Source organism: Hydra viridissima, unplaced genomic scaffold (assembly GCF_058129835.1).
Source record: "Hydra viridissima isolate aposymbiotic clone 2 unplaced genomic scaffold, HvirCarnegie_v1 scaffold_20, whole genome shotgun sequence".
Taxonomy (NCBI): domain Eukaryota; kingdom Metazoa; phylum Cnidaria; class Hydrozoa; order Anthoathecata; family Hydridae; genus Hydra; species Hydra viridissima.
This window is the reverse complement of record NW_028324319.1, coordinates 182,546-288,182: the sequence shown is the minus strand read 5'-3', so window position 1 is coordinate 288,182 and position 105,637 is coordinate 182,546. Positions and strand designations below refer to the sequence as shown.

The following is a 105,637-nucleotide window of genomic DNA, read 5'->3' as shown; positions in this document are numbered from 1 at the left end:
GAAAAAATCAGACCAAACTGTCGTCTCCTATTGGCGACGCCGGCGGTGAAAGGGTGAAAAATAACGAAACAAGAAGACCTCAGTGGAAGAACGATGTATATACTTCTATTCTCATTGGAAAAAACGAGAATTTTAACATTTAAAACGCTTTTAATTAAATTAAAAAGTAGTCGACAAAAAACCTTTTTAATAGAACCATTGTATTTTTTTTATTTAAATTTAAGCAATAACAAATACTTAAAATATCAGAAAGCGAAAAAATCAAATTCTAATAAAAAAAAAGGAATTTTTATAAGAAGTTTTTCTCCAGTACAGAAATCTTTTTCAAAATATGTTGTTTTTTTTTTTTAAATAAAGCTTAACATGTGAAGAAAAGCATTTCATGCCCCCAATTTAAATCATTTTATGTAATAGAAAAAAGAAAAGGATCACTTTCGTAAAAACTTTGATGGTTTATTAGAGGTTTATTATTGAGGATAATAGCAAACAATATTTTTAAAAGTTTGTCAAGTTGTTTGTGATTTGGTTACTCAAAGTAAAGTTTTTTTCTCCCAAAAGGAGATTAAAACTGTAAATGACAAAGTTACGTCACAAATTATCTGTCGTTTCACCATAAACATTCATTACTTTTTTCTAAAAAATATTGTTCATAATTGTAATAAAAGCAAAAAACCAGGATTCCCATCAGAATCTTAAAATTCCTTCAACTGGTCAGTTCAAATTTAAACACGAAAGCAACATTTTTGCAATATCGAAGTTTTCGTAACGAATCAGAAAATGAGCTAAAGTGGATGAAAGCTATCTCCGTTGTTAAAGTTTCAAACTTTTAGTAAAATTGCCAATGAAATAACATCAGTGAGAAGGAATGCATGAATTTTAATTTACACATTTACATCATTACAATATCAAAGTCCGTATTGTTTAGTGAAAAAGAAACACAATTCTTAATGACCCGTTCTTTGAATTCATTTCAAAACATTTCTTTCATTGTGTGGCACTGGTCCATATTCAAGCAACGCACTGCAAACCTCAAGGATGTTTTTTTACCACTTAAAATAAGCACAATAACAAAATATTTAGTAGTTTCCTTTTTTTTTGGACACCAGGTCAAAAGCATTCTCTAAATTAAACTAAATGAATAAACCTATAACATATAAAAACCCCGCCCTCACAATATATTGGATTTTGAAAAACATCTCTGTATATGTATTTAATAAATAACTTTTACGCTTTTTTTAGGTCTGTTTGTTATTTTTAGCTGTGTGCGTAAAACAAAAGATAAAAATAATATGAAACAATAAAGTATACTGTACATAAAGATAATTTTATAAATTAGGATTTTGGGTATTAATGTGAGGGCGGGGATTTTTGATAAATGTTTTCAAGTTCTGTCCCACAGGTGGTATATGCACCTATGCACAAAAGATTAATTGAGATTGAGATTTTCATAACAACGTGCTAGTTTTTCTAAAACTAATTGAACGTTGGACGATGAATTTTACTGATGACATAAAAGTTTAATCAAGTTATTTAATTATACATTTTTTACACTTCATAACTAATTAATATACTTAAATCCGCTTAAACGATAAATAAAGTGAGTACTCGTGATTCTTAAATAAAAAATAATTTTAAAGTTACAAAAAAATATTTTAATTGCAAAAATTATCATAAGAATGACTGAAATATTTTAAATTTCAATTCGCTTGCAAATGGGTAGAAAAGCAGTGTCAGAGAGCATCAAATGATAAATTATTGGACAGGTCAAATCAAAGAATCATAACAACGTTGAAATTAGCAAACTTATAGGCGTTTCTGAATTTTGCTTTCGAAAAACCGTGAAAATCTGGGAGCTGACAGGTAAGGTTGTTGACATGCCTCGTTCTGGATGACCACCAAAGCTTAGTGACCGCGACAAAAGTAGCATATTCAGAACCAGTAGAGAAAAATCTAGGCTCAGCAACAAAAAGCTAGCTCAAATATTCAACCAATTTTCTCCTAATCGAAATATAAGTGGAGAACTCGTTAGAAGTACTTTAGTAAAAAAAGGTATTGGGTCTTACATTGCAATAAGAAACCCAATCCTGTCAATCATGGATCAACGCAATAGACGAAAATGGTGCAAAGAACGTTTGCTTTGGGCAGTTGAAGATTGGGTAAAAGTGATTTGGAGCAACGAGTCAAATTTTCAGGTTGTGAACCGCAAAGGAAGAGTATACGTTAAAAGATTTGCAACTGAGAAATATTGCGAGCGCTATTTACAAACAAGACGACAAGGTGGAGGAGGCTAAGTAGGCATATGGGGATGTTTTTCCCACAAAGACCTTGGTATTTGTTAGCTGTATAATAGCCGTATCAACAAATATACTTACAAAAACACACTTGAAACACGTTTGATTCCATCGATAAGGCAATTGTATGGCAAAAGCAACCAATACATTTTCCAGCAAGGCGGGGCTCCAGCACACACAGCACATAGTATAACACACTGGCTCAACACAAAAAAGATCAATTTGTTGCCTCGGTGCCCTAGATCACTAGATATCAACCCAATAGAATTTATTTGGTCATTGATTGACACTCAATTGGTAAATCAACAAATTCAATCAACTGAGCATTTGAAGAAACTTCTGAATGAGTATTGGTTAAAAGTGTCACATGAGATGTGCATGAAATTGGTTTAATCAATACGAGTTCTTCTTTGCTATCGAGCCAAAGGAGGACACTTCAAATATATATTTGTATTATTTTTTAATTTTTTATGTTCTAAACCTTAACTCGATTAAACTTTTAGGCCACTCATTTCATGATTATATAATTAATCATTCAATTTTTTTTTTAACTATTTTTTTAAACTATCTTATCTTATCAATGTTAATTGATTGTCCTTTTAAAAATAAAAAAGCCCTGGAACATAATTAAGCCGATGTGCATGGCGTTATTTGGATGATGGCAAAGCTGACAGTACTATGAACAGCGCTAATCAAATTTATTCAACTGATAATGAGATGGAGTTACAGCCTGTTCGATTCACTTGCTATGTAAGAAGAGCACTTGCTAATCGGAAGTATCACAATTATGGAAGAGCTTTTGTTGAGCGAGTGGAGATATTATAATTTCAATTGCGTCATTAATCAGCTTTGCAAATTGTTGACAAAATTCACACGGTGTATTTTTTTATTATCGTAAGGTTTTGTTAATGTTTCTAAATTGTCGACAAAAGTCGCAAGTTGTATTTTGAAAGGGTATATATAGCAAACTTTTTTTTTTGAGAGGACAAAACTGTTGAGAAGGAGGAAATAAATAACTCTAAATACGTTGAACAACAATGTAAAATGTATGTATTTATTTTTTGATAAAAACAGTTTTAGTTGGTTTAAAGTTCATTGAGTATATAATCAATAAAAGAGCTTTTCAACTTACTCCATAAAAATTTAAAAGATATTTTTAGACAACTAAATAATAATCCAGCTAAAACAAGCTGGCGTGATAATAATTAAACGCGATGGATTCCTTTAACGCTCTATTATTCAAAATCTTTATTATTAAAAGCCAGATTGTTAATACATTTAAAAGATAACTTTTAAAAATAAAAATAATGACTTTCCGGCGCTACTAAACTTTCTCCCCCCCCCCCCCCCCTTCCCTCATTTTATCATTGATTCTGATAGAGAATTTTATGCTGATTAAGAATCGTATAAAACCATTGGTCTCAAAATCAATTGAAAGTGCTCTTATCTGAAGTTGAAAGTACAATAATATATAACAAATCGCTAATATTCGCCATCTTGAAAAGTCATTTTTATTTTTAAAAGTGAAAGTTTAGTCACGTGAAAGTAACCCCATGTGAAGGTTTAATCTTATTATATCTGTCTTGCAAAAAGGAATGCTTTGATGTAAAAGTTGAATGTGAATGTTTCATGTAATTAGTTTATTTACGCAAATAACATTAAGGAATATTCTATTTTTATTACTCGATGAAAGTTCTTTTTTCATATACTTTTTTTCTTTGATAATAAAAAAGATTATGTTTACACATTAAAAAGTTCACAAGAAGTATTGACATGCTTAACAAGAATAACTTGTTTCATAACTCGTTTGTCGGTCTGATTATCCTCGAATGAACTATCGCATTATAATAAATTAAAAATCATTTTTTATGGTAGAAACCAATCTGGCAATGTTAAGCGGTTGAAAACAAAATCCACCCTAAAGATTAATTAAAATGGAGAGTATGTAATTCACCGAACCTGCACGTAGTGAATGCAAACACAAAGTGACGACATTAAAGGAATTTACTTCTAATACTTCCACAACTTGTACCACGTGCGTCTGCTGTCTGTAAACATTTTGTATTATTAAAAATATCTTTACAGCGAAAACTCAATCGAACTCAAAACACATCGAACGACAAAAATTTTGGTTTCATCTTCAAATTTTTACAACTTCAGTTGAATTTTTTTTACCTTCATTGAATATTTAAGATTGTTAAAAAAATTTTTTATGGTTGTGAAAATTATAAAAAATTAAAAGAAAAAAAAACAACTAAATTTAAAAAAAAGTAATACAAAACTTCTTTTTTTGGAGAATTGTCTTAAAAAAGTTGCTCATAATTTTTTTTCTTTCTATAAAGATATAAAAAAAATGAACCAATTAAACAAAAACAATAATTAAAATAACAAAATAGAAAAAATAAAGATTTTTGTGATTGAATTTTTTATAATAGTGTTAAATTTTAAAGTTTCAATTTTTTTTAATAAACATTACGCTGACATCCGATACAAGGTTTTCTCTGAAAATTAAATAAATTTCAAACAACCATCTCAGTCTACTAAACAAGGTGCATGCTCTAAGACCTTGCTACTAGCAACCAGATAATACGATAATTGACATCTTATTTGACGCCAAAATCTCTATGTCAAATATACGATGACTCCACAGGAAGAAACGACAAAGTCATATATTGAAAACTTTGACTTTTTACACTTTCTAGCCTTATTAACCACAAAGCATACTTTGTATTTGAATTCGTATCGAATAAGCGAATTGATGCATATTTAAAAATTGATGGAATGAAATCTCTTTTCTTCATTATACAAAAAATTACCTCTCTGAAAAACAAGTTTTTAAGAATGTAAATAATGTTCGGCACTTACTAATAGACATCAACCAAGTTTAGTTTCCTTGTTTTTTGAATTATCAAGACTTATATTGATAGCACTAAGTCTTAAGACTTAGTGCTAGCAATATAAGTGTTGATAATTCAAAAAACAAGGATCCTTGTTTTTCAAATTAGTTACAGATAATTTTTGGTTGATGTAAATTTAATTAAAATGGCGGCACATGAAAAACAGTTAGAAATGTCAAAGAAATCCAAAAAATGAAAAAGCAAGGAGATATTGCGTGAAAGTAAAAAAAAACAAAGATTAGCATCGCATAAAACAGGACTTTAATGTAACTATAAAAGGTTGAAATGCTTCGTCAATGTTAAGAGAGAAGATATCATTTTTTTACTAAGTTATTTTAACTCTCTAACCAGCAAGGATACTCAAGATTCGTATGTTACTAGTTTAATAACATTAAATAGTTTTACAAAAAGAAGACCACAAAATATCGATTCAAAAGGTTATAATGGCAGTTACAAATATAAACTTTTTATTACAAATCAAGAGGTAATTACGAGTAAGAGTTCGTTTGTTCATGTTTTCTTTTCAGCATTTGCTTCAATCTTTGGGATAAAGAAGGGAAGATTGGAGACAATAAAAAGAAGTCTTTTAACCACAGACAAATTATAATTTTTTATTGAATATATTAATGGTTATGAAATCTTTATTCTGAATGCAAGTTTTCAATAACATTAATCTTAATTAAAAAATTACGTTTTTTCATTATATAGGTCACTCATCTCACAATCAAAAAGAAAAAAACAAAAATGATTATACAATTTATACTCCTGAACTTAAAAATAAGACGTATGACCACATTTCCTTAGTCAGAGTTCGTACCCAGTATTTTCCAAAAAAAACCAATGACTTTTACTACAGAAAAAAGTTGGCACTTTATGCATTTAACATTCACATGCTTTTAAGTAATGTTTTTAAGTCTTTTAAGTTTTTTTATATTGTTATGAAGAAACTATTGCTTGAAAGGAGGCTGATGATTTAATTTCAATGTTCTATGATTTTTTTATGAAACATTTAGACAAAGAATTTCAATCAGTAGATCTATTTTGTGGTTCACGTTATGTAATTAATGGAATGCATTCTTTAATGTCATCTTTTATTTTAATATTTAAGCCTTTACATCCCTTTGAAACATCATATCGGTTGTTATCCTGCTCACTACCGAACAAAAGATAATAAAAGTAAATAAAATTAATGAACTAAACAACATAAAAACTGGGCTGTATTTTGCTTTCGAGCATAAAATCAGAAATTATCAAGAGTTTATAAAGTTGAGTACAATAAAAAAAAGAATGCTAACCTAACAAGCAATGTCTTCATAAAATTGATACAATGTGTTAACATCTTATTGCCGAAAAATTAGTTAAATTAGAAATACTTACAACTAAAATTTTAGTCAAAAACTAAATAATTAAACAAAAAGAAAAATAATTTAAAATAAAAATAAACTTACAAAGTTTTTTCTTGACCAAAAGCAAGACAGTTCAGTGATTACTTTAAATCCTATAAAGCTAAAAAAGTTACCTGAACTGTGCTGCATATTTTCCCAAGAGAAAACATTATAATCTTTTCTTAATTTAAAAATAGGTTGATATCAATTGAACCCTCATCTTAACCCAAATTTAAAAAAGTTCTCATAAGACTTAGTCACAGCTAACACAACTTTAGCTAAAGCAAAAAACTTACCAATAAGATTAGTAGCGTTTTCTATGAGGAAAAAAGGTTTTAATAAAATTTTCATCGCAATTTTAGTAATACATTTGATTTGTCATTAAATATATAAATAAGTAAAGAGATTAAAAATTACTTTCGTAAACCAACTTTTGCTTTTTAATTCAAAGCATCTAAAAACGTTCTTAAAAAAGACAACCAAACAGTAAAGATAGCGCAAAGTTTAGAACAAAGAAAAAGCCTCTCACGGTTGCATAACTAAAAAAAACAAAGTCTAAAACGTACACGTTTTTCAACTTTTTCACTTCTACTTTGCTAAAAATTCCAAAACTACGCCACACAATCAGACCAGACTAAAAGTCGATAAAATCTCTGCAAGCGAAAGACATGAAAACGCGGCGACCGACATAATAATAATAATAAGTAATATGATGGGATAACAGCTTAATTTATATTGCGATTACATTGAACATGATTACGATCACACTTCTTATTGTTTTCACAAAATCATAGACAAACATTGATAGTATGAACACTTTGTTTGACTCGAGATATTTTGTATTTAGGAAGTTCTTTCATTGTATGTACTTACAGATCATATTGCTCCTAATTTCCGCAAATCAAATGCACATTACTAATTGTTGAAGAAATTAAAGCATAGCTCAAGTCCAACAAAATACAACAAGAAACAAAAGCTCGCTTAATTGAGCTAGAGAAGGGTTCAAAATGCAGGCGTCCTTATTGCTAAGACCGTTACCATGGAAAAAATTAAAAGACCTAGGTTACTAAAACTCAAATATCTTTTTCAATAAAAACAAAGTTTGCATTCGGCTTTCAGATTTGAAATTCAGGTTTGAAATGAGCTCAATCCTTTTTTTTTTTAATTTTATCAAAAAAAGAAGGGGGTGGGGGTGGGGGGAGTTCTACCATCCATCTTCATTTACGGTAAGATACCGCACTGAGAAGTTGAATGGTATGATCCTAAATTACTAAGTTTCAAATCAATGTGAAACTCGTTTCATCCGGACGTAAAGAACTTTTCTATTTTCATTTTTTCTATTCTTTTTTATGTAATAAATTTTACCAAAGTACTCAAAATTAAGATTATCTGCAAATGTTTGCGGATTAAAAATTAATTGACCCTACTTTGTCCTGTAGTTGAACATTTAAATTACTATCCTATATAAAAAAGGATAATTTTCAGCATTTCGCGAGAGTAGAATTATTTTGTTCTATCTTTTATTTTAAAAGTTGGGAGAAAATGAGTTATTAATTTTAGTAAATAATGATTGCTTTAAAAATACGCTCTATTTTACAATTTTTTTCTAAATAATATATTTAAACAAAAATTATTTAAAGCATCACTTATTATTTCTTTAAAAATTAAAGCTAAAATTTTAAATAATTTTTACTTTAAGAAAAAAAAATCAAAAACTTTCTCCCAACAATTAAACTTGGAGATAGAACAAAATAATTCTAACCTCGCGATTTATCAATTTCGTAAAAATTGAGTTTTACACAATTATTCGGAGCTTTATAAATAAATTTACCATCAATTATTTTTTTGGTACTTTTACAAAACTATATATATTTATAAAGCTTCAAATAATTATTTTAAGAAACTGATAAATGCTGCTGATCAAGTCTAGAATACCTTTTTGATTTGGTGGCAGAACGCTCTCCTCTTGCTGTTACTGTATTATAGCAGTTACCCCCTACCCTCATTTTTAGCACGATTATACATTTTTTAAACTCCTTTCCTCTCCTTTATAACGTTTGTTGTAAACTATCTGAATTCAATTAAGGTAGAGACCGCCGATCCGTTACTTCTTATCGGATTATCGGATTGTGCACCGAACTATGCTGAACGGTTCAAATTACTTACGGATTGATTTGATCCAAAAATAATGTATCGGAAAAAAATTCGTTAAAATTTTTTCGGATTATTTTTTCGGACTGCAATCCGATTCAATACTTTCGGATCGGATTATTTTTGCGGATTTTTGCGAATTCAAAATAAGGAATACTTTTGAAATAAGATTCATTTTTATTTATTTGTAATATTCAAATACACAATGAAACGAAGTAATTTCCATGTTAAGAAATTAAAATAGTCAAAATCACACTGAAAGTTAATCATTTTCCAAATTCATTTCCTGGCCACACAATGTCTTAAATTTTGCTGAGTTGCTTAGTGTTTTCTTTCACATGTACCAACATCTCAACCTTTGAGATTGAAAGATTGGTTCTTTTAGAGTTGTATATATTCCCTGCTGTTAAGAAAACTCTTTCAGATGTTGATGATGCAGCAGGTATACAGAGGTTTTTCTGGCTAGCCTTGACATTATTGGGTAGATATACTGGTTTTGTTTCCAGAATTCGAGTACATTTTTACTTGGTGGAACTGGTCTTGCATTTAAATACCCCTCAACTTCAGCTGAAATGGCTTTCTTGGTGCTTGTTTCACCTCCAGGATTAATGTAACCTGCACCAAACACTTCCTTCCTCAGTTGTTCAGTGAAATCAAAGTGGTCATCATCTTCATCATCCAACATTAAAGGGGAAGGAGTGCTTTGGCTAGCCAAAATTTCATTTTTTGAGAGTTCTTCCATAGCTTTCTTTACTGCAGTTTTGATTGCTTCAAATTTTTCCCCCTCATCCATGCCCTTGCCCTTGCTGATCGGATTTTTAAAATGAGCAATTGAGAATTCAATATTCATCAGCTCCCCTTCTAGTCTTTTGTTTAGATCTTCATTGAATTAGTGAGCAAGCTCTAATGACACTTCGGTTTTTGGCTTGACACAGGCCTTACATTTTGCTTTGTTTTCCTCCACCTTGTTGAAGAATTCTCAAATATTGAATAGCTTAGGCATCTGAAAAGAAAAAAAAAATGAAATAACATAAAAATGGAATAAATCGGATTATTTGAATTTTTCCTTAAAATTTGTCTTAACAAAAAATGATATTTTTGAGGCATGCATAAAGTTTCCAATAAAAGAACTCATTATTTGCCTTAAATGAACGTTACAATTTTTCAAACTAGTTTTTATCTCTATTTCTATCTTTATTTCTATTTATATTTAAGTAGAAGAAATGTAACAAGATAAATTTTATCGGACCAATCCACTAGTTGAAGCAATCCACAAAGTTAATTAATTCGCGAAGGAATTCGATCTACAAAAAAAAAAAAAAATCCGCAAAAATTTAGTTCGAAAAATTCTTAACTTTTAAATCAAGATAATATAATAATGGCGCACCGTAATAAATGTAAGGGAAGAATAGTAGACTTGTTGATCTGTTGAACGAATTGTTATTGGTTAAGATTTCCAAATTGGACTGATTGAAAATAAAAAAAGAATCCACTATTTATAGGACGCGCACATAATAAAAATGTAATTTTTTTGGACCGCATTATTTAATGGTGACGTGAACGGAACGCGATTCGTATAATTCGCTAAGCGAATTCAAGTTAAATTTATACGTAAAAATTTTTCGGATTATTAATCCGAACAGCAAAGAGAATTCGTAAAAAAAAAATTCGCAAGTAGTTCGTAAATTAATTTTCGGATTATGGTTTGTATTTAACGATCGGATTATGATTTGTATTTAACGAAATATTTAACGATCGGACTGTTTTTATCCGCAAAACAAGTCGGATTGATATTTTGCGGATTTTACGAACCGAATCGTGCCTAACAGATGGACGTTCAACGCATTGTTATAGATCACAGGTGCCGCCAATTAGCCAAAAACTATGCGTGTTACCATCAATTTTCTAAATTCCTAATATAGATATTCCGACTTCTACCCGTCAAATTTGTTTCACTAAACCTCCCTCAGCAAACCCATTATAAATATGTATTTACTGAAGCTTATGGTTACAAAAGACAAAAAACTTAAGAATAGCTCAAAAATCTGAAAAAGGTTGACTTGAGCTATCAACTTTGCTTAATAAAAATTTAACTTTGTTTGTGATTTTTTTCTTCGCGAACGACCTTGTTATAAATTTTCTTATTTTCGATACCTAAATCGCATTTTGTCTAAAGGCATTAAATTTAAAAGCATCTTAAAGTTCATAAAAAACTATTAATCTCAGAAGTTGGAAAGAAATATTAAGTATGTATTTTTAATGAGAATTTTTGAAAAAACATTTTTAAACAGTCAGTCAGTGTTTCAGTCATGTGACTTTCCAGACTATATATTCTTGTGACTATGGTTACAAACACAAAATTTTAAACTTTTATTTCCGGAAAACTAAAATTGAACGAACTATCTGGAATTCCGGATATATCCGAAAAAAATGATCCCTTTACAAACCCTAACAAAAACTGTTAGGAAAATTTTTACAACCACGGGTAGTCATAGAACACGTGCAAAAAGCTGAAAAGTGAGGTTTTGTTGACTGAAAAGCAACCAGCAATAAGCGAAGGTGAGGGAAAAAAGAGCAGTACTAAAAGTGCCATTTACCACCAATTACAACATAATTTCATTTAGGTTTTATGTTTTTTTTCTATTGCTAAATGCACAATATTAGATTAAAAAAAAAAAAAAAAAAATTTCTCACAACCCCCTCATGTTCCAATTTGAAAAACATGGTAGGTGATACGACTTAATATTTTCGGAGCACAAAAACATAAGATTCAGGCAAAATCGTTAAAAAAGGTTTTTATCACTGGGATGCATTACACATATTAGTAAGATTTGAACGAATTATAAGAGAGCAAACTCAAAAAAAAACTCGATCATGATTCTGCATCTAGTTCTTTTGCTTATCTAAAAGAGAACTGCTAGAAAATACACATATATATAAAATATTGTAAAATAAAAAAATAAAAAAATGAGAAAGGCATATAATAATTTAAATTGGCATAAAAATATAAATAATATAGATCTTTTTTTAAACGTAAATTGATCATTGACTCTCAAAAGTTTCTTTAGACTTTGATGGTTTTACGAGATTGGACTCCACAATAACTGCGCGCTCTCCTTCGTTGATTTCTCTTTTATTAACAGCTGAAGGACGACGCTCTGAGGAAAGATACAACGGCGTTTTAGAGAAATCTTCTTCAATAAACGCTCCAAAACCTCGATGAGTAGCGACGCCACGCTGTTCGAGCTAATATGTAAAAGCTCAGTATTTTAAAGTACGCCTCTATTTCAAATTAAAAACTTTTGACATAAAAAAAAAAAAAAAAATGACATACTACTAACGGTCTCGCTAATCCAACAGGTAAATTCATTTTTCTAGCTCTTTCTTTTGCAGCTTCGACTTTTAAAGCAGCTGAACGCCTCTCCTCTTCAGCTTCCTCGAGTTTTGAATGTGCAGTTTTAAGCTCCTCTTCTGCAGTTCTACGTGCTGCATCTAATATTCTCAAACGATCTCGCTCCTGTAAGACAATTACCTTATTGTTAAAAGTTAAAAACAAAAATCAGTTATCAAGAAAAATTAAAGATAGACGTAATTTAATGTAAGTTGTTTGGGTATTAAGCATAGATCTTTTTAACAGAATAGATTTTTTAAAACAAAATAATGAAATTCATAAAAAATCTTTTTATATGATTTGATAATATGTTAGTGAAATGAGGACGAATAAGGCAATTACTTCTTCCAACGCCTTAGCCTGATCCTTTGAAATTTCCTCAAGAGATTCTCTAACTCTTTTTTCTTCTTCTAATATCATTTCTTGCTCTGCTTTAATTTTTTCTAGAATTTGCCTTTTTAACATTTCTTCTTCCAAAATGGTTTGTTGTTTAACTCTCGCCTGAGTAACAAATGTGTAAAATTGAAAAGAAACAATAAAAAAATAAATAATAAGTAATAAACAGAGATTTTAGGAAAAGAAAACAAACTCAAATGACCTCAGATTCAATAATTCGGGCAACTCTTTCAGCTTCAAGCAGTCTCTCATATTCAAGTCTTAACTGTTCAAGCTCTTCACAACGTTTTCTCTCATCTTCCAAAAGAGCAGCTTCAACTGCTGCTTGAGTTTGAGCGGCATCTCTTTCTTCTTTTAACAACTGAAGTTCCTGTTAAAGATCACACTTTTACAAAAAAAAATTCAGATCCTTCACAAAAAACAATGAACATTAAATATCACTATGAAGTAAAGAAAAATTAAGGCCTTTATAAATAATTGCAAATATTTTAAGTAACCCAAATTAACTTTACAGTTGCTTAAATAACTCATAAATACCTTTATCTGACTCTGGATAAGTGTCTCATGTTCAAATCTTAATCTATCCTCTTCGGCTTTTTTTTCTCGTCTTTCTTTTCTCTCTTGGGATCTTTCAAGAAGGCTAATCATTAGAGGTGTTTCACCATTGATGTGGTCTACATAAAATAAATAACCTTCCATAACTTTGTTTATCTTCTCTCAAAAAATGCAGAAACGTTATTTGGCTAAGATGAGGATTAGATGAGGATAAGACGAAGATAAGATGAGGATGATCTCTAAAAATTTGTAAATGAAATATTATTTTATATTAAAAGGCTCAATTATTAAACTTCATTAATAGTTATTAAAACAAAAATTTAACTTTTGATATAATTACAATTTCATTACCAAAACACCTAGGAATATGGGACATAGTTTAACTCGGTCCTTTTACAAAAGAAATAGTATAACAGCCTACAAAAGAAATAGTATATCACCCCACTTTAAGTAATATTAACAAAATTACCAATGCATAGTTGAATAGCAGATATCCATTCATTCATGGACTTAAGATCCGAGGCTTCTACCTCATAGCTGGGAGCTTTGATGCCACAATTCAATGTAAACCGAAATCTGCTACCTTTCATTTCTTGAACAGCTTCCACTTTTGTTGTCTTTATTTAAAAAAAACGAAAATGAGGATGAAAACGAGGATGAGATGATGTTTACATGTTACATCATCACGCTAATTTAATAACAATAAGTCATTTAAATCAATCAGTTCAAAAGCAAATTCTAAAAACAATTTATAATCATTATAAAGCAGTTAAAAAAAGAAAAAGAAGAAAATTTTGCTAAGAAAAACTCATATGTTTCAATAAAAAAATTAATTCTATTGAGTTTTTGTTGTGTCCTGAAAAATATTCAAGAAATGACATACATTGTTTTTAAATTAAGGTGACACTTCAATTCTTTAACACAATTTTTAGCCCTTTGCAAAGCTGAAAAAAGGTACTTCTTCATAGAAATTTGTGAATATTTAAAGTAGTTAAAAATAATTTTAAAATTCAATTTTCAAATTTCTATGAAGAAGTACCTTTTTTCAGCTTTGAAAAGGGCTAAAAATTGTGTTAAAAATTGAAGTGTCACCTTAATTTAAAAACAATATATGTCATTTCTTGAATATTTTTCAGGACACAACAAAAGCTAAATAGAATTAATTTTTTTTTAAACACAGTTGAAACTAATTTAAAAGAGTTTGCTCAATTTATTTTGTTAAAAGATAATTAAAAATTTACATTGTTGAATAAGTGTTGCGGGATTAGATTACTTCCATTTTATACTTTCTAAGACTTACACATATATATTACCATTTTATTCTATTACTATTGTATCACTTTTACATTAAAACTGCCATGACTTTGAAAGATCATTTGCCAAAACAAAACCATTGTGTTTGTTACAAAATGTTTACAATAATTGTCTTCTCTAAATAGGTAGTAATTTATAAAAGATGTACAAATTCAATCATGCACATAACAAATCGTCAATGTTACTACAGCATCAACTGTGCAGGAAAATTGATTTTACAAAAACACCCGCTGTACATTATAAGGTTTATTGAGAAACAGATTGTAAATGCATACCAATACAACTGCATACATATGTAAAAGACCAGCAAATAAACTAACTCTCTGTCCTCGGGTTTAAGGTGTGTTTTCCTGTTTTCTTATGTCTGAAGTGAATTGGAAAAAGCCACTTTTCACAAAAATTTGGTTTTATAGTCTGCACAAGACCTTTTGATATTTATCCATTTTCTATATAATCCTTTATCTCTCTGCAAAAGACATTCCATAAGTCAAACCAAGAATGTTTTTAATTTCCATGAAGTGCTCAATAAACTTCTGGAATTGTGAGATATATCGAGAAGCATTTAGAATGTTCCAGATTTTTCTAGATCTTTCAAGAACTTTTGGTGTTTTCTTGAACTTTCTAGAACTTTGCCCTGCTGCATCTATAGAGATAAAATGCTGCTTAACAGTGATTGTATAGGATTATTGAATAAGATGGCATGTAAGGTTACTTGCACCCAGCAGATGTACTTTGATATGACTGTGGAAAATTTATCAGAGGAGACAAAAAGCACTTTGTGAAAGTATCTCTCAAGATGTGCAAGGTTTATAGAGCATCATTCTGCATACTGGTTGGAGACCATCAAAAATTTCCAAGGAAACTCCTGAAGGTAAGGAGTGTACAAGCTGGTACAGAAGAGAAAAAGAGGGTCAACTGGCAACCAATCAAGTAGCTGCTTACTTCTGTATATTGGATCCTTGAAAACTAAAGGAGTGCACTTTCTATCATGTATCAAAACATTGCTTCATCAATTTCCACATCCCAACATTTTCAATGTAGTGGCTTATAGTTTCTTATGCAATTTAAGAAAGAAAACCGCCAAGTAATTCTGAAAATCTTCTCATTCTCAATGTTTCTTAGCTTATAATCTTTGCAATGCTGATATTTTTCATTTTCTGGCAGTAAATTAAAAGGATAATTTGCCTGTTTTTTTCATAAGAAACTTCTCTTGGTTATGTTTACAAAACCAACGTTTTTAGTGAATACTGATATTTGACATGATAATTAAAAGCTAAGGACAAAAATCATGCTACATGGTATTAGTTAAACTATATAACTAAAAGAAACAAAATTAACAAATTGATTAAAACTGGAAAAATATCCAGAATGCAAATTGGAATAGATATTGAAAACTGTGCAAAGTTCTATAAAAATCTGAAGAAAGTATTTTATATAGTTGCTAAACTTGAGATTTGAGTTGATACAAAAAACTGAGAGAATGACAAAGAGATTTTTCTATTCTTGTTACACACTTTGATGATAAGGTCATAATGAAACTTACAGGAAAGGCAAAACATATCTCTAAGAATAAGATTAAATGTACATTACAATATTTCCACATTGAATACCTTTTTAACATGGAAATTATTTGTAACTTCTTAGGGAAATGATATACAGTAAATCTTATAAAAATATACTCAGCTTACGGCATTAATTGCAACAGATCCTTTTTTTTTTGCTCGCTTCGTTTTTCCATCATAATATATCAAAGCATCTGGTAAGAGAACAAACCAGCGTTCCTTCATTGACTTAATGCGATGACCTTTCTTCACTAAATAGCCACTTTTCACAATTTCCAAGTTATAATGATCAAAGATAGAATTCAAACCATCTTTGTAAATACTGAGTATAAAGATTGAGTACACAGTATACATAAAAATGTTAACCAAAGTATTAAGATATATTTAAAATAACTTTAAAAAATATAAGACATAAAAAATTTACTTTAATATTGCTTTTTTTCCTAATAGTATGCATTTATTTATGTCTGTATGTGTGTGTGTATGTGTGTATGTGTGTATGTGTGTATGTGTGTATGTATGTATGTATGTATGTATGTATGTATGTATGTATGTATGTATGTATGTATGCATGTATGTATGTATGTATGAATGTATGTATGTATGTATGTATGTATGTATGTATGTATGTATGTATGTATGTATGTATGCATGCATGTATGTATGTATGTATGAATGTATGTATGTATGTATGTATGTATGTATGTATGTATGTATGTATGTATGTATGTATGTATGTATGTATGTATGTATGTATGTATGTATGTATGTATGTATGTATGTATGTATGTATGTATGTGTATGTACGTATGTATGTGTATGTATGTATGTAAACATACCCTGTTTCAAGTATTTGAATTTATACAAGTTTACAAAATAATCATACTTTGTGGAATTATTGAAAGTAATATATTTTGATTCCAGACATTCTACTAGCTCCCAAAATGTTAATTCAATTTCAGTTGTGTAATTGTCTAAAGGGGCTTTTGTCCATGGTGTTCCAATTCCTTGCATAAATATTTGCAACAGTATAATAACTTCTTCTATGTCAATGGATCCTGATTCAGATATATCAATTTTATTAAAAGCTTTCCATAGTTGAAAAAGTTCTTCATCTGTAAGGATTTTTACAGCACATTTGTTTCTTTCTTTCTCAATGATGGTCCAAGAAAATCGATCAAAACTATCAAAGCTAACATTTAGATCAAAAACTAAATTCAGAAACAGAAATATATACACAGCTACATATTTGTTGATATGTATATTAGTTATTACTCAGAACTTAAGTTTAAAAAGCTTAGCTACCTTTTACAAGAAGGTTATCTTCGATAAAGTTAATAAACTCCTCGAACATTAATTGAGTCTTCTCAACTTTAAATGAAATTAAATCCTCTGCGTTATACTTCAAGTTTAAAGCATTACAAATACTTGCACAAAATACTTGGAGCTGAGTTTTAGCAAGACAACCAGCGTTTTGCGAGTCTAAGACGCGTAGCGCGTGTTTCAAACAATTACCTATGTTATATGGCAACTTTTTTTTTGGCACTTGCTCCAAATCAGCAATTGAGTCGTTGACTAATCTAATAATGCCATCTTTCGTTTCTTCATCTTCAGATGAGCTTGTATAGTCGTCTTTGTTCATGGCGTACTTGCCTTTCTAGAATATCCAAAAAGAAAAAAAAAAAGTTTAAAAATTTCGTTCTGCTAGTTGTTTAAGTTATTTATGTCCACAACACAATCAAAAGCTTCACCTTTACTGAAGTGTAAAACATTGTAAAAACACTTTAAACAAAATAATCGAATGTTTAAAAAATCAACAACGTAAAAACAAGTATTATCACGATACGCATTAAGCCTCCTTTTTAGGATTAAACATCAAGTTTTAGAAATGTATAGACTCAACTTATAACAACTAAAACCTGGTTGAAATGACGTCGAGCTGTCGTGAAGTGATTAGAGATTAATTAATTTTAGTAAATGCGAATTTAACTGCAGTTAATGAGTGAAACGTCCAAACCAACGCCTTTGTTTATATTGTTAAAAGTTTTTGATTTCTTTAAAAACAGAAATTTTTAACAGAGATTTAACATGATTAAAATACATGACTAGAGGAATTTCTTTATGGTCATACGATTTTTGAACATGTGTTGCTTCTTAACTATCCTGCTTATTCTGTTTTCAAAAATACAAGTTGAAATTCGACACAAGTACTTCTATCTTATTTGAAGCCAGACTGAGCCAAAAGGTGTTACTCATCGAGTGAGGGAGAAATTTCGCAGAACGCTTCATAAAATACTCCAAGAAAGGTGTTTTAAATTAAACGAATGTTATCAATTAACTATTTATAATTCACTGTTTGGAATTGAAATACAAACTGTACTGTATTTCAGCCCCACCCAACAAGCTTTAAGTCTTCTAGACGTCTTTAAGATGACTTTAAGACGTTTAGAAGACTTAAAGATGAGTTAAAGACGTCTTAGGTTGGGTGGGAGGGTTGGATCCAGCTATGGTGTACTAGAGTTACTACCCCAGAGACCATACTTTTGAGCCAAATCTAACTTGTATCTCTTTCGTTATTGTTTTTCTATATAAGTCTTCTAAAACTAAAATTTTACTTAAAAGTTTCTGAAAAAGATTACTAAAAGCCCTAACAACCGCTCATGCGATATAATTTTTTTATTTTACAGAAAGTCACGTTTTAGGAGCGTGATTCAATTTAAATAACCGGCGCACGTCGCGTTGTTTTAATGACAAATGTGATTTTTTTTTCTTAAAAAAACATTTATATTTTTATATTATATGGTGAACTGAGGCATGAGACTTAAGTCAACATAGAATTAATGTAAATATTTCTGTTTCCGCAAGTAAATCGCTAAAAAGAAGGAATATTCAGGAATCAAATATCAGCTTCAATAAATTCGAATTAATTGTATTCGAATTAATTGTATTCTTATTACGGAAAGATGAAAATTTATATTTATTTACGGGAATGTGAAATTTTAGTTTAGTTCTGTTTTATACAAACAACATAATTTATGAGGAAACGAGAAGTTAATTTATGAGAAAAATGGTGAAAAGGAAGCATGACTGTTATTTAACAATACGATGACTAAAATTTCATAATCTCAGAGTACACATAAACATAATTCTATCGAACTCTAGCAAGGCTATTTCTGTTGCAGTAGCTTTTAATACACGTTCACGAGCCTATACCGTAACAAGGCTATACGACCGCAACACAACATATATGTTCATACGATGAATGGTTGGTGGTTTGCACTGTCTCGGGGATTTCTGTTATATAATAAAGCTTTCATTTTATTACGGAAAAATTAGGATGTAATAAAATAAAAAAAAAAATCTTGTTATTGAAATAAGGATACGCAATTACTGACATTTTTTAAAATATGAAATATATCACCCCAGGACTCAAAAAAAAAGTATTATTTGAAGTTAAAAATACTAATTAATCAACAAAATGACCCGTGTTTGATTGAAGGTCAAAAATTTACTTAAAAAAATTATGCATTTTGTCAACTGTCCATTTGCGTAAATGCAAATTTTATCTAAAAGCGAATTTTAAATACGAATTTTGTTAAAGTTGAGTTTATTAAAATTATTTTATGAAATTTCATAAAATTTTATTAAACTTTAATAAAACTTAATTAAAATTATATTATTTTATCAAGTAAATACGAATTTTACGTGAATACGAATTTTACGTGAATACGAATTTAACGTAAATGCGAATTTTACGTAAATGCGAATCTTACATAAAAAAAAAATCTAATGTAAAAGCGAATCTTATGTAAAAGCGATTTTTATGTAATAAATTTTATGTTAAAGAAACTTTTTTCAAAGAAGTTTCTTTGACATAAAATTTATTACATAAAAATCGCTTTTGTGAGTCATACTTTACGTACGGTATTGATTTCACTTTTATCACGTTGTTACAAATTCTAATTGTTGATTAAGATTTATTATTCAGATCTTATATCTTATGTATTATCACATGGTTCCAGAAAGTTCCGATAAATAATATACAAGTTATCAAAATATTTTCCCGAATGACTGACTAAAAATATTAAATATTTTTATTACCAATATAACGTTAAAAAAAAAAAAAGGTTGTTCTGACAAAGAAAATCCTTATTTCTGATTAAAAGCGCAGATTGAAGCAAATCATTTGAGTATAGTAAAATTTAGATTTATTTGGAATTCTATAACTTTTTTGAAGGTTAACTCTTATCGGCTTCCGTAAAAATCAAAGTTTTAGATTAAAAATGAACAGGTTTTTTTAGTATCCAAAATAACACTGAATTTTTTCTTTTCATTTTTGATGTTGCGAATTAAATTAGATTTGATTAAGTTGTACAAGTACCTATCAGTTTTTACTCTTGTACTCAATATATTAACCGCTTTGTTGAGATAGGCTGTCATGCTTAACTTAAACTGAAAAAGGACCTGTCTGGCAGACTGTGTATTTTCATTGAAATATTAAAGATATAGTGAAATAAATTATATATTTTTTTAGTTTAATTGGCTCAACGATCTTTCAACTTTTTTTAACTTTTTCTCAAGTTTTAAAAAATGTTTAAATCAAGGTTTTTTTTTTCTATATTTGGTCATAAAGCATTTCCTGACCACTGTTTGGTGGGTTGTTTTTTAATTCTTTTGATGGAATTTTAACTTTTGGTGAAACATCCAAAACAAGATTCTCACTCGAATACAAAAATAGGCAACGTAACTGAATTTGATAATTTAAATATGGTCTAAAACGTTGCATTTCCTTTTTCAAACCAAATTCGACCTGACCTTCACCATCTCTTTTTTCTTCTTGTACGATTGAAATCTTACAACCTAAATCATTTTAGATTGTAAACACATTGTTTCCAGCGAAGGAAAAATTTTTTATTGATTATTACAGTAATGAAACAAAATTGTTAAGAAAAATACCAATATATTTACAATATTCTTTGGTCTAATTTACCATTATATAAAAATATTTTATATCTAAACCGCTGTTGACAGACGAAACAAATTTGGGCTTTTTTGTGCTTTTCATGAGGCATATTTAACATAATTAGTTACAATTAGTTACTAGCGGTCTTAATTGCTTTGAATTTTCAAATAGATAAGAGAGGGAAAAATTATTTCTACGATAAATTTGCATCGATTCAACGAAATAACCCTAACCCTAACCCTAAAGAGAATTTGAACAGGTTTTTAATTTTAGACAAGAATATATTTCGATGTAATCTAAAAATGGCCTGGGAAAGAACTTTCATCACGTAGCAAAACTTTTTAAAATTGTGAAGCGTTTGAAAAACAGCAAGGTAAATTTGAACCTTTACTGAAACATACTAGGAAACAAGTAACTGCTTCAAATTACTCTTTTATGGTTCTCTGTTACTACTGGTAGGGTTCTCTGTTATTACAACTGCTCAAATAAGTATAGCAAACTCTTTAGTGGCATCAGTATTTTAAAAAATTTTGCACCCTAAAGGTTTTTAATGTTGATATGTTTATATTCTTAACTAGCGTGGTAGTCCAAGTCACATTGTTGACATTTATGAGTCATAATAATTGTAAATGGTATAAAAGAGAATAAACTTGATTACGAAGTAAGACTTTTATATGAGATTAGTCAAATTAGTCATTCTATGATTCTTGTAGATTGTTGAGCTGCAATTAATAGCATTATTCCAACGAGTGGGAGCAAACTATTCCAACGAATGAAGCAAATTACGCAGCGCGCACTAAAATTAGTTTTGAATTATGTTTGAGATTAGTTTTACCGTTACGAGTGTCAAAGGCAAAGCGAACGCTGACATAACGTGTGGTTAATACAGTAAGAAAGGGTGATTACTCATTATTTTATGATTGAAAATATTGAATTTGGAATTGTTTCAATTTAATGCGTGAGTAGTTCTAATTTTATATTTTAAATAATCGCAATATTTTAAAAAGCATCATGCAGTTGACGTCGAAATTTTCATCGAACAATAAATTGCTATCATTTTATTTAGTTCAGAAATCACCTAGACTTAGGAAAATCATTTTTCATCATTCATGAAACACAAAAGTACTAATTACAGAAGATTTTTATTAAAGACCTCCCTTAGACCTTTCAGGGAAGATTCTTTTCTAATGTTAATTACCATTAGGCAGATTTTTTTTAAATGAGATTCTATCTTTTCCAATTTTATTTTTCTCTCGGCCAAACAGAGGGATTATATGGAGTAAGTGGTTGGCAACAACTTTGCAGGTGTCACCCACCGAGACATTCGTGCCAGGTGACATACCATCACCAGCGGCGCTCCTCAATTTGGAAATGTAATTGTCATATGCTAACACCCAACATGCATTCTGATAATTTTCTGATGTATTAATTTGTAACGCCCTTTTTTAGCATAATGATCATGTTATGTCCTTTTGTAGTGTATTAATCACATGGTATGTCCTTCTTATCTTGTTTTTTGTTAACAATATCGATACTTGATCAACTTGATATCAAGTTTTTATGAACATCGATAAATGATTTAATATTTTTTGTGGTAACTAATTAAATAAATATACCGTACATCCCTTTTTGAATGACCTCTAATTGTCCAAATTGAAATGAATGTGAGATATAGCAGATAAAAAAACTTTTCGGCAAAGATCATGGAAGGTAACAATTAAAAACGAAAAACGAATAAATATTCAAAAAAGGATGTGACAGAAAAGCCATAGCAACTTATTTGGATAAATAGTTAAATGCGTGAAGTTTTTTAGACCAAAAATTTTCCGTGAAAGGTCTAGCACAAAGAGCCAATTTTTCTAAAAGTTTCAAGAAAGAAAAAAAATATAGGAAATCGCGAAGGATAAGCCAAAAGTTATGTTTAAATTCAAATATCAAGCAATCAAACTTAATGCACTTTGTCTTTCTTTTTATGTCGTTGAATTTCGTCGTGACTTTTACGTTTATCATCAAGTTTTCGAACCTAAAATTCAAGAGAAAAAAAAAAAACGTCAAAAATTTAAATTATTGAAGCTCAAATAACTTATTTGATGAACTCATTCTTCTAAAGAAAAAAATGTGCACCTGTGACGCCTTTTTCTTTTTAGAATACATGATTTTATCATATAAAGCCTTCTTTTTCCTGGGAAGCATGGATATTGCCAACTTTTTCTCCTCTGCGGTCATTGAGTCAGAATCTGCCTTACGCTTTTCTCCTGTTGAAACTAAAGTAGAAAGAGAGTAAACTGTACTGTTATAAGCTAATCGTACACAAACTAAATTCAATCAAACGCCTATTCGTATATACAAATACTGTTACCTATTTCATCATCAGCTTCGGCATTTTTCTTCAAAAGTTCTTTCTCCATCTCAATTATCTGCCTTCGCTCAGGTGGTATGTAATCGCCCTCTTTTTCTTCTACAAAAGGAGAAAGATGCGGAGGTAACAATGCACCTGGGAGATAGTCGTCTACCGGTAAAAGCTTTCGTGCATTTACACAATCAAACACCCATTGAGGTTGAAGGTAACGCCTAAAAATCAATAAACTTATCATTCACATTAAAAAAAAAATTTCCGAATGAGAAGATAATATTAGTTAAATATTAACAAAAAATATTTAACCATTTGCACCAGTTCACCTGGAAAGTATTTGATTTTTTATAACAGGTCGATCAACTATTTGATGCGTAATTGATTCATCATTTTCTGAAAACGTTGAACCAATTGCCACTGTCTTATCCCAGGACACTTCTGCACCGAAGGATCTGCAAACATTCAAAGAAATACAATGCTGTTTCTCTTGTTTTTCGAAATAAAAAATAAAGATTGGTATAAAGATGCAGGCTGATTTCTTACCTTAAAATGAACACAAGAGCTTCTCTGGGAACTTCTCTGGACAAGAACACTTTCATAGAAGAAAATAAAGACAGAAAATTCTTTTCTTTCTGTGCTTCCTCGGTAGCTTTCTTTTGTTCCTCTGACTCTTTGCTCTAAATCAAGATTCGTTATTTCAAGAAAGAATTAAAAATGACAAAAAAAAAATACATGTGAACGACAAAATCAAAAGGATGCTAACTCCATGAAGTTTTTATTTCAAATTATACAAAACTTCAATCGTAAACTTGAATGTTGTGATTTCTCACACATTATGAGATTTACCCCTTCTTCAGCAGGAAACACATCAAAATCAACAGTTTCGTCCGGAACTAAAATGACAATTTAAAAAAAAAAATCTCTCATAGAACTTGCCTCAATCATTTCACTTTAGCACTTATCTTTACAGTAACAAATGTAAAAATTGCAGAAAATATTTGATTTGGATAGTGGAAAATTATTGATTTCTTTAAGTTTATTACCAAAATACTAAAAAAATACTTTATATCTTAGTCATTAACTCAAAGAAATCAATAAATTAACCATAGCATTACTTTTACTGTAATCCAGTGACTTAATTTTTCATTCTAATTAAATAAAATAGTAATCAGAAGAAAATAAAAGACTTAAATATAACTTGCAAGATTGCACAATATTAAAACTCCAAGAAAACTTTTAACTAAACTTGATAATGTAAGAAAAACTTTCAGCGTACCTTCCAGAGCAGTCTTTAAACTACTTGATAATGCTGCTAATTTCTAAAGAGAAATAAATCAATTGAAATTCTCGGCAAAAAAACCTATTGGTATTTAGGTTTTAAATCTAAAACATGAACAACTTTTTTATTTCACCTCATCATACAGGTCAACATCTTGGCAAAATTCTGTTATTTCATCTTCATTATTGTTCACTTTTAACTATAAATAATAAAAAAACGTCCAGTTTACTAAGTACAAATGATTTAAACTACAATAACATATTGTGATTTCAAACAGATCATCCTTTTTTTTTTTGACAGGTAGTCTAAAATAAAAGATAAACTAACCTGAGGAGGGTATTGAAGGTTTAAGGTGTGGTATAGTTGAAAATTTATGAATCCTAACATTGTTGTGTAAAACTCAATAAATGTGAGCATGATACGGAAATCAACATCATCTGGGAGCTAAAACATAATTCAATTATAATATAAAATTGTTTATGCATAAATAATTTTTAAAAATTTTACATATTGCATTATTACTTAAGTATTTCATACCAGTTAAATGATAAACAATGTGAAGAATTTAATTTTTAAAAAATATTAGCATTAAAAAGAAACCTCTTGTGTAAAGTTGTGTGGGACAACCCATGTCACAGTTTGCTGTTGAATTTCAGCTTGAAAATAAATTCCTTTAATGGATATAAACACCTAAAAAATAAATACTTGTAACTCAAAACTGAAATATCCTAATAACACTGTGATGAAAAATAAACCAAGAAAACTTTATTTAAAATTAATCATTTTTTAAAATTTGAAATGAAAATGAAAATTTGAATGAATAAAGAATATTTACACACAAGAATATTAGTGCAAATAAAGTAACCAAAAAACAAAACTCAAAATGAGGATAATACAGTTGAATATATATTGGCAAGTTGATAAAAGTCTTTTTTTCTTTATTTAAATTAAACTTGATTACATGCTTTTATTAACAAAAAAAAAAAGATATAGTAAGAAAAAATTATTTAAAATATAAAAAATTAAAAAACTATATATTTTTTAGTTTTTGAAAGACTGGGCTGGTCTGCTAACTAGTTTGTCACTAGTTTAAGAGAAAAAAATTAAATTGATTTGCTGAACAGACTGGCACAAATTGCAAATTGATTCCATAGAAGACCAGATAAGAATATGAAGCTCTGTGATGCATTTCATGTTTTTTTTTTATTAACTTTTATGGAAATTTCAAATACCTAGAAGAAAATTACTTTTCTGTGATTACAACTAAAACTTTCCTCCATTCAACAAGATCACAGACTTTTCTAAACATTTTTGTAATGGGTTCAGTCTATAATTTTTGTAAGATAGGAATGTCCTGGGTTTTTTTTTAATAAACTTGATCTATGATACAAGTAAGGCAAACACATGCGGAAGTTAAATACAGATATTTTATGGCTTTTAGTTAACAAATTTGAAAATTTATCACAAGTAAAAAAACACCACAGCTTCAAAATTTAAACATCATGTTAAAAATAAGTAATAGTATTGATAATTTTTTTCAGACGAAATTTCACACAAAGTATGTATATAGTTTTCTTTAAACATTAGAAGAATGAGAACTAAAAAAAAGGCAACTAGTCTAAGGATAGTTACATCTTACATATACACCTATGTCTTCTAACAAAATAAAATTATCTTCCTAACAACTTTTTCTCTATGATGGTTTTTTTTTTTTGAAAAAAAAAGGAGTTTCTTTTTTTTGAAAAAAAAAAAAAAAAAAAAAAAAGAAACTTCTTTATCATGAGATGAGCCACAGATTAGTCCATTCAGTCAAACTCCATAGTAACGCTAAGAAAATATTTTTTAGTTTATTACATTTCATTTCATAAGTTTCATAGCTGGTTTAAAAATTCTCTCATCTCTGACCTCTGAAAAATCCTCTCAACTCTGTTTAAATATTAGAAAGATAATTGGAGTGAGGTTTTCTTTGACCATATAAAACTCCAAACATCTTTCTATTATGTAAAGAGCTACTCAAAGAGGTTTTGAAAAGGACCTAACATTGTTCTAGTTGAATTACTGAGGAGGTTTCAGCAACTTTATAGTTGATTATGTATTTTATTTTTTAGTGCTTGTTACTTTAAAATATAAAATCATAATAAACCATACATTACATCTTAATTTCACTTGTAAAAATTATAACAGCTGATGATTTCAAGAGCTTAAATTCTGAACCACAATAAGTGTCCCTATCCCCAGCTGATACAGATCAATTCTTAAAAATTCACCTAAAAGTACCCAACCGCTGTTTAAATAAAACTATTATTCAATTTGTTGCTACAATAATATTATCTTAATTGTATGGAAAATGTAACTTATAAAACAAAATTGAAAAAAAAACATTTCATCAATCTGTTATTAAGTCAGTATTCTGACTTAATAACAAATTGATAAATTTCTTTTTCTTTCTGAGGGTTTTTTAAATTTGTTCCAAAGTTCACTATAACAGAAAGAAGTACACTATGATACTAATGGACTAGATTAGTTTTAACATGGCCTACTTAAATACATGGCCTACTTAAATACATGGCCTTCTTTCCTACTTAAATCAAAAAAAAAAAAGGCCAGTTTGAAAATCATATATTTTGTCGGATGGACAAACTTTCTCAAAACAACTTTAATTATCGCGCTGTAAATTTTAATTAAGTAAATCTGGCACAGGATAAAAAATCTTTCCATTGGCTAGTTAAATCTAAACTCTGCTAAACTTCACTAAACTACTTAATTGTAGCTTCTTTTTAATATAGGATAATAATTATGGTTAATAAATGCTTTTAATTATTGTTCCACCTCTAGTTATATTTGTAGTGAAGGTAGTTCCAGTTATTTGTTTTCCAAATACAACGATTAGAGAAAGATATGGGTTAAATTTGGCAATGGAAATGTTCATTTTTCTGTCTTTTTTTTAAATGAAACAATGTTATCTGCAATAATCGAATACTTGACTCTCTTTCTTGGTGTTATTAAAATAAATATTTGAAATGACTGTGTATAATTTCTTTTCCACAGTTTTGATGATTTGAACATAAAAATGGTTGATACCCTTCTCTACTGCAAAGAACTGTATATTCAGCACAATGCTGCTTTACATTATTGCATTTTGAGACTGATAAATAACATCAAAAATGTGATATAGCATAGTTAAACTGTCACAGACATATTCTAAAAGCAGTACTGATGGAGTTATTAGCCCACCTCTCGACTAATAATTTATATATATATAATCAGTTGACTCCTGTTGAAAATATTTAGTACAAAGCAATTTGCAACATATTCTCAACTTCTTAATCAATTTTTTGGCAATAAAATCAGCAATAACTGACAACTTCACAAGAATCATCCAATAAAGTCACACAATCGAAATCTTTTTGATCTGCTCCATAAAGGATCTAAAATGTTGTATATATTCATCAGCATTGAATCATTTTCAAAAATGTCTATTCCTTCTTTTGTTAAACTTTTTACTTGGATTATACTCTCACTATAAATAACATCTTTCAAACTGAAAAGGAATCTGCCACCCCCCCCATTTGAAAGTATAATCATATTTTTTTTCACCATGTGTATCAAGTATTATTGTAAAAGAGGAAATATTTGAAGCATGATTGTCAAAAACAACACCTTGAACATTAAAAATATTTTTAATTAAAAATTGAGTCAGGTTAAGAATTTCAGACTTTAACCATTGCTATGACAACGCAGGAGATATTTTCTTTCAAACCAACTGTCATGAAAGAGACGATACTTCTATAGCATTCATTTTCCTCACTCATCCCAATAACATTGCCACCAGAATATTCAGTACATTGTTGCAAATATATTTCATCAAAAATTATTATAAGATCTTTTGATAAGATCCCATTTTCATGTAGCAACTTCAAAACTTTCATAGAACCTATTTCACCTAATTTAAGCTTGCCTAACAGTGATATAGACGGGAGTGGGAATTCCTTCAGCAGTAAATAATAAGTTTGTAGTGATGTGTACTGCAACATCAATACAAATTCAAGAACATTTGTAGAATGAATTTGGTTTTTTTTTATTTGGTGACTTTTGAGTTCTTCAAGAATAGAAGACAACTTTTCTTTTTCTGTGCTAAAACGTGAATTGAGGTTTTCCAGCATACTCCTTTTTAACATACATTGGTGGGTTACTCTGAACCAAAGTGGTAAGGAAACTGGAAGATTTTTATAAAAAAGTTGGACATTTTTTGATACAAAAAGATTCAGCAACTTCAGATATGCGTAAAAAAAACAGAAGTTGACAAATATATAGCCTTGACCATAAATACAAATAATGAAATGTTAGAAGAATTCGTGTTCACATTTTTTCATCCGGTAATCGTTCGTATTTGTTCCCTCATATTTTTTCATTTTGAATAATTATATGGAACACGACACAATCACCAAACTTGGAAAACAAATATCCTGCTGGTGAATCAGCAGCTGAAAGGAAACTGAGATCTTCAATAATATCATTTGATAAAAATTTCTGATATTCACTTCTTGAAAAATTCCTTTAGTAGTTAATTTTCATGGTCCAGATATAACTGGAAGAGAAGCAGTTGCTATGCTAGCCAGGTATAATGTAGGAACAGGCTTTAGGTTAAACAGCAAACAAAGTCGTTTTGCTAATGCTCCTTTATGTATTAATTTTTTCTCAAAGTCTTTTAAACAGATCACAGATGATTTTGTTACAGTTCAGAAATTTCTATTTACAAATCTAAATCATAACATTCTCAGATCATCATCTTTTGTAAAAACAAAAACTGGAACTACTTCACCACCTAGATAATTGGGGGTACAACTAACAACACAGCATTTATTAACCATAATTACTATCTATTAACAAAAAGAAGCTGTAATCAAGTATATAAAGTTAAGTGAAGTTTAGTAGAGATTAGGATTTAGAAAACTCAAAAGTTTTTACTTTGTGCCGGATTTACTTATTTAAAATTTATAGAGGAATAATTAAAATATATTGAGAAAGTTTGCCCATCCAAAAGAATACAAAATTTTCAAACTGGCCTTCTATTTTTTTTTTCAATTTAAGCAGGAAAGAAGGCTGTGTATTTAAGTAGGCCATGATTTAAAATAAATTAAATAAATTAAAAGTTACAATTACTTTTTTAAGAGATCTTGAAGATATGATATAGTGCTGAAATTCAACTAAAATAAAAAAAACAATTTAAAAAAAAAAAAAAAAATTCTATAGTTGAATCCATTATATGCTCTAAAGGCCATAATATAAGCAAACAAACTTTGGTGAAAAATCCAAAATTTTATCATCTTACCGCTTAAACGCTTGCACTTTTTCACGACACTCATCTGAGAAAAAAATAAGAAATCTTTAGGCAAATGTAAATAATCAAAATTTTATTGTTTTAAAAATTTTCTTTAGTGTACTGCTCAAGAATTGTGTTAAATGATGCATTAAATGATGCCTTAATTGATATATGAGATTTGTAGTAGCAACCTCCATAAGAGAACTTATTTATTGTACACTATGGTAAAAATTTATAAACAAAACAGCTTTAAAAAGAAATTGAAGCTTAAAAACTTATAGTAATATAAAAGGCTTAAAAATATGAAAACTTTTTTAACCTCTTCTCTTGTAAGTAGACTTTTAGTACTTAAATAGTTTTTTTGAAAGTTGCATAAATGTGTTTTATCTAACCTCAATTTTATCAGTCTGAGGTAATCTTGCAAATAAAAATACCATACAAAGAGCATCGTCCAAATCTCTTAAGGCATCAATGAATGTTGGGTATCTAAATGAAGCTCAGATTAAAGCAAGAAGCATTAACTTAAGACAAATGATGCAAACCACTGCTAACATTCAATATTTTACATTTATGTTGGGAGATAAGTGTAAGAAAAATAGCAAAAAAAATAAAATGTACCTTTCTTTAACAATGTGATCTAGAGTATAGATTGGTTTATTTTCTTCCAAGTGATTAGCATCACTGTATTCTTCTCTACCGATCGCACGCTTTAACTTTCTCATGAAAACTTTAAACTCTCGAAATTTATTCAGCACAGGCTCATGTGCTAAGAACTGAATATCTTTGACATAGTAGTAAGTTTTATAGGCAGTACTTCCTTTCCCTACTTTCTTTCGATTTCTTGGCTCGCGTGGATATATTCCTTTCAAAATGCATAATCTCCTTTACCAAAAATATATGTATTGTTAGATTTATTAAACCTATAACTGCTTTTTCAAAAATATAACACGCTTGTCATAAAAATATGTTAAGCCAAAGCAATTAAGTAAAAGATACCGAAAGTCTGGTAAGCTGAGTTGCAACTTTTTTAGTGCTTGGTTTCTGTTAATATAATTTGTAGCAGAACCACTCTCTCCCTAAAAATATTATTCATATCTGCTTATAAGAACTTTTTTTTACTCATATGTTTATAAATAAATATGAATATAATATATATATATATATATATATATATATATATATATATATATATATATATATATATATATATATATATATATATATATTCTGGCTATTTTTAAAACCTTAATTTTCAAAACTCTGATTTTCTTTTTGACTAGTAAGAAATTGCTTTGAGAGGTCAACATAGCAATTTTTGTCATTCCAGCCAGTCATTGACAATTGATTGCTTATAATTTTCCATTCAAACTGGATTTAAATCTGGAAACTGTAAGCACTTCTTGATCTTTTCTACAACATCTTAAGTGAACCTATTTTTTTGTTTCTTTTGTTGTATGCTTGGGATCATTGTTTAGCTGGAAGATAAAGTTGTTTCTTGATACTTATTTTCAGAAGATATGATATTCATTTTAAGAATGTCTGTAAATGTTGCGGCATTTATGATGTTATCAATAAAAGTTACTTTCTCAACTCCTTGCCATGACGTAGCACCCCAATCCATAGTTTCCAACAACGAATTTCACAATTCGTCTCATGCAGTTTAATTTACACCCTATACATTATATATTGGCATACATCTCAGCAAATTCAAATCTTCATATGATTTGTTTTTTGGTCAAAAAAGGTTTCTTGCGGACTAGTCAGCCACGAAACTAGTCTTGCAGACTAGTCTGCCATTAAACTCTTGATCTCTGATCATGTTTCAAATAGTCTGTAAAGTGACTAATATGATCTTCTTCAACCTTTTCTGCAAACTTTCTAGCAGATTTTAAGTGATTTTTATTAATTGAATAACATTTCTATTAATTGATTCAGCTGCAATTGATTGCAGTTGTCTGATTCTTTTTGCCAAGTCATAATTATAAAAATGATTTCATTTCAGGGTTGGCATTAAAAAACCCACCCAAAAAAACTCAGTTAAAAAAACCCAAAAAAACCCAGTTAAATAAACCCGGTTTTTTTTTGGTTTTTTTAAAATAATATTTTATTTAAAGGATTCTCTTTGCTTGGTTTTTTTCTGTGATTTATTTATTTCAGAAAACATTTAAACATAATTATGACTAATTAAAAGGTAATTATTATTGAAAAGAGGATATGGATATGATCAGAATATAGTATTTAATAAGAATCAAAACTTTTAAAATAAATGATTTTTTTGAAATATTTCTGAAAAAATAGTTTTAGTATTTTTTACAATATACTTTCAGTGATCTCAGTGGCTTTCATCAACCATATCAAAGTCAGGCCTGTGTTCTATCTTACAATATACTCAAGAAACTTTTATTCAAACAGTATTATTATTTGTGTAGCATTAAGTATATTTAACTTGCATATTTCGATGCAATATGTGTTTTTCAGAAAAAAATCTTTATAAGAATGCCATTCAGAAGTGGAAGGAAGAAAGGATGGGAGTGGAAGGAGGTCAGTGAGATAGAAGGGGACAAAAATAGTGTTCAGTGTGACCATTGCTCAGAGAAGATTAGTGGAAAAATTGAAAGAGTTCGTATTCATTTGGAGAAGTGTTAAAAGAGAAAGGACACTGCTGAACAAGAACTAAGACCTGGAAGCTCAATGAGCAATATTAGCCTCTTGTAAAATGAGTCAGATACTTCAATTTCTGAAGGATCTATTATGTCCAGCTCCACACCAGCAAAAAGGTTTAAAAGTAGTAACTTAAATAACTTTGTAGGTAAACATCAAATGATCAGAAAGATGTCATTGACATGCAAGTTGCCCGGTTTTTTTTTTAGCTCTAACATGTCTTTTAATTCAGTGGAAAATTGTGAGTTTCAGAAACTTTGCTCTCTTCTTCGTCCTGGGTATGTCCCACCAAGCTGAAAGAAACTGGGTGGAGATCTATTAAATGAAGTCTATGATGATCTGTCAGCTGGGATAAAGAACGAACTGGAAACCAAAGACATGTTGGTAATTTGTCAAGATGGTCTAGTATTCAGAATGACCCAATAATTGCTCACTCATTTTATGATGGAAAAAAGAGTTATCTGTACAACATAGTTGACTCAGGATCAGAAAAAAAAACTGCAGAATACTGCATCAAAATCATCAATGAAGCTATAGTTAGCATAAAAAATGATTATAATAAGTTTGTATTTGCTGTCTGCACTGACAATGAAGCTAAGATGAAGAAAATGAAAGAACTGATCAAACAAGAGTATCCTGATATGTTAACATATGGCTGTAATGCACAATATATGAATTTGCTACAGAAAGACATTTGCAATTCTTTTTCAACAATTCTAAAACAGGTTGTGGAAGTTCAGAAATATTTTAGAAATGTGCATATGGCCCATGGTTTGTTAAAGGAAAAAGGTGGATGTATGCCTCAGCTGCCAAATGAAACACGCTGGAACTCTCAAGTTGCCTGCATTGAGACATACCAGAAAATTATAACTTCTACGTGGAGATCTATGGAGAGAAGATGGAAGATTTTCCAGCCAATATTGGAAGAATAATTGAGAATATAGCCATCAAACGTGAGGCAAGTCGCCTTCTTAGTGAAATGAAAAAATTGGGGATTGCCTTAGACAAGATGCAGAGTGATTCTTGTCATCTCTCTGACCCAGTTCATATCTGGTATTCATTTCAGAGCTATCCATATACTATAATGCAATAAAGAAGAGATTTCAAGATGCTGTACAACCCTTTCATATTTTGGCGTATATAACTGACCATAACTATGTAGATGATTACAAAAGCTTCATTGATAATGATAATGAAAACATTGCAGAACAATGGTTAGAGGAGAGAAACCCTGATTTCTTGGGCTTACTATACAAGTTTAACTTGAAGGACAGGGAGGTGTTCCCCAAGCAAATTTTCTCAGAATCACTGAAGGTTATCTCTCCATCAGAATGGTGGAACATCATAAAAGGAAAGTTTATTAGATCTCAAATCAGGGATAAAGAGGTTTCTGCCAATTTCTGCAGCTTTCTAGCTTCTCTACACTCCTGTCCTGTTAGCTCAGCCTCAATTGAGAGATGGTTTTCAACCTTTGGATTTGTCTGGTCGAAGATCAGGAATCGTCTTGGTGCAGATAAGGCAATGAAACTTGTGAAGATTTACAAATCATTTCATAATAACTCAGCAGCTGACAGCAGTTCCTGTGATGATATTGAATCTGATCAATAAGTAGGTAAGTAGTAGGAAAAATCGTTTTTAACTTCAGAATAACCATCTAAATTCTGAAAAAAAATTCTATTTCTATTATTTAAGTGTAATTTATATTTGTTTTAGTTTATTCTTGATGATCCCAGAGGAAGTGTTTAACTGGAAATCTATCAAAAACATCTGAAAAGCTGACAAGAATTGAAAATTATTGTAATAATCAAACAAAGTAAAATTATGTAAGGAGAATTTTATTTACAGCTCTTCAATTTATTAAATTTTCCTTGTAAAAGCTCTTTTTAATAAATAAATATAACTATTACCATGTGTTTTTAATTATTATTTTGAAAAAATTAAATGTATAAAGATAGTTTAAATGCAAAATAGGTATTATGTCTTTCATTTTCTAACCAAAAAAAGCTATTTTTAAAAAAACCCAAAAAAACCCAATAAAACCCAATAGAACCCAAAAAAACCCAGTGGGGTGGATTGTTTTAAAAAAAAACCGGATTTTTTCCAACCTTGTTTCATTTATACATTTTTTTATTTACTATCATTTTATATTCTATATATAGTTAAATAAATAAAACTTCAATTACAAAACTTTCAAAGACTTACCCAAAGTTGAATGAATTCAAACAAAATTTTATTTGGTCCAATACTTTTTTTTTTGCTCACAATGCAAATTTAAATTTTAAATTGATCAAGAACAAAAGCAGGTTAACAGAATTATATCAGGACACACTTACATTTCTGATAACAATAGGATTCAAATTATATATATATATATATATATATATATATATATATATATATATATATATATATATATATATATATATATATATATATATATATATATATATATATATATTGTTACCTTTTTTTTCATTTTCCCCATCTCTAGTTATTTTGCTGCTTAAAAAATTAAGATTTGTTTTTGACAAGTTCTGTGCTTTTTTGATTTGCTAAATTATAAAAATAAACTAAAAATAAACAAAAGGGAAACTACAGACAGTGGAATTTTACCATTTAATACTTTTAATACTCACTTTACATAAATAAATAAATACATACATACATACATACATACATACATACATACATACATACATACATACATACATACATACATACATACATACATACATACATACATACATACATACATACATACATACATACATACATACATACATACATACATACATACATAAAAGTATATATTTGTGAGTATTTTCAGACAAATGTAACAGGGAGCACTTAGAAAAAATTTGTTAAGCTATTAGTTCATATAATTTTCAGCTAACATTTTATATCATCTATACTTTTATTTTCAAAATCTCCTTTTACTTTGTACATTAGCATAAAGGGAGAGATCATTTTATTAAAAAAAACAGAAGTTTACTAATGTATAGCCTTGACCGTAAATACAAATAATGAAATGTTAGAAGACCTCGTGTTCATATTTTTTCATCCGGTAATCGTTCGTATTTGTTCCCTCGTATTTTTTCATTCGGATTTAACCGGAAGAAAAAATTTCTTAACTATTTTTGATTTTAATGTTTTTAAATATGTAAGAACTTATTTTCATGTCACTCTTGATACTTGATTTTCAAAGAGTTTTTTTTAAATAGATTTTATAAACCAAGAATTGATTATTTAACAATTACTCAAAGTTGTAAAACAGGATTACTCATTTGTTACAAACTCCAACTCTCCCAATGCTTTAGAGAAATGTGCTTTTTCTTTCAGTATGATGTCAGCGGACGGTAGTTGTTGACTTCTTTTCGCGACGAACCACGTGATTATAGCCTTGTCTGCGTTCTCGAAGTTATCATATGCGTTTTCGAAATTCGAAATAGGGGAAGTGGGGGCAAAACAGCATATGGAGGCATAACCGTTTTTCAACATTTCCCATTGAAAAATGTTACCTAATATGGCAAAAAGTATACCATGCGTCGGTAAACCAGTTTCCTTTATTTCGATTATGTCAAAAAGAATGCCTGTTGCGTTTCTGGGAAGTTGTACATAATAATGTCTATTTTGATAAAAATATTATATTTACATCAAATTTTTCCAGACCTTTTTTTTGAGGATTAAGCAATATTTATTATCAGCATTATTTCATTAAGTAAAAACCGTTTTTGACATCGGCATAACTTAATGAGCAACCTATGAAACTGCATTCTTTCTAAAAACTGTCCTTCAGGGCAAAACCGCATAGACGCACAGGAGGCACAACCGCGTACTTTTGATGTTTTTCATCCTTGGATAATTATGAATGACAATAATCACAATTGTCACACTTGAATGCTTCATGTAAAAACTTAAATAGAAATAGTATTGTTTTGAAATGTCGGAAATAAGATTTCGTATTTTTTTATTTAATTTTTATAAATGAGTCTTTAATTAAAATTTAAAGCTAAGAATATAAATCGATATCTTTTTATATTAAATATAACAAGATATCGATTTATACTCTTAGAAATATATTATAACATATATTACATTACACAATATATAATAATCACTAGATATACATAAATATAATATTTATGTATATCTGGTGATTATCATATATTGTAGGTATATAATTATGCATTTCCTAATTTGAATATATATATATATATATTAGGGTGCGGTTGTGCCTCACTATAAAGGCACAACCGTTTTTTTCACTAAGTCTAATTTTTGTGTTATAACATATTCAAAAACCGTTTTATTTTTTTCTTAATTGCTTTATTTTATTTAATTCTTAATTCTTAATTGATGTGTTTATCGAAATACACTGTTAAAAAAACGCATGCCGTTTTTATTTTCATATTCCATTAATCTAAACGTTACGGGGGCTGTTATGCCCCCACTTCCCCTACTGTTCGAAGTTTCTTCCGTTTAAATTTTTTGCCTTTTTTTTATATGCGAACTCAATAACTTGCCTTTATTGTTAGCCCAGGTTGATATTACATTCTTTTCGGCCACCTTTCTGTTAGGCATCCCTTTTTCCCGGTTTTTTATTGTCTTGCACTTTTCTATTCAAGATTTGTTTGGATGTCTTCGTTTTACGAGCGCCATGTTTAACATGAAAGAAACAATCAATTTCAAAAAAATACTTTTTTCAAAAGAATTTAGCAAATATAATGTTCTCGAAACAGTCAAAAATGCAAAAATCCCTTCGCATAAGTTCTGAAAGTTTGGTGAAAAGTTCGAGATAACGAGGAAAAATTGTCCTGGGGACCGAAAATATTGTTCGAGATGCCCAATAGTTCGAGATTTTGAGCTTCGGGACATTGAGAGGATTTTAGCATATGTAAACGAAAACATTCAGGCTATTATTTGCAAGAGAAAATTTTAAATAGTTGTGTTATAAAAGCAAACGCTACCTCATCAATTAGCTCCAATCCAGATTCCAGATGTTCAAAAAACTTTTTATTTTATTTATTTTTTTTTTATGAGCAATAATTGTTGCTGAAAAATAGTAAAACATTATTTATGGCAAGATTTAAAGAACATCAGTTTAAATCATTAGAGATTTATTTTCTCTGAACTTAACAAAGACGAAGTTGTAAAAGAAAGCAACGAAAAACGTTTTTGAAGGCCAGCCTTCCAAGAAAAAAGCTTCTTAAAATCTCAATACGATTTTCATCGTCTTTCACTGTCTGCAGCGAAATTGTTGATTCTATTTTCCTAATCTTTTCTTGAAGTGAAACCACCTGTCAAGTACCTAATAGAGTAGTGATTCGTTGACATTTATCACATTAATTGCACCAACAAGTAATGAGATCATTTTTGAGAAAATTTTTTGACTGAAGTATTAAAAAACGTGAATATTATTTATAATTATTTGCAACTTTTAAAATTCAAATAAATTTTTTTGGAGTAATATGTTTCTTCAAAGTATTGTCCATCGTCAGCTACAGCTTTTTCCCATCTTTAAGGCAGTTACAAGATGGTCCAATGGGATTTAACGCTAAATACGCCATCTTTTGTAAACCCCTTAATACTTAATTGTACCTCCCAACAGAATAACTTTTCAGTAACCTACATGATTATTCATGCTTGTTTTTAACTATTAATGATTTATGTACTTCACGTATTTTTCATACATTTGTTATTTAACATGGACATGCCTAGAATTTAGCCAAAAACTCGTCAACATGTTTGATTACTTTTTATCAACAATTAATGAACAATCTCAGTTTTTGATAAATTGATATTTTGAATATGTTGAACAAATTAAATAAAGTTTAAATAGCTTCTGGAACAAGAAGGAAAAGCGATTTACACTGAATTAGTTGTTTGGGAAATCGAAAACAAATTTGAGAGATATCATTAAAACTTCTTATAGAAACCAGTGATTTTAACTGTGTGTAAAACAATAGCTATGTTATCCAAAACATAGGTTCTATGGAGAAATGGTTTGGGTTACGGTAAGGGTTGGGACCAACCTTCATTTTGTTTCTCGTTAAACTGTTTAGGTTTAACAAGTTTAAAAAATCACGTGACAATTTTACTTAAAGATGCACAAAGTTTATTTTTCAGCAAAAAACCGTTTTCCGGGATTTATTTTTGAATTCCGTTAATTTTTTAGTGATTTTTCATATTTAAACTTTTTAAGTTTATTTTTCGCACTCAGTATTTAATTCACTTTAAATAAAAATTACTTTTAGTTTTTTTAAACTTTTGATATTTAAAGGGTTGTTACAATGTTTAAAAAAAATCATATTTTGGTTTAAATCCTTTCAAAGATAAATATTAAATTTCAATTAAATAATCATATAATTATTTGAATGTAAAACTAGAAATAGAAAAAAAAGATTTTTGAATAGTATTTTTTGTTTCTTTTTTGATTTCTTAAACATTAGTTGATTTGAGCTTGTGGTCACAGAGGTCGCCCCGAATTTTTTGAGTAACACATAGCTACTGCGAATCAACTTTATTGATTCGCAGTAGCTATGTGTTTATTGTAACACATAGCTACAGCGAATCAACTATCATTTTATTTTTTTCGCGGAAAATAATTTGATTTGAATGCTCAAATTGAGTGAAACTTTGACTTCATAGTGCGCCAATAAAAACACCTGTAGAATGAGAACCACTCTATATCATTTAATAAAATTTGGTGCAAGTGTTACCTACAGCCACACCAAACTTCGGATAAAACTTCACTCGGATTGGTTTACGGGTTACGGATTTATGGCAGCTTTAGTTTAAATTTTGTCAGTTTTTTGCTACTTATACCTCAAAACATTACCGATTACTGTGATATTCGGTCACTGTTTTCAAAGTTATGGTTACATAAGTGTTCCACTATGTAATACCAATAATTTCTATTATAATTGTTTAATTGCTACACGCACTGTTTTCATTTTGTAGACCAAAGTATTGATTTGCTATTTAAAGGTGGTTTGACTTGGCTTATGCATAGCGTGAAAACCTCGGCATTTCCTAAGGTATTAACTACTGTCAAAGTGCAAATAAACCTTAAAAAAAAGGATAAAACCTGGTCGAAAGATTACCAGTTAGTAAAATAAAAAAAGAAATACGTCTCTGTTAACATACCTTTTTGACTCTTGAAACCTTCTTAAAAAGATTTACTTTCAAAATTAAGTGATAAAATAAATGTCAAAATCCATTTTTTTTTTTGAGAAGTGTTTTTTGATTTTTGATTTTCTCCACAAAAAATTTATTAATAAATAGCTCAATATACTCTTTTAGTAAAAACACTCTACAATACTATTTTTAATATGAAAACTCATAATTTTTAAATTAACAGGATTTAAGGATTAAGTTGGTAAAAATGTTTATTATAAACTGTAAGCTTTGATTTTCTGCTCCTGAGCTCTAATAACTCAAATTATGCTAGCAGTTCTTTAAAGATGGTTACTGTTTAGATCAGTTATGCAGCAAAACAATCTTTCTTTGTACTCTGGATGATTATTGTTTCGCTTATACCGTGATCAATATTGATAAAAATCTTGAAGAGCAGTTTCGACAGTTTGTTCACTATAGGGCTCCTGTTGTAACAACTTGCTGATGCAAACTTGGTTTACAATATTTTCCACAACAATGAGAAAATATTGGAAACCAATTTTGTATCAGCAAGTTTTTGCAGCACATTCGCATTTTTAAGAAACTTTCTGCATTCCTTTCCTTCGAACTAGCCCCAATGATATGGGCTAAGTTAAATGTGGAGGGCAGCTGGCCACTTTAAAGCAGCTCCAAGCAGTTTTGAAGATCTTGAAAAGATGGTTGACAACTCCTAAGAGGAGATACAATTCCATCGGTGAAATGATTTCCAAAATCAGAACATTGTCAGGCCCGCTTATGATTGGCTTTTTAATGACATTGCCGAACAGCATTGCATTAGCAACATTCCCGCCACATTGCTGAAAAGACTCGAGGCTAGATTTGATTGAGCCCAGTGTTCACACCATGTGCAAGGGTGCATACTAGAATGGGTTTGAAGACCACAAATTATATTTGCAGCTTTCATATCACAAGCCAAAATTAATTTAAGCCCATTTGCATTAATAAGTGAGCAGATTTACTCGATATTGTGGTGAGTTTCTGGCAGTTTCTGATACCGCAACAAGAATTTGTCTCTTAACTCCAGTGTCTTTACCAGTCCTTTGAGTGAGAGGCTATTTTTGTGGCGGTGAACTGGTTTTATCCCTTTACTCAGTATCATCAATGCTTAGACAAAACTTGAGAAAACCTTTGCCAACATCAATTCCCAGCTTAGCAAAATAGCCACCAGAAATTTTGCGAGATTGAATAACATGATTCAAGACTTAATAAATCATTGCAGTGAACAACAACCCAAAATGCACCAAAAGTCTCTTTTTCCGTCAGTGATTTTTAAGTCACTGCAGGTGAAGAAATCACTTAAGTGTTGACCTACTCTTAGGAAATTCACGTAAAAATTTGGCTCTACCAACTTACTGCTTGATGGTTGGTTTATAGTTTTGACCAGTTCTTTTAATCCGTTGTTTAACAGGTCCATATTTAATTATACATTTTCAAGAGCTGGAGTGGTCAATTTTGGAGCGCTTGATATTGACAGAGCACTAATTTGACCTGAAACCAAAACATGCATATTTTATGTTTATAATAAACATTGCTTAGAAAGTTTGATAAAACTTTTAAATAATTAGTTTTTAAAGAGATTAGAAACTTGTCAAAAATATATTTCTGAAATTTATCAAGCCTCATTTCCTAATAGCCAAGACTTTCTTTCAATATATGCATATAAAAATTATTTAAGCATAAATATTTACCAGGGATTATTGTAATTGGAGGTCCGCCGGATGTTTTAGCAACTCGAATAGTTCCTCCCGGGGATAATTCTTTATTAGAAATAACTCGAGATACAATTTTTTCGGCTGCTTTGGCATAAATTGCTGCCAATGATTGAAGGTTTTCTCAGCATTTTATTTGAGAGCATTGGTGTGGCAAATTTTTCCTAAAAGTCTGAGGCATGTGCTGCAGCCCACACTTGGTTCTTTATCATTGATGGTTTGCTCTTCAAGAGGATGTTTTTCTCGCAGCTTTGAACGACCAATTTGGCAGATTAGGCAATGACACATCCTGGCTTTTGTTTCAAGCCTCACTTGTATTGACTTGTATTCAAACAAAAGGGAGGAGTGCAACTTCTTTCCCCTCTTGTTCCCTGAGCAAAGTAGTTCTGCCCAATTCGCAGAGTCCTTGTGGTACCCGAGAATCACTGATATTGATCTTGGTCTTGTACAGTTGGCATATTCAATCTGCTTGGAAAACTTTAAGCTGTCTTAAACATATTTTTAGACAGAGAAAGCCCACAAACTTTCGATTTTCATTATGAATGATTTGGCACTGTTTTATTCACAAAATCTAACTTTACTAAATCAAACACTGCTTTTTACAAAACGTAACCTAAATTTATATTGGATAACAATCCACTTATCATACTTACAATTATTAACATACTTATAATTATTTAAATTAGTGAAACTTGTTAACAATTATTAATGACACTTAGGCATTATTATGACAATTATTAATCATTATATCATTATTATAATCACATAATAATAATAATAATTATTATTATTATGACAATTAATAATCACACCTAATAACAATTAATGACATTCGTTAACAATTAAAATACAAATTTGACATAATTATAACAACTTAAATTTTATCACACTTAATGACAATTTAGAAGAGATCTTATTTGATTAGACAGTCCTAGAAACAATTTTTACTGCTCTTCAAAGGACTATTTTGCCCGTTCATAACATTTCTCTCTTCAAAAATTTTTACACTTTTAAAAACTTTTGGAAGAAATTTTCTCTTTTTGTGCCTCTGCAACTTTTTTTATAAAAGTTTTACAAATTTTGTTTCAAAACAACCCAAATCTGTAAAGATTGATTTTCCTCAGACTGTCCCTCCAAACTTTTTAGCGGTCAGTTATCTTAGTTATCTAAATTTTTTAAGTCAATTATCTTAGTCAATATAACAAATATGTGGTTTTCTCTCAGTTTTTCTGTTTTAAGAGAAACAAATATTTTTATTTTCTATGTAGGTATCCTTAAAAAAGCTTTTCAATAAATTTTTAGCATTTTTATGCATTTTGGCAGTAGTTTATACCTTAGGAAATGCCGAGATTTTCACTCTATGCATAAGCCAAGTCAAACCACGCTTTAAATAGCAAATCAAGTGAAGTTTTATCCAAAGTTTGGTGTGGCTATAGGCAACACTTGCACCAAATTTTATCAAATGATATAGAGTGGTTCTCATTCTACAGCTGTTTTTATTGGAGCACTATGAAGTCAAAGTTTCACTCAATTTGAACATTCAAATCAAATTATTTTCCGCGGACAAAATAAAATGATTTCAAAATTTGCATCACAGGGTAACTTGATGTGTACGCTATCACCCCATAAGAGTGGCGTTCTTGGGTCGTCTAGGTTGGCATTATTGTGATCCATGGTAACCGTGGAAGTTTTACCTGCTAATGGCTTTTATAAGTTATCAAAATGATACTTTCACACTTTGTCAACTTTTAGTACATTTTTTTTATCAAGGCATATTTTCTTAAGAGGATTTGAGTATCTTTTGGAGGATGGAGATAATTATTTTTATAGGTTTAGCACAGGAGGAACGTGATAACATACGAATTGTAAGGTAGGAGGTGATGGCCAAAGTGACCAATCTGAGTTTTAGAATGAGTAGCTATGAAGAGAGGTGTGGATGATCGTACTGTGTATAGTATGGTGTTTGTCCTGTTGAAGATATGAAGTGGAATTAAATAAAATAGAAAAGTTACAAAGATAATAAGAAGACTTTTACCAAAAGACTTTGACCTCAAAAAGAATAGCAAAATCTGATAAGTATTTCTGATTGATACATACCATCTCTGATTGGATATCTGACTATCTCTGATTTTTTCTCTATGAGAAACATCTGAAGTCCAGTGAATTACAAACGAAAAGTAGTTAGATATCTTTAAAGGAGTTCATTTCACGTTTTTTCTTCAATTGCTATATTTAGTTCTTCTTGAAGTTGAGGAGAAAATTACGTGGTTGTCATTTTTTTGGCTTCAGCTGTTGCAATATGTTCAGCAATTTGTGTATTCCAATGATCAACTCTATAGCTCCATGAAAAATGTTACTTTTCTTACTGTCCAACAAGCCACTACCACAAACTACCCCTAAGAGCGAAGTTGTTTTTGCACAAAACAATATGTCAACAATAATTTCTAAAATCCTTCTTCATCAGTTCTTATTTGAAAGTTTATGTTTACTGTTTTTCACCTTTTCCATTTTTTTCTGTTTTGATTCCAAAATGAATAGCATTTTCTGTGTTCTGAGCTGTTTTCATGCTCTGGCTCTCTATGGTTAATTTTTTTCCAATCAGAAAAGTCGTTACTGAGATCCAAAAACTGTCTTAATTTGCTGGTTGATGATAAGATGCAAGAGAAACAGTAAGTGGAACCTTTTGAAATGTTATATAACATCCACAAGTATTGAACTTTTTCACTATTTCAAAAATTCTTTTGATGTCTAACTGTGCTGGAACATCGGCTATCAGATATTGGGCCTAAAAACTGAAAAGCACCGGTGTTGTATTGTTCTAGTCCATGTTTCACGAAACAGTTTCTTTTTTATCAGTAATTATCAGCCATGCCACAGGGTAATTTTTTAAAACTGAAAAAAAAGATTCTTGATTTTTTTGAAATGTCACTGACAGGTTCTTCTGCTAGATATTGAGTCTAGAATGCGATAAAAATGCCACGAGCCTAGAAAGGCTCCTCTATAAAATATTAATCCTAAAAAGCGATACCAAAAGTTTGTATCATTAGCACCATTTTATTGATTCGGATAAACATTTACATTTTCGTTTTCCACTTTGTTTTTATCAAACACAAGCTATCACTTGAATGTCTTTTGAAGCTTCTTGTCGATTTCTTCTTCTTTTTTTTTTTATCTTTTAAATGTAGCACCAGATGGTTTCGAATAATAGCGAAAAATATATTTTGTAATTAATGAAAAGTACGGTTATGGGTTAAAACGAGAACAGAAATTAATTTGAAACTCTATTGAAATAATATGAAAACTCATAGTAATGCAAAAACAACAAGAAATTTTAAAAAGTTAATGAAAACTAAAACCAAAAAAAGAAATAATGTTTTCCCAAACTACCTCTAGCAATTACACTCACTATAATGTTAAACAAACATAAACAAAACAAATACCTCTCTATAAAGCTCTACTTGGGGTGGCCACCCCTTCTGGCGTCGAATGAAGTGCAGTTTAAACATGTCAAATGTTATTTTTAAACAACCTCTATTAAGCTTTAACTTTACAATTTATGTATGATGTTTAAACAAACAATTTATGTATAAAACAACATATTTATACATAGTATATATAAATACTTACATATATGTAAATATTTATATATATATATATATATATATATATATATATATATATATATATATATATATATATATATGTAAATACATTATGATCACTCTTTTGTTACACAAATCACAAACTTACTAAGCACAATAGAAGCTTGTTTTATTCGTTAATTTATATATAAATATGGTATATTAAAAAAATATATATAATTTTATTAAAAATGATATTTTATATAAAAAATTAAAAGTAGTTTTCATAAAAATGAAATTTGATTTAATCTTGTACCTTTATAGTCAGCACGCAGAATTTTGTATATCAGTCGTTGTCCGTAGTATTGAATGTAATTGATTTAAAGCGTAACTTTTATTTATGATATGTACAATATTTGCTAAGTTATTTTATTTTATTAATTGTGATAAAGTTTTCATGATTTTAATTTTCGCGTAACTTTTCTTCTCATTCGTAATAAATCGCATAAACGTTTCATGGAGGGTTATTCAAAAGTTTATTGGCAAAACTATTCCAGTTTTTTATAGTTTACTCAGAAAAAATAATTTCATCAAAGGAAATGGAAGGACATTTCACCTAGAGGAATGTTTTTAGAAGTAAGTGGGAGGTCATAAGACCCAAAGATTTTTTTAGTAATATTATGATTTAATACTTATGTGCGTACTCCTTGATCGAATTACAACTTTCATCACTATTGTAGTTCTTTTGTAATTTTTGAAAGTCCTTAAGGAATAAATCATCAAAATTTTATTAACAGGTTAATTTCTTGCAGATGATGAGTTGGCCTAATGACAAAATATTAGAAAAGCTTTTGGATAATCATTCAAAAGACACGTTGTTTATAATCTAATTTATTTTCTTCTTTTTCAGGGCGTTATTAAGGATGAATCTGAAGGGGTGGGCGTGGAGTGTTGATGGCGAACAGTGGAAGCAGTATATCCCACTTGCTAGCAATTGCCATCAAAACTTTTTTTAAAAAAACTAAATTGTTTGTCATTATCATAAAATTTAAACTCTGAAACATTGGTCAATACGCATACGGCTCAATTTTATTTAAAAACAGCCGCATGATATGCAGTTAAGTGTTTGACTGGCTTCACCACATCCACTTGCTAGTAGCCACCACCGTTAATAGTGGCCATTTTAATTTTTTATAAATAATCATACATCACCTTTTTTTTGTTTTAAGATTAATCAAAGAAAGATTTATAGCATATAATTAAAAATGTATTTTTAAATTAAATCGTTAAATAGAAGTCGTCGTCGTTTAGGACTTTTTTTTAAATTTTTTTTATAAACAATTTATTTAATTATTTTTAGACTTTCTTAATAGGTTTTAGAACCAATTTTACATTAAAACCAGGTAAAAAGCAGGTGGCTGCTAAATCTGAACTTGCTTCTATTATTTAAATTTTAAATATTTTATTCAACCAATCAAATTAAAGATGGAAAGTGGAAAAACCTCTATGGTCAAAATAATACTATTATTACATATTTTTTACCGAATTTGAGGAGCAACTGCTGGTTAACTATAAAATCAGAGCACAAAGGAGAGCTCATCCTGTCACCAAAGATGCCATTATATCACTTGTATCCAGCCTAGTGTCAGATGAACGTTTGATGGGGGTAATAAACAAGGATAGACCTTATCAACAGTCTCAACCAACGTAATGTGTTGCAACAAGTAATTAAACAGTGGTTGGTGGACATTAGAAGCTACTTGGCGGAGAAAGACTTCTAGATATCCTATATGAACCTCAAGCGTAATTTTAACATCGATGAGTCCGGATTTCAATTTTCATACTAAGGTGAAAAGTTTGGGCTGAAAGAGGATAAAAAATGTTCCTTACACCACGGACATGGACAAAGAAAGAATTATAGTTTTAGTTATGTGAATTTATGTTAAATTTATTGCTAATCTTTCTATTATTTCTTTAATGCTTTTATTAATTTTATTAAAGCACTTTAAATTGCTTTTAACTTTACATATCTTAGAGCATGGTAGAATAGCATGAGATCTTAGCATGATAGCATGATAGCTTAAGCTACTAGTTTTTCTTTAGAACTTTCTTGGCACTTTTATTACAGCAAATGTTGGTACTGACGAATCTCTTCCTCCCCCTCTTATTATACATGTTAACCAGAGAATCCCCATCTGTGTATATTTTATATAATCTCCATGTGTGTATATTTTATACCAGAGAATCCCCATGTGAGTATATAATGCCTCCAAATTTAGTAGCTGTTAGTAAATTCGCCAAACGTTATATAAACCATGAAGTAGTCTATAAATATTCATGCGACGCTTTTAACCAGTGGCTAACAGATAATAATATTCAAAGACCAGTCATTGTTTAGACTAACAAACATGATACCACTTCATTTAGTGAAAAAGCTCGCAGGTTTCCAAATAATTTTAATCTTCATTCCACCTAATACCACTCATTTCATGCTGCCACTCAACGTGAGATTATTTGGCCCCATGAAGAAAAGTTGAACGAAGGTTTTGGACGCGTTTAAAAAGAAAATTTCACAGGTCTTTTTTTTATTTTTCTATACCAACAGCATGGCTGTTTCAAAAATAAAAAAAAAAGCCTTTGAAGCTTGCAGTCTGCACCCATTCAACGCAGACAACCCAGACTGTTCCTAACTTACTATATATGAAGTTCATTCTAACTTTTATTATAATTTCATTTTAACTTTTATTATTATTTCATTCTAACTTTATTGTTTAATTTCATTTAAGCAAAAATGTAATTGCAGGTTGTATTTTATTATTAGATGTTAAGTATTCAGCTTTTGTTATATGAATGTGAAAAAAAAAAATCGTTTTCCATTTTCTTTTTTTTTGTTTTGTCATTTAAATTTTATCAAATTTAATTTTTAGTGGTGTAACGGGACACTCATTACACGAACATACACGAACATACACGAACTCCCAGATTAATTATTTGTAAAAAAAACGAGTAAAAATTATTTACATTGGGCGTTTTTTCATGCACAACTATTATCATTTAAAACCGAACTTCTTAAAGCTCAGAAAAATAAACGTGTGGTCGAAGCTGCTGAAGTATTTTGTTCTCTAGGAGTTGAATTCCGTTCTTTAACTGCTTTTGAAAGTTGTATCAAGTTTAACAATTTGCTGGTTTAATAAAAAGTAATTTTTTTTTTTTTTACACTGTTGTTAACTGAGCATGTTTTTTTAAAACTATGTATAATAACTTATGTGAGGTGACCAATTGTCTTCCTTTGAGGGACACAGCCCTTCTTTTTTAGAGTAAGGTGGGGTGTTTTGTTAAGTTTGACGTACCAAAAATAATTTCGGGCAAAAATAAAACAATAAGATAAATTATATTAATAACCAGTTTCATTGACACACACACACACACACACACACACACACACACACACACACACACACACATATAGTATACATTTGAGTATAATATGATCTATTTACATTTCTTTTTATGACAAATTACTACAGGCTTTAAAATAGATAACCTTTGACCTCAATTGCTGAATGTTTGTTTTATTAGAGCTAAGTAAATCATTATGTAGCAAAATACTGAGAAAAAAAAACAAACTGTCATTGATCAATCAAATAAAAACAAGTATTTTAATATAAAACAATTATTTCAACTTCACTGTTTGCACTGTTTGATATTTAGAGAGATAAGCAAAAAAACTTCACTTAAAAATAAATTTAGAAACATCAGCTGTAAAGAATAAAAAGTGTAAGCATGATTGCAATATAAAACATTACATTCAAATATTTCTTTCATTTACAATTTCTCTCAATTTATTTGTCCTTTTTTTAATTTTAAAAAAGATGGCTACCTTTACAGTTAGCCCTAAGGAACTTTATTGATTGCAAATTATAGAGATTGCTGTTTTGTTTTTTTTTTGGAAAAAAAAAACGGAGTGTTAAAGGCATTGTTGCGTAGCTCATGTACCCATCGAAAATTGAGGCATTTGGTAACCGCCCATCGGTAATTATCAGGGATCGCATTGTCAAAAAGGATTGGATCAAGCATTTCTTTAAAAAAAAATTAAAAACAGTGGTCTCTAGGTTTTAATTAGCCTTGGATCAAGAAACCGCATCGGGTGGACTCAAGGTCGTACCGACGAACATAAACTCGATCAAAACCAGGCAATCCACAAAAGTGGTGACGTAGTGAATAAATAATAAGAATGACGATGATGGTAACTGCGCTGTTGTTATAGTCTGATAAGATCGATACAATTATTTAAATGTTTAATATCATAGAACGATAGCTCAATTTTTAGAGTAATATCAGTCTTTGAGCATGTGCGAGAAACTTTTTACTTTTCTTTACCAATTTTTAGTTCACCGTTAGGGAGTTTAATGTTGAATCTATGACGTCACAATTTTTGGAATGTTAGAATGGTTAGTCTAGTTTTAAAAAGAGTTGTATTCACAAAAAGGTGTACTTGGGCCGAAGTAACCAAAGCATTGTCAAATGACTAATCTGTCGTTTGAAAGGCTTTGTAGTTTGTATTTAAGGAGATGAAGTAGAGCTCACAGTAAATTTTAATCCTACTTTGCAGGTCCGGTTTAAAATTAAGAAGGACTTAAACGAATAATGCTTTAACCGATAGGAACAAGCTCCATATAGTCAAATTGCAAAGGTATGTAGTTAAATAGGGTCTAAATCAAAAAATGAATTAAAATAAGTTCTTCATTTACAAATAGGGTCTTTCAAAAATAAGCATGATTCAATTAGCTATTTTCAATAGTTATAAATTTAATTTAAAATTGCAATCTTAAATTAAGTTAATATGGACTTCATCGATTATAGTTTAATAAAAAAAAAAGGATCGAAAAGCCAAACAAGTACACCATGAGCCATTTATAAATAATTATTACAGACAGCACATCTGTTTGGATTTCATTGGTGTGAAATGTGAAATGGAAAGAACACTATTAGTTTTTTTGGAGATAAAATAAATATGGAGATAAAAAACAATCGATTAAATGACATTTTAAAACAGGTTTTGAGAACAAAAATGAAATACATTAAAAAAAACTGGAACTTGAGATTTCAAACGCAATTCTTCTGATTAATTTTTTAATCTAACTATGGCAAGTAAATCATGGTTCAGATTCTTCTTCGCGTATTTTATGTCATAAGTCAATTTTCAGTTTAGTCACTTTTCTTCACTGATATTAGTATTCATCATTAGTCTACCGTTTGGAGTTCAAAATTTAGTTACATCTATATTGTTATAAAGATTTTTAAAAACTTTTATTGCTTGAAAGATGACTACAATGCGATCTGGAATCAAAAACTGGGTTTTTGATGTAAATTTTTACACAAAAACATTTTGGTAAAAATTATAACAATATGGTAAACGTGTAGTAATCAACTTGTAATAATGAAATGTAAAAAGCAAAAAAGGACTTATAAATATTTTCGATATATCCAATTAAATTGCCAATTTGTTGGACTCATTTACTTACATTTGTCATTTTACTAATATTGAAACCATTTGCATTACTTACTATACTTTAGTATAACTGACTTTTTTACAACATTTGAGAATATTTCTTGCTTTATTTAAGCTACCTGTTCTTTCAATTAGCCTAGAAAAGAAGCATCGAGAGAAATTATTTTTTCAAAATATTTTAAAATAGAAAATATTTTTAAAACCCCTTACAGCGTAGGCAGCAGCTTGATCTTTCAAGAACCATAATTTCAATACAAGCGGACACAACATTGTGCACGGTAAAAACTACTGTATGTAAAGGTTTGTATCGATTGATATTTAAATCCGCAAATAAGCAAAAATTTGGGCTGCCAAGTTATAACATCATGTTCACTTTGTCTAACGAAAGCTTTAATTCAAAACAAAGCTTTCATGTTAACTACAACAACTTTTTTCGTTTTTGTAGGTGCAGCGAGTTTAGTGTCTGAATATTCATTAGTTTTGCACTTTCTCTTTTGCAATATTAACAAACAGAAATGGACCTTAATCCTCTAACTGAAGACCAAAGGTACAAAAAAAAAAACTTTATTACAACCATTCGTGCTTTATTTTTCACTTTTATTTTGTTAATTTCGTTTATTTTTTTTTTTTTTTTTTTTTTGTATTTTTTTTGTTTAATGTTTTGACGCCTTTCTAAATATTTAAGCGGAGTTGAGTTAGACGTCTTAGAGAAACCACCTGTCGTTCAACAACCTTCAAAGGGTTTTGGTTGCTCCCCAAGAGATATGCAAAATAACAAAATTTATTATCCTAAACCAATGAAAAAAAAGATGGTATCATCAAAGATCATATGTATTGCTTTAATTTCCATACCTTTTACTTTGATTGGCGCTGGATGCTTGTTTTATTTTGTTAACCGTGATTACTACTTTGTTGACCCGATTGCTAGTGCATCAGGTTTTGGTGTACCGCTTCTGATTATAATTTGGCTAATTTTCTACGTAACATGCAGTTTTAACGGCAGACGAAAATTTATGAGATGGTTAAATGCTATGTATTTATACTGCTGTTGTCGGATCGATTTCACGTCAAAACTTCGTTTAGCTGATGCAATAGGACGGTATGAGGAGCAGCCCATTTTATCGAGCAAAGTAATTTTTTAGTTATTTGATAGTAAAACTATTTTTTACATTGTTAATGATGATGGCTTGTTTTTACGGTAACGACAAAGCGTATTTTGTAGCTACAAATTAATCACTGATCTCTATAATAACTGGAGAGCGCAACTCCGAGCTAAAATTCTAATTTTTTGACGCCAAAATTGCCATATTGGAAAGCCCCAAAAATTTAATTCCCGTAAGCCTTAAGTTCTGTTTTTCGGCTTATCGCTTTAAATACACATATCAGATTTCAGCGTTCTGGGGCTTTCCAATATGGCGATTTTGGCGTCAATTTTGATATTAGAGATGCGCTATCCAGTTATTATAGAGATCAGTGAAATTAATCTATAAATTTTAAAGGAAATCACCGAAATCGTTATCAAGCATCCTTTCTTAGTGGCCATCATGGAAACATTGTGTAGTAAGAAGCCGGGATACTTTTTTTCTTATCTTTTATCCGGGAGCTTGAGAGAAGGATTCGGAAAAATTCTGCCATCAACATCAATTTTAGCGACTGACTTCGATATCATGCTTGTTCCTGAGGGTGTAACTGTGGGTGCGTTTTTTTGTGTCTTTAAACGGAGTTTTTTTTTTTTCAAACTTAGACTTGTGTAATGCTAGTCATTTAACAAAAACAACTGCAACCTACTCGTTTACAAGTTTGAGCAAAACTGTTTGGTTTAAATACTTTTAAAATATTTAAATGTTAAAGATGTATAAAGATGCTTCAAACCAAAGAAAATTGAACAATTTTTCAATGGTCAACTAAAGAATCAACTTTCACACTTTAGCACACTTTCTAAGTTTTTCACTTTTTAGGTAGAAATGAGGACGAAGCTCAGAAGATTGCGCCATTGTTTACTGTTGTTGAAAACAAAAATCCAAATGGATACGTTTGGTTGAAACTTGAAGACATATATTTAAAACAGTGGGATCTGTTCTGCCTTCGAAGACACTCTGATAAGGAAGGAGTCAGTTTCCTTTCTTCAAAACTCTTTACTGGGGATTTAAAACAATTAATAACTGAGTCTTCAGAAGTTCGACATTTTGTTTCTAAACAATTTACGTCAAGATTTGAGGACGTATGTATTACTGGAGTTTACAAAGGTCCCGCTTTCAATATTGAGGTTAAAATCTCAAAACAAGGTAGAATTTGGTCAGGTGATGTATGGCAGAGACTGTTTGATGCAGACTTTACTCTCGCCCTTCATTGCAATTTCTGGCCCGAGGCAGCTAAAGGTGTGCTTTTTAAAATTTGGGATATTGTCTATTGGTGTTTGTTGTTCCAGTTTCTCTTTGCAATATTTGTCGCCATTCTCATTAACAAAAACCTTTTCGTAAACAGGGTTTTTTGACCCCGAAAACAGAAAGCATTGGCCGAGCACTGAAACAGTAAACACCATTCGAAAACTAGGATGTCACGTGACACCGAAAGCATCGACGAATGCACTTGTAAAACTGAATTTAGGTAAAAGCGTCAAGCGCGTGTGTTCTTCTTTACAACTCACCAGTTAAAGAGCCAACAGTCATTTAACAAAATATGTAACTTTATCTTTCAGAACAACCAGAATACACTTCTTATAGTCAAAGCAGTTCATTAGAGTGGCGGTATTCGTTTTCTCAGGCGGAAGTTATTTTGTCAGATAACATTCCTTCGAGCGCTCGCTCTGCTTTTCTCGCTTTGAAAGCAACCAACAAGCGCCATTTCAATCGCAAGGGAAAAGAAATACCGAGTTACGCCCTAAAATGCATTTTACTTTCTCTTGTTGAGAAAAAACCCATCTCATTTTGGGAGAATTCAAATCAAAAAATTGTGGTAGAAGAATTTTTCAGGTATTTTAAATTTTACTCGTTTGTTAAATTGTCGTGGTCAAGTTGCCGAAGTCAGAACTAAGCAATTCTAGGATAATTTTTTATTTTAATTTTGAGCAAATTTTTTAGCATTTTTTTCAGCTGTTTTAATTGTTTTATCAATCAATTAATTGATCAATATAATTATGATTAAAATGTAATGGATTCATACGGTAGAGTGCAAAGGTTTGGGGACGATTTTTCTGTTAGTTTTTTTTTTTTTTTTTGTATGTTACTTTATTTTTTTCTTTTAGTTCAATTTGACTGAAACTTTCAGATAAAATTTATAAAAAGGAGTTTTCTAAATTCCAACTAAATAAATAAATAACTACATTCTATTTTACTTCAAAAAGTATTTACAAATAATGAAAAACTTACACACGTAAAAGCTTGGAAAGGATTTGTATAAAGGTCAGTTTGTAGGTTAAGCTCAAGTATCATGGCGCTAAAAGTTAAAAAAAATTAATTTGACCTTAATTATGAGTTTTATAATTGGTTGGAAAACCATTGTAATTGATAACTGCAACATAATGCGACATCGACAGACCATCTTCTTAAAGAAATCCTATTTATTTGTTGGTTTTCCACATCAAAATCGGCAATTTGAGCATAACATTTGAGCATGTTTGAGCATATTTTATTAAATATCATAATTTATTTGCGCATAATTTAATAAATGTCATAATTTATTTGAGCATATTTTAGCATAACAGTTTCATCTGATTTATTCATCTACAACTATTTCTGTCAAATCGCGCAAAGAAAAAAAATCATACCAAAAAAAAAGTTTCGTTTAAGACTTTTGTACTCTAATTTTATCTGTAATAACTTACTGCCAATATTTAGTGAAATGCTCCGAGAGCTTCAGCGAAGATTGAGCGAGAGAAACTGCCCGAACTACTGGATACCGCAAATAAACCTATTCCATGATTTTACAGACCAAGATTATAACTTAAAGGAAGAGATTGTAGATTTGGTTATAAAAAAGCCCATCGGTTTTGTTGCCGACGGATATCTTGAATATGTCCGCTACGTAACGCTGAATTGTTATTACTGTGGAGAAAATGGATATATCGAAGAAGTCGAAGCTCAGTATTTTGTAAATAACGAAGATTTACAAGAGCCATTGTGCATATGCAGAATTTGTAAGTGCTCCAACACTACTTCTTCATGTTTTTGTGGTCCGTGCGGTTACGACCGAGTCAGTTTAGACGTTTATTAAAAGCAGACAGATTTTTTATTCATTAAGATATCTTTAGCTAAAAGAAAATAAAGTTGACGTTTAAAAAGTTTTTCGACTTTCTGGAAACTTAAACTTTCTGGTAAATTGTTTGTAATCAGTTTTTTTATTTGAAATAAATATTTCTAATTTAAAAGTTTCTTTCTGAAAAGTTTAAACGATATATAAAACATTTCATGAAACCGCAAATACTTTTCAGTTTGTGTCTACAGGTATGATCGACGACTCTGGAAAGAGATTTTCTATCGTTGCGTTTTCAAATTTGAAAAAGCTAAACGTATAAGCTTCTGTTTTAGCATTAAAAGACCCTTTTACAACTGTTTCACAACCTTGTACCTGCTTCTGATCTTGGTAGGAAGTACATAGAGCGGCAGCGATTTGTGGACTAATTTATAGTGTTGTGACCAAAACTAAAAATTGTAACTAACTTAACTAAAAAAATCGTAACCAAAATTAGTCGACTAACTTTTTAGCGTAACTAAATTTAGTCGACTAGGTTTTTAATTTGCGAAAAATATATTGCTACTTTTACCCAAAAAATACTTTTTTTAAATCTTGTTATGTGTTGGTTGTAAGCTAGGGATTCTCGAAACGTTTCGGGAAAAATCAATCGAGAAAATTGTTACGTTACGATACGAGAGGTTTCGATCAGTTACGAGAGCGATTTCGAAAAATCAACTAATTTCTCGTAACATTTCGTTACGTTACGGGAAATTCCCGGTTGTTACGAGAATCATTACGAGAATGGTTTCGAGTTTCCCGAAACTTATTTTTCCCAAATTTTCATTGTCTCATAACGAGAATTATTTGTGTTTCGGGATATTTCGGGTTATTTCGAGTTATTTCGAGTTCCAGAAATGATTTGCAAAAAATTTGATTAACCAGTTAATCAGTTGAAGTACGCATTTTTAGGACATTTGACGAGCGCGACAGCTGAATTTCGATACATATCGAGAAAATAAAAAAAATAATAATAAAAAATGTTTCAATGGTCATAATTTGCTTTGAGGATGGTTTGCTTTTGCAATGTGACGTAGTTTGAAGAAGCGATGAAGTTAAAGAAATAGTCAAATCGCGAAACGTCATAGATTGTTCGGGATCGAACTCACGACTTTCTAATAACGGGACACATACCTCAGACCGCTCGACCATTGAAACAGTGTAATAAAATTTTTAAAAATTACATTATTTAAATTATACATAGTACATTTACTTTTTAAAAAATTAACAAAAAACTGATGAATATAAATACGTTAAGAGATGAATATAAATACGTTAAAATACGTTAGCTTTTCTACTTTAATGTAATTTAATACACTACAATAGTTATTGTAATTGTTTTCATCAAAACAATACAATTTTTATTCTAATTTTATTTCATTAAAACAATACAATAGTTCTCGAATTTTATTGCATTGTTAGAAGAAAAACAATACAATACTTATTGTAATTGTTTTTCATCACAACAATACAATACCAAAGTAAAATTTTGTTATTGTTTCTGTAATATTACAATACAAAATTATTGTTTTGTAATGTGTAATTGTATTTAATTTTTACAATTACAATTACAATAGTCCTAACCTTAGTCTTGATAAGTAATATAATAAAAGACTTTAAATTGATATTTTCAACCTTTAATTGTGTTTTTTAAAAAAAGAAAACAAAAATCAACTGTAGCGCTCGTCAAATGTCCTAAAAATGTGTACTTCAACTGATTTACTGGTTAATCAAATTTTTTGCAAATCATTTCTGGAACTCGAAATAACTCGAAATATCCCGAAATATCCCGAAACACAAATAATTCTCGTAATGAGACAATGAAAATTTGGGAAAAATGAGTTTCGGGAAACTCGAAACCATTCTCGTAATGATTCTCGTAACAACCGGGACCCGATCGAAATAAATTTCCCGAAAGTTTAAATACTTTACTCTCGTAACTCAAACACATTTCGAGAAGAGTTCCGTTACGAGTCTCGTTTCGTAACGTATCGAAACAAAAATAGTTTCGAGAATTCCATGCTTAGTTGGTTGTGAAGTGGTTTTTAATAACAAATTGCTGTAAGTTACAATTTACATCTCCAAGGCATCTTTTTCAAGGTCGATTTTCAGAGTTTTTCAAGTTTTTGGAGAAAGGTTTGCGACATATGCACTTGGAGTTTTGTAATAAAACTTATCTAATTAGTCCCCCGTTATTGTTTAGTACTTGTTTTAAATTTCAATGAAAAGCAGTTCAGATATGGATTTTTTCAATTTCTAATTAAAGGGGATTATAAATTATAAAACGCATGTGAAATCAATTTATAAAAAAAAAATGGTGCCATGTTTTTGAAAGGCGTGTCATGTGCAGAAGCATTTTCGGATTTTCTTAATATAATACCTGCAATGATTTTTTGAGGTAATAATACCTAATTTATTTCGTTCTACACTCATAAAAACGCAGTTTTTACAGTGACTACAATATGATTGCAATTGTTACGGAATTAATGTTTTTTATTATTTCTGTATTGTGTGGTTGAATATATATCTTGTTCAACTCTCAATTTTTTTTTTTTTTCTAAATTATTAAAATCTAATAACTTATCGTGTTTTTGGTATAAAATATCAGCTGCTTGTGACGGAGTTGTTCTACTAACAAACCAACTTTTATTTAACTCAATAAAAGAAAATGTGAGGTACAAACACAATTTATACAACGTATTTTAAATTTCTTAAAAACAATAAATCTTAATGAATGTCTTTAAGTTGATTTATTTGTCATAATTCATATTATGCGTAAAATCAAGACGGCAATGTTTTCATTACAGTTATGTATTTCTCTCTCTCTTTCTCAGCTTTTACAATTTATATAGGTTTTCCAAATTTATTGTGTACAATGAGTATCGTACTATGAATTATACAATGAATATGACGCACGCGCAATGCTTCTTCTGGCGCGACGCAATGATGCAATTTTTTTACGCTAATTACAACATTACGTCATATAATTTTTCAACACAACAAACATAAAGGAATATCTTAACTGACACCTCAAAGTAATGGTTTCCCGCCAAATACTAGATAAACCGCTATTCTCAAAAATATCTTTAAACTTACTTTAAGAAAATTGTATTTTAAACTGTCGAACAATAATACGTTTTCTCCAATTGAATATGCTGCTCCAATATCTGATTTAAAGAAAAGATTGGATAAAAGAAAGACTATAGATGAACAAAACCCTGTAAATCACAACGATAGCGAAACAAGTTCAAGTTTTTCATCCGGTCAAACAGAAATTGAAGTTGATACTCAGTCCATTGAAGAAGCAGCTGAAACTACATACGAATATTACTCAATCGAGGAGGAAACATCAAAATGGGTATGCAATCAATGTAATAATAACAGACCTAAAAAGTACTCATGTAAAACATCGAAGAGTATACTCGATTACCATCTTGAACATGATCACGAAATAATATGGCAGAAAAAAAAGCGAACTACGAGTGGCTTGTCAAAAGAAATTAGCGATAAGATTGATAGAACTCTTAATTTTCTATGTTGCTTGTTGTCCTCCATTTATGTTGGTAGAAAGTAGTGCATTTAAAGAATCTGTTTTGTATTTAAATCCAAAGTATAAAGTGCCTTGCCGAAAAAAGTTAAGATCTCTTTTAACTGATTTATATCGAGAAAAAGTTGAACTTTTAAAGTCAAAATTATTATCAATTAAAGTTTTATTTATAACTACTGACGGATGGGCGTCCTGTCAAAACTATAATTACATATCTCCAACCATAGGCGCCGAGTTCACGGGGGCACCAGGGGCAGTGCACCCCCCCCCCCCAGGAAATTTATACTAATAATATATTATCACGGATTATCTCGGGGGCAAATAGATACTCTCGCCCTCATGATAATCCGTGATAATATATTATTAGTATAAATTTCCTGGGGGAGGGGGGGGGCACTACCGCTGTTGCCCCAGGGAACTCGGCGCCTATGTCTGCAACTGCGCATTTCATTTCTGGCAAAACAAATTTCATCAGTTTTTGTTTGGGCTTTGCATACATAAATGGCCGCCATGATGCAGATAATTTAAAAGAGGCTTTGCTAAAAATCGTAGAAAAATTTAAAGTGGATGATAAAATAATGAGTATAGTATCAGACAACGCCAGTAACGTACGCAACTGTCTAAATTTTTTAAAAGTTTGTTTAAACATTCAATCAATAAGATGCATGGGACATGTTTTGCAATAAGTTGTTAAAAATGTCATAGTTTTAGTTGAAGAAGGTGAAAAAGATAAATCGTCTAAATTCTTTTTCATTGCAAGAACATTAACTAAGTGCAGCCAAATTGTTACATCTTTCAATAATTCTTCTCAACTTAATGATTTATTAGAAGAAAGTCAAATGCGACAAGGCGTTGAAAGAAATCACATACTTCATTTGATTCAAGATGTGAAAACTCGTTGGCACTCTACATTTCTCATGGCAGAGCGAATGCTTAAGCTTCAATCCTACGTAAAAGATACCCGGCAAACATAAGACGTCTTAAGACCGTCTTATTCAGGTCTTTAAATGGTCTTGTCTTCGATTGACGTCTTCAAGATGTCTTTAAGACGTCTTTTAAAAGACTGTATGGTCGAGAAACATTGCGCGTCTTCGTAAGACGTCTTCAAGACGTCTTTTAAAAGACTGTATCTTAGTGAAAAATCGCTCGTCTTCGTAAGACGCCCTAGAGACGTCTTTTAAAAGACTGTATCTTAGTGAAAAATCGCTCGTCTTCGTAAGACGCCTTAAAGACGTCTTTATTTTTCGAATAATTCTACCAAACAAAAAGACGTCTTTTAGTCGTCTTAAAGACGTCTTTAAAAAGACTTTCGGCGTGAATAAACTGAGTGTCTTTTAAAGATGTGAAATTTTTCATAAAAAGTTTTATCTCGACCAATATTAATTCTCTAAATCATTATTCTAGAAAAAGGTTTTATATAGGTATCATTATGGAAACTGAAAATAGAATGAAGCGTCGTCGCTTGAATAAAAGTATGTTGAATTTTATAATGACATTTGAAGATGAAGATATTAATGATAGTACATCGAATTTGAATCCTGATTTTAATGCTTCTCAGGCTGAGCCTGAAAATCCTTGTAAAGCCCTAAATAATGTTTTTAAAGAAGAAAACAATAAGTCTTTGAGTTGTAATTATGAGAATTTTGAATGTTTTAATGCAGCACCACTTTTGACAACAGAAACATTATCAGAAGATTTAGCAATGTGGTCTTCGAAAAGCAAAATTTCTCAAAACCAATTAAACGAGCTTTTGAGTATTCTTAAAAAACATGGTCATTCAGAGTTACCAAAAGATGCAAGAACGCTTTTAAAACCCTCTAAAGTTGTTACAGTAGATAGGAAGTGTGGTGGAACTTATGCTTACTTTACTATTGCTGATGGCATAAATAATTTTTTGAATTTGAAAAATGATTCTCAATGTACTGGGTTATAAATTACTAATAATGTTGATGGGCTACCTCTTTTCAAATCTTCTAATCTTCAATTATGGCCAATACTTGGTCTTATAGAGAACTATATTTTTATCATTGCACTTTTCTGTGGTGATGGTAAACCAGACTGCTTGGATGGTTTTCTTAATGATTTTCTCAAAGAATCTTTATTGTTAAGTGGTGAAGGTTTATACTATAATGATAAAAAAATTGATGTTACACTTAAAGCATTAATATGTGATGCACCTTCTCGCTCTTTTCTTAAATGTATACAAAGTCATACAGGATATTACTCCTGTGAACGATGCCAAGTTAAAGGATTTTATGAAGAGCATAGAGTGGTTTATATTGATAACAACGCATCAACTCCAAGATTAACTGAAGAGTTTAATTCCTTTTTGTACACTGATCATCAGAAATCTCTTACTCCTTTAGCTCAACTTAAAATATCTTGTGTTTCTGATTTTATTTTGGATTACATGCACATGGTTTGTCTTGGTGTAGTAAGACGTATACTTACTTTTTTAAAGTCTGGTCCAAAACATTGTAGACTTTCAAATGGCCAAATAAAAAAAATATCTGATAATCTGTTAAGCTTACGTGGTATGATGCCATCTGAATTTGCTCGACAACCACGTTCCCTTTTAGAGTTAGATCAGTGGAAAGCAACAGAGTTCAGACAATTTATCTTATACACTGGTCCCTTAGTTTTAAAGGGTGTTGTTAGCAAAGAAATTTATAATCACTTTCTAACATTGCATGTTGCAATGGTAATTCTCTTAAATGAAGACAGTGAATTTAGGAAACATTATCTTGCTTTTGCTAGAGAACTCATTAATTATTTTGTTATCAACTCAAAACATTTATATACAAATTCATTCTGTGTTTACAATGTTCACTGCTTACTTCATATTTGTGATGATGTTGTTAAATTTGATTGTTCACTAAATGACATATCTTGTTTTCCCTTCGAAAATTATATGCAGACATTAAAGAAAGCAGTAAAAAACTCAAAGAGTCCTGTTTTTCAAATAGCCAAGCAATATCAAAGTATACAATCTATGTTAAATACAAAATCTCGAAAACTAAAAGTTTCAGTGAAGCTGAATAATTCATGTTTTTACATAGGAGAAAATCAATTTTGTTTTGTTGATGAGAAACTATCATCTGGATTTTTTAAGTGTAGAATATTTAGACTTGATTTACAAAATGATTTATATACACAACCTATTCAGTCTAAAATCTTTCAAATTTTCTTCATACCAAGTATTGATGAAATTGGAGTTAAGTTTGTTGAGTTAAAAATGGAAAATCTTTGCCGAAAGGTTGTTGTTCTACCTTGGAAGGGAGGTCTTGCATGCTTTCCTTTATTGCATGAAATAGAACATTAATTGAAAGGTTTTTAAGTTCAAATTTCTTTTGATTAAATATTTTATATTTATTATGTTTAATTAATTTGCATCTTGTATCCAAAGTTATATATATATATATATATATATATATATATATATATATATATATATATATATATATATATATATATATATATATATATATATATATATATATATAATGATTTATTTTTAACTTTATTTTTCCATTTTATTTGTTTTTTACAGTTAATATTTTTGTATAAAAAGATAATTTTTAATTGAAATTATCTATAAAAAAATAAATATAAAAAAAAAGTTAAATTATCAACAAAAACCTAATAATAAGTTGGAATAACAGAAATAAGTAGCAATAACAAAAGACAACTGTCTTTTAATTTAAAAAACTTATAAAGGAATGAAAAGGAACAAAAAAAATCATTAGGTTAATAATTATGGTGATAATGACAAGGAAGAGCACTAATTTGTCTGAAAAAACAGACAAATAAAACGAAAAAAGGAATTAAAAACAGCGTTAAAATAACTGTGTGGGCAGTTTAAATAAATCTGTTTAATATTTTAAATATTTAAGATATTTTACTTCATCACTAACTATTAAAGGTAGTTTTAATAAATAATCTAAATAATAAAGAAATGAAACAATGTTATAAAAAATTAAATCTCTTAGATAATTTTTTTTTTAATTTTACTTTTTTAGCTCTTTAACTTTATTTCTTTTATTTGTTCATTTACTGAATTTTACTTAAAAAGTGGTTTTTTTAAATTTCAAAAAATGATAAATAATTGCATTTAAATACATTTTTAAATAAAGCAAAGATAATTTCAATTAAAGATTATCTTTTTAAACAAAAATATAAACTGTAAAAAACAAATAAAATGGAAAAATAAAGTTAAAAATAAAGTTATATATGTATATATATATATATATATATATATATATATATATATATATATATATATATATAATAACATTATTATAACATTGTTTCATTTCTTTATTATTTAGATTATTTATTAAAACTACCTTTAATAGTTAGTGATGAAGTAAAATATCTTAAATATTTAAAATATTAAACAGATTTATTTAAACTGCCCACACAGTTATTTTAACGCTGTTTTTAATTCCTTTTTTCGTTTTATTTGTCTGTTTTTTCAGACAAATTAGTGCTCTTCCTTGTCATTATCACCATAATTATTAACCTAATGATTTTTTTTGTTCCTTTTCATTCCTTTATAAGTTTTTTAAATTAAAAGACAGTTGTCTTTTGTTATTGCTACTTATTTCTGTTATTCCAACTTAATATAAGACTTTTGTTGATATTTTAAATTTTTTATTTTTTTTTTCATGATTTAGTTTTACACCATGATTTGGGCAAGAGCTGTTTGGATAGAGAACTTTGAGGAAATAGAAGATGTTGTTCCTAGAAGGTGGATAGATACTGATAAAAAAATATTATTCTGGCCTGCAGGTGTATCTTATCATAGAGCTGTTAAAGATGAATTGGATGTGGATGAGACATGGGACAAATATAAACTTGTTAAAATCAAATTTGAGAGTGGTATGAAATATTTTATAAGAGCTATAATATATATATATATATATATATATATATATATATATATATATATATATATATATATATATATTAAGGTGGGTCGAAATGTAAAAAATATTAAGTTGGAGATCCTGTACATGTCTAAAAAGTTGCTTTTTGATGTACTCGTTTGAAAAAACCTCACTTTTTATTTTATGGACAGTGTCTACAGGTCCCAACTCTGACTAGAAAGACTACATAAATACCCAATGTTAGTGTAATGTATTGCAATGTATTACAAATTAAAAATAATGTAAACTGTAACGAATCAATGTTAAACAGCAACAATACAAAGTTGTTTAACCTAACTGTTAATAAAATCTTTCTTGCTGTCTATTTTTGGTATCTCTAATCTGGATTTCTTACTCTGTAACACCATGCCATGACGGGACTTTCTCCCATAAACTTTACAGCTCGCAGCGCTAACGTCTTTAATTGTTCTCTCTACTGCCTGTGAATGACATGGAACATCGGGCAGTAGTATTGGATGTGTGTAAGTAAGTTGATCATTTGAAAGGTGTGATAGCATCGGAGGAGATGTAACATTACTCTGGTCCCAGTCAATCATGTTAATGAACGATGTCGCAGCCAAATTTAATGTTATATCCTTCTTATCAAAGACGCGAACCGGTATGTTACTATTAGTCTGCTTCTCTCTTGCTCTTATTATTTGTTCTACTGAAAAACGACGGACTTCCATATCACTATCACTAACTGCAGCTAACAGAATGTTTTCAGCATGTGCAAAGTAGCAGTTATTTTCGAGAACAGGACGAACCACAGCCTGATCTAATGCATCAAGTTCCTGAAACAACTGAACTAAGTAAAAGAAGTTGTTAGCACCATTTTGGCAAGAAGAATTTGATTTGATTTTGAACCAAGAGGGTCCGTAAAAGTTCAAAATGAAATGCGTTACTCTTCTGAGAGGTTGAGATGCCACCTCTCTAGACATGTAGAGACGCAAAATCCTGTTGGCTTTCGTCAACCACCGAGCATGACTTATATTTCCAGGTAAACTCTTCTCGAGGAAATCAATGTCTGTAGAAGCCTGACGTCCACGCTGTACTGCTAGACATGCTTTTAAAAAGTACAGTTGGTCTGTGCTAAGATCCTTCTTGACAGCTTCATCACAATCAGTCACCTTACCAGTAATGGGCAAATAATTAACGACAGGCAATTCATTCGGATCATATTCTAGAGCTGAGCTAATTGTACCTGTCGATGTGGAAGGTCCTGTAGTTCGAGCAAAATCCACGCCTGCCAAAAACCTTCTAAATGGCAGCTCGTTACAGTGTAGAAGGCATACCAACCACTGTAATGGTCTACCTAAGTTCTCCTCCAATTTTCTTATGATTCCGTTGCTTTTACCTGTATTATTATTTGTGCCATCACACACAACACCTTGAATGCTTTCTACGGAGTTTGTCTCTATAATAACTGACATTAACTCCTTTGTTATATCAGCAGCTTTACTACTTTCAGGAACTACATGATCGATGTATATGTTTCCTGGATACGAGACAATACTATAGTGTTCTTCTTTTTTACTTCTTCTACAACCAAAACTCTCAACTAATGTAATATCTTGTTTTCCATCAAAGCCTATACAGCACAATTCCTTATTGCTCTGCATATGTTCTTCAACCAGAGTATCTCTCCAGAAATTCCTTTGTCGACGTAGCTTTGAAGGATCAAGAATTGTTGCTGAAGACAACATACTGAGGTCTTTTAAAACAGCATTAACAATAAGACATGTATCTCTGTTGCTAATTTTGCATCGATCAACTGCTTTACATAATTCCTTGTACTTGTTTCTGTTCTGCACTGATACTGTCTCTTCCTCTGATGTATAATTACTTTCAGATGTGTTACGCTCATCCTCATCAATATCTTCCTCAGTTTCATATTCAACCTCTTTTGACTGTGCTTCATCACACACTAATTTCATAAACTTGCGTTTTTGTCTCTTTTCCAGTGTTGCTGTCGTTTCTTTGTCTACTCCACCAATTATCATATTTCTAACAGTTTTCTGGTCAACCCAGAAATCCCACTCTATCAATGGAATTTTATTTGGCAGTGGGCACGTGCATAAGTTCCTATCTCTAATGCCCGAATCAAAGCATTTGCAGGTACAAATGTCAAATAACTGCTGAAAAGAATTCAACTTTTCAGTGAACGTGTCTGATGTTCTCTTTGCATCTGAATATTTTTCAAGTGTATGTACTTTATCCATAAGTCTTCTAACCCTAATGATTGTGCTATTCACTTCTATTGTGGGAATACTTGCTTTTGAATAAATACATTTCACTCTGTCTGCTAAAATTGAATATCTTTCTTGCAAGCTAATTTCTAATACTGTTTTCTGATTATAATAGAACGCCTTAATAACGTCTTCATATGATGGGATTTGATTTTCAGGAAGATCAACTAACTGTCCAAACAATGGATGTTTAGTTGCACTTCGTGTACACATAAATATGGATATTTAATATATTTGTCTAAAATAATAAAAAAAACTACAACAAGTTATGGTTACAATAAATAAAAGCTGTTAAAACAATTTTTCATAAGAATTAAATCAATAAATATTCCAATATTTATACAGACTATAATATGTTTAGCCCTCTCATAAATAGGCCTACATGTTAAACGAAGTGATCTTTCTACAGTCTAAACTATAGCCTACTGTAGTATACATCTATATTAGCCTACTTGAATTTTACTATAGATCTATTATTGCAAAGAAGAAAATAAAATTACAAAATAATATATTAGATATTTTGCTTGTTTCTAAAAAATCCAGCACATGGTTTGTTGCTAATGTTGGTGACGTCACATGTAAATAACGTTATAAAATTTATTCCATTTCTTTTTTAGCACTTGTAGTTAGGTGCTAAACCATTTGCCAACGCATTTTAGTCCATGATTTATAGTTGGTACGTATTTAGACTGTACCAAGGAAATGGTTAAAATACATCAAATAAGGTAAGGCTTTAATCAAAAGTTGGGACCCCTAAACGTTTCATAAAAAATCTTTAAATATTATTTTCATACTGTATTGATGCCAAGACAACTTTTTATTCATGTACAGGAAAAATAAAAAAATTCGACCCACCCTAATATATATATATATATATATATATATATATATATATATATATATATATATATATATATATATATATATTATAGCTCTTATAAATCCAATATAAACATCAAATATTTTGCCACCATGTATGTGCTGGCAAAATATCTGATTTTATATTGGATTTATAAAAGTTTTGATTCTTTTAGATAATATGGAAGAACTAAAAGAATATTGTTACACCACAGCAACAGAGGAAGAAGATGAAATTGATATTTGTGTTTCCAAAGATACCTTTAAAGTGAAAAGTAATGTTAATGGTATAATTACATTTAATTATATTTATGTTAATTATTTATTTTTATTTGTTTAATGTCAAATCTATATTGTAAATTAATATGTTTGTATAAATACTAAAAGAAAAATAAATAAAACTATTATGTTTTAGAGTTACTTGACTTTCCTTTGCCTCCGCCAGTTTTTAAATCTGTGTTGAAAAAACCATTAAAAAGATCTTTTGACTCTAATTTGTCATCTGGATCTACTTCCAAACAATCTAATCTGTGTTCTGGTACATTTTGTCTCTTAATTTTCAATTTTTTCAAAATTAGAATTTATATATTTTTAATCTACACTATTACTGAATTCCTATTTTTAGCTGAAACTTCTTTACCTCTACATTCAACTAAAGAGGAACAATCACCTTCATATTCTGGTGCACTATGTATGTATTATTTTTGATATTTCTACTATATTTTTTGTTCATTAAAGTTGGAATATTCTTTTATTGTTAACTTTATCTTTGTCTCACTTATTTTTACATTCACAATCAACTGAAATGGAACAATCAAATTTTTTTTTATATATAATTTTTTTTTATAGACTCTAAACTAAAAAATATTATAATCCCCCTCCTCTTACCTATCAACTTTTGTGGTCTCGAGGAGCTAAAGCCTGAAATAAGAAAAAAATGTATTAATAATAACAAAGTACCAAAAATTTTTTAAAAGGATTTGTTGCAGATTAAAAAAGTAACTTTTTATTATTTATATATATAATTTTTTTTTGCTTTAGTTATACCTCATACATCAGAACCAAACAAAAAGCTTCAGAAAACAGACATACAAGAAAAAACCATGATTCAAGCGCTTGGATCTGAGAAGTTACTTAAAAATAAGTTTCCTATGGAAGTTGGAAGTAAGCTTTTTAACATTTACTTGATTTTTTTATTTGGAGTAAGTAAAATGTGGAGAGTTTGTTCTCACATTTGGATTTTTTTTAGGTATAAGAATAATACTTGTAAACAATTTTGAATATGTATTAATAAATGTTTTGCATTTTGTATATTTCTTTTTTCATTTTCTTCATATAATTTAGAATACCAACACATGATGTTCAAGATGGTTTCAAAGGTTCTTGAAAACCAGGAGCTTATTTTAGCTATAAACAAACAATCCAATAGTAATTTTGCAATCAAGAAATTAGACACTATTGCAGAGTATGAGGATTTTATCAAAAGTTTAGAGGATGATTGTGTTCGACTTGATTTGGTAAATCTTTATCCATATGTAAATCTTTATAATCCATATAAATTAAAAGTGAAAATAGTTATTTTTTTATAATTATTTTGCCAAACTTTTATTTAGGTTAAACAGCTCAGTTTTTTAGGTGCAGAAGATTTTAAACAACTGACAAGATTGGTCATGAATAGGTTTTTTTATTACATTTTGCATAGGAATCATTTTTCGTATTTGTGGTAAATATATTTTTCATGTATAGTAATTATGGAAATCAATAATTATAAATTGTTTAATATTTTTCATAAATTTTATCATTTATTCGATATGTTTTTAAGATTATTTACAAATAACCTGTTGACACAGTTCAACTTAAAAGGTTCTGGTGGAAAGATTGGTTTGTTATCAACTAAACTGTATGACTTAATAGAAGGTAATCTAAAATAGGTTTAAATTATTCAACTTTTAATTTAGTTAAAAATCTATGTTAAGTTAAATTTATTTCCAATATATTTGATAAATATATCCTACATGATTAATTTGATTTTTAGAAGTTATAAAAAGAAGATTTGAAAAGGTTTCAAATGCTGAAATTAAACAGCAAATTGGACGGTATTGTAAAAATGCTCCTTCACGGCAAAAAACAAAATAAAAAAATATTCTTTTTTATTGTTATATATTGTATATATTATTATATGTTGTATAAATTGTTAAATAGAAAGATACTTGGTAACAATCCAACTAACTGTATTATATGTACCTTTTTAAATTATTTGCGTTGTTTTTTTTTTTTTAATAATTTTCTTTTTCTTCTTTAATAATGTTTCCAAAAAACAAAGTAAGAACTTGAACTTGCTCAATAGTGTTTTTAATGTTGTTAATACAATAGGTAATCGCAACCTAAATATACCATTAATACTACACAGTTTTCTTAATACATAATTAAATAAATCTTTAGGCCGTCTTAAGTAAGACGCCTTTAAACAATCTTAAGCAAGACGTCTTTGCGACGGACAACGTAGACCTTTTTAAGACATCTTTAAGACGTCTTCCTCGATCTTGAAAAGACGTCTTAAAGACGACTAAAAGACGTCTTTTTGTTTGCTGGGTATCTTTAATTCAAAACAATACAAAGATATGAGAAAATATTTACTCGATGAAGATGAAATTGTTAACTTAAAAGAAACGTTAAATGCTTTATTTAGCTTTCATCAAGTAAGTGTTTTACTATCTGGCGATACGTACATGCAACGTGTTCTTTAATTATTCCAAGTATAAAGTACCTTGAGAAGCAGCTATTTAAAAATAAAAGTCAAACTCCTCCTTTAATTGTAATATTGAAATCGCATTTGTTAGAATCTTTACAAACTTACAAAGATTCATATGAATTAGAGAGTAATTCCTTTTTATTGTGTGCCACTTTTTTCGATCCAAATTATAAAAGTTTTCGTTTCCTTGAAAAGTACAAAAAAAAGAAATATTTAAAAAGCGTGAAAGAATATTTGTCAGATTTTTATCTCGCAAAAAGAGTTGGTGAAATAATTCCAATTAAAAAGGTGACAATGGAATCAAAAAAATTTAAGTTGTCATTTGAGGATGAAGAAGATGATTCCGGAAGTGATAGTGACAAAAACGTAACCTTAGATTTAAAAAAAGAAATCAGTGAATATATTAAATTGTCAGTGCACGAACAAAATGTTTTAGAGATTTGGCATCAAAATCAATGTTTTTCCAATATTGTATTGCATTTCAACGATGATTTTATGCACACCTGCTACCAGTGCACCTTTTTTGTGACGCTTTTTTTCTGACGCTTTAAACGATGTGTATGCTAAGCGAAACAGATGACGGCTGAATGTTTTCAAATGTTGATGTTTTTGTACGAAAATTTGGAACTTTTTAATCTGGTTTCAAATTAGTGCAATTTAATCAAAGTAATACGGAAGTGTCTTGTTGTAATAATTATTTTTGAATTTATTTTATTGTTCTTAAATAAAAACTCTTAAATTTAGAACTTGAACTTGTAGTTGCGTCACTGTGTAATTCATTGTGCACAATGAATATGTAGTTCGATGACTATATATGGTTCATTGTGCACAATGAATGCATAATTCATTGGGCACAATAAATTTTAAAACAATATATAAATTGTAAAAGCTCATCAAGCAGTCGACTTGATATTACAGAACTGTTTTGTTTTAAAAACAATCTAATAAGGTTGCAGCATGTTTAAAAAATGATTTTATAAACTTGTTGCTCTCATGTTTGGGGCGGGGGGGGGACCCCAGAAACTTGAGGGCTTTTATGTTTCCAGGCTCAAATCATCGCAATTTTTTGCAGAGTCATTTGATTTTCAAATTTTCTTTAAAAAACCATTTGCTTAATTAGACAATAAAACTAAGTGCAAAATATGAACGTTGCAAGTCTTTCCGATTCTGTTATTTAAATCTAAATCTTTTTACATTTGTAAATGTATTTTACATTTTAATGTATTGAATATGACCCATCCAAGTTTATACTTCATAATGAATTCATTAACCTTACCTTTTCTTTATAATTCTACAAAAAACGGCGTCTCAAATTTGGTTTATTTAAGTTGATATTTCAAACTTACTTTTTAAATAATATAGCTTCTAGTTGACTTTAGATCTTACTTTTCACGCTAAAACTCTTATTTTCTTATAAACTATCTACTCCAACTTGAAGCAATTAAATGAAAAAAATTGCTGCTGCCTAGTATACAGCCATAATTAATATAATTAAATGAATTTATATACGACTAAAAAATAAATTTTTGACACCAAAAAAAACAAACATTATTTTGGGAAAAATAAATCTTATCTTAATTTTTTTTTAACAAAAAGTGAAAATGTACTTTAAAATGATAGATTATATTCTGCATTTTGTAAGTAATTAAAAAGTCATAAGAAATTTTCTGGTTTGATAAAGCGACTGCAGCCATTTAACAGAATGGTTATCTTATTCTACAGTTATTAAAAACGATTTTAATTGCGGAGGTTGCATTTTTAAATGCGGACGATTAGCTTCTCTATAAATGTTATTGTTTCGCATTTTAAAAACTTTATCAATTAGTCATCAGCAATTTTTGGTATTAGTTAGCTTCAAGCTGGAGTAGATAATTTAAAACAAAATAAGGTTTAATTCAAACATAAAAAAATCTAAAGTTAACTTATTATAAACATTTTTATAAAATTTCTTATTACAAAAATGAGTTGTCATGCAAGGTGGCTGACAACAGCAGTGCGGATAATGGCACTATACACAAGAACAATCAATCACAGTAGAGAGCTTAAAATCTTTGTTGAATATATTCAAACAGTATATACTCCAATGTGGTTCAATATCAAAAAGTCAAAGAGTTTAACCGAGGGACCTAAACTACTGGGTGCCTTAAAAGGTTCCCGCACTCCTCTGGCAACGACGTTATTTCCCTTATTTTAAAGCATACCGTTTATTTTCCTGCATTATTTATGCTCTTCTCTATCTTTGAATATGTTTTAACATTGAAGTTTTTAGGTTCCATGACGAAATCAAGAGATTTGCGGCCGGCAATCGAGAGGCTAGCTAAAGAGAAAAAGAAACCATCGGAGATCGCCCGTCTTCTGAATGTTCCGAGGCGTACGGTTTACGATTGCTTGAAGCGACTTGAAGAAACTGGTTCTATTGATGATCGTCGAAGTTCTGGAAGAACAAAAACTGCAACTTCGGGTAAAATCGTGTTTTTTACGTCGTAAATACTCAGTGGGGAAACATTTTACGCACCCTGTAATTTTCCAATTTATTCAGTGAATTTTGAAGCTGGATACTGAAGTTCAAGATATTACTTTTGGTTCCGTAATTTAGAATAAATTAAGTAATTAAATGCTCGTTACTCATAAGTGTCAATTATCGCGAATGCAAGTTTTTATGAAGATTTAACTGATATTTTGTTTTAACTGAGTCCTTTCGGAAGGTTCCAAAAATCTTCTTTCGAAATGAATTGATTAGCAAGTTTCTTTTCGCTGGTGATTCTTGCGAAAATTTTATTTTTCGTATATAGCTTTACCAGACGCGTGGGCAGGATTTTTTGATGTTTCAGATATGACACTTTTAGGCATTGTGCGAACTCCAAATTCAAGAATGTTGTTAAGTCAAATGAAAATGTTTCTCAAAAAAATCGCGGTGGTTAGATCGTGAGAACAAAAATACCTCAACAAGTTCGCTTTCCCAACCCCGAGTTAGACGTTTGACTAAACTCCGGAATCTTAATTAAACGTCTAAAGGGTGCCTATTTTAGATTCCGTGCCCATTAAGTGTTTATAAACAGTTGCAACAACCACATCGGTAGTTGTTTCAGAGCTGGGAAAAAATTCTTATAATCAAATTTGATTTAATACGTTACGAATTTGATTTGACTGGCCCCTATGAACCATAATTGGGACATTCAACCGCCACAATAATGTGCCATCGTGTGTGAAAATTTCATGGTATAGGTTATTCAGTTTTTAGTACTAAATTTTGTTTTAATCGACTAGTTTGAGTTTTGATATAAAAAGTTTAAAAGTAGAAGCGAAAAGAACCAGAAAAATAAGTTATGATCCACACGGGTGGGGGGGGGATCCACACCTAAAAGAGAAGTGTTAAGAAGTGTTCTGCAGCGTCTAAATGTACAATTTGTAAGGTAAAAAAATGTGATTGTGTTGAAAGGGCTCAGATGCTAACTCCATTGAACAAAAAAGTTGGCAAAAAGATATCTTTCTTATTCGTTAACGCCGTAGTTGAACCATGTCCTTTTGAAAGACTCTATAGTGTTTGATGTTGATGAAAAGGCTGTGAGAAGGATGTTTGGGAACTCAGTGTTGTCAGGCCTACATATCAACTTTTGACAGAAAGACTCAAAGCTCTTAGATTATTGTAATCAAAAAAGTTATTTAAATCTTTTAATGAGTTATGGCCCATCAATGGTCAAAATCTTCTCAAATGAGGAGCTATTTACGGTTGATTATGTTACCAACAGAAAAAATCATTGATTTATTGTTCATTAAACGCATCCTCAATCAATGATTTTGAAAAATGTCCACCCATCTATATTTAAAAAAAAAAGTGAATACAGATGTTTACATCAGCCATTTGAAAAGGCGTGTAGTAGAAAAGCTCAAGAAGACCTTCTCATGTGGGAATTATGAGTTGCAAATGGCCATTAGACCATAAAGTCCAAATAGTTTTTGAAAGACAATACAACAATTTTATAACCTTTCTCTAACTTTGATTGATGAATCTACTTGATCGATAAGTATAAATCTCTAACTTTGATTGATGAATCTACTTGATTGATAAGGATGAAGCGTTGTAGATAAGCCCATTCAAGTCATTTCCTACAAAAGCGTAGATCTCTTTTTTAAGAGAATACCTCATTAGTGCTTGCCAGGCCTTCCAACCACGTCCAGAGGCCACGTCATTGAAAAAGATGGAGATCTAATGGAATATTAAGGTAGGCAGTAAACGCTGTTGTGTTCTGTTGTGGCTTCATTATCTGCGCGGACTAGGTAAACTGTGCAACTAAGTACTTGATATTGCAGCCAGTTTTAATTTCGCATCAAAGAAGCCATCATTTTAAACGGCAAATCACAACCGCAACATACTTTTACTATTTTCATGTAACAAGGAAGCGTGGTATTTTGTTCGCGGAGTTGGCTTTTACTTCAAAAAGTGCAAACAACGAAATCTTTAAAGATTATTACGGCACTAAAATTGGCCATATGAATTGATGCTATAACCTGTTGAACTAATAACGGCCCATATAGAAAATAACTGACATTATTACTCGCTTGTTTTGGTGAAAATTGGTCAAACATGTTCGTAACTTAAAATGTTATCAAAACGAAACGTAAAATGTTATCAAAAGGATTTTCCAAAAAAAACAACAAAAATATCTGGAATAGTATTTTAATTCTAACAGTTGAAGACCACAGGGGAAAGCAGAGGGGAAAAAGAACTACCTTTAAAATTCTTTAAGTTGTCCAAAAGATAATCAATAATGATTGTCTTTAACCAAGTTTTAAATGAGAATAATAGTCTTAACCAAAAATGTGAATAATTGAAAAGCATAAATGGCTCAACTTTAAAAATTTGTATGTTTTGTTAAAAAGTGATGTGTTTTGTACCACTTTTTAACAAAAAGAGGAGGCGCTAGAAAAAACAGCCCCAAACTCATCAGCATTAAAAGTGTTTTCAAGTTTATAATTTGAGAGCAAATTTTTGAAGTGTAGTTACAGCCTATGGGGCGGTTGTATCATTCGTCACGGAGCTACTTTCGAGATGATTTTAAAGCTGATGCCGTTTCTAAAAATAAGAACAGAAAAAAGCGAACTTTAACTTGAATCACACAATGGAAAAATATTTTGCTGGTGCATTTGAATTTGTTTAAATTTAAATATAGCAAGATTTAACAAAACGGAACTGACCTTTCTTTCCTATTGCCACCAATAGTGAGATCATTTATAATCAAGTTCTCTCAAATCCAACTCTTCAATGCTTCTGTGAGCTTTAATGCTTTTTCTTTGAGTCTAATCCCATCGATTGTAGACTTCTTTTCGCGACGAACCACGTGAATATACCCTTGTCTACGTATTCAAATTTACCTGTTAAAAGTTTCTTCCGTTTAGATTTTGTGCCGTTTTTTTCCAGCAAAGTCGATAACTTGTCTTTATTGTAAACCCAGGCTGAAATTGGTTTTTTGGGACGTCATTCCTTTGGGCTACCTTTTTGTTAGTCATCACTTTTTCCAAATCTTTTAATGCCTTGCACTTTTCTATCATAGATTTCTTTTTAAGTTTTCGTTTAACGAGCGCCATGTTTTCACATTTGATAAAAACAATAATCTTTCAAAGAATAATGCTTTGAAAATTCGAATTTTAGAAAATGAAATCAAAACATTTGAGAATACAAAAATCTTAACAAAAACCGACGGATCGAAAATTTTGTTCGAGACACCAAAAAGTTTGATAAATATTGTTGGAGATAATGAGAGGATTTTATCTCAAACGAGTGCATAAAATGTCCAAGGGACCAGGAAAAATGTTTGAGATGACTAGGAAAAGTACTCGAGATGTAGAGTGTCAACTGCATGAAGCGAAAACATTAAGCCTATTATTTGAAACCGAAAAACAACAAAAACATTGTTTAAGGCCAGGTTTTCTAAGACTATAGCCTTCTTAGAATGTCCGCGTATTTTTTATTGTATTTGGCTGTCTGTGGCGAAGGAGTTGATTCTATTTTTATAATTTTTTCTTGAAGTAAAACCACGTGATTCTTTGATATTTATGACATCCATTGGAAACGCATAATGAGAAAATTTTTAAGAAAATTATTTGACAAAAACATTAAATAATAAAAAAGATATTATTTATGTTCATTTTTGACTTACAAAATTTAAATTTTTTTTTTTTGGGTGGGGGGGAGGGCGGAGGGGTTATAGCCAAGTATTGTCCATCGTTAGCTACAACTTTTCCCCATCTTTCAGGCAATTACAAGATGTTCCGATGCAATCTAACGTAAGTTTCACCATCTTTTGTGAATACCTCAAAACTTCATCGTATTCCCCCCCCCCCCCCCCCCCCACCCCTATCAAGATAGCTTCTCAGAATAGCTTTTTTGCACTTTATCTATTTTGCATATATTTGTTACGTAGCATGAATATGCCTACAGTTTAGCCAAGAACTCGTTAACACATGTTTTATTACTTTTTATCAATAATTTAAAAACTTTCTTGTTTTTTGGATTTTTTGAATATGCTAAACAAAATAAATAACATTTAAATGGCTGGCAGCACAAGAATGAAAATCAATTCACGCTTAAGTACTTGAGAAATCGAAAACGATTTCTTTCAGATTCAACTGTAAGTAATGTTTAAAAATTTTGGAGACTCACTAATATTGCCTCGGGTTGTATTAGATATAGCGTGGGTCAATCATAGATTAACGCTCATAGTAAAGTTTAAAGCTAGAGAAAAATTTGTATATATATTGTATGTTTTTTGATTTGAGAAAAGATCTGATCAAAAATAATACTAACTAAAGAAGGACCAATTAAAAAATATTCTGCAAAAGATAGCCTTGATTAGTATTAGAATGCACAAAAACGTCGGCTATCAGATATTGGGCCTGAAAACTGAAAAGCATCGATGTTGTATTGTTCATGTTGTTTTGATATTTTGTATTGTTCATGTTTGTATTTTTATTTTGTATTGTTCATGTTTGTATTGTTATTTTGTATTGTTCATGTTTGTATTGTTATTTTGTATTGTTCATGTTTGTATTGTTATTTTGTATTGTTCATGTTTGTATTGTTATTTTGTATTGTCCCATGTTTCACTAAACAGTTAAACATATTAAAACATAGAATTTCTTATTTTATCAGTAATTATCAGACATGTTGTGGGGTCATTTTTTAAAACTGAAAAAAAAGATTCTTGATTTTTTTGGAATGTCACTGACAGGTTCTTCTGCTAGATATTGAGTCTAGAATGCGATAAGAATGCGACGAGCCTAGAAAGGCTTCTCTATAAAATATTGATCCTAAAAAGCGACATTAAAAGTTTGTATCATGAGCACCATTTTATTGATTCGGATTAACATTTACATTTTCGTTTTCCACTTTGTTTTTATCAAACAAAAGCTATCACTTGAATGTCTTTTGAAGCTTCTTGTCGATTTCTTCTTTTTTTTTTTATCTTTTAAATCTAGCACCAGATCGTTTCGAATACTAGCGGAAAGTATATTTTGTAATTAATGGAAAGTAGGGCTACGGGTTAAAACGAACACAGAAAATAGTTTGAAACTCTATCGAAAAAATGTGAAAACTCATATTAATGCAAAAACAACAAGAAAGTTCTCCCAAACTACCTCTAGCAATTACACTCATTATATTACTAAAGAACCGTAAACAAAACAAATACCTCTCTATAGAGCTCTAGTTGGGGTGGTCACCCCTTCTGCCCTACCCCATCCTACACCCCCTAGTTACGTTACTGAACCTAATATATTTTTTTGAAAGAATCTTCATTTTTCCTTTTTTCTATTTTTTCTTTTTTTTTTGAGATCCTATTGTAAGTCCAACTGTTCAATATTGCACATCATCAGTTCATCAACTGGGAACTTTTACAAAAAACTCTATGTATTTTGAGCTGTAAACTCTATATAATTTGAACTTAATTAACATAATTTGAACTGAACTGCAATACACAAATAACTATCAATCGGATTTAAAAAAAAAAAGCAAACCTTCAAAAAACAAAGGATAGTTCATCAACAGACACTTTTTTTAGGAAAACAACCAAATAATTTGCAAAGTGGAAAAAAGAATCCCTCAAGAGATGTTAGTGATCAGCATCATTTTCTTTTTGATTTTTTCGGTCGCCTTTTTTTTATAACTGTATCATGCTAAGGAATAAAAACAGTTTTCCAGCTGCAGCAGCAGCGCTGTTGCTGCTGCAATAAACGAAAACAGAGCACTTGTATCTGTCTGTAAATTTTTTTATAACTGTATCATGCTAAGGAATAAAAACAGTTTTCCAGCTGCAGCAGCAGCGCTGTTGCTGCTGCAATAAACGAAAACAGAGCACTTGTATCTGTCTGTAAATTTTTTTATAACTGTATCATGCTAAGGAATAAAAACAGTTTTCCAGCTGCAGCAGCAGCGCTGTTGCTGCTGCAATAAACGAAAACAGAGCACTTGTATCTGTCTGTAAATTGTCTTCTACTTTTATCATCAAAAAACCCAATCAAAAGGAAACTGAAGAATTTTGATATGTTTATTGACGGGTGAAGTTCTTTTTTTCAATATCAATAGTGTAATCCTTTTTAGGGAATTTGTTATACCAATAACTTTGATAATACATATTTTTTTCAACCACTAATTCTTTCGTATTAAGAGGTCAGACACAACTTTTACATTAGCTTGTCTTGGTTGATAAACGTTTACTTGCTTTGCAGATGTAACACTGAAGTGCGGTGTAAACATGTCAAATGTTATTTTTAAAAAATCTGTATAAAGCATTAACTTTACAACTTATATCTGTTATTATCGTAATGTGTTTATATATATATATATATATATAAACACAATTAGTAATATTATAATTATAAATATATTAACATAAATTATTGAAAATTAGTATTTAACATTGTATATAAAATAAATTAAATAATTTCTTAATTTTTCAGTTCAACAATCTGCTTGATATTACGATCTCATTTTCATATATTGCATTTTGAAGAGTACTTCCCATTTATTTTTCATTGCCGTATAATTAGCAAGGTTAGTCATTATCAAGCTGCTTGGATTTTATTCATAAGCTTATCGTGTATATCGTGTATTATCGTGTATCGTGTATATTGCTGGTGTAGTTTTCATTTCATGAATTTGAAAAGATGAGGTTTAAAGAAAAAAAATTTAAATTTATCTTTTACATTTGAAGAGCACATGGGAAAAAACGGCTGTTATATTTCATGATTTTTTATTTATTACCCTCTACCAAGGTAGACTTGGTTTGAAGTTTAAAAAATACCATGGTCCATAAGAAAATCTGATGATTTATATGTCTTTTCAATGAAGAAAAAGCAGCAGGATTCGTTGCTTACGGAGGAAGAACAATTAGAGTCATTAATTCAGCTGATTTTTTAGGCCAGTACTGACGGACATAAACAAAATTGCCCTATTTTTGTTAATTCGGGACAAGAATCGTGATATTTCAAAAAATTCAAAAAATTTTGCGGATGTCTATAAATGCTTTCCGATTCTTTAAGTGTATATATTAACTTACAGACACGCGCATGCGCACTTACACACATCTGAGTATGATTTAGAATTTAATATTGAAAGCTTTATAAACAGTATTACTGGAACTGTTTCTGTAAATATTACTGCAAACATTTTTTAAATATTAAATATGAAAAAGGCAAATGAAGTGAGGATATTAAAGATTTGTAATTAATGTAAAACTTTATAAAAAAATAATTATGTAAAGAAAATAGTTTTACAAAATATACAACTATACACGAATAAAATACAAAATCATACAAAATATAAAATTTATAAAATGCAGAATTGTAATTATATGTATATATTTGTAGAAAAGTAATCTATTGTTTGAATTTCTTTCTCAAGATTAAGTTTCACGGAGTTTACGGACGGAAACTTATTTAGGTCTGTTGTTACCTTTTCAGCAGAACCTACTGTTGTTACTGTTGAAGAATAAAACTTCCACCTTTTTCTTTTTCTTCGTCTGTCAGGTTTACAACTTCATCTTTTTTATTGGTTAAGTGCACAGCAAGACCCGCATCTTTGGGATCCACATCACCGTGATCCGCATTTCCGTGAGAGTAATTATCTTATTTGACTCTTGTCGGGTTTTAAGTTTTTTAAGGTATTTTTCTTCTTTTTCTTGATCGAACGGTTTGTTTTTAGAACAGACTCATTTAATTTTTTTTTTAATAACTTCTGGCTTGCATTGATTATGACAAATGATGCCATTTGCTCAGCTGTTTTTTTAATCTCGTGATTATAGTTGAGTGTGTTTTGCAGCTCGTGTTGCAATATTTGCTCCGCTTGTTTTTTATTTTCTTTTTCTAACTGTATGTTTTTGCTTTTAAGAATTTTGTTTCCGATTTCTAGAACTCGTATCTTGTTTTAAATAATTTTTGCATTCACGGCGTTGCTCTCCAAGATATTCACAAATGGTTTTATAAGCTAACACGTTATTTTGAAGCAACCGATGTAACTGGGTCATTTGGTGGCGCTTTTCAGGTTCTGGATAGTTAAATAAACGTTCATTTGAAATCTAAAACAAGATTAAACACATCAATACATTGACACGTTCACTTTACATATGTGAAAAATAAAGTTTTGTGAAGTTCGTGAGGATTGTAATCTTTGAAGGCTTCTTTTAAACTAACTTTTTGTATGTATGTGTACGTTAGGGCGTGTTAGTGTGTTTAAAAGATAGACAAACCATTACTCATAGCAGTAAAAGATTCATGAAATACGCAATTTGAAGAGAATTCACTTACACATTGCACAATGCTTATTTTTCCTCTATAGAGGAAAAATAAGCATTGTGCAATGTGTAAGTGATCCTCACATGATGAAAGCAATATATTGCTTTCATCATGTGAGGATCATACGGCATCGAAATTAGGTTTTAAAGGTAAATAAACCAACCATTTCAATCTTTCAACTTTTAAATAACCTCTGTTGCTCGATTCAAGAATAGTCACGTGATGTTTTTGAAATTCATTTGACGTAACTTAAATCACAACGAGTAATTTGACGTCACTTTGAACAAAGTATTACAATTTATTTGAAGAATTTTTTAAAAAATGTGAGGTGTGAGCCGAGAGGGTGAGTATGAGGGGGATTATTGCAAAATATTATTAAATAATACTTACCACAAAAAAAAATCGACCATTTGGTGGTAAAAAGGAAATATCTTAATACGGTGAAATGCGTTTGAACATCAAATTGATTTTTGCAGTGCTTTTTTTTTCCTGGCTTTTACAAAGCCAAAAATGTCTCCGTTAAGGTTCCTAATCTAAGCATTTTACAAATATTTATATTTATATAAATTTGTGTTAATCAGAATGTTACAAAACACAGTTCTTTAAAAAAAATTATTCAATTATAAAAAGAAATAAACGAAATAAACGAAATAACGAATCTACAAAAGTTATTTACTTAACAATAAAATTTCAAAAAATTTATATTTCAGATAAGACTTTAAATGGAGTTAAAATACTATGTTCTCATATATTTACATCAAAATTTACGAGATGTTCATGATATGTTCTCATATATTTACATCAAAATTTACGAGATGTACATCGGGGGAGGGCGGAGGAGTGCCCAAACATGAGAGAAGTTCTCACAAAAATAAAAGTGCAAAAAATCTAAACGTTTTTGATTTTTCTTGCTTTTTTTTTCTAGCTATGCAACAATGAGAGGTACAACTTTGTTCTAATTTTCACGCAATCTTTTTGGTTTTGTTGTTTTTTTGATAATTTTTTTTCAAAAGTTGGCGTATGAAAGTAAGTGTTAACGTCAAAGCTAAAAAGCGATGAGTTTACCATCTTTAATTTGATTGTATTTTGTTTAATGGTAAGCTAAAACTTAAGTTCTTAATGGGTGTACTTCATTTTCCCACAAAAACAAGAAGTAGTTTAAGCTCTGCGTTTTTAATCAGGAATCATGAGGTAACCATGAGGTAAATAAGAACATTTTTTTAGATTATTTTTCACCGTCAGATCTTTAACTCAACTCTCCATGATTCGAATCAAGGTTTTTTTTTTTTTTATGGTTTAAGTTTTATATTGGGGTGGGTATATATTGGATGGAAAAATATGTTTTCCTTTTCCGCATTGAAAAGACAAAACAAATTTGAAAAGGTTCGAAAAGTTTTGAAAAGTTTTGAAAAGTGCTAAAAAAAGAAAAAATTTTTTTTGGTTTCAAAATTTTACTTTTAAACTCAATAAAAATATTTTAATTAAGAAAGTTTTAACTTTTATTCTAAAGTTTAATTTTTTTTAAAATCTAAAAGTTTATAAACTATTTCCCGAGGGAAATCAGGAGTCGCATAATTTAACGCATCGTGGTTTTATTTTTCATTGAGCAGGTGTCTTTAAATTCATTGCTTTATACTTAAATGACCTGGTTTTTGTTAAGAGAACTTTTTTCCACTAAATCGTGTATTTTATTATTTTCTATTTTTTTTTTTTTTTTATGTTAAAAGACAGCAGTTGTAATACATTTAAATAATTTTATATACTTACAACTGCTATTAGTCAGGCAATCAAAAATGTATTTTTCCTTTTTTTTTACCGAAAACATTTGAGTTTTTTAAGAAGGGAGAGTAATAATTATTCTGTATCAGTTTTCCTACAAAATGCATAATTTAAAAATTATGCATTTTGGAAATAATTCATTTATTTATTCGCGTAAAAATTTAAAGAATACTTTCCATGCTTTGCATGAATACAATTTGGTGAGTGTGTTACTCGAAAAATTTCTACTTACGCGGTTTTACAAAAATGGTTAAAACTGCGCAACATTTTTCTTTCCTCAACAGAAATGCATAAAAATTCTTTGAAAAATTTTTTATAGTGAATAACTTAGATTTCTTTAATGAAGTAAAAAGCTGTTATCTGAACAGAATATTTCATTTATCTTATCAATTCGAATATACTTGCTCCGTAAGTTGTTTTGTCAGCAAAAATAACGCATGGAAACCAGACTTTTTTATTAGTTTGCTTTACAAATATCGGTAGACTGGTCTTTAGAATAAAAAACAGGTAACAAGTACGTAATTTCTTGCTACCTTGGATGGAAGCATTTCTGTGTGATTCTTACAAACAGGTTTAAACCCAGTTTTACCTGTTTATCACCAGTAATGTGCAATATGATTGGTTCATTAAAAATAATCAGCTTCTGTTGAAATGCAATGCCACATTTTTCATTTCATCGTTTCTTCAGAGACGTGACTTAGTGAGACTAAAATGAGAATGATACTGGCTTTCATAATATTTCTTCAAGTACACTCAACTAATGCTGAGAAGGGAGCTGTACTTAACGGAATACCAAAAAGCTGTGAACTGAATCATTTAGAATTGAGAATCAATGGTATTATCGTTAGAAAGCAAGCTTGTGATGTAAATTCAGAGCGGATATTCGCCGGCTGCAATAAAGAAACTTTAATTGATGGGATCAAAAGGCGATGCCCGACCACATTGGTAAGTGAAATGCTATTTCGAAACAAATAATATCGATAAAAAGTGATGATGTGAATCATCAATAACAAAACAATCTTTACCTAATTTTATGTCAATTTTAAGAATAAAATCATTCTTAGATTATGTAATGAGGAGAACCATCAAGTAAAAAATGATAAAAATAGCTTCAGCGCTATGAATTTTATTAAAGTGCTATATTTATGTCTGACTATTTCTAACTTCATTATGAAAACAGCAGATTATGTAAGGTGCACTTTCTCTTAGGCATGCTTTCCTACTTGGCCTTTTGTTAATGAGCTCATCGCCAAGGCCATAGAAGAAGCGAAGAAGAACACGCAGTTCCTGAAATTCTCAGAAGACGCTGCAAGAATGATATTCGACATGCGAACCGATGACGACATATAGTTTAGATTTTTGTAATGCACTGATTAAGGCAATTAAGTTTTATTTAGCGCGCTTTTTCTTTTTGACTTAAACGCGTGAATATAGTTAGATCAGTATTATCTCTTGAAAAATTCGTTTAAAGAAACTCTTACGTGTCTAAAAATTCGTTTAAAGAAACTCTTTTACGTGTCTAAAAATTCGTTTAAAGAAACTCTTACGTGTCTAAAAATTCGTTTAAAGAAACTCTTTTACGTGTCTAAAAATTCGTTTAAAGAAACTCTTTTACGTGTCTAAAAATTCGTTTAAAGAAACTCTTTTACGTGTTAAGTCTAAAAAGTCGTGTTCTAACGTTATTACAAGTGGCAATAGGTTAAAAAGACGTTGAGTTTATTTTGTTGTGTGTTTTTTTGAAATTCACGGAAGAATTGCCTTTATAGATTTTAAAATCATCTGCACTAAAATTTTCTTGTGTGTAAATTTTCTAAGTTGAGGTAATAGTGAACTTCGTCAAATAAATGTCTGCAGGATGATCTTAAACGCGTACAGTGAACATGTTTATCAATCCAATGTGCGTTAAATAAAGGCGTCAAAATATGTTAAACGTTTTGTGTTTTAAAATAACACTAACAGAATGAATTTGATAGCCGTTAATATAAAACAATTCAATTAGGAAACACCAGCTGGCAATAACACGGGGCCGACCTGTTGCGACAGGTTATGTTTGTCAAGAGAGGGGTCTGGTAAAAGGTTTCTATCTGAGATTCGAATCTAAGAACCGATAGTTACAATAGATGAGCAAAATACTCGTGGTGAAATAACTTCATTAGATGAAGCGCATCTGATACATGTTAGTAAGAAGCGCCACTTTTAGAAGGGTCATCCATCTGAAACCTTCCCTAAGCAACTGTAACACTATTCTGTACATGTGTGTAGAAAGTCTAACATGTCTGGACTAAAAGAAATAATCTCGAAAATCATAGACTGTGAAAATTAATAACTACGTTGGGTAATAACATCGTAGACCTTAAGTGAGCTGTGCCTAGAGATATTAGATGTGTGATAAGTTCTATGTAAAATGCATTGGGATTGCTTTATACCTAGAGATATGACGATTGTCACAAGCCAACTGTACGAGCAGTAATAATTCAAATTTGTGGGAGTTAATTTCCTCCTTTTTTTTATTTTCCATCACTTTTCAATTTAACTTTTTAGCAATTATGTTATTATATACATTAAACTTCACATTGTCGTTCTTAGCGAAGAACTTAAAGTATATGAATGGGGCCAATTACCACGCTTTACCTTATTTACAATTAAATCAGCCTCTGCTATTAAAGTATAATTAATTGGCCATCAAAACATTTCATTTTATATGAGAAACTTATTCATCGATAGAAAATATGAACTTTTAAAGTATGTTAACTATTGACGGAGATGTAAGAACGAATGGCCATATATGAACTTTTAAAGTATATTAACTATTGACGGAGATGTAAGAACAAATGGCCTTCTATGATCTTTTAAAGTATATTTACTATTGAGGAAGATGTAAGAACGAATGGCCATATATGAACTTTTAAAGTATGTTAACTATTGACGGAGATGTAAGAACGAATGGCTATCGGAAAGGGAAAAAATATTAAACTTTTTAATAAGCTGTTCGGTAGTGAAATAAAATCATTTCTTTAACAATGGATTAAAAAATGAAAACAACCTCTGTATTCCCGGATGAATGAACTTCAAATTTAGTTATTTGCTCTTTCATTTCTACGAAGTACTTTAGAATCGCTTTCAGTTATTTATAGCCGATGTACTTTGCGTCACTCTGTTAATAAAAAAGGAATTTGGCAAATAGAGAGAACTATTCAACATTTAAGAATTATTTTTTCACACTGTTCTGATGTTGAGTTTTCATTTGCCATTTTTTCAGATTTTTGTCAATTGTTATTTTAGCAACAATTTGGATCTTGAAAAAGCTTTCCTACCATGTGCATTTTTTTTTTAAATAAGGATAACCGGTTTTGATCGCTTCAATTAGAAAGCTACTAAATCTACCGAAAAACGATATTCTATTGAGAAACTAAATTTTACAACTGAACAAGTGAATATGAAGCCGCTGCGTATTCAGTTTTAGCAACCAAAGGAAAGTTCCGTCAAATCAAAAATTGAAAAAAGATGAAGTTATTAAAATAAAGGAAAGCCTTGCTTATCTTAAAGGCTTACAATTTATTGGAACAAAGTACAAAACCGGTTTGAAAACCTCTAAACTTGTTTCAATAAACACGTCGAAAGAAAGTAAGCAGTTTTTGTTTCAAACTATATATATTAAGAGGATATTAAATTACAATACCAAAAACAAACAAAATCTGTGCTCAGATACACGTCAAGTATGGCATCCACGCACGTGATCTTCCTTTATCTTTCATCCTAATCGGAAAAGAAACAAAATAGTTCAGAAAAAGACTTTCTTTCCGGGGCAAAGAAAGTGATCTTTATCATTTGACGCAAAAATATTTAGAAAAGATTTTTTAAAAAGTTAAAACTAAAGTTACGTCGAGTTATTTCCCATAACCACCGCCATATCGTCCTCCGCCGTAACCGCCGTATCCTCCGTATCCTCCGTAACCTCCGTATCTTCCTCCTCCGTATACTGGATCGCTCATTTTGTTCGCATTTTCCTAAATTGTAAACAAAAAAACTCCAAAACCGTTTCTATTTATGACTTCTTTTCGAAAAACACCTTTCTTCGGAAAAAGGATCGTAGTTGCTGCAAACACTCAACCATCAGAAAACGGTACAAAAATATACTTACGTCTGTATTGGATTCTGCTTCATCTCCATCTTGAAATCTAAACAAACATCATTTACCGATTAAAATGTTGAAAATGTATCCGGAAAAACGCACGAAAAGAGTCTGAACGCCTTACGTCTCTCTTTTTCCGTGGCCTCTACCGCCCCCGTAACCGCCTCCGTAGCCACCTCCGTAGCCTCCGCCATACCTTCCTCCTCCGCTTCTTGGATCACTCATTTTGTTCGTGTTGGACTCTTCAATTTCCTAAATCAAATGAAATGACTCATTCAAAACCCATTTCTAATAATGGCTTCATATTTAGCGATACTCTTCATACTGAGTAAGAATCGCAGTCGCTAAGAATGTTAGCGAATAAACGACAAACGCGCAAACATTAGGACACAAAATGCGGCATATTTACATCTGTATTGGATTTGGCTTCATCTCCACGTTCCGATCTAAACAAAGATCATTTATCGATTAAAACATTGCTTATTATGTACCCAGAAAAACGCACGAAAAGAGTATGATCGCCTTACGTCTCTTTTTTCCCTCTACCGCCCCCGTATCCACCTCCGTATCCGCCTCCGTAGCCTCCGCCATACCTTCCTCCTCCACGTTCCGATCTAAACAAAGATCATTTATCGATTAAAATATTGATTATACGTACCCAGAAAGACGAACGAAAAGAGTCTGAACGCCTTACGTCTCTTTTTTCCCTCTACCGCCCCCATAACCGCCTCCGTATCCGCCTCCGTAGCCTCCGCCGTACCTTCCTCCTCCGCTAATTGGATCACTCATCTTGTTCATCTCTGATTCTTTGTTTTCCTAAATTTAAAAAGAAATAAACCAAATCCTGTTCACTTTTTGCGTCAGTCAAGCCTCTTTCGGAAGAGAGGCCTTGAGTGGATCGAGGAAAATAAACTTCTGGTTACATCTTTAGTTGATACGTCCTCAGAATCATTGTCTTTGTTTCTAAAAGAGAAACCATTTGCAAGTAAGTTATCACGGATGTCAACTGAGTAAAAATAAAGTTAAAACAGATTGTTTTTGCCACCTCGTAATGAGCAAAAAATGACTCACTCAGGATTGTCCTTCACGAGATGGTTCGGCGCAGCTTCGTTGAGCTGAAGAAAAACACGATTTTCGAAATTTGTTTCGCGCACATGTAAAGCTTTTAAAATAAAAAGATTTTTTAAAAACAACTTACAAGGAAATGAACTGAAGCTACGAACAAAATTAGGATGCAAACTCGACTCATTTTCTTATCCAAGTCTTTCTGAATGAAGAAACTAGAACTTCTCGTCCTTTTTATATTGTGCGCTATCTCATTTTCATAATTGCCCTAAATTAGCCCAAAAGCAATTTTTGTACCGTAGAGTTGCTGCGATTGGACAGACTCCCGTTTAATTGTAACCGATAAACCGACGTTGACGTGTTTAAAATATTCAAAATGTCATTGAAACGCAGTTTAGTTTTTTACGCACGAAATGGAGCAATATTTATTATTTAGTGGGGGAGTTGAACTACCACATTTTTTAAAAGGCAATAAAATTGATTGTAAGAATAAGAATTGTTTAGGCTAATATCATTTTTTACGTCAGTTAAAAAAAAATGTTTGTGTAAAATAATTAAAATTTAATTATTTTTTGAGCTGCAAATATGGAAATGTTTGAGTCGAAAAGTTAAAAACATTTTGCTGCTGAGAAGCATTCTAAGTTTAATAGATTTTTTTCTGATATTCTTTTTTTTTATGTATCCAATATTGATTATTAAAATTCTTTGCAGTATGCTTGCTCTAATTTTGATCTTCAGCTTTTTTTAAAAAAGATATTCCATCAATTTTTACGACCTCGAAGGCAGTTTTACTGTATTATAACTTAATGTTAATCAATGATTGGCGCTGAGATTTTAATCAAACTTTTTCGAGTTTCAGCACTCATTCTTCATTTCTCTTTTTAAATCTGTTACTGGTCATACTGGCTCCCTAACTAGCTCACCCTGGATCTTCCTCCTCTGACCCTACTCTGTTATTAGTTTACCGATAACCTGAATCGCTCAAAAAATGCAGCTCCAATATGTTTTAAGAAAATTTTGTGCATTTAAAAAATGTAAAAATAAATGTAAAGATAAATCCGACAAACTCAAATGACAAACAAATGTCATAAAATTTTGTTAATTTAAAGATAACACGATTAAAGTTTTTTATGCTTTATAAAAATTAAATATTACTTATATTAATTATTAAATATTACTTATATTAAAAGTCATTTTTTCAAAACAATTTTTAAAGTATTTTCTCCATAACAGGCACAAAAAATATAAAAGTCAGTTGAACCAATAATTACACCCAAAAAATAGAACAACGGAATCTGACAATGAAAATATATTAGGCATGTTGAATTACGGTCTCCCGGCGGAAATTCAACATGCCTAATGGCTAACTCTTTAGAGGCAAAAGCTATTGGCAGTCGTCTCCTAAAAGTTCATCAGTTCATTGAAATTCAAAACATTAATTCTAAGATTTTCCTAAAAAGTGGACTTTTCCTTATTATTACTTGAATCTTATTCGAGTTCCAACTAAGAATTACGAAGCTTAAGTCTGGAGAAGAAAGAAAAGGTTATTCAATAGGGCCTTGTCAGCCTTTTGATCAAGCCATCAAGCTTCTTACTTTTTTAAAAAGAGTTAAAAGTTTTAATGGAAATGAGACAGTTTTTCGTTGAGTTCGACTAAAGTGCTATTTCCATTTTCAATTTTGTTGCAAAAATAAGTTCTTTTTGAAAAAAAAAAAAAAAAAATTAATTCAAGCCAACATCAAAAAATAAAATTCTTAAAAAATATTTGAATTTCTAGAACATTTAATGATTACTAAAAAAATTTTACATTTTTCAAGAATTATAAATATTGAAAAATGAAAACTTTAGCTTCATGAATGAGCGACTTGCTTGAATTTTCAAGCTTTATCCAAAACTAACAATTTTATTTACATATAAATTTTCGTCGAAACGGTGAAAAAATGCTAATTGCATGAAGTTGAATTTTCAGTTTTTTTGGTCTGAATATAGAAAATTCAAGTTTATTAGATCGTATTAGAAAAAACCACTGACAAAATCATAATTTTTTTAAAATTAATCAAAATTCGGATTAAAGATGTATAATACAAACTTATTACCAAATTTTTAAAATCTGCACCGAATTTCTTTTTAATATTAATTGTTAACAAGCATCAAAAATATTTTTTTTTTTATTAAAATTTTGCTCTTTGTTTTCATTTCTTCGAACGGCGATGGCAAAAAGCTCGCCTCCTATTTGGCGGCCATCCCGGTTGGGAGGCGGACACATTTGAGTGAGCCTTTAAATATTCTTGCTTCCAAAAATGATTTCGAATACAGTTAATGGTAACCCCCGTATTCCAAATGGGGTCGGTCTTCAAAACATTTTGCTGCCAAAAAAAGATCTGCTGGCGGACGTCATTAGGGGTGGGTGGGGAAAGAAAACTCTTTTCCCTTTTTAAGCTTAAATTAACCAATAACCTGCTAAAAACCTCTGTTATAGCGGAAAATGAACATATTTAAATTTGAAAACGAGGCCTAAATTTCTCCGTTTTTTCTTAAATTACAAGATAAAAACAGACAAAACAAAGTTTAAAGAGTTAATTTATGCTCTTTCAAAAAGTTTTAATAATAATTCCAAATTTTTTTCTTGGTAGTTAATATGACAGAAGAGAAAAAAAGAAAAAAAAAGGGCTTAAAACAAAACTTAAAAAAAGAAATAAAATAGAAAGTTCAAAAAGCTTTCGATCAAATTAAAAAAACAACCATCTTGTCAAATATGTAACTGCGTAAAACTACATTCGTTTACGCGTCAACGTTGGTTTATCGGTTACAATTAAAGAAGATTGTCAAAAACGCATTAATCGTTTCTTCACGCACTGTCTGAATCTGTCCAATCGCAGCAACTCTACGGTACAAAAATTGCTTTTGGGCTAATTTAGGGCAATTATGAAAATGAGATAGCGCACAATATAAAAAGGACGAGAAGTTCTAGTTTCTTCATTCAGAAAGACTTGGATAAGAAAATGAGTCGAGTTTGCATCCTAATTTTGTTCGTAGCTTCAGTTCATTTCCTTGTAAGTTGTTTTTAAAAAATCTTTTTATTTTAAAAGCTTTACATGTGCGCGAAACAAATTTCGAAAATCGTGTTTTTCTTCAGCTCAACGAAGCTGCGCCGAACCATCTCGTGAAGGACAATCCTGAGTGAGTCATTTTTTGCTCATTACGAGGTGGCAAAAACAATCTGTTTTAACTTTATTTTTACTCAGTTGACATCCGTGATAACTTACTTGCAAATGGTTTCTCTTTTAGAAACAAAGACAATGATTCTGAGGACGTATCAACTAAAGATGTAACCAGAAGTTTATTTTCCTCGATCCACTCAAGGCCTCTCTTCCGAAAGAGGCTTGACTGACGCAAAAAGTGAACAGGATTTGGTTTATTTCTTTTTAAATTTAGGAAAACAAAGAATCAGAGATGAACAAGATGAGTGATCCAATTAGCGGAGGAGGAAGGTACGGCGGAGGCTACGGAGGCGGATACGGAGGCGGTTATGGGGGCGGTAGAGGGAAAAAAGAGACGTAAGGCGTTCAGACTCTTTTCGTTCGTCTTTCTGGGTACGTATAATCAATATTTTAATCGATAAATGATCTTTGTTTAGATCGGAACGTGGAGGAGGAAGGTATGGCGGAGGCTACGGAGGCGGATACGGAGGTGGATACGGGGGCGGTAGAGGGAAAAAAGAGACGTAAGGCGATCATACTCTTTTCGTGCGTTTTTCTGGGTACATAATAAGCAATGTTTTAATCGATAAATGATCTTTGTTTAGATCGGAACGTGGAGATGAAGCCAAATCCAATACAGATGTAAATATGCCGCATTTTGTGTCCTAATGTTTGCGCGTTTGTCGTTTATTCGCTAACATTCTTAGCGACTGCGATTCTTACTCAGTATGAAGAGTATCGCTAAATATGAAGCCATTATTAGAAATGGGTTTTGAATGAGTCATTTCATTTGATTTAGGAAATTGAAGAGTCCAACACGAACAAAATGAGTGATCCAAGAAGCGGAGGAGGAAGGTATGGCGGAGGCTACGGAGGTGGCTACGGAGGCGGTTACGGGGGCGGTAGAGGCCACGGAAAAAGAGAGACGTAAGGCGTTCAGACTCTTTTCGTGCGTTTTTCCGGATACATTTTCAACATTTTAATCGGTAAATGATGTTTGTTTAGATTTCAAGATGGAGATGAAGCAGAATCCAATACAGACGTAAGTATATTTTTGTACCGTTTTCTGATGGTTGAGTGTTTGCAGCAACTACGATCCTTTTTCCGAAGAAAGGTGTTTTTCGAAAAGAAGTCATAAATAGAAACGGTTTTGGAGTTTTTTTGTTTACAATTTAGGAAAATGCGAACAAAATGAGCGATCCAGTATACGGAGGAGGAAGATACGGAGGTTACGGAGGATACGGAGGATACGGCGGTTACGGCGGAGGACGATATGGCGGTGGTTATGGGAAATAACTCGACGTAACTTTAGTTTTAACTTTTTAAAAAATCTTTTCTAAATATTTTTGCGTCAAATGATAAAGATCACTTTCTTTGCCCCGGAAAGAAAGTCTTTTTCTGAACTATTTTGTTTCTTTTCCGATTAGGATGAAAGATAAAGGAAGATCACGTGCGTGGATGCCATACTTGACGTGTATCTGAGCACAGATTTTGTTTGTTTTTGGTATTGTAATTTAATATCCTCTTAATATATATAGTTTGAAACAAAAACTGCTTACTTTCTTTCGACGCGTTTATTGAAAACTTCTTTTGTAAAAGATTTTTCAGAAGTTGCATCTTTTTCTACCTCTGGATATATTTCTGACGCTCGTTTAAATCTAACCTGGTTAGAAGTTGATTTTAAATTTCCGTTTTATGTTTTCTTCATTTCTGTTATCTAACCAGTGGGTGAGAACTTTGAAGATTTGTAAACGATAAGCCAGCAGCAACTGTCTCTGTTAATTGCACTTTTCTACAACTAAAGAAAGCTGTAGTTAGGTTTTTATACCGTCCGTTATTTCTAACAAGACGTAATTTTTTAACTCTCCCACAGAAAAGGCTGGCTATAAGCCACTTACTATGATCTCATTCCATATTCTTTTTCACTCAAAAATCCGCTCATAGGTAAATTTTTTTTGTTTTATTTGTCGCTAGCTGACACCATTGTCATAAAATGCATAGGGCAGTTGAAAAGCGCTTTTGTTTATCTTACTGTTAGCGTTTTATTTAGAGCCCAGTCTACTAGCTTGTGCAAGTTGTTTGTGAATAAAGACGCGTTTAAGAATATTAGGCCGGGTGAATAAAAATGAGCAATTGCTTTTACTCAGTAATTGGTCAGCTTTACGTGAATAAAAACTTTAGGAGTTTTTCTCATTTTTATTCACGTAAACTTAAGCAATTTACTCAGTAACTGATTAACTTTACGTGAATAAAAACTGAAGGAAAGTTGTTGAAGTTTTTATTCATGTAAAGCTGACCAATTACTGAGGAAAAGCAATTGCTCATTTTTATTCACCCGGCCTAATATCTACAAAAAGATTGTTGATTTATACTTGTTTTTTGCAAATGCTTGGTGCTAATTGTTGCATTTTCGGCTGTGGTATTTCTCAAAGAAATAAAGATGGTTCACTGGTTGAGACGTATTTTATGTACGTAAACTAAATAATTTCGTAAACCCTAACAATCCTGAGATTCACACTCAAAATATTGAGAACCTGTGGATGAGAGCAAAAAAAAGCTTCGTCGACAAAGTGGCACAAGTGAAGCCTTGTTTGCGAGTTATTTGCATGAATTTGTTTGGAGAAATTTAGTGGCAAACAAGGATTTAATTTTTAATGAATTCCTTAAACTAGTCTTATTAACTTATCGAGTTTGAATAAATTTAAAAAAAAAAAAAAAAAAAAAGATTAAATTCGAAAAATGATAATAACAAATTTTTAACTTAGAAGTATTCAAAGAAATTGATTTAAAACATATTTTGGGTCTTAACAATGATTGCATAATTATGCAATAATTATTCGCTTTTCTTTTAAATTCGCAAAGTTGCGCTTTTTACTTTTTTAGTTTACGTACATAAAATACGATTCAACCATTAATATTAATCTTTCAAGTTAAAAGATTTTCATTGCCATGTCCTTCTTCATGTTTATTTATTCCCAAAGCATAAGGATTAGCTTCTTCTATATCCCTAAAGAGATCAGCTTTTCCTTTCTTTATCAGACGAAGCAGTTAACATTAAATCGTATCAGTCTTTTAAGGAATTGGTTAAACGTATTAGCTTTCAAAAACTTGACTGGGATATAAATGTTAGTGAAACTTTTTTAAAATTGAGTTAGATGGATGATGCTTATACTGTTCCTAAGTACGAAATTTACATTACTGATTACCTCTCATTTACTATTCGTATATTTTTTATAGCTTCTACAAGATAATCATGAAATATACTTGCATTTAAAAAGATCAATGTTTCCTACAACTATTTCTAACGTTATTTCAATTTTTTTATCTTATATGGTATGCCCTGATATTACAAATAGATTAGTTAGTTCTTATGGATATCTTCTTCATGCTATACCTAAAATGTTTGAATTATTTGATAGTCATTATTTACCTTTAAATCAAGCAGAAAATATCCGATCGCTTTCATGTGAAGTTGTTATTACTAACAATAGGGAGCTTTTATAGCCAATGTAAATCTTTTTTATTTAAAATGCATTGGATTCCTTAATATATTTTATTTTCAAAATGGTTTTAACCACTTCTGTAGCTTATTTAGTTCAAAAGATATTCGTGTTTTAATATTTTCAATTCATATACATTTTATGAAATATTTCCTTAAAGTATCTCGTTAAACTTTTGGCACCGAAAAAAAAAACTTTATCTTTTTTTTTTCTTGCGTAAAAAGTTGCGTTAACAATAAAATATCTAAAGACGGGGGAAATTTATAAAATTTCCACTTAGAAAACAAAAAACCCACCCTATTAGACTACCAAAAACAAAAAAAAAAAACTGATTGACATAATAAATAAATAGTTGCAGAATCTATTTTTATGTGGGGACGAAAGAATTAGCTTAATTTACTTGTATATAAACAAAACTGAAACATTTAAAGTTAAATAACTTTATCAATTCTAAAGCAAAACGATGTCCTCAAAAAAGTTATTGTAGTGCAACCTTTTCTAAAAAAAATAACATTTATATATACATATATAATATTTATTTTCATGGGTAGGTTTTCATTCTTCGACACCTACATAAAATCATTTGTTGCGTTTTATGGACGAAGTTTTTCAAAAACGTACGATATATTTTTTTCCGCGATAAAATGTCACGTGACAAAACTCCCTACTAACAATGATATTTGTTAGGCATGCCAATGTCTTCAGTCTCAAAAAAAAAAATCTTTTCAAAAAAAGTGATAAATTACTTATTCCAGCTAAAAACTTAGAGCTCCAATTTCTAAAACTTTTCCAGAACGTGTAAAGTTATCGTTTAGAAAATAAATTGCGAAAAGAGAACATAGGAGAAATGCAAAAGGAATAAAGTAAATCCTCTCATTTTGTAGTTGATGACCTACACAAAGACTTGGTTTCAATCATATCAAAATCTTATAGTACAGTCACTCCATTTATGAAGCTATTTTGGGATGAGCATCAAAAATACTTAAATACTTCAAAACAGGGAAATTCATTATCATCCAACAATTTTATGCTATTGTTCAGGTCTTGTTGCAAAGTCTCCTGCAGCTTATGAGGAAATTCGTTTCAATAAAAAAACAAATTTGGATTTGTAATTTTACAAAGTCAAAGGCATTTAAGAGACTACAAAAACTATATCTGACCACAAAGAGGGTTTAACCATGATATTGTCAATAATGTAAGTTTAAAGGATTTTTCTGAGAAAGAACAGTTTATCACTCTTTTATTTGATGAAAATTCTGGAAAATTTGATTTGGGATAAGTATTCTGGTGATCTTATTGGATTTGTTTAACCTGCTGACACTAATATTAACTATGCAACTCTTAGCAAAGTTAATGAAACTGCAACACATGTCCTTGTTTTTCTTTTGAGAGGTATTGTAAACTCTTTTAAATATAGTTTTGCAATTTTTGCTACTACAAACTTCCAAGCTATTCAATTATTCTACTTATCTTAGAAGGCGGTCAGTATTTTAGAGCTTTCATATAATCTTAAAGTAATTACGATTACAAGTGATGGTGCCTCATGTAATAGCCAATTTTTTAGCATGCAATTTCATGACGTAAGAACAAGATGTTAAAAAAAACGTTAAATTTACCTTTCGCACCAAAAATAAATTTACTGATGATGATCGCTATATATATTTTGTAGCTGATCCTCCACATTTGATAAAGACTGCTCGGAATTGCCTTTTTCGTTCTACATCATGTAAAGGAAGATATTTGTGGAATACTGAAAATCACATTTTGTGGAATCACATATCTAAATCATTTTATGAAGATCTAAACGGTGGCGTTCATACTTGCCCAAATCTCTCCTTAGAACGCATAAGTGTAAACCCATTTTCCAAAATGAATGTAAGATTAGTAGCGCAAGTGCTTAATTCAAATGTTAGCACTGCTTTAAAGGCATTTGGTCCTGATGAAGCCTCTAGAACTGCTAAATATTGTCAGATATATAATATATATATATATATATATATATATATATATATATATATATATATATATATATATATATATATATATATCATGACCATGCTAACACAACCGTGTTTGAGCATTTGACGCCTTATTTAAAATATGCTCAGCATGTCTCGAACGTTTTTAAAAGTAAAATCTTCTCAATAATGAAATATATTTTAATCCAATACAATATCTTTATAGGCTTCGGTCTATTCCTGGTTTAATAAGTCTCAACATGCTCCAGCCTACAACCGACCCATGTTTGTGAAGTAAAACTTTGAAAATCCGGTTTATAAAGTTACTAATTTTAAATCTTAAATCATTTGCTGCAATGTTGATTGTCTTCATTCAGTAGGGTTGTATTGTGGTGGCGAGGTTTTCACCATTTATAACCTACTGTAAGTGATACCAAGACAATCTTTCTATTTGAGACCTTTTTTTTTTGTTAAATAGGAAGGTTAAAGTTACTAAAAAAAACAGCGACTTTTTAAATTAGTAAATAAGTTTGTCATTTTTGGCGCGATGTATTAAAAAAACCAAGATTCTGAATATGCTGACGTTAAGTTTAAACACTTTTTTTTTTTTATTGCTTCTTAAGCATTTTGTGCAAATACCTTCATAATTGAATCAGTGTTTTTTAAAAGGGCTGATTTGCTCAAAACCCGTTTTTAAGAAAACTAAAAAAAACTCTTTATATCTTTTAACATTAAATATACAGAATTTGTGTAATACATTTTTAAAAAATGTATGCAAGAGTAACATCTTAGCACACTTTGATAATTGTTATAACATTTCGTTTGTTAACAATTAATGTATGAAATTTCGAAAACTTGGGCCTTTTAAAAAAAATCGAATATTTCGAAATCGAAACTGCTTACATTTTCCGTGTTTTGCGGCTAAAAATACGAATCAGCTGGAGAGTGATTTTTTTAAAAAGGGCGTATTTGAAAAGGGCCTTTTTTAAAAAAATCGAAAACTTTCAGGTGGCTTTATTTGTGTAAGAAGATAAAATTTAAACACATTTTTAACATAAACTGATGAAGCCATCAAAGAAGGACACAAAACACACAAAAAGTGAATTTCGAAAAAAATGTCAAATCAGCCCTTTTAAAAAATAATGATTCAATTATCGTATTTATTTTGTGATTCTATTTTTTCGGCATTCCACTTTGGTTGGCTTTTGTTTTAAACACAATTTTGTTGACAGTTTATAAAACTCAACGTTGCTTTAATGTTTTCTATTTGACAGCAATAATATTACGTCATCTAGTAAGTTACTCTTTAATACCCCATTCACACCAACAAAACCGAGTTTTAATAACACTCGCTTTTAAAACGGTGTTTTATTTAGCCACCGCTTTTTTTAACTCATTTATTTGAAACACGGTTTAAAAAAGTAGTGTGAACGGAAAAAATGCGTCACTAGTTTAAATAACCACGATTAAAACAAGTTTTATTTTTGGTGTGAATGGGGTATAAGCCAAGAAACCTATGAATTATGACTTCTTGCACGTGATTCTCAGACGTAAAAGAAGCTTTTAAAGTAATTATTGAAAATGTTATGTTGTAACAATGCCCATTTGATTTGAATGATATAGTTTAAGTCGATGATTTAAATCAGAAATAAAAATCATGATTAAAATCAAAAAATAAAAATTACTAAATTAAAAAAAGTTATTTTTTTCGATGCTTTTTCTCGTTTGTTTAACTGGCGTGCAGTTAAATAAAGAAATTAGAAAGCATGTAGTTGTTATCTGCTTTCTAATAAATCTGGGAGATTGTTTGAAGAGTCCAACTAAAAATGGTCATGTCAAACCAAAATGGAATAACTGATCTGGATTCGGATAATTGATAATTCAAATCAATTTTACCTTTGATTAACCGTCTCTACACCGGATTCAATTACAACCAAAGCACAGTCGTCAGAATGCACAAAAAACGCGCCGAAACTCCAAGAACTTGCGATTTATTAACATTAGGGATACCCATAATTAATTAATTATTTAAGTGGCAACAAAAAAAAAAAGAATTTGATTACATTTAATTTTCTTTTTAATCAATTATGTAATTTCCATCGTTATCAATGACCTTTTGCCGTCTTGTTGGTAGAGTTTCGATTCCCCTTTCATAAAATTTAGTTTCTTTTGAAGAAAAATATTCTTCTAGGTGAGTTCGAACATCATCGACATTTTTGAAAATTTTATTCTTCAGGAAATGTTCCTTAAAACGGAATAATGAAAATCACTTTTAAATTAGGATGACAAATCTTGAGATTTTGTTAAGATGTACTAGTTTTTTGGGAAAACTAGTACATCTTAACAAAATGCCTGCAAGTTATTTCTTTATTAAAAAGCAGTTTTGATTTAAAATACTCAAGATTTCTAGCTCTTAAGACACAGTTAAAGTATATCTCTGTGTTTTTAAAGATACTTTCCAGCACCATCTTCGGATCTTTTATCAAGAGTTTTGAAAAGTTCATGCATTTCAAAATCTTATTGGGGATGAGATGTTTACCATTACAGAAACAATTTTAGATAAGTTAGAAACACAAAACACAAAGAAAAGAATCTGTTTTGGGCTGAAGCAGTTTTTTCTAGTAATTATGATGTCACGCTTCCCCATATAGATAAAAGGATTTTCTTTCACTTAATTGACAAGTTTGTAACCAATTTTCTATAAATATAACTTGTATATAAAGCATCATATAAGCATTTTAACAAATAAAACCTTGCAACATTTATTTTAAATTTTGATTTATAATTTGGTTGAGAAAATATTTATGCCACAGCAAATCTTCTGTTAACTCTGGGTGGAAAGCTGTTGCAATTAGATTTTCTCGTTGAACTGCTACTATGATAGGAACATCTGACTTCTCTTTTAAAAAAACGGTTGCTAAAACCAAAACTTCGTTGCTATTCACCGATGTCACAGCTGGAGCTCTTATGAAAACTCCTTCACATGTTTTTTGGCCGAGCAAGTCACTGTTAAGGATAAGGGGGGCTTGAAAGCTATTTATTTGTCTCCCAAAGAAATTACGAGATACAGATATTTCGAGACCACCGAGCTAGAAAAAAAATATTTAACTATAACGTTTTTACATCCCCCCATTTCCCTTTCAGCGCAATTTAAAAATCGAATTGGAAGAAAAACAGTGAACTTCAACTAAATGCTCTTACGTTGTACTGTCCGCCACTTTCCTGATTACTAATGTCTTTTGAGAGCATGATTAGACCACTGCAAGTACCTAGAACAACTGGTGGTTTCAAGCCACATAACCCTGAACTAATACACTGTTTCAAGCGATCTCCAAAACCGTCACGCGACAGTATTTTACCCATGGTTGTGCTTTCTCCTAAACGGTTTATTTTGAGTTGACAACATAGCGTACAAAAGATGTTTCTGACGTAATTAGTATTACCCGCAATAAACCACACTCGAATTCAGCATTAAAAAAATATATACTAAAATCGAGTTTCTATGATACAAGACAATTTAAAGAGGACGTCAAGAACATTGAAAATAACTGAATCTAATATTTAGCGACCTTTTCAAACAACATTTTTTTCAATCATTTAACCAGAAAAAAACTTAAGATTGATATCTTTGAAAATTGAGAACCACGAAATTTTGAAGTTTAGCCCCATTCAATTCCGTTCATTATTTCAAAGAATAATACCTCCAGGTAGAATAATTCCATTTAACTGCTCTGTGATGTCATCAATTGAACGTATTTCTTTAACTTCTATTCGATAATTGCGGAAATAATCCGAACATTTGAACAATGCATTCTTATGTTCTTCAAATGCGCCTTGTATTGACAGTACTCCGATACGTAAAGGTATTTCTGACATTATCTCATCAAAAAAAGAAATATTCTAAAAATGCACCTGCAAAATATAAACGGTAAATTTTATGAGCTGTTAAATTAAAACAACACGACAAATTGAAACCGACAACAAACAACAAAATACTGGCGTGCTTTAATATATTTCTCAAAATAATCTTTACAATAACTCAAACCGACGGTTTTGCAATTTGCAATCTTTTATAAAGACACAATAAATTCGAAAAAGTCAACGTTTTGAAAATCAATACGTAAAAAAAAGAAAAGAAAAAAAGGCATACTTTCTAAACATACATTATTACAGGGATAATTTTCTAAATAGAGATTACTGGGAAAAACCGTTTCTACCATTAAACTTCTTAACATTGTGTACATGCATTTAAGATAAAAATATTTGAAAAGTTCAGAGCTTTTTCCGTAATAAAGACATTCATCTTTTTTTTATAACCAAAACTCAACAAATGTTTAGAGCAAAAGAAACATTTCAGTTACATTGCTAGTATTTTCTTTGGGCACCAGTGGCAAACAGCAAAACACCTTTTTGCTTTCCCTTCTTTACGCTCTTCCCTTGAACTACATTCAAGCCTTTTAAAGGAGCCGCGAGAATTGCTGCATTAAACATCTCTTTAAAAGTAGGGTTCAAGACTTCTGAGCAATCTGTTTCATTTTCTTGTAGAGCAGGTAAATTACGCGTCAATACATCTAAAAATTTTAAATTCATAGTTAATAATAATAATAATAATAATAATAATAATAATAATAATAATAATAATAATAATAATAATAATAATAATAATAATAGTAATAATAATAATAATAATAATAATAATAATAATAATAATAATAATAATAATAATAATAATAATAATAATAATAATAATAATAATAACAATAATAATAATGATAATACTAATAATAAATAAATAAATAAATAATAACAATAACAGCAACAAAAACAACAACAATAATAACAAAATAATAACAAAATAATAATAAAAATAATATCAAAAAATCATTCATTAAATTCGGTACCTTTATTCTTTTTCGTCGCCAGCGGATTATTATTTGTCTGCTGGAACTTTGTTACACCGCCTTTCGTCTGTTCCACCTTCAACATTTGCGCAAAAGACATGCCTGTATTACTCAAAGTATTGCTTTCATCAGCAATAGTTTCATTAGAAAAAGCATTCTGAGATAACAATTCAGCTGTAGGAGAAAAGCTGCAAGGAAAATCGACTGGATCTGTTAGATCAATGGTGCTTGAAGGAAATTCGTCAAATGTTTGATAACCTTTTAGTCAAACAGAAACTTTCATCAAGAAAACATAAACCAGTAAAATGGAAACTAACATTTGATCTGAAATTTTTAATTCTAAAATAAATCGTAATTGAAACTTTTTACCAAATTCCTTATTTCTTGCATTGCTCGCTTTTTGATCAAACTTTCTTTGTTCTTCTAACTTTTTTGCCCGTATTGTTTTTCTTTTGTTGAACTCAGGCATAAAATTTTGTATTGTATTTTTTGACAAAACCGGTGGCCTAAGCAATAGCTCACAAATGAAAAACTCACATGCCACTGGCAAATGACTTAAATACCTAAACCGCTTACGATGCTCCTAAAAACAAAAATAAAAAATAAAAATATACAAAAAATTAAAATTTTTTATTTTTATAAAAAAAAAAGAGCAAAATATATACAAAATTTACCAAACTCATAGTGAATGATTCAAAGTCCAAAATTTGGCCTGTGATTATGGTTGGTGCATTACATAAAGACCCATACTCCTCTATCAAGCATCTTGCATTAAGAGCATCAATATATATATTTTGACCATCCTCAGCTTTGAAAAAAAAGAAAAAAAGAAAAGAAAATAACATAAGTGAATTAAAAACTATTATGAAGCAGAAATAAAAGTATTTTATAAAATTATAACCACTATTTAGGTAGAATCCTAAAATAAAGAGAAAGCTTAGAAAACTAAAAAAAAAATATATAAAGCTAAACATTTTGAACTGAACATTATATACACGATTGTCTAACTAAAATAGCTTGCTCAACCTAAACATTCTCACACTAATCCTTTTTACCAAACTTCAGCTTTTACATAAAAACACAATAAAGAACAATTTCTATAACAGAAAATTTATGTACAATTTTACATTTAAACTGTATACAAAAATAACAACCTTAAATACAGCAAAATAATAACTTTAACAAATAGTTACCTTGGTAAAAATAATAAAAATCATTCCCTTCGAATCTTTCGTATGAATTACTGACACACTGAGATTCCTGTTTATCAGTATGAGTAATATAAGGGTTTACATCGTGTAGTGAAGTGCACTTAATCATTTGGTCATTGCATTTTTCATTCATGATTGGCAATTCATAAACTGAGTCATTATTCTCAATTATCCTTGATTTTTTTATCTGGCTCTCACAGTCAAGGTTTGGGAAAGGCAGTTCATCATTATCATCAATCTAGCAGAGAAAAAAACAACGTAGATTTGTGTATTAAAATAATTCAAAGAGGTCCATTAATCACTTCACTAACCTTAGCTTGAGAAAGTATGAAAGCCAGACTTCTTTCTTGACAAGTCACAGATGCACTTTTATCATGAGTAGTTTGTGTCACTTGCAGTGGTTCATGTGGTTCATTTAGTTCATGATCAACTTTTAATTTTTCAATCTCATTCTAGACAAAAGCAGATTGCAAACTGATTTCAAACTCATTTCTTAAATTAACCAACTAGATAAAGTATATAAACTTTCAGTTTACCTCAATCTTTCTTAAAGCAGATTGAATGAAACAGTCTTCACCAGTCTGTAAATACAAACTTAAACAGTAAGTGAACAATACTTTAAACAAAAATATATCATTGGATTGGTAATAAAAAAAACAACAACTGATTAAGTAAATTTTAGTACAAAAATAAGATTTTTACACAGAACTAATGATTTTGATGTGCTTTTTCATGTGGATGTAGTCATTTAGTCAAATAACCAGTTCTTGTTTTGTTAAAAAAAAATGTTATTTATGAGGTCTGTAAAAACTTAATTAAAGTGGTATTTGTTAGCTAAACTAATGGTTATTAAAGCATCATTTCAGAAATGTATAGCTAACATGCAAAAAAATCAATATACAATTCAAACAATAACATTATCTTGTCAACTAAAAATATAAGATAGTAAAAAAAAACTTTAAATCAATTATATTACGAAACAGATTATTACAAACAACTGTATTACAAAACAGATTAATTTTTGACTGAGTTTTTCCACCAAGCCCAAAAAAAATTCTTAAATTTTCTAATAAAATTATCTTGAATTTCATGCTTGAAAGTAACATTTTTGGGGGGATGTCATAAATTATTAATTGGTAAAAACCCTTAAAATATCAACCCTAAGCATTATGCAGTTAAATTATTTTGCAGGTCTCATTTTTTATGTTTTTTTTTTTTTTTTTTTTTTTTTTTGAAAAAATCATTTTCATGTCAATTTCATTTGTTTTCATCAAGATTACAAGATCACTTTTATAAGATTAACAGAAAAGCTTTACCATGTTCAGAAACAAACAAATTAAAAAATTGTTGTATATTTTTGGAAACTTATAACGCACCTCATCTGCAATTGCATCTAGAAGCTGATTCTCTAATTCTTTCTTTTCTGGCAGCAGAATTTTTTCAACAACAGAATTTTTGTTTGTCAACATAAGCCTACTGCCAAACCTCAGAAAAACTCCTGAAATAAAATATTTAAAAAAAGTTAAACTGTCAGATAAATCTTAGATATTTATTCAAAAAATGATTCCTAATATTTCTAATATATATGAATAAAATACATACCATTCCAAAAAGAAAAAGATCCATTAGATTCCATTAACTCATCACTTTGAATTGAGGTGAAAAGAGAACTCTAAAACAAGAATAATAAGTGTTAACTTTGTTAAAGATTAGGAGTTTATAAAAACATGAGGTAACATGTAGAATAACTGTAAAACATCTTAAAAATAACTTATCAAAAATAATGTTAATGGTATTACAAGTATTTTAACTTAAAGCTGGCAAGCAACTTGAACAAACATCACTTACTTTTTGTCGCTTCATTAACTTCATTGTGATATTTTCATGTCGGGCAAACTTCTTTCGAACAACATTCACAACACTTTAAGTGAAAAAAATTCTCTTTATAAAATATCTCAATGAAAAAAGATAAATTTCTAAACTAATATTAAATGTAAAAATGTTTAATACAAAAACAATATCATTGTCAAAAAATATGCAATGATGCTTTTTATTGCAGAGCTTTATTATATCATCATTTCAGGAATGGACAGACTGGATTGCACTGTGTTTTCTTAAACAAGGAACCAGAAAATAGTGTGATCTGATTCTTTTAGTCAATCAAGATTTGTATTAAGCTTATTGTTTGCAATCAACTGATAAACCTGGTTGCATTTGCTTTAAATTAACTTACTTTAGAGGGTGACACAAAAAAACAGTAATCAACTTTGTTTGTGTCCCAATAACTTTGATTATTTTATTTCAATTTTTTATTTATTTTTTTATAGTTGAATCGTTCATGTTTTAACCTATATTGGTCTATATTTTTAACTTTTGATATTATCATTTTGTAATTGTCAAGTTAACATTCAGAAATTTTGGCTTTACACAGGCTCAATATGCATAACTGTGGGATTGTATCATTACCCAGTATTGACCTGGGAATAGTCTCTAGGACAATTAAGGGATATCAGGAACTTGATCATGATGGCCACTGCATAGAAAATGTTAGAAACCAAGTGCAAGTATTCCTAGGAAAACTGAGCTCATCTGAGAGCAAATCAGAAGGAATCCAAGAGTCCTAAAAAGGTTCAGCTTCTTAAGTCTGAAAATAAACATGTGCGACTTGAAAGATCAAAACATCTTCTATGTAACCGCAACAAAATTTGGTCAAAGGAAACTCCTGGAATGTCTGCAATTATTGAACATTGACATAATCTGCAACCCATCATGGTTTGAAGTGGATTTTGGGCAAGTTGCAAAACACCTATTACTTTCATTAATCAAGATGTGAAAATCAATTAAGTGTATAGTCGTGACATTCTTTAATCCATAGTACTTCTGTGATCACAAGAGCTTTTCAGCAATACAAATTGGATCTTTCAACAGGATTTTACCCCCAGCTCACAAGGCAAAAATTATGCAAGAAGGGTGAAGGAACCATTTCCTGATTTTACAACATCTGTGGAATGGCTGCCTTATTTGGCAGATATAAATCAAATGGTCTACAGTGTTTAGTCAATTTTAGAAGCAAGTGCATGCATTAAACGCCACAGAGAAAATTGTTGTTACCTTGAAAAGTTACCAACAGCACATCAGTGGTGCACTCAAGACTTTGTTTAGGACGGGATTTTAGAGGAATGAGAGAAGGGGAAGTAGGGGTGAGATACACAGATAAAAAAGACTTTTTGAAATAAAAATTAAATACTAACATTATTAGATTGATAGTACATGTAATAAAAAGATATAAAAAATATAAATAGTAAAAAACTTTAGAGAGGACCAAGAACCCCTCTTTGCCACTGAACTCTGTAGAAAGACTTTTTAATTGTTGAGTCTCATGTATTTGGCAATAACAGATTACTCAGTTTTGAACTGAAAAAGCCTGCTCTGTAAATGGATTTGAATTGGGAAACAGGATTGTGAAATTTTTATTTTGGAACATGCAAAAAACCTGTATTAATGTTATGAATACCATTATATTTTGAAAAATACTTTCTTGTATCAAAACAAACGCTTAAAAATTCAACCTTTTTAAGTCAGCTTCGTGAACTGCTTCATGACAAATTGGGCATTTTCTCCATGTTTTATCAACCTTAAAAATGAAATGGCATAAAAGAAGTATTCAAAGAAATCTAAAAAAAAAAGTAAAAAATATTTTCTTAACAAAGTAACACTTGCCAACTGCAAATAATGAAGAATGCAACTCCAGCAGAATACATGACCACATCTTGTTATTTTTGCTGCAACCGGTGGGAACAAACAGATAGGACAACTAGGTATTTCATGTGTGGGTAAGTACTAGAAAAATCATAAGTACAAAGTAAATCTCTAAAAATAACTGGATTTACTGCTAAATAATAGATTACCTTTCAAGCATAATTTATGTTAAAAATCTATAACCAATATATATCAAATATGTTAACAGATGCATAGAAAAGATAAAAATTTCATAAGTAGAATAAATTTCTTACAACAAGCCTTATGGATTCCCATGCTAC

At 30.1% G+C, this 105,637-nt stretch overlaps 8 protein-coding genes and 1 pseudogene across 19 annotated transcripts in view; 5 read left to right on the top strand and 4 right to left on the bottom strand.

The window, feature by feature from the left end:
* Positions 1-11,599: 11,599 nt before the first annotated feature.
* LOC149876416 (switch-associated protein 70-like) lies at positions 11,600-19,913 on the bottom strand. Of its 7 annotated transcripts, none has more exons than XR_016448701.1 (10): positions 17,862-18,008; positions 17,248-17,599; positions 16,829-17,153; positions 16,069-16,264; positions 13,536-13,683; positions 13,049-13,305; positions 12,714-12,881; positions 12,458-12,616; positions 12,059-12,241; positions 11,600-11,970 (listed from the first exon to the last, which is right to left on the bottom strand). XR_016448701.1 is itself a non-coding variant. In XM_090075354.1 (10 exons), the coding sequence occupies exons 2-10, from the start codon at positions 17,582-17,584 to the stop codon at positions 11,767-11,769; spliced, it is 1,857 nt and encodes a 618-aa protein (XP_089931480.1). In that variant the 5' UTR covers positions 17,585-17,599; positions 19,866-19,913; the 3' UTR covers positions 11,600-11,766. The 7 variants fall into 7 exon arrangements, 5 of the variants coding, with proteins under 5 accessions (XP_089931480.1, XP_089931481.1, XP_089931479.1 ...); XR_016448700.1 differs by lacking the exon at positions 17,862-18,008 and adding an exon at positions 17,694-17,850; XM_090075354.1 differs by lacking the exon at positions 17,862-18,008 and adding an exon at positions 19,866-19,913 and having other exon boundaries at positions 13,049-13,185.
* Positions 19,914-22,820: 2,907 nt separating this feature from the next.
* On the bottom strand, positions 22,821-35,096 carry LOC149876414 (pescadillo homolog). The gene is made up of 16 exons (XM_090075331.1): positions 34,986-35,096; positions 30,857-30,936; positions 30,479-30,742; positions 30,253-30,346; positions 29,870-29,903; positions 29,701-29,744; positions 25,138-25,227; positions 24,865-24,981; positions 24,671-24,736; positions 24,535-24,577; positions 24,105-24,151; positions 23,802-23,935; positions 23,585-23,710; positions 23,265-23,476; positions 23,030-23,169; positions 22,821-22,928 (listed from the first exon to the last, which is right to left on the bottom strand). Exons 1-16 carry the CDS (start codon positions 35,004-35,006, stop codon positions 22,854-22,856), a joined length of 1,587 nt encoding a protein of 528 aa, XP_089931457.1. The 5' UTR covers positions 35,007-35,096; the 3' UTR covers positions 22,821-22,853.
* Positions 33,173-34,129, top strand: LOC149876415 (uncharacterized; annotated as a pseudogene).
* Positions 35,097-48,047: 12,951 nt separating the features above from the next.
* Positions 48,048-54,865, top strand: LOC149876413 (uncharacterized). 3 transcript variants are annotated; one of them, XM_090075377.1, is made up of 8 exons: positions 48,048-48,184; positions 50,945-51,046; positions 51,185-51,629; positions 51,999-52,194; positions 52,458-52,877; positions 52,984-53,106; positions 53,198-53,471; positions 54,336-54,865. In XM_090075377.1, exons 2-8 carry the CDS (start codon positions 51,015-51,017, stop codon positions 54,709-54,711), a joined length of 1,866 nt encoding a protein of 621 aa, XP_089931503.1. In that variant the 5' UTR covers positions 48,048-48,184; positions 50,945-51,014; the 3' UTR covers positions 54,712-54,865. The 3 variants fall into 3 exon arrangements, with proteins under 3 accessions (XP_089931503.1, XP_089931502.1, XP_089931504.1); XM_090075376.1 differs by lacking the exon at positions 48,048-48,184 and adding an exon at positions 48,661-48,764; XM_090075378.1 differs by lacking the exon at positions 48,048-48,184 and adding an exon at positions 50,666-50,777.
* A 4,742-nt stretch (positions 54,866-59,607) lies between these two features.
* On the top strand, positions 59,608-68,536 carry LOC145194845 (uncharacterized). Of its 4 annotated transcripts, none has more exons than XM_090075345.1 (10): positions 59,608-59,748; positions 62,953-63,157; positions 66,488-66,598; positions 66,727-66,849; positions 66,937-67,002; positions 67,353-67,475; positions 67,656-67,828; positions 67,925-67,989; positions 68,134-68,228; positions 68,347-68,536. In XM_090075345.1, exons 2-10 carry the CDS (start codon positions 62,962-62,964, stop codon positions 68,445-68,447), a joined length of 1,053 nt encoding a protein of 350 aa, XP_089931471.1. In that variant the 5' UTR covers positions 59,608-59,748; positions 62,953-62,961; the 3' UTR covers positions 68,448-68,536. The 4 variants fall into 4 exon arrangements, 3 of the variants coding, with proteins under 3 accessions (XP_089931471.1, XP_089931470.1, XP_089931472.1); XM_090075344.1 differs by lacking the exon at positions 59,608-59,748 and adding an exon at positions 60,691-61,605; XM_090075346.1 differs by lacking the exon at positions 59,608-59,748 and adding an exon at positions 61,471-61,605 and having other exon boundaries at positions 62,953-63,026.
* LOC149876412 (uncharacterized) lies at positions 59,706-60,209 on the top strand. Its single transcript, XM_090075347.1, has one exon. The coding sequence runs from the start codon at positions 59,706-59,708 to the stop codon at positions 60,207-60,209; it is 504 nt and encodes a 167-aa protein (XP_089931473.1).
* Positions 68,537-82,276: 13,740 nt separating the features above from the next.
* LOC149876411 (uncharacterized) lies at positions 82,277-83,347 on the top strand. Its single transcript, XM_090075364.1, has 2 exons — positions 82,277-82,575; positions 82,840-83,347. The coding sequence occupies exons 1-2, from the start codon at positions 82,342-82,344 to the stop codon at positions 82,978-82,980; spliced, it is 375 nt and encodes a 124-aa protein (XP_089931490.1). The 5' UTR covers positions 82,277-82,341; the 3' UTR covers positions 82,981-83,347.
* A 14,734-nt stretch (positions 83,348-98,081) lies between these two features.
* On the bottom strand, positions 98,082-99,489 carry LOC145181685 (uncharacterized). The gene is made up of 3 exons (XM_080056825.2): positions 99,187-99,489; positions 98,687-98,862; positions 98,082-98,574 (listed from the first exon to the last, which is right to left on the bottom strand). The coding sequence occupies exons 1-3, from the start codon at positions 99,359-99,361 to the stop codon at positions 98,248-98,250; spliced, it is 678 nt and encodes a 225-aa protein (XP_079912951.2). The 5' UTR covers positions 99,362-99,489; the 3' UTR covers positions 98,082-98,247.
* LOC145182146 (E3 ubiquitin-protein ligase RNF10-like) overlaps positions 99,482-105,637 on the bottom strand; it is a 9,262-nt gene continuing 3,106 nt past the window's right edge. Inside the window, exons 4-16 of the mRNA XM_090075310.1 lie at positions 105,611-105,637; positions 105,318-105,437; positions 105,167-105,231; positions 103,446-103,518; positions 103,200-103,269; positions 102,974-103,095; positions 102,134-102,178; positions 101,909-102,049; positions 101,580-101,835; positions 101,061-101,194; positions 100,756-100,969; positions 100,387-100,644; positions 99,482-100,056 (exon numbers count right to left, since the gene is read on the bottom strand). The exon at positions 105,611-105,637 is cut by the window's right edge and continues 67 nt beyond it. Coding sequence (XP_089931436.1) covers positions 99,851-100,056; positions 100,387-100,644; positions 100,756-100,969; positions 101,061-101,194; positions 101,580-101,835; positions 101,909-102,049; positions 102,134-102,178; positions 102,974-103,095; positions 103,200-103,269; positions 103,446-103,518; positions 105,167-105,231; positions 105,318-105,437; positions 105,611-105,637 — 1,731 coding nt within the window. The 3' untranslated portion in view covers positions 99,482-99,850. The remainder of the gene's footprint in view (positions 100,057-100,386; positions 100,645-100,755; positions 100,970-101,060; positions 101,195-101,579; positions 101,836-101,908; positions 102,050-102,133; positions 102,179-102,973; positions 103,096-103,199; positions 103,270-103,445; positions 103,519-105,166; positions 105,232-105,317; positions 105,438-105,610) is intronic.

Coding starts and splice junctions, on each gene's coding strand:
- LOC149876412 (XM_090075347.1), top strand. CDS start 59,706: ATGGAAACTGAAAATAGAATGAAGCGTCGTCGCTTGAATAAAAGTATG.
- LOC145181685 (XM_080056825.2), bottom strand. CDS start 99,361: ATGTCAGAAATACCTTTACGTATCGGAGTACTGTCAATACAAGGCGCA. Junction 98,863..99,186: donor TGGAATTATTCTACCTGGAG/GTATTATTCTTT, acceptor TAAACCGTTTAG/GAGAAAGCACAACCATGGGT. Junction 98,575..98,686: donor AAAGTGGCGGACAGTACAAC/GTAAGAGCATTT, acceptor TTTTTTTTCTAG/CTCGGTGGTCTCGAAATATC.
- LOC145194845 (XM_090075345.1), top strand. CDS start 62,962: ATGATTTGGGCAAGAGCTGTTTGGATAGAGAACTTTGAGGAAATAGAA. Junction 63,158..66,487: donor TAAAATCAAATTTGAGAGTG/GTATGAAATATT, acceptor TGATTCTTTTAG/ATAATATGGAAGAACTAAAA. Junction 67,990..68,133: donor ACAAGATTGGTCATGAATAG/GTTTTTTTATTA, acceptor TATGTTTTTAAG/ATTATTTACAAATAACCTGT.
- LOC149876411 (XM_090075364.1), top strand. CDS start 82,342: ATGAGAATGATACTGGCTTTCATAATATTTCTTCAAGTACACTCAACT. Junction 82,576..82,839: donor GGCGATGCCCGACCACATTG/GTAAGTGAAATG, acceptor ACTTTCTCTTAG/GCATGCTTTCCTACTTGGCC.
- LOC149876414 (XM_090075331.1), bottom strand. CDS start 35,006: ATGGGGAAAATGAAAAAAAAG. Junction 23,711..23,801: donor GCTCTTGTGTTCATTTTAAG/GTAAGAAATCAG, acceptor GAATGTTTGCAG/ATCCTTCGGTGCAGAAGTGT. Junction 23,170..23,264: donor CGAAGCTGATGATGAAATAG/GTAACAGTATTT, acceptor TTTCTACTTTAG/TTTCAACAGGAGAAAAGCGT.
- LOC149876416 (XM_090075353.1), bottom strand. CDS start 17,714: ATGTTTTACACTTCAGTAAAG. Junction 16,265..16,828: donor ACTTTCAATAATTCCACAAA/GTATGATTATTT, acceptor CTTTATACTCAG/TATTTACAAAGATGGTTTGA. Junction 13,684..16,068: donor GATCTGTTGCAATTAATGCC/GTAAGCTGAGTA, acceptor TTTTAAATAAAG/ACAACAAAAGTGGAAGCTGT.
- LOC149876413 (XM_090075377.1), top strand. CDS start 51,015: ATGGACCTTAATCCTCTAACTGAAGACCAAAG. Junction 51,047..51,184: donor CCTCTAACTGAAGACCAAAG/GTACAAAAAAAA, acceptor TAAATATTTAAG/CGGAGTTGAGTTAGACGTCT. Junction 52,195..52,457: donor TCCTGAGGGTGTAACTGTGG/GTGCGTTTTTTT, acceptor TTCACTTTTTAG/GTAGAAATGAGGACGAAGCT.